General features: G+C 38.6%; 3 protein-coding genes and 1 long non-coding RNA gene across 4 annotated transcripts; 1 reads left to right on the top strand and 3 right to left on the bottom strand.

The window, feature by feature from the left end:
* Positions 1-23,847: 23,847 nt before the first annotated feature.
* On the bottom strand, positions 23,848-25,745 carry LOC115598579. Its single transcript, XR_003987746.1, has 3 exons — positions 25,454-25,745; positions 24,505-24,692; positions 23,848-24,130 (listed from the first exon to the last, which is right to left on the bottom strand). It is a non-coding gene; the product is annotated as an uncharacterized LOC115598579 (long non-coding RNA).
* Positions 25,331-60,394, top strand: ITGA4 (integrin subunit alpha 4). The gene is made up of 28 exons (XM_030454196.1): positions 25,331-25,545; positions 25,650-25,771; positions 31,512-31,618; positions 31,730-31,859; positions 33,333-33,400; positions 34,040-34,169; positions 37,650-37,735; positions 38,084-38,143; positions 38,236-38,373; positions 39,312-39,423; positions 41,671-41,765; positions 42,140-42,230; positions 43,455-43,500; positions 43,860-44,014; positions 45,886-46,040; positions 49,090-49,239; positions 50,029-50,105; positions 52,620-52,770; positions 53,484-53,582; positions 54,002-54,081; positions 54,427-54,513; positions 55,063-55,153; positions 55,900-56,007; positions 56,754-56,873; positions 58,200-58,319; positions 58,842-58,940; positions 59,132-59,251; positions 60,099-60,394. The coding sequence occupies exons 1-28, from the start codon at positions 25,361-25,363 to the stop codon at positions 60,189-60,191; spliced, it is 3,075 nt and encodes a 1,024-aa protein (XP_030310056.1). The 5' UTR covers positions 25,331-25,360; the 3' UTR covers positions 60,192-60,394.
* A 2,438-nt stretch (positions 60,395-62,832) lies between these two features.
* CERKL (ceramide kinase like) lies at positions 62,833-112,394 on the bottom strand. Its single transcript, XM_030454448.1, has 13 exons — positions 112,072-112,394; positions 90,255-90,497; positions 83,187-83,318; positions 76,927-76,990; positions 75,507-75,649; positions 69,764-69,838; positions 68,760-68,937; positions 68,429-68,497; positions 68,074-68,102; positions 67,881-67,989; positions 65,789-65,885; positions 64,317-64,492; positions 62,833-63,545 (listed from the first exon to the last, which is right to left on the bottom strand). Exons 1-13 carry the CDS (start codon positions 112,316-112,318, stop codon positions 63,464-63,466), a joined length of 1,644 nt encoding a protein of 547 aa, XP_030310308.1. The 5' UTR covers positions 112,319-112,394; the 3' UTR covers positions 62,833-63,463.
* A 9,980-nt stretch (positions 112,395-122,374) lies between these two features.
* Positions 122,375-123,463, bottom strand: NEUROD1 (neuronal differentiation 1). Its single transcript, XM_030454486.1, has one exon. The coding sequence runs from the start codon at positions 123,461-123,463 to the stop codon at positions 122,375-122,377; it is 1,089 nt and encodes a 362-aa protein (XP_030310346.1).
* Between the last annotated feature and the right edge of the window lie 20,716 nt (positions 123,464-144,179).

Raw genomic sequence — 144,179 nt, forward strand, 5'->3', positions numbered from 1 at the left:
CAACTATATTGATTTCTTTTTTTCTAAAATAAGGGTTATTTATGCATACTTTTAGTATTAGCTAAAAAGTAAGTCAGTGTGTATGCTGTTTAAGTGGGTTGATGTTTTCTGTCTCTGAACTGCTTTCCAAGCCTTTGTAAAATACCAGAAAGCTGGTTGCATATCTCTCTTGTCCATGCAAGATAGATTAGCTCTCTGGATTGCTGTGAAATCCCAACCCTTAAATGATCTATAATCCCAACAAGCAGGCCTCTAAAAACATCAAAGGACATTGATTACATTTACAGTTACATCTGAGAAGCAGAATTTAAAGACCTACCATTAAACACTGAACCAGATCCTTGGAGTTATTGATCCTCTTTTGTTCATTCCTAAAAAAAAAAAAAAATTGGTTTGTTTTAGAAAAAAGTTAAATAGAATTTTACTCTAGTCAGTTATTATTTGTACTGTAATAGCAGTGATACACTTCCCTCTGCCAGCTACTGTACAACTTCCCTGAGATGCTCACCCTCACACTCAGTCCAGAAGTGGCTTTAGCATAAACCAAATTCATTCATACAAATAAGTCTTTGAGGAGAATGATTACTCACAATCATTTAAAATGACATAACATAGCTCCTTGATTCTATGTATATTTTACTGTATGTTTTTAGTTCTTATTTCTACTAAATTCAGACAATAATTAGACCTTTTTTCTAAACATGATGCATACCCTCAGAAAACCCTGAAGATAAGCTGCTAGTTTATACCAGAAAAAAAAATGTATATTATACTTTATAGTAACTTTTGAAGGCAGCTTTACTATATTGCTTCATTTTTCACAATCAAAAATATAAATAATAAATGCAGAAAAATGCTCATGTGAAAAATTATGTAAAACTAGTCTGAGAGATAGTGGAGCTATTGGTCAGCACAGTGGATGGCATGTCATTGGTTATAGCACAGCTGCTGGAGGTGACTGCATTGGTATCTGTAGCATGTTGATGTGTGAAGTGCAAAAATGAATCTTATTCCTCAAGAGAGTCCTGCATATGTCAAGTATATTGTCTCATTAAGCCAATCCATTTATCAACCCACTGAATGCCAATTAAATTGCACAGGATGGTGCAGGTATATGGTGGGCTGATGGTGCCAAACTTTATTACAGCTGAGCTTTTCTGGCTCAGTACATTCCTGCATAGCAAAATGGCAGACATATCAAAGCCAAATTAAATGTTCTTGAAATAATGCCTTTAAAGAGGAAGAAATGCCACAGTCTGGCACAAAGAGTATGAAATGTAATGTCTCTTCTTAGTGTACTTTTAGTTCCAATGAAGATGTCACGGCTCGGATCCAGCCAGTGCCAAATGTCTTCACAGCGTGCAAATTAGATCAGTGTAATTTCATCAGGATGGTGATCAGACTCTGCTGTAGTTATATGGCTGCATACACAGCTTCTACTGAGTGCTGCTGTCAGACTGGCACAGCTGAGCTAATGCTGCCATCCTCAGAAAGAGACAGAACTTGATTTTACAGCATCCTCCTGATGCCTGAGTCTAAAGGATATTCCTGGAACTTTGGAATACATTGAATTAAAATTTAGTATGAATCACCATCTCGAAGAACCCCCTTTTTTACCTCCAATAACAACCTTCTTTTTATGTCCAACAACAGTAATGAATATCTTTTTTCAATATATACTTGTTACACATTATCAGATGACCAGATTTTGACTGAAGGTTTTTCAGCTGTTAAATTATGAGCAACAATAACCTAGCCAAGAAATCCATTCTGCCCCTCTGCTCCAAGACACCAGCTGGTACCAGACAGCAGAAAAGACCTACTGTCTTAGCTACTTCTGCCTAAAGCCTGTCATATGAACACAGACTTATCCTCTTTGGCAGTATTCACTAAGGGTCCTAACAGATGTACTCTGTTGGATTTAGTACCAGTCACTTAAACATTTTCTCTTTGGCTGTCCACATCACCCCTTTGCTAGAGGTTATGGCCTGCACAGCAGTGGTGGGAGAAGTGAAACTTTCCCAGCCCCTTCAGTTCACAATTCACCACATCAGCTTGTCTTGCTGCTACTTAATTCAGCATATCTGATCTGCTGAAGCTTAGGACACCAGACCCTCTCCTAGAATGGTTGGTGCATGAACATGCACTTTTTCTTCTAATGGGAGTGTGGAGCTGGTTACCCCCAGCACAGGGGAAGGACAAATGGGGGAGAAAAGTGTTGTCTTAAAAGGGCTCAGCCTGCCTGATGCCATTTTGTATGCCAGGTCTCCATCTTCTCAGAAATATCATTGCTGTACAGCAAGATTAAAGCTACTAAGTTAACTATTTGCTGATAAATGCTTTCAGAAACAGGAATGTAATATTTGGTGTTAGATAACAGTACCAGGGCCAAGGCATATCCTACATGCATCAAAGGTTTGGTTTTGCTTTTGCTTTTTCGCATGGAGCATTTTGTATGTTGAATTGTTGGGGTTTTTTTCCTCCCTAAAGCATTTGGTAAACAGCAATTACTTACACATATAACAGCTAAAATCCCCAAACACCATGGCACACAGCCATCTGAGGCAAATTGCCAATTCTGTAGCTTCAATTAACCTTCATATATCCCCCCAAACTTGGAACACTATCAGAAGGCTATTATGTTCAAGCCTTACTCATGTGGTGAGCACTTAGACACTGAAGTTGAAATCAATAGCAGTGGTGGATACATGACTGCTCAGGTATTCCAGGTTTGCACAAGCAGACTTGAATTTCTGTCAGACTCACCTAAACTGAAGCAGGGAGATGCAGAAACTTGCAGACACACAGCATTTTCAGGATTTTGTCAGAAAGATAGAGCCCATTGTCCCTTATATTTGTCCATCACGGAACACATTTGGGTTCAGACAGGAAGGAGTTACTGAAGGTGGACTGGAGCTGTAAGGAAGGGATCACATCAATATTTGGACATCCTATTAGGCCTGTGAAGTAGCCACTGCTTCCAGTAACAGCTACATATACTGTGCAAATGGGTTGCTCTCTACAGAGACTGAAACAGAGGCTCTACACATCCCAGATGTTCCTAAGCAGTTTGCTTACCCTCCCCAGTGTGCATTTAATTCTCAAGATGGATGGAGGTGGAGCAGAAATGGGAAATGAAATTAAAAGTCAGTTGTGATCCTAAGATGAAAATGTTACTTATGCTCGCATGGAAAATGTAAAGCTTCATAAAATCAGATAAACACAGTTTTTACAGGGGGGCAGACAAAGGGCTAGATGCCCAGCTGGTATAAACTGGCATAGTTTCACACTGAAGTTGATTAAGCACAGTTGCAATTTCTGCCAGCTGACTATCTGGCTTACAGTTACTGCTCAGTATCCCTATTGTGTGGGTGAAATCCTATCTGTCTGGGACAAAATACTGCATCCAGTGATAGATACCTCCAGTGCAAAGGCTACATGAACCTCGTAAGATTCAGTCTGAAAATTGACAAATTTTTTAAACTTCATAAATGCCATTACAAATTACTAGCAATTGAGAAAATGCACTTCTAGATAGAGATGGAAATCCTGGAAAATAAGAGCTCCTACCAAGAGAAGAAAATAAAATAATATTTAATAGATGTATACAATTTTAGTGAGAAATATTTACTCTGTAGTGCTTTTACTCAAACATAACACAGTTGCACTCTCCAGGAGTCTGAAGAAAATGAGATCTTTCAGCTGAGATAAGAAGCAATTCACCCAGCCTTTCTTGTCTGTGTACCCACCCCAGTGATGGGGGTAGCACCCCAGGCCATTCCTGGGGCATGCCAAGACCCAGATGCCAAGCTTGGGAAGGCTTTAGCAGCAACATCTGGCTGTGCAGCGAGGTCTAAAGGCAGTTGTGCTAACAGATCTGGAACAGCCTCTGGGGCTGGGCTTGCCCCTGCTCTCCTAGGACACATTTTCCTTCTGCTCACCTTTGTTTGGTCAAACGTGGGGTTTTTCATTTATTACACACTAGAGTGATAGGGTCAGGCTCTATATCTGATCAGCAAGAATATTGCTTAATTTGGTGACACGAATTTGTCCTCATATTTAAACTAAAAAAATTTATGTTTGAAAATCCTTGTACTGAAGATGAAAAATCCCAGGGTCTTTTGGTTACACTTATATTGCACATGTTACAAGTAGAATTAAGTAAGACTGGTTGAATTTGCTCTAGAATTTGGTCAATTACTTCTGGCATTACAATAGTATTGGGAAAAGGACACAAAACTTTGAAAGTTGCTATCACATTTAAGAAATAAACCCTTTCATACTATTCTTATGTCTTTAAACCTCTGCTGTGAATTGTACATGCAATGCAAAACTTCTGACTAGGCAGTCTTGCATCATTAATACTGCATGAAATAGTTAAGGGCTTTTGAATTTGTGGTAAATATCATTCATGTAAGTTCTTGAAATGTACAGATATTACCTACAGAAAAATTGTTCAAAGACTGCGAATTCTGTTGCACCAACACTTGCACACTTCCAAAATGGGGAGATTTCTCTGTATACTTTATTAGAAAGCAAAAATTAAATAAACAAGGGGAAAAAAAATTAAATTATATCAATTTGCCTTAAATGGCTCACGATTTATGAACTCACTAGGTAAGCTAAATAGTGTCTTGCAAATAGGACATTAGCCTTTGGCACTGAGGTAGCAAGAAATATGTCATTGCACATCTAACACCCACTAACATTTAATAAATGAATGTTTACAGTATGCTTTTTTTTCCATAGGCAGAATACAAAAATAAATGTTACAGGATGACATATGCTTGTTATAACATTCTGTGCATTGCTAAAGGTGTTAATCAAATTTTAACACAAGCTGAAATTTGTTTTTAGAATTCTCTGTACTGCAAATAAAGAAATACAAGGAAGAAAAATAATGCTTCAGACATTACAAATGTCTAATGGCAAAATTTTTTGTCCTTCTAGCTTTGTGGGGATGAAATAATTGTAAGAGTTATAATTTTGTGGAACTAAGGAGACTCTTACTATTCAGGGATTAAAAAACATCCAAGAAAGGAAAAATCCAGAAAATATAATCCAAGGGAATAAAAAAGGACATGTAGATTAATGTGGAGAAAAATTAATTGGAGCATTAAATGTTAAAGAAAGCATGAAACTGATAAACAAGAGAGATCTGATCTCTAAGCTATCATGTTTAAGGATTTATGTGTGGCTCTGCTTAACTGCAGGTCTATTCATGGTTTTAGGCTTGGTTTCTCTTGGTTTTAATCTTAAGGTAATATAAGAACCCATACTAGGGTTAAGGCACATGTGAAATGTCAGAGAGCTGGCTGAAACTGTACATTTACATGATATTAGACTGTATTTGAAACTGTCTCATGAAAAGTGAGTTGAACACACCAAGTGTTTGATATAATTAGTATCATAAGTGGGGTTATCACTAAAACTCACACGGTAAAGAGAAAAAAAGTGTTGCTGATAGTCTGTGAATCATGTTAACTCACACAAATTGGGATCTTGGGAAGGTATTTACCAATAGCCCCGTTAGTACAGACCCCCAGCTATTATTTTTCCCTTGCAACACAAGGAGGAATGTAGCCTGCTGTTCACAGGCTCCTAGTGTATCATCCACTAAGCTCCCTGGGTTTTGCATGCGTTTGTGGGTGGGTAGATGACTGAGAGGAACCATTCCTTCTAAATTAATTCAAAATGACTGAAGTTAACTTCATAGGGAAGTGAATTGCTGAAAAGAATTTTAGCATCAAAAAATGGTAAGATGCCTCACAGATTTTTTCTTTTCAAGCACAGCTGAACTACAACAGGGTGAGCCATTACCTGTGATTAAGAGGTGATGTCACTCACTTTTTTAGCATATAGGATAAAACACACTTACGAAATGCAAAGGAATTTATAACTGACTGCTAGAGCCTTGCCTGTCCCCTGCTGCATAAAAAGCATGGGAATACCTCCAGAAGAGAAAGAATCATGATCAATGCTTTACCTTGAAGGACATTTCACACCATTCTCTCTTGATGAGGGAAGCTTACCCTCATAATGCAACTTGCTTCTTTTCCAGGAAAAACAATGAAAACCATTAGCCCGATGTTCCTTTTGTGACTCATTATAGCATCAGGGCACTGTCCCCAGAGGGCACTGAGGGGCCAGCCCTAGGGAGACAAGGAGAGGCAGCTGCATACCCACCCCTATGGATCAGCTAAGTGTTAAATCTGCCTCTTGCAATCTGTATCCTCAACTAGGAGATAACAGACAAAAGCTTTATGAAATAAAGTTACCTCATCCCCTGTTCTATGTATTTCTGAACTCCACCATGCTTTTCTTAACATGCTCCAGTGACAGGAATTTGTTCAAATCTCTCCTCAAAGTGGTGCCTAGTTGGTGGCTTTGCCACAAGCCCAGAAAAAGCAATTAGCAGTGTTTTTATTTTATAACAAACAGTGGATCAAACACCTTCACATTATTTGGTCCATAGCTTCTCCTGCAGGGATGATCTACTAACCCAGCTTGCATCTGGTGAGTGGCAAGGATAGGTAAGGAGTCTACAATCATCCTTAGACACCAGTCTCACTTTCTTGAGAGATCAGTGCCTCTGAACTTCAGCGTAGAGAGGACACACCATAAAATCCTTCTTCAGCATTCAGTATGTCTGCACTGCTTAAGTTCACCGTTGGGAAAATGAGGGACATGATAATGTATTGCCTAATCCTGGTCTATTTTTATTTGTAATTGTTCTGCTTATCTCACTCAGCTTCTCCAATTACTCTGAGCAGCAGAATGTAGGCTGGGTTTTGGTTTTGGTTTGGGTTTTTTGAGTTAAAAGTTTTAGCAGATAACAAGAGTACTGAACACATGAATAAAGCCTGTCCAGCTTCACTAGTGTGGATCCTACATTTCCATCTTACCCACAGGTTTATATCCCTGGAGCTATGATTGCACCATTTGGGCCTCTGATGTGACCACCCAGGGGGTCACCTAGAGCACAATCCAGGCAACTTTGGCAAGACTTTCCTCTTGCAAGTACCAATTTTGCCTATATGGAATAGAGGAAACTTGGAGCAAATAGTTGGATGTGCAAAACTGAGCTTTCACAAAGGTCATATGAAAACTCTGTCATCACTTTATGATTGTAAGTAGCAGTATCGGATTTTATTTTATTAAATATGCTAGATCCAGGGGCATTTTCTATAAAGCATCCTTGCAGAGGATGGTTCTGGCTCTGTCATGATTCTGGGGCTGATTTACACAGACTCCGTGCAGGCCACAAGTTATTCTAACTTGATGGCCAAGAAGATCAGCACTGAGACAGAAGTAACAAAGCTACCCTTGCTAAATTCCTTTTCTCCTTGGGCATTGCAGCCTGAATAGTTAAGGAAACCTGAAGAGAAATGCTGACTTCTGGACTTCCAGTTTCTTGAGTCCAGAACAAGATGGGAAACAGAGCAAGGACAACAAATAACAAAAGCAGTGTATCAGACAGTGGTCCTCGTAAGCAGAAGTGAATGTTCTGGTATATTTAAAAGGAGGATTCCAACTTATCTTCAAAATATATGATTAATACCTGAAATTGTCATTTAATCATGCAAACTATTCGTGGCTCTAACACTGCTGGAAACTAAATTTTGCCCTTGTTTGGAGTTATTTAAATTAACCAAGTTGTTTCTTTAAATACATATGTATCATTTAAAGAGACTTGACTGTCATGTTAGGTTACTCTAAGGTTTAAGGATATTATGCAGATGGTTACCATTGTAGGTCTGTCTTTGGTTAACAGGAGTCTGCATGATTAAATATCACTCATTGCTTTGACAGTATATAATGCCCTTAGTTCTTCACACAGAGATCAGATGTTGGTAGCGGAAAACATCTGCTTCTGCTTATATATTACAGAAAAAAAACCCAAAGATTAGAAATCGGTACAAGAGTTGCAAGATTCTGGCTCAGAACTTCAGCAATTCATAATGTTAAGAGTTTCTCCTGCCCTGACCTGCCTGGGCTCTATATTTTTTAATATCTCCATAAAAGTTTATTGCTTAATTATTTTTTTCAATGAAACAGCAACAGATGTTCTTGTTAATAATGTATAAATATTTTGTAATTGAATTGTTTGAAACTTGGAAGTGGATAATAAGGTATTTGAATGTCCATTCAGTCCAATTTAGGAGTATTGGTTTATTTCAGTCTGTTATGGGGTGCTAAGAAAGCAGCAGCAGGAGGAATCAGACCACGTCACTCGTGGCACAAAATCTCTGACTTGTCTACTAAGCAGAAAGGGTGTAGCTGGTAGGTGGTGATTGGTGTTGCAAGATTCTGTCACACAACATTCACACACGTGTCCCCAGGACACAGCAGGGTGAGTCTCATTCAGGGCTGAGGTCTCTGTCTTTGAAACAGCCCTGGCTCAACAGCCCTGGCTCACATTTTTCTATTTCTATTTTCTAGTGAAAATAATCAGGAATATTAAAAATTTCAGCCCACTTGGCTGAACTAGAACTGTACTTCTCATCAGAAAAATAATTTGATGGAAAATTTCTGTCCAGCTCCAGTAATTTCTGTTTGTGGCTGAGAGAGTTTTCTTTCTAGCTGTTTCATATGACTTCTGAATCCCTTTTCTTTTTTTTTTTTTATTTTTTTTAAATTAAGTTCTCCCTCATAACACAGTAAAATTGATCTCAAAACAGAAGCAGTTTCATATTACATACTTTTCCACATGTATGTCAGGGATACTGGTTTACTAAGTTAAGGTTTTTCAGCAGTATCCTACTCTCTTTTTAATTCAACGGGAGAACTCCAGGGTCTCACTTCTGCCATTAACTGGATTGTTTAAACAATCTAAAACCACATTATTACATAATATAGGCTCTATTTATCACAAATGGTGGTAATCTAATTTAATACAGTAGCTAAGCAATTCATATACTTTCAAAATATTTTTTAAAGTAACTTTAAAAACGTTCAAGCTGCTTGTTTTCATTATTCCTTAACTGGTACAAAACTGTAATCAACATAATAAAAGAATTGTTGTAGCAAGCAAGAAACATTTTACTTGAGGTGTTTTCTGTGAATAAGACAGGTATTAATTCCTAGATAAGAATTTATTCTAGATAAGAATTTATTTGCAGAATACCTGCCTTTTAATGTGTCCTTCATTTCTTTTTCCACCTAGAGCTACAGTATCATACTTATGGGAAGAAAAAAATGTTATGTGTAACTGAGAAAATGCTGAATCGTAGTCAACATTTTCTGTCTTTTTTTTTTTTTTTTTTTTTTCTGATTCCTATCCAGTACCAGAGACATATTTACAATAGCTATCATCTGGATGGCTTTTGTGTAGGGTAAAAAGTTATCATGTAGATAACCCTTAATAGATGTAGTGTTGCACACACCTCAAATTATTGCTTATAAAATGTCTTGGTTTCAGAGAAGAATCAGACCAGTATAGGTAACTGGGAACACCACTTGGATAGATAAACTACATTCTTCTATTCTAGTTCAAAACCAAAATGGCTTGCATAGTTTTAAATTCCATGCACTCATTCAAGCTGATACCTCCATATATTTTACAGGTGCTACTGGTACTGAAGCCTTTATCTAGGGCTGCTTCCACCAAGCTCAGTTTGTAACTCAGGGGAATGTCACATGCCCAGACCTTTGGTTAAAGAAGAGTTCCTGTTTTTTCAGACCATGTAACTTCATCCTAATTTCTGTTGTTAGCAACCATAATCATATCTAACAACAACTCTGCCACAACCTCTGAACATGCCACAAAAGATACAACATACCAGAGATTCTGAGCTTTTCTCCCTACCCCATTTACCCACCCATGTTTTGTTGTGCTCTACAAGAATCAGCTTAGTTTACCCCTTACATACTAGAGTTTTAGTTCTTTATTGTCTTCATATACAACTTTCATTTATAAGCACTAGATCTTCTCGGAACAACCTAAAGGATTTTAAGCCTTCTTTTCCCCATAGCCAGCAAGAAATAAATTTGGTACTGATTAAGAAATATTCTCAATATATTTCTGTTCTGGTCCAAGACCAGTAAATAGGGTACTGGTAATATTTTCTTTTCTTTCTCTGTGATAAGAGAATAATCTTCCAGATTTGCATGCTGCAGCTTTCAGACATTGCATGTTTGCATGCTATAACAATTCAGTAATCAAGTACATTGCAGTGGAAATACAGAAAAGAGTATATTAAATTAACCACAAGATTTTCAAAAGCACTCAAGGGATATTAGGCTGTATCACTAAAAAGCCCACAGGAGATAAAGATGTAGTCAAAAACAGGTTAGTAAACCACAAATTAGATATTTAACTGGAAAGTAATTGCTATAAATCAGAATACCTAGCAGAATTTTTCCAGTCATACAATATAAGATAAATAGTAATAACAAACCATAACTGTTTTTCTGAAATACACTAATACTTAACAAAAGTCTTCCTTTGTTGTCAGAATACAACCATGCATGTAAATTAAGTCCCTTGTAAAGCCGTTTCCTGTTTGAGTTTTGTTTACATCAAGTTTTCTGTTACCAGAATCTTTACAAAGAGGTCTTGCGCAAAGCGTTGCTGTTGGATTGTGAAAGAGAGAGATCTGCAACTGCATTAAACTGATGCTAAAAACAAATGTAAGGGGAAATAAACAAAGGGACAATAAGTATATCTTGAATTTATCTACTTAGAGGAAATAGATTTTATAATTATTCTTGTGATTTCAGTGAGAGAAGTAAAATAATATATCTAACTATATTTTATATAACTTTTACCTCCTAGGCTCATTTGAGAGCAAAAAAAAAAACAAAAACAAACTGCAATGTAGTGAAACTACTTATGCTCTAACAAACCATCCAGATTTATTGTTGTTTCATATAACTAAAGACTTTCAATTATACCCAGACTCCTTCAGGAAATTTTATCCTACTCCCAAGGTGTATAGGAATGAAAATGTGAGCAATGTGTCAATCCTCTAAATCCCCCAGGCCTTGTGGAACAGCAGTGACATCTTTTCCCTGGGACTTTTGAAGGAGCTATGCACACTACAGGGTGGCACAGTTTAGATTCTCTCCGGACACAGTTTAAGGTAAGCCAGAAGAGAGAATGAACAAGAATTTCTAATAAGAAAAGAGAAGCATTGGTAAAACTAATCTGAAAAAGGACATTCCATCCCTTCTACTCTTTTCTCTTAGAAAATGTCACCAAAATAAGAAATAGAGTTATCTTATTTTTTTGTTATTGTTATTAAAACTTTCCAAAGATGGGCAATTGAGTCGTATTGTTTGAAAAAAACAATTCCTGTTGCATAAGTACTGCTACACTCAAATGGAAGTTTTAAGTTCAGATGCTTCACAATTTTCCCTGCTTTGCACAAGCTGAACTGCTGATTTGCCCCCTTCTTCTTTAGTGCCTTTTATATTGTTTAGTGTCCAGTTACGTTGAAAGAAAGTCTTTGCAAGACAGGAGTTATGGCACATCACTGGAAACATTGGCTAGGACCTGTGTGAAGAGCTTGAGAAAGTCAGACTCTACCCTTTTAGGAGGACAGTAAGAGCCAAGAATACAGTTGTTCTCTCATTCCCCTCTGACATTTTTTAAGTATTGGAAAATTCATTTTATAAAAAATTCTAGTTATGAAGAAATTAGCTTCAAAATCTAAAATCCTGGTATGAGCAAGCTTTACTTTTCCACAAGTCCCAAAGTAAAGTTACACTTGCTTTTAACATTTCCGAGAAGACTAAAAGAAGCACAAATAGTAGGGAATTATATCCTCCAGATGTATCTGGTTTTGATGAACTTTACCAGTCAAACTTACTTCACTAAGATCTTAGCTTTGGTTCTTTTGCTTAAATATATTCTGTGTAATAATAGATAAGAAAAGCATTGTAATACACCAAACAGAAGATAAAAGTTCATCTTCCCCTCTTCTAAGCTATCAAACTGCTTCTGCAGTTTGCTAAGATATTAAGCTTAGCTACAGAGTTAAAATAGTTCCCATATGCATAAGAGCTGTTTATTGTTCTAGTTGATAAAAAATACAGAAAGCCTTCCTGGTGTTGCTGTATTATGCTATGTGCTCTGAAGATGAGTGCAATTCTGATCATTTCAGCTGGTAGGGAAAAACACAAATTTGCAGTGAAGTGTAGCAGACAAATATCCCTAATGTCTGCTATTTCTTTAATGAAAGATGATAAAAAAACTTTTGCAAAGGTTTGTCATGCAACCAACCTTCAAATTGAGGATGGCTGAAGAAGAATATGCTACCCAAAAAACAAATTGAATGTTGTAGTCAGTGCCAGTGCTAATTAAGAATGTTAACAAATTATTTGTTACAATACACCTCTCACATTTTCATTTTAAGTTTCTGAAATGTCCGAAAGACAATACTTGAAGGATGTCAGATAATTTGGAGCACTCTCCAGTATCCTGTGCTCAACAAATGAAAACTTTTAGGAGAGGAAAACTGGAAACTTGAGAAACTGACAAGACAAGCAAACATTAAAATATTATACATCTGGCTTTTTTGGATTAATACTGTCACCAAAGAATGATTTCTTGTATACACAGCTTGAGCTGCTCATGTTGTAAGGAATAACATACATGACTTGCTACCTATGAGTTATGTGCAATACATATATTGCTGAACATGAGGATAGAAACATCTTTCTCCCAACTCTTAATAGGACTGGATGAACCATTCAAAATTAACACTCTGTTTACTACATGTCACTTCCCTGTTAGTACTGAATGACAAACCAATTATGATCTTGCAGTGTATGTGTGTTATTCATCACTATTCACTGACACTTGTCCAAACAAATTACTGCCTATGGATTATCTGAAATGTAAAACTGTTATTCCCACAAAATTAGGTGTGATAGATCACTCAAGTCACATGTTATTTAGATGTTAATTAGATGATCTCTGTTTCATAAAACTGAGCATACCTGAAAATAATTTCAGGAATTATTTTTATTATTACAATTATTATCATTTATTTTTTTTTACAGGGGAAATCTGACTAACTAGATATATCTTTGCTGGTAATATATGGAGTCCTCAGATTTCAAAGCTCCTTTAAAAGCTCAGTGAACTGCCTAACAAAACATTTGTTTCCTTTTCCTTTTACATTCAAGTCTCAAGTAATAGGGGAGACATGTGCTTGATACTCTTCACATAAAGTGTCCACAGAGCCTGGTCTCAATTTGGTTTCAGGAATTTCTATATCCTTCCTCAATAGCACACTATTTCAGACAGCTGTTTCACACTTGGCCTTTCTATTAACTTGAAGAGTCATACCTAATGCTGTTCTTATTTTTGCTCATCTTCCATCTCACCATACATGGCATTAAAAAACCTGTATATAGTAGTTTCTAATCCAATGGGTGCAGTCCAGTAGTGATTACTACATTAGAAGTTACTGGTTCCAGTGGCTGTAGCCCAGAGTCTCTCTGGAGCCCTGGGAAACCCAGACAACAGACATACTTCTGTCTTCCTGCCAGTCAAAATTTCAAGAAAGAAGAAAAGGAAATGCTAGTTAAATGCTAGCTTTAAGATTCTATCTAACACAGAATAGTAACCCAAAACAATTGGTGAAGGGATGATATCTTTTTAGTCCCTATTTATTTCTTCTTTTCAATCGCTAATTATTTCTTTTGAGCAATCACCTTGAGGATGGTATTTAACTTCGAACCCACTGCATAGATCTGAAAGGGTTACAAACAACTTGTACTTGGAGTTCTTTACAGTTGAGGGACATTGTGTTTATTTTAAAGTTACTGTAAGCACTCTGTTTCATTGGGCACTTCATCCTGCTGCCTCTGACTTTCACCTATTCAGGCAAAGCATTCACTTCATTCAATGATACTTTTGTGGAAGAACTACAAGTGTGAGTGCAACATATGGCTTGATAAAGTTAAACTTCCTTCCAATATGTTACAATGCTGTGTCTATACTGCAGATGTAAAAGAAGTACAGTTTTCTTTCTCCTTGATACAAAGAAAACAGTAGCAATTTTGTAAGTTCCTTAACACAAAATAATGCATGCCAAATCTGAGTACCCTTTTCAGTCACATCTTTTATATGGAGACTCAGAATCTTTCTTGGCATGATTTAAGTTAAAACTATTCTGACACTAAGGTTTCAATGTATTTCTTTAAGTATTCTCTGTTTCTAATATTTCTTCTTTCTTAAATAAACAATTCAGTGGCTACATGCTCTGGGCATTTCCTCTGATGTTTCAGGGTAGTTTTCAATGCTGCACAATTAGTAGATAGTTACAGAATAATGTTTTAAGAGGTTATTGAAACAAGAGGTTATTGAAATACCATTATATTTAGACTTCAGGGAGCTGTACATTATTCCTGACTGCATCTGTTAAGATCCTGTAAAAACTGAGCCAGATGCTGTGTGGTATGCAAACACTTTAAGTCACAGAGATCATATGTGCAATGACGACAAAAATATTTTCTAAAAAGTAGCTGTGATTATGATCAACATGCAGGCAGCTAAGATTGAATTCTGCCCATTTAAAATGCATGATCTGCACAAGTTCACAGGAAAACTTCAGCTGCTACTGAAACTGGCCCTACTTTGTGGCAAAATTGCTCTCAAGTAATGTCAGTAACCACTGCTGAATAGAGGCAAGTGGAAAGAAAAATATTGTAGAAAGATAAAAATATATATCTACTGCTCAAGGAGTGATTGGAAATAATTCACCATACCAGATTCTCAGAGAGTATAAATCAGCCTAACTCCACTGACCTTTCATCCCCTGCTACCCTTCAAGCTTACACTATTTAGCTTTGAGACATGGAATTACTAGTCTGCAGTCTGCCTTACAAACTGTATGGCTGCATCTGAGAGTTTTTAATATACGATCTGCACGATTCCTCTACAAGTCACAGCTCATTATAAGCTCTGCTTAGGCTGTTACAGCCTAAGATGGTGAACAGTCATTTATTCCTACAAATGCATCTATTGAAGCCAGACCCTGTGAGCAAGTGATTAAATCCAGAACTGCAGTTTTGATCCAGATACCAGAACTATGCATGATGCTTCCTTTCTGCTTATGATTCTGTCCTTCAGATGTCATCTCAGACTTAAACTGGTCTATTTCCCATTCATATGTAGCACAAGTGCTTGCTGCATTCTCTCTTTTCAATAACTATGGCTCTTATTGAAATACAGCTTTCCATGTTCTAGGTTTTAACAAATGTATAGGCACCAGTTTAACCCCTTTTAAGGGACAATGTTTTCACTTTTATGGGTGTGTGTGTATACGTCCAAATCTATAGCTGCATCTGTATCTGCATTCTCTATCTTTCTTTACTTATAGAATTGATTACAGTAACAGATACCCCCAAAATTAGTGATTTTTAGTAAAATTCTTTTGTTTCCAGAGAAGAATCCTTGAGAAATTCATTTAAATAGATACTCTATTTTTCATACATTGTGTCAAGTATTTATGTACTCATATTTCAAGTAAACATGCCCAAATGTTAGTGATAGTTTTAATTTAAAATATCTATCTAAATTTAAATATCTTTTTTCATTAGCCAGAAAAACAAACAACAACAAAAAACCATTAATACTGCAAAACACATTAATCTGATTCTATCTAATGATGATATTACAGTCTTCACACAGTACCAGACCAATACACAGATGGGCAAAATGGTGGACTAGTTGAAAACAATGGAAAAACTCCATTAACTATTAAAAGAGACATTTTCAAAACTAGCCTAACCTTAAATAGTGAATTGTATGTCAAAGTCTCTCTGCTTTAAGTGAGATGTCAAACAGTTTTTATGACTACTGAGAGTTACAGAAGCATAGCCTGCTGCTGGAGGTATCCAGCAATTGTTGGCTCTAGATGTGAATTTGCTTTTCTAGGAAACACACAATATTGTCTTAGCTAAACAAAATACATGTTCAGCATCTTGTTTTTACCCATTAAGTGATGGTACTTAAATTTTGGTTTTGCTTTTCTCTGACATGCCTTCTGTGATCTCAGTAAGCAGAAAAAAAAATATTAGATAAGTAACACTAATTTCTCAAAAGAAGATATTATGTCTTATTATCCCCCAGGAATGTCTATGATAAAAACTGCATGTTCATTTATGGTCTGTTTGTGTACATGAAATAATCTTGCAAGTAATTCTGAAAGAGAAAACTGAGGTCCAGATATGTCAGAAGAAAGAATTTGGCTCAATTATTTTTATTCTTTTCTTCTGTGGCAGATTAATACACATATCACTTTTTATGTAAAATTTAAAGGGCTCTCACACACAGCTAATAATGATGTTTTAATATAACTGTAGGGTTTTTATCAGTACATCTTTTCACTTGCTATAAAATTATGATAGACCATGAAAAGATAACTGTAATCTGCCTAAAATAAGAAAACCCTTTGTTCTTAAAATTATGATGGATACATTTTCATATGCCTAATAATTATGTAATAAATATTATGCTGCAGATTCTTCTTATCTAAAACTGATAAAAATTCACATACTTAGGACAAGATCTTCAGCCCTTTGGGGCAAGTACATGGTAGGGAAGATTGTCAGAGGCAAGAATACAAGGTATCATAATGAGTTTGGAGAGGTCTGTATTATCAAGAACTGGATCCTTTGCATACATCTCATAGGAAAAACTCCACATCACTTTGAACTCTAGGAAAAGCAAATAATTTGTGATTTCTTACTGCTAAGTTATGAAGAAGTATATTGAATCTTCTGCCAGTACTAGAACTTGATTAAGCCTTTCCTTATCATGACTCTTAGGATAAACTGCTTTAAAAATTTAAGCAAACAAACAAACAAAAAAACCAAAAACAAAACCCCAACCAGTTCAAGTTGTAGAAAAGAATAGAGAACATAAATGGAGAACATTTATATGTTATTATATAAATCCATTAATTTGTACTTTGAATATTGCCCTGAATCATTACTATACCTTGAATTTTACAGCCCTAGTCCCCTTTACACTGAAAACAGTATTCTAGAATTGAAAAAAAGTCTAGAATTTTAAAAAGTCTGGAATTGAAAAAAGTCTAGACTTTTTGGTGAGCTGACCTTGTCAGGCTGCCAGACATTCATCCGGACACTCTCTCACTCCCCCTCCTCAAAAAGGAAAAGAGGATAAAGTATGATGAAAAAGGTCGTGGGACAAGATAAAGAGAAGGAGATGACTTACAGGTTACTGCTATCAGGAAAAATAATGCAATGTCAGTTAAGGTAGATTTGGAGAGTGAAAAAGAAAGACAAATTAAACCACCACCTTCTCCACCGCCACCACCATTTTCCTCAACAAAACCTCACTCCTTAATTTCCAAGTCCTCTACATCACCCACATATGCCCAAGAGGTGCAGGGGGGATGGGGAATGTGGGGTTACTGGGAATACTTAATGATCCCTCCCTGCCTCCCCTTCCTTCTCACATTTTTACCTGGCTCCTGTGTGAGTTTTTCTCCATGGGCTGCAGTTCCTCTCCAGGGACACAGTCACTCTCAGGGGAACTCACTCCAGTATGGCCTCCTCAGGGCCACAGTTCCTCTCTGGAAAATATGCTACAACTATAGGCTCTCCAGGGTCAGAATTCCTGTCAGGACAATATGCTCTAGCATGGTATCTCCACAGGTCATGATTCCTGTCAGGAAAATCTGCAACAATGTGGGTTCTCAAGAGCCAGAATTTGTGTCAGGAGAAACAGCTCCACCGTGGGTTTTGTTCCTGTCAGGAGCACTTGCTGCAGTGTGGGTTCTCTGGGGCCGCAGTTCCCTTCAGGAGAATCAGCTCCAGCATGGGCTGCGTAGGGCCACAGCTCCTGTCAGAAAATCCGGCTCCGGTGTGAGATCTCCAGGGCCAGAATTCCTATCAGGAGAACCTGCTCTGATATGGAGTCTCCATGGGCCATGGTTCATATCAAGAAAACCTGTCAGGAGAACCTGGCTCAGCATGGGCTTTCATAGAATTGGCTGGGTTGGAAGGGACCTCAGAGATCATCGAGTCCAACCCTTTCTAGGGCCACAGTTCCTGTCAGGAAAACACGTCCCGGTGTGAGGTGCCCAGAGTCTACAGTTTCTTCGAGGCACAACCATTGGCTCCACAGTGAGGTCTTCTATGTGCCACAGGCTGAGTACCTGCTATGGAGTTCTCCACAGACTGTCTCTACTCTGTCACTTGGGGCACCTCCTCCTCCTTCCGTAACCAGGTGTTCACAGGGCTATTTCTTACTCTTTCCACCCTCACTCCTCACAGCCTGCGTTTTGCCCTTTGGATCAATATTTCGAGAGGCACCATCAGCTTTGCTGACGGGCCCACCCTGCAGAGACCCCATGGATGATCTGACTGGAACCACCTGGAACTGGCAATGTCTGGGACTAGGGCAGCCCCTGCCCTCCTCCCACAGAAGCCGCCTTGCTGCCAATACCTTGGCACTCTTTCCACCCTCACTCTTTCCACCTTCACTCCTCACTGCCTGTGTTTTGCCCTTTGTATCAATATTTCCAGAGGCACCATCAGCTTTGCTGACGGGCCCACCCCACAGAGATCCCATGGACGATCTGACTGGAACCACCTGGAACTGGCAATGACTGGGATGGTGCAGCCCCTGCCCTCCTCCCACAGAAGCCACTTTGCTGCCAATACCTTGCCACCCCTGACAGCTTCCACACAAGGCATTATGAATTTGGCCAAGCCTGCCCACCCTGGGGAAGAGAGAGATGGGGCAGCAGAGGGTGAGGAACATGTGCAGGCCCTGGTTACCCCTTGAGCCTTCTGCTGCAAGAGCTCAGGGAGAACAAACGTATCTGGGGCACAACCAGCTTCAAAACAAACATTAGGGGAACCTGTTCTTCATGTACAGCCAGGAAAACCCTAAATAAAACAATTGTTTTAGATACTAAGATCAGGAAAGCATCCATGAGGTAGTACCATGAGGTAGTATCATATCATTCCTTCCTGCCCTTGTCAGGGCAGCCAGCAGACAGGAGTGCTGGCTTGGGTAGAGCCTTGGTCTGAACCTGAACTCCACTGAAATGACCAGAATATTTCAACATCTCTTAAAGATAATGATGCTTGCAGGAGTACAAAAAGTCCAATTCTCCCCAGATTTGCAAAACTCAGTTCATGTAGCAATTATTTACTTAACTCATAGGTTTTGTTGACTTATTAGAAGGCAGGAAAACTAGAGAAATCAGTCATCTAGTTTCCACACTTACAAAGCTGATTTGAAAGATATTTTATTACAGCGATCTGGAACATCAAAATATCTGTAGGATTTTATTTTTAAATTAAAAAGGAATACTTTTCATTTTATAAATTTGGCAAAATTCTCATTATTTCATTCATTATGGGTTCACTGAAATGAAGGCACAGGTTTGCATAGTTTTCCAGCACAGGAGTGATTACCTAATTCATTTGTCTTACTGCAGTTATTAAATAATTAGTTTCACTGTTCATTCTGCTCCTATAGAAACGTTTACACATTTTGGCTTAAAATAAATGATACATGTTTCTTTACAGTTCTTCTGCACAAGTGAAAGGCAGATTTATGGCCTTTCCTTGATTATTTTAAATAGTGTCTCACTAAAAGGAAAGAAGATGGTAGATCTTATTCCTCCTGCCTTAGGAAATCAGTGTTGTCTTAGAATGGTAATACTGGTTTTATCAGACTATTTTTTGTCCCACTTGTTCTTTGTCAAAGCATTTTGATTATTGTATTGCTGTAACACAAAATTGTTTTGAGAGTGATGTATTTAACAACAAAGAGATGAATATCAATATTATTTGGTAACAGGAGAAGGAATGCAGTGAGGGTATTTTCTTCTCAGTACAGGCTATACTGGGGGGCACATGCTCAGGCATGACAAACACTCACTGAAAAGGAGAATAACTTTTTTCAGAGATGATCCCTTGGGTATATGGCATGTACAAGCTTTTAGAATAAATAGGTGAAGGAGTATAAGAGTATGTTATGAATGCTCCAGGTCCATTTTGCAACAGTAAATGTGCAGATGAAATTTGAGACTACAATACAAGTGCACATGGCTCATACATATATTTTGGGTGTTGAGATTATAGAGTTTGCAAGTGCACAAAATGCTACATACATTTTAAGCACATCCAGCTACAATCACAACAATTCAGAAAGAAATTGAGATTTAAAACAAGTCAAAATCAAAGCTTAAAAAAGAAATAATTAAAGCTACTGCAGTACTACTCTAAAACAGAGCCAAGACAACTCAGATACTAACTTCTCTAAGTAGGATGACAGCTGATTGTTTCATTTCATTACAGGTTTTTAGCAACAAATTGTAACAAATTGTACATTGTGGCTATTATGCAGATCACTATATAGAAAAAAAATAATAAAGAAAAGGGAAATAGAAGCACCCTACTATACCAAAAAAATAGAAACCAGGACCACTAAATTTACCTGTAAGTGAATTAATGGTGTATTCTCTATATACTTTGTTTTCTTCCAAGTTTCAATAATCCTACATTTTTCTTGAATATGGGGCTGTAACTTTAAAAACCCCCTCTCTTCCAGACTGCATGACAATGATACATTAATTGGTCTGGTTTTCATAATTTTAAAGAAGTTAATAAATCCATGAAAACACATTATGGGGAATGGATGTTTTTTAAATCATACTAACATAATCTGTGGTGGAAACGCTAGAAAAATATCAATGCACATACATGACACATGTAACAAGCTAGAACAATAGATTTTTTTTCATCTCCAGAAGTCTAGAAGTCTCCAGAGGTCTTCCAGAAAACTTCAGAAGTCTCACATTCCTCATACCTATATAAAACACTGAATTTTCACTGCCTTCTACCATAATTCTTTCTTAACTCAATTTTGTCCCAAATTTAGGTGTGGATGATTTTAGGCTTTTCTCTGCAACTCTGTTGACATCTCAGGGCTGGCTTCTGGTTAGAGATGCCTGCTTCCATCCTCACCTAGATTTGGAGTTTGTGAAGCAATTGGGTTTTTTTTTGCATGTCTAGGATTCCATGCTAGAAAGAATTCCATGCATCAAAGAAATGACCAATGGATGATAAATATTTCTAATATACTCCCAGGAAGCAGAATCAGAGATAATGATTACCATGCTTCATAAAGGTGGCCTGGAGTGCATACTCAGAGGTATGATCTCATGGTGATGTTGTCTTACGAAGCACAGTACCACATCCCAGAACATGTGAGTTATGGCATCCTGAAGAAAAGATTGATATTGATATTGAACTGGCATTTCCTCCAGATGTCTCCTTTCACCAGCTTTCTTCCAACAACTGTTTTGGTTTGTTGTGGTTTTTTTCAAGAAACAAGAGGGTCTTATGAGCTGGTTTCCTATAATCCGAAATATAGCTGATGTCACTGCTGAAGGAACATGCTCCTCACACAACCAAACCCTTCAGAATTTGGGGGCTGTTTTCATAGTGTTCACTTTTCCAAGGGCAAGAGCTTTCAGCCTCAGCATTATTTGACTCACAGATTCTAAATTATTAATTTTCCAACTTTTTATGCCTATTTTTTTCTACAAACTATTTTAAAAAATTAAAAATAAAAAAGACACCAAAGAACAACCCTGCACCTTTAAAAGTGTTCAACTATTGTTGAATGGACTCTGTTGGAAAATGACAACTACCAAGGCAGTTCTGCATAATGGCATCATTGTATTGACATATGCACATACTCAAAGGTTGATACCAGCTGAAATTATCACATGTCCAAGTGATTTCAGTCTAGTGTTAATAGGTGCTATATAAATTCATACCTGAGTACAGGACAGCTGATGCTTCTTGTCAGAAAAATTAATACCTGCTTTGGTCTACTTTGGTTAAATGACCAAAGCTGTGCTTATAGCTTGTGCTCCGCTTTATCATGCTTAGCAGAAGCAACAGGCCAATGTTTAACTTTAATAAATCTAGGCAAAGTTTTTATAAATTCTGTTCAATTTCCACTGCACTCCATTTCTTCAGCAAACATTTTCTTCAGCAAAATTTAAAAGTGCAGTATCAAGAGTTGGTCAGGAATTTTTCTATGGAGAGATTAATATGCTAAAAATAATTGTGGGAAAGGGTTAATTTAAAGAAATTATTCATTTTTTTTTTAAAATGAACTCTAAATACGTTGACATTCTCATCAACGTGTCAAATATTTCAAAACACATTTCATGTCAAAATAGCTATATCAAACCTAAAGTATTTTATTTAGAAGTTAAAATAATGAAAAATGTTACAACTGTGTTGATCCAGACTTTTGCAATAGAAGACACAGAGGTGGCACATGAAAACACTTGACTGAATTTGAGATGGGAAAATTTCAAGAGCTCAAAAATTCCTTTGGAATGGGAAAAGAGTTTCCTGCCCAGCTCTACTAAGAACTATTTGTGGTTGGGTCTGATCTTGCAACTCAAAATTCTTAGACAAACTTCTAAGAAGGAAAAAAGGCATGCAATACATTTATAAGACAGAAACATATAATGACTCATTTCCAGTCTTACCTATCTGTAAATCAGACTGCAGTCATAAGCTAAGTTGTTGATCCTCTATAGAACTGTATGGTCGCCTTCTTCACATGATGTTGTATGTTGATCTTTATGGCACACATAAATCAGATTTACTGTAATATAGCTCTTTTTAAGATGAACCCCTTGAGACATAAGGCAGAAGAAAGATTACTTGGATACCTGGACTCCAGCAGGAGATCAGTGCCGTGGAAATGGATTTCTGCTTCCATTTGAAGGTCGATGCGTAGGCTTTAGCTTTGCAAATTCTTGAAAGCTCTAAAGCTGCAGCACCAGTTTAAATCACCCTACTAAGATGCACAATACAATTGTCCAGACACACAACACACACACTGAAAATCTGATCTAGGTTTGGAGGTTTTGATGGTTTATTTTTTACCCAAATCACTTCTCTGATCTGGTTCACTGCTCAGACACAGAACAGGGTCAGAGTAACAGAGGCAGCAGTATGAATATACAAGCAAGAGAAGAGGACAGTCAGATGAAGATGTTTTGGGAGTATTTTCTTTTTATCATTTCAGTATACATTTTTATTATTCCAGGAACACTTTATTTATGTAAGTATATATATTCCTCATAATTACATCTACTTGGCTACCAGTGTTGGTTCCACATTTTCTGCAAGTTCTCCTAATCTCTAATGAAATTCAAATTCTGTTACACCATTTTGTCAGTTTTTCATCGTCTTTGCTCTCTGTCTCATTCTGCACCTTATAGGTACTAAAAACAATCAAACAGTTCACAAAATAGTGGATTTCTCACACCAGTAGATTTATGTTCCATTGATTTCATTGATGTCTGGTGGATCATGATCATACCTATTCTAGCACAGTCTAAGAGACAGTAGACACAATTTTTTCTGACAGTTCTCATCTTCATCACTTAAGCTGCTATTTATGTGCCAGTAGTTGAAACTCGCAGCTTCAGAATCTACCTTTTTCTGTCAGCTAGGATCTCTGCCACCATCTCCATGCCATCTTTAGCAGTCCAAGAACTGGACTAGAGGTTCCAGAAACATGCCAGTTAATCAATGGTTAGGGTGCAGTCCTCTCAAATGGTTGAAATACAGCTGCAAAGAAACTGCTCAGACGCAGTCACATGGTTCCTGCATCACCTGTTTGCCAAATGATAGGTCTAAGATTAGTACTGAGAGAGAGGAGAAAGAAGAGAGATGTTTAGGACATAAACTTGCAAGGGAAAAGGAGTCTGTGATACTATTCCCTTCTCCATTCAACAGAGAGACCTTTGTGTCCATTTCTGTGAGAAAAGTCTGACAATTCCCCCAAACTGGCTAAGTGGTCAGGGTGGTGGTGAAATAACGTTATAATTGCTCACCAACTAAACCACAGTTTAGCATTTCAGTTTTGAATCATGTTTGTTTTGCTGCTTTCAGAATAACGGTGAAAACTCCTTGACTGCTAGAAATGCAGATTTACAGCTGCTGTTGATTGTTTTAAGTCCTTTGATGTCAGTAGTTGGGAGGAAGATGAATAGCAGCTGAGGAGCCGTTTAAGTACTTTACACGAAACAGTCATTGCTCCACATCAGCGTGATCCAGGGAAGCTCTCTGATGGTTCCAGAGATGAGGGCTTAAAAAAAAAAAATAATTAAAAAAAATTACACTGTGGAATGTGTCAGGAGCTCCACATCTGCACTGTCCTTGGGATGACAAGATGTATCCCTCCTGTGTTGCCTCAGTGTCCCACTCTAATAGTGGATCAGCATTTTGCAAAAGTGTCGAACCTTCTACATTTCCAATAACTGAATGGAAATTCAGAAATGGTGTTTTCACCTTCTTCTAGATGGTACTCTACTATCTCAGGTATTTCCATTATGTTTATTTCATAGCTGAAATTATGCTAGATTTGCCTTCCAAGAAGAACAAGGATCTTTGTGACTAATTGAAAGAGTGCTCATGTTCTTCCTCTTGCTCAAAATACAATTATAAAGGGGCTATCCGTACCCATGGATGAGGATAGCAGCAGGGAAGCCACGGTATTCGAGGGGGCTCTGGACTGTCCTCTGCTGCTGGGGTACGGGTTTCAGGACACAAATACCCCATACCATGAAGGAGTGTCAGGGAAGACCCCCTCAGCACAACGCTGGTATGGCAAGGCTTACAGCACAGGGCTACAGGGACATTTTCTAAATCTGAAAGGAAAATGCAAACTTTGGTAGAGTTTCCCTCACAGATTCCGGGCCTGCTCTTGGCTGAGCTCACCGGGCAGCACTCAGGGGACACTGGATCCGGAAGTATGAAACCGAACTAATTGGCCCGGGGGCTCCACGGGCAGCTAGGGCTGGGGAGTCACCGGGGAGTTGGTACCAAAAGCCTCACGGCTGCTTTGTCCCCTCTGCAGCCAAAACTCTCTCCACCTCCTCCGGTTGCTCCCCCGACCCGCCCCCCCCGGGCAGGTGTATTGGGGCGGAGGGGAGGTGACCTGGAAGGGGTCGAGCCCCTCGCTGTCGCGCTGGGGGCGGGGGTCGGGACGGCCGCGTCCTCCCGGGGCCGAACCCTCTTCCGCAGAACCCTCGGGGGAGCGGACGGGGCGTGGAGAAACCCGACCCCCCCTGCCTTGGAAGGGAGAGGGGCTGCAGCTGTGCGGGCGGTGGCGGCGCGGCCAAGTGACTTCCCCTATCCGGAGGGGAAACCCCCACCCCGGGCTGTGGGGAGGCCGGCCGGCCAGGCTTGGCCCGTCGGTAGCAGAGGTGGCGCAGGGCGTGGGCTTGCCACCGTCCCGGGGCACGGCAGGGGCGGGGAGCAGAGCCGGGCGGGAAGCCGACGCCGGGCGTCTCTCTGCCTCCGGCCGGCCGGAGCCATGCGAAGCTGCGGGAAGGCGAGGGGGGCTGCGGGCTGGGCCGCCCCGCTGCTCCTGCTGTGCCAATGCCTGCCGACGGCGCGGCCCTACAACCTGGACACCCAGCACCCGCTGCTGTTCCGAGGGGACAACGGGACCTTCTTCGGGTACTCGGTTCTCCTGCACAGCCACGGCGAGGAAAGATGGTGAGTCTCCGGCCGTGCCGCCTCTGCCGCCGCCCGTTTTGTCCGTCGCGCCTTCTCCCGGCTCCGCTGGCCGCGGCCCCTCATGCTGCCGTCTCTGCCCGCAGGCTGGTGGCCGGCGCTCCCCGGGCCAATTGGCCCACCAACAGCTCGGTGGTCAACCCCGGGGCCATTTTCCGGTGCCGGATCGGGAGGAACCCCGTCGGGCGGTGCGAGCAGCTCCAGCTGGGTAAGTTGGCGGGGCGCGGACGGGGAGACCCCCGGGCTGGGCTGGGGGGGGGGGGGGGGCTGAGGCCGGCGGCGGGGCGGGACACAACGTTCTGAGTTCCCCTGTGCGCACCGCGGCTCCTCATGCCGCCGCCTTCAGGGATGTGGGGGGTTTCTGCTGGGTCCTCTCAAACTAATCTGGCGTCTAGCTCTCGATAAAGGGCGAGATCAGAGCTATTGCCCAAGAGCAGCAACGGTGGCAGCCTCTTTTTTTCTGATTTAGAGAAGGTAATTTTGGCAGCTCCCGTTCCCAGTCTTCTTTAGCACCTTTCATCACGCAGTTTAAAAGCCCCCTGAAAGTTTTGTTCTGTCTCTAGTTATGTGCCTAAATTGCCTTTTCTTCTGCAAAGCCTTCCCTTCATAGAAGCCACCTTAAGGGACCTCAGCCACGGCTCTCTTGCACGTGGGTTGTCACTACTTGCAGACTTGTTGAAAAAACGAGTTGTGGGGGAACAAACTAATTTCCGTCCGAGTCAGTTTTTCCAGCTTCTGCATTAACCTCGCTCCTCAACACCTCTCCACTTGTCCAACTTCCAAGGGTTTGGTACTTAAAAAGAACACTTTGCACTGGGTTACTGTTAATATGCACTCTGGGCTCTTGTCCCCTTGCATTCAGTGCTTCCTATCCCTGTGCTATGCATAGAAAGCTTCCTGAACTTTTTATCCTGCCGAGACGGTTCAATCCGTTAAAATTATGAAAATGCCGCCCAGGAAGGATAAGCGCGGGAAAGGGTTTTCAAAATATTTGAAAGCAATGAAAGTGATAGCGTGCCATGAACTGATGGGCTTTCAGGGCAGAACGCAGCATTCTGTGACAAAACTCTTAAACAAATTGATTCTCTGTACATCTATGAATAAGGCTTAGAACTGATGGGTTGCATTAATTTTTTTTTCTAAAGATAGAAATAGGAGGGGTTTTTTGTAACCAATTTACAAAAACCTAAGATACTTCAGTGATGTTTTAGTTGTAGCCATAAGAAGACAAGTGGTTGCTTGTAGAAAGAACTGCAGTTAAACTTACTCCAGCTCAAATAGTTGTTAGTGGTGTTCTTTTAGTAATTTAATTCCAATATTCGATCTATTGAAAAGTAACGCATTTTTTTCTCCAACTCTTTCTTTGTAAGAGGAGGCTTGGAAAAGTCAAAGTTGTAACAAAGAGGTAAAATAGCATATTCAAAGAGGCAATAAACCCCTGGTCTTGGACTGGAGGTAAAAATAGTTTGTCACTGAGTTGGGGGAAGGGAAGGAAAGGAAGAGAAGGGTAGAAAGCTTTGGGTTCTTTGAAAACTACATACAGCTACAGTATTTCTCAACTTACTTGTTAAGCCAGTGGAGAAACAGAAGTTCTAATGAAGTAACTTAATGGAACAGCTAGGGGGATTCTAAACTAAGTGATTCAACAGGTGAATGAAAATGTAGTTCCAAAAGGCTTAATTTAACACAGCTTCTACTCCCAGGTTTGGAGGTCCCAAGTTATACAGTGATGTTTACTGTCTGGTCCTGTACTTTTAGAAACACTAATATCACCATTTTTTCAAAAGTTGTTTTTTTCCCCTTAGTGCTAGATGCCATCTTTACATCACTGAGGTGCATCTAGAATGTTTCTGAAGTTAAATAGATACTGAAAAGAAGAGCTCTATTGTACAACAGGTCAGTGAGGTCAATAAAGAAGCCAAAGGCACTGTGGTGAGCAGCATATAAATGAAGTAGGATGGTATCTGAAGTTAAACCTCTGCCATCCTGCTGAGCAGTCACAGAAATACACAAGGGAACTTGCAATTGCAAAGCTGAACTTAATTATCTCTTGTCTAACTCATTCAGGCTGTCAGCAACTTTTGGACATAACGATTTTATCAACACTGTGTCTTTCAGTCAGCGACCTCCTCTTTCTACTTGGATTCCTGCCAGTGACAAGTTTGGATTCTGGTCTTGTAAAATAGAGTAATTTGCTTTGAAAAATGTGCAGGGAGTTGCTGGGACAGACAAACTGTGAAATAGCTATTTCTGTCTTAAATACTTGAATCATGTTTCTTTCAGTAAAAAGAATCTTGGAGGTGGTAAGTTTCCTAGGTATAGAACTGTAGAGGTGACAAAAGACAATAGAAGTGGGTTTTTCCAAATGTTGAGCATCTGTAATCAATGGATGTGAATTACTTGGAGACATAAAGATGTTAGAAAACTTTTTTGCTAAAGCAGTTTTGAAACTGGCATAACTAATTAATGAAGTGCTCGAGCACAATTAGGAAGCTTCTAATCACATTCAAACACTGTCACATTTTTTATGTCACATGTTTCTTTCAGCTTCTTTGGTAGAGTTGCTGGAAACAGTCCTGTGTTGAAGTTATCCCAGCATCTGGAAAGAACTCATCCAGGATTATTTCAGAGAATTTTAATGTTATTCATAGAGTTGCAGGGGCCTCAGCTGGTTTAAGAACTGAGAGGAGCCATGAGATACACTAGAAAATTTTTTCTTCCCAGCCTCTCAGTGGCATTTTTAAATCTCTCTCTCTCTCTAATTGTTGAATAGACAAGCAGTGGTTTGAGAGCTGCTTTTCTCATTCTAGTACTTCTGTCAATGGTGTCAAGTATTCTAGACGGATGATCTGTGTTTTGACTATTTTAAATGATTGCTTATGTTAGATGCAGAGGCTTATAATCAAGCTAGAAACAAATACAAAATGCCATGCTTCAGGTTTATTACTTAGTACGCTAAGTGCCCATCTTCTAGTCTTTGAATTTCAAGATCTTCCCCATGTTGTTTTGGCATAGTCATAGGTTATTGCAGAGAAACTTGCACGAAACTCTTTAGATGTTTTGATCTAATATATTTTGGACTTGCAAAACATTGCAGAAACTCTTCTTTGAACAAAATTCAAAAAAATCAGAGTGGTTCATTGGCTAAAAATACAGGAAACAATTTATAAAATTTGTCATCCAGTTAAAAAAGCAAACAAACAAGCATACGAAAACCTGTGAATCTACATGATTCAGTGCATGTTGTTTAACACAGGGTCAGAAATTTCTGCCCACAGTTTGGGGCTTCAACCCTTCCTTTAAAGTCCCTGCTGTAATTAACCTATGAACAAATTGCCCTCTAGCTCCCCCAGCTGAAGCATTACAATGGAAAAGTGAGCAGTTAATGGCTTTCCCCAAAAGGCAACTTTGATTTTACTGCGTTTTGCCTTTGGTAGTTTGGCTTTTTGATCTCGCTTAGGTTGATCATACCCTGCCAGTGGTCTCCTTTGAAACAGCCATACTGATCCTAGGAAGACAGAACCTTTAGGTCTGCTACAGAGTTGTGGAAACAGCTGATGCTTAACTACAGCGTTTTGGGTAAAAGTCGTTTGGGGAATGTAAAAGGAATAAAGCTTATCAAATACCTGAAAAAAGGAAAGATTGCCCTGAACAAATGAAAAAGTGCTGATGGTGCCCTGGTATCCAGGAACAGGATATCAGGAGACTTGATAGTTTTAATCAGTTAGTGACAGGACTAGAGGAGTTCTGAGAAGATCAAAAAGATCAGGGCAAGGAAGGCACTGGAGCAAGTTATATAAAACTCGTTTCTCAGATGACATTGCAGACATCTGGATTAGAGTCCTTGAGGCCAAACCTAGAAGTGACTTTATAAGTTGTGACCTTATTTATATGCATTTGTGCTGTTTCTGTGGATACATGCAGCAGCGACTGTAGCAGAAGTGTATCTTCCAGCTGTGTAATGTACACAGGCTGGGCAATTACTTCTCTCTTGGTGACTTTGTGACAGCATGTGCTCCTTTTCCCCGAGGCAACAGAGCTGCCATGTCCTCTTGAGCTTATTCAGTGCTGCTCTGTTGCTTGTGCAGAATACAGCATTTACTCTTCTCGTTTGATAAGGCTTTTACAATGTCATACCCTGAGCAGTGGCTCATCGTGGTGTCTGGGATGTCAGGCTCATGCTTCTCTCATCCAGAGGCCATTCATTTCCCAAGGTAGTTGTATCCTTGCCAGTCAGACAGAGAGGGGAGACATAAGTCTCAGAAGAGTCTTATGGTCATAAGATCAGCAGAGTGCTAAAATGAGACTGAATCGTGAATACATGCTGGAGCCAAGGAAAAGGGGAATACAATCCAATGAGCATGAAGGAGAGGTGCTTTTTCTTGTTTACTCTGAACTTGGCACAGGAATGAAGTGCTGAAATGAGCAAAACTTCCTTTTCTCTCTAAAGTTATCATTACCTGCTCTTGTTTGACTTAGTGGTAGAAAGTCTCAGGAAGCATCTGAGATCTGAATTCACCACAATGGTGTTTTCCACTTCTTCAATTTCCTGAAAATCTACTTAAATATATATATCTAGTCCCAGGTAAGTCATTGTCATAAAAGGATGGAAAGTATTGCTTGAGAGGAGTTACCAGAAGTGCTTTGTGGCATTGAAAGGACATTTAATTCTTACATGTGAGAGTGTAATGGAATTTTTTTTTTTCCTGGGGAGATTTCATTCAGATTGGTATGCTCTCAAATTCAAAGCATGGAGATACCTCCCCTAGGAAGTGAGGAGTTCTACATGACATAACTCCAGAATTAAATTCTAACTAATTCTAACTAATTTCCAAACTTGTGCCTGAAAATGGTATATATTCAGTATGTGGAAGTTCATGTTACTGACATCAACCAAGCAGAAGAGTTTAGAAACTTACTGCTTAAAAGTGAGTAATGACAACCTTGCAGACAAATCAACCTTTTTTTTTTTTTTTTTTTTTTTTTTTTTTTTTTTTTTTTTTTTTTTTTTTTTAAGATTTTTAAAGTAAGGCATTTTATTTTGTGCTTGTCTGGTAGTAAGAGCTCTCATGTTGTTAATTATCATTCCTCAGGTGATCTATAGTAATTATTAAATTCCACTAACATAAGATTTCTTGGCCTAAAGGCAATTGAATGTGATGTTATTGTGAGGGCAAAAGTTGTTGGTTCCTTTCAACTTGGATTTTGTTTACTATTTCCTTGATGTCTTAGGGAAAGAGACATGGGAGAGGAAGTGGTGAGGAAAAGATGAAAGAGGGTCAGATGTTTCTCGATCCTGTGAAGGGTATTGTTTTAGGAACAAGGTAGAACACAGTTGCAGTATGCAGAGTGCAGTCTTCTCTGCAGTATGGTGAGGAATTCCTGACAGCACTACTCTGGTCTTCCTGGTGGAGCAGGGAGAAAATACGAAGTTTGGGAAAAATGGTATGGAAGCAGAAGAATTAAAGGCTCTGGCAGATTCTTTGGACAAATGTCAACTGCTAGGCCTGTTGCAGAACATCTGATAACAAGCTCTGAAACAGGAGGGTTGTTGGGTTTTATTACTACAAATGCATGTCCTGACATTTTGTTACTGTGTGATAAGTAATTATCTTGATTCCATTAATCTGGTATTTACTCCTACAAAGTCCATGACATTCTAGGTACAAAATAATTTTAGTCAGTGTTGGTTGTGAGAATGTATGTCTCAAAGTTCACAGTCATTCATCGTTCTCCTGGCTACTAAATAGAGAAGGTGGATCCCTTTATTCTGTATCTATACTTAATCAACATTTTGCAATTGTATCTTGTACAAAAAGAATTCAGCAAGTCCACTAAATTAGGAGTGTATTTATTTGAACCCTCAATGCATTGGACAGTGATAAGTTTCAGCCCTGATGTGACCAGTTTTTGTTCCCCTGTTCAGAGAATTAATCTTTGTCTTCTAGGTAACCCCAGTGGAGAGCGCTGTGGCAAGACTTGTTTGGAAGAGCGTGACAATCAGTGGCTGGGGGTCAGCTTATCAAGGCAGCCAAAAGAAAATGGATCTATTGTTGTATGTAATAACCACTGGAGCTGCACGTCTGTTTGTGACAGCCTTCACCTTGTGCTTCTGTGTCAAATGTCATGTTTTTTGTTTGTTTTTTTGTTTTTTTTTTATCCATAGGCTTGTGGGCATAGATGGAAGAATATCTTTTATGTAAAATATGAGCACAAACTCCCATATGGCATTTGTTTTGCTGTCTCTTCTGATTTTCGAACTGAACTCAGCAGAAGAATATGCCCGTGCTATATAGGTAAGTGGAGAGCCTGGGTCCTTTGTAGGGAAGGGTAAGATACAGAATTGCATGGTGTGAAGTTTGTGAAGCACCTGCATTACTCTGGGCAGGCTTTCTGCAGACCAAGATTTGAAGATGGAGTGCTGATTATACAAGCCCAACTTCTGATGTAAATTTGTTAGCAAGGTACTTATTGCTTTGAAGCTGCTTTCAATAGACAAAAAATTATTTTAAAATGGGCCATTGGAATACTTGATCCTTAGACTGGATGACTGGAGATTTTGCTTCTCAAAAATAGGCCAGTAGAGGATGTCCTTCCTTCCATTACTCTTGCCATTTGTTTTCTCTGCTCAGGAGACTGCCTCACAGCAGAGCAGCAGTAATACCTGCAAGTCATCATTGCTGTCTGCTCCTTAGCCTTTGATACAAAGCTGCAGTGGTTCCTGGACACTGTGTGTTTCTTACTTGCCTCCTGCCAAATCTTGCTTTTGTGTGAGACCTTCAGTGGTCCTTCCTCAGAGGACTCTGGGAATCTGTTCTGAAGAAGAAAAGAGTCCAGGAAGGATGGATGGATGCTCTTTAAGGAGGAAGTCTTGAAGGTGCAGGAACAGGCTGTCCCCAAGAGCTGTATGGCAAGTCACCAATGCAGAAGATCAGCCTGGCTGAACAAGGAACTTTGTCTCTCAAGGAAAAAGAGAGTTTATGATTGCTGGAGGAAGGGGCAGGACACTCATGAAAACTACAGAAATGCTGTGAGGCTATGCAGGGAGGGAATTAGGAAGTCCAAACCCCTGCTAGAAGCCTACATGGTTAAGGATAACAAGAAACACTTTTATAAATATATTAACAATAAAAGAAAGACCAGGTGACCCCCATCACCTGATAGATGCAAGAGGGAACATGGTAACAAAAGATGAGGAAAAAGCAGAAGTGCTTAATAACTTCTTCACCTCAGTCTTTAGTAGCAGGACCAGTTATATTCAGGGAATTCAACTCCCTAAGCTAGGGGACAGGGGCCAGGAGCAGAGATCCATAATCCAGAAGGTGATGGTCAGTGACCTGCTGCACCATGTGGATGTGCACAGATCCATGGGACCGGATGGGATGCACCCAAAAGTGCTGAAAGAGCTGGAAGTGGTGTTCACCAAACCACTTTCCATCATTTATCAGCAGCCCTGGCTGACTGGAGAGATACCAGAAGACTGGAAAACTGCTGTTGTAATCCTTGTATGTATGAAGGGTCAGAAGGGTGATCTGAGAAATTACAGGACTGTCAGTTTGACCTCAGTCCCAGGAAAGCTGATGGAACAGATCATCCTTGAACAACAAGTAAACAGGAACCAACCTTCACACTCACAGTAACTTGGTGGTTTTAGCTTTATTGCAGAATTGAAAAACAATCTTTTGGTTTTTTAAATTGTCATAACTTCTGTTGAAGACCTGGCAAGAAATTCTTAATACAATTTGTTTCTCATCCTTTCAAATTCCCAGATCATGTACGGAAGTTTGGAGAAGACCATGGGTCATGTCAGGCCGGAATGTCTAGTTTTTACCTTGAGGTGTGTATTAAAGATAGTAAACTTCTATCTATATACAAATACGTATGTCTATATACATAAAAGTGTATATGTAAATGCAAACATCAACACTTTTTGTGGGCTGGAAAAACACTTTTCCCAATTTTTGAATTGAATGTTGAAGTTTTGCATTATAATTCCCAACTAATACTTTCACTTTATTCCCAAGGATATTTTTAAACTGTGCTAAATCCAAAATTATTTCTCATCTAGGAATATAGCATGAATATAACAGAGAATGAGGTTTTATTCTTCTTTTTAGAGTAACCTGATTTAACAGTAATAATGCTTACCTTCTTGCTTTACAGTGTAAAAATCTGTATTATTTAATTCCCATTTCACCCAAAGATTGATTTCTAAAAAATGTTTTTGCAAAGTGAATATCCTGTTTGTTACTGTCTTCTAAGTGGTTCACAGCTCAAAGGTTTTAACAACAATATTTTCATAAAGTCTAAAAAATATTATGATCTAGTGGTAGTCTCCCACCACTGTACCAGATGCATCTCCAGTACCATTTAATTGAGTCCACAGGAGATCTGAGGAGAAGCATTTGACTTATTGTGCTTATTTTCATGAATATTTAAATATGAGTAACATGACTCTGTTTTGTTTGTCTTTTAGGACTTAATTATAATGGGAGCCCCTGGATCATTTTATTGGACTGGTTCTATTTTTGTATACAACACAACTGCAAATACAATCCATGCTTATACAGATTCAAATAACCAAGTGAAATTTGGCAGCTACCTAGGTACTTACACATTTTTAATACTTTACAAAAATATAAGTCAAAGCTTAAAAGCTATCTAAAAAGATGATCTTGGAGTGCACAGTGTTACAAGTGCTTTCTTTAATGCCAGAAGCAACATTTCTCAAGATGGGTTCTGATTTTGTTAAATATTTAATTAAAAGTCTTTCTGTCTGTTTTTTATTTTTTTGTTTTTTTAATATCAAAGCTTCCTGAAGATTTTGTTTCTGTTTTTATCATCTCTCCACTGAGTTTCTATGATTTATTGACTTAGAAGGTAGAGATACTTCTGGTTAGTAATGGTTTGCACTTCACTGTAAAGTTTGAATTGCTGCCAAGGGCCTTCATTGCAAAGGACGTAATGATTTCAATATGCAAAACTGGTTACAGTGAAAGCTGCACAGAAACAAGTCTTAATTGCATTGTGAATAAAGGGAAGTGTGCTATCATCTTAAGACACAGACTTGCTTCCAGTGGTCATTTAAAAAAATTTTAAAATTTTTTTTATTCTGACCATATCTTGGTCTAGGTACATGGGAAAGCAAACCTTAACTATGAATGTCTGCAAAGAAAGCCATAAAGCTCCTTCTCCTACTAGATGTACCCATATGCAAGAAATTACCTGGATTTAGTGCTAGATTTTGTGGGAGATTATTCTAAAGCCTTCAGCAGCTTCAGTTTTCTTGCTACATGCTAAGAAAAGCTCACCTGTCCTTTGTGAACCCCTGAGTAAGAATAATCTTGCCAGTGACCATTGGTTTTTGCGTTTCCTCATTCATAACTCTGGTTCACATGGATAAACATTTCCTGCTTGATTCCTTTTGGCAATGGGAAGCAGGCATACCTTATGAAATGAGTGTTAGGAAAGACAAGTGGGTAACTTCAGAATTCAGTACTGGCCCTGGCAAAGGCTGCAGCTGGGCTCTGCAGCAAAGGCAAGCAAAAGAGATACTGGATGGTAAAAGGTGATCAGACACCCAGATAACTATGGTTCAGCAGTGAAGTTTGAAACCTTCAAACCATAGGAGAAATAAAAAACTTCAGAAAATGCTTGTTCCAGCTTTCCAGTAACAGCACTAAAAATAACATACCTGGCAAAAAAAGCTTGATAGCCAAAAGCCAGATAGAGGCCCATGGGTAAAAGCTTGCACAGGGACTGTGCTGGGGAGGGTACAGGGAAAGCCTTCCTGCATGTGTGTGGTCTCTGCTCGTTCATCTGGCCAGTCAGCCAGAATCTGAGCTCAACTGAAGTTTCCTTTACAAACACTTCTCCAGTGACCCTATCCAACAGCTGGCTCACTAGCTTGGCAGAGCCATGTCTGCTCTGAACTTGCCCTTTCTACAGGAAAGTAAATAATAAAAACATTTGGTTGTCAAAGACCACTAAGATCATCATCAGAGTGTCTATACAGTAGCAGCTGTGACAAACCTTATCTTTTACATTGTTCCATGCTACTTAAACCCCTACTTTTTTCTCTTATAAGAATACATACTGTGATTGAATGGATGCAAAGGTCCATTCCTTCCCCTTCCTCAGCTTCTGTTCTGTCCCCTCTTTGTCATTCATTGCTTAAGGCCAAAATCTGTTATCAAAGTTTTATTTTTTTAAGACTGAGTTTGCCTCTCAAATAATGAACAATCATATCCTTACCAAGTGGTGGAAGTGTATTGTGACTAGAGTGTAATTCAAGCATGTGACTAGACATAATTATCCCCTTACACAACAATTCTTCTGTCAGGGATGGAAAATGTGGCTTCTTTATTTACATTTTTTTATTAAAATGTCAAAACATAATAATGAACAGGAGTGTGCAAAAGTATCATAACATTTTCTGTAAGTTGGAAGACACAAAACTGCTTAAGTACCAACAAAGGAGAAAGTCTGAAGTTAGAGAAGCTGATAACAGGTGACATTTGGTAGTGTTCCCTTGACTACTTCAGAGTATCTTGGAGATTAATAACTGCCTTCTTTTAAAGGAACAAGATAGGTAAATCAGTCTTTCAAATCAGCTGGGCCTGATGAAAGAGGAACCTTAGTCAGTTAACAAGCCTTAAAGAAATCACAAAGAAATTGTTTCATTTATGTGTCTGAGAATGGTAAAAGACATTTCAGAAATCTGGAAAACCATAGTAATGGTAAAGAAGAGAATTTTGGGGTTAGAAATAAATTTTCATTGAACTGTGCCTTTAGCATTTAAAAGGGTCAGTTATGTGATTCCCTACCCCAAGAATTTTAATAGCAGTAAAAATGAGGATTGTCTAGTTACTATCCTTTCTCTAAGCGTGTTTGGCTTGTGGGGTTTTTTTGGGGGGAGGGTCTTTTGTTGGTTTTGGTTTTGTTTTTTAAAGAAAAAATGTTGATTAGAATTAATAATGTTTACACTTCAGCACAGCTGAAATAACTACACAACTAAGGTCAATTAAGAGGAGGCAAATTAAGGTTAATCCACTTAAGCTTAATTTTTCATTGAGAAGTAAAAAATAGATTTTGACCTTAAAATGCTAAGTTGCCTTGTACACTTCTTTAGCTTAAAATATGAAAAGAAAACGCTGGCTTAATGAGAACTTGAATTCTAGACAGTTTTTTTCACAGATGAAAGATTTAAGGCTCATTCTCATCTGATCCAAGATGATTTTTCCATTTTCTCTATATGCTGTGAAGATCATGCAGTAAATGCAGGAGTAGCAGAGTATGTTAAATGTTGCTCCTGTTCCATCTTAGCAATAATGTATTTTAAAAAACAGTCGGGATGACAGGGGTAGCTACAGATAAAGGCTTGAGCCCTCAGTTTGCAACTGGGTGGCTGGACACCCGCAGCAGAATCCCTTGGTGTTTGGTAAGAGCTTCCTTCACATACAGAAATACTTTGTTACATGGTTTCATTTACAAAAGCTGATCTTATTATATAATCAAGCTTTTGCTCCAGTTTGTCCTTGCTATTTTTGTACCTCCATCTCCACAGTATGTGTGTATCTGGACAGGCATGTCAGCAGCACTACATTTTTTGCAGTCTGGTTACAGCAATAGCCAGAGAGTAACAGTTGAATCAAATCTTTCCACATTGCAGTGTAAAGACATCTTATTGTTTTCATTTATATTGTATTACAGTATGGACTCACTAAAAAGTTGTGGAATACTTAGTAATGGAAGGTGTTTGCAATTTGGTTTTTTTGGCTTTTAAAGTATGGCACATAATTGACATCCTGGGAAGAAATGAGTGTTCTGACACTTATTTCTGCTTGCTGGAACTTACTGCTTGTATTGACCTTTTGTATATATTGTATATTTTGTATATATTTGTATATTGACCTTTTGGCATATATTCCAAATATTTTATTTTCTGTTTTCATTGCTAACTTGCCTGAGGTCTGAATGTCAGACCTACAGAAATTTGTGGTGTTGACAACTTTTATATGTCATGCATACATTTTTTTTCTTTATATAGCATTTCCAGTATTGAATAGTGTATTTCTAATTTACAGGATATTCTGTTGGAGCTGGACATTTTCTGACATCGACCAGTATGGAAGTAATTGGAGGAGCTCCCCAACAGGAACAGATTGGTAAAGTAAGAGATTGTCTATACTATTGGTTTGAAACATATAACCCCGCATACCCACTCATGATTTTCCAATTTATATTAAAATATTAAAGAGAAGTATCATATATATATACATATATATATTTGTGATTTCATATGGGGGAGGAAATTCAAAAGAGTTAAGATAGTTTAGATAACGTTGCTGTCAACTATGGTGTTAAAGAAAGGTACAAACATGAAATGGTAAATAGCTGTACATTGTGATATTGTGTTCTGCTTTGCTGATTGTGTCTACCACATGCTATAGAGGAAGCACAGAAAAGTATTTCATGTTACTGTTTGCTGAACTCCACTTTTATATTCTTTTCATTTTAGGCATACATTTTTAGCATTGAGAAACAACTAAATATTCTATTTGAACTAAGGGGTAAAAAGGTAAATTTTTTATGCTACTTTTCTTCACACTAGAACATCTAGCTTGTCTTCATCAAAAATAAAAAATAATGTCATTTCTTGTTTGCATGCAGCTTGGCTCTTACTTTGGAGCTGCAGTTTGTGCTGTGGACCTTAATGCAGATGGTCTCTCAGACTTGCTAGTTGGTGCTCCAATGCAAAGTACCATCAGAGAAGAAGGAAGAGTTTATGTCTATATCAATTCAGGTTCTGTAAGTATTTTATCTTAAAAACATATAAAACACAGTCATTCCAAAGAGATTTCCTCTCTCTTATCATACAGTATTTCAGGATATAGGGCAAACAATATAGAACTGCAGTAACATTCCCAGCAGGCCAGGGTAGCACACTTGCAAATGGCAGCTGGATAAACTGTAGCGTGTTGTTACTTAGGGTGGTGTTGGACCTGACAGACTGGTTTTGTTCCATAGTAACTTCAGGTGGTGACAGCCTGTCACTACAGCCTCTTTACAAGCTGTCCTCCATTACCATGCTTACCACTGAACTGGCATGGGAAGGGCAACTTAGCACTTTAGAAACAACCATGGAATGGAGAATTCGTGTGCAGTCAGTGGTACCTGTCAGGAAAGAGACATAGTCTGGCAAATAAAATAACTGGATAGATCATACATTGGAATTAGCTTCCTTTTATTCTTTTTAAGGATCAGAAGTAAAAGTATCATCACTATTTTTGTGTGCTTTTGAATTTGTCTGGCTTTGTAAATTTCCTTCCTCTCCACACTAATAATTGCAAGCTTAAGAGAATAAATATATAACATTTGCTTAAAATGCCTCCTGCATAAAGGACTAGGTAATTCCAGGATACCTACAAGCAGCTACTATTTACTGTCTTTTTAGCAAACAGTTTTTGCAGACCAATAAGCACCTGTATTCTGATACAAGCATATTGCTGCTTACAGGTGTTTGCTATGGGAACACTTTGCTGTTTTCTTTCCTAAAGAGCAACTTTCTTATTCCTTATTATTCTTACGCTAAATACTGTTAAATATCTTCGATAATGCTCACTTCCCCACAGAGTATTCAGTAGAACTATATATTGGCATCCAAGGTAGTTTTAACATTTGAAGTAATATTCCAGGTTACCTGGAAGATGATTTGTTAATGTGCCATTGGCTCTGTTTTCCCTCAGGAGGCAAAGATGGTGGAACTGGACACAGCACTCAGTGGGGCTGATTCATATGCAGCCAGGTTTGGAGAGTCCATAGCCAATCTAGGGGACATTGATAATGATGGTTTTGAAGGTAAGTGTATTAAAAAACCAAAACCACTCTTGGATTAATTCTTTCTAAGCAGTGGGCTATCAGGATTATACGCTAAACAGGATTATTGACATCTCAGAAGACTTTCACCTCATGACTTTACTTTTCTTTTCTAGGCCACTAATTTGAAAATATATCTGTTTCATTGTCATTAAGGTCTCAGCCTCTTTCCTTCCAAGAGCATTCACTTGCTGTTTAGGTAACCTCCAAAAGCACACCCACCAACAAGGCCTCCATCAAGACTGAAGACCTGTCCCTGTGGCTTCATTCATGGTTTCAAATAAATGGGAATGGGCAGTATTGCTGTCTGAAAAACTGGTGTGTGCTCCCCTCCTCCAGCAGAAGGGGAAGTGCAATAAGTTGTGTAGGGACAGGACAAAGACACAACAGGCATTTCCTACTGTTCAAAAATTCACAAATAGTTTCAGTTTTTCCATCATCAAAACTTGGACCATGTGCAGGGAACTAGTATCCTTTGTGCAAAAACTGTCAGCTTTTTCTGGGCTGTATCTGTGGTTAGTCCATGGTTTTCTCCATGCTTCTGGATTACCTGCAGCTGCCTTTCAGTGGGCTTTCAGCCTTCCCTTTATCTTGTGTCCTTGGTTCTGTTCCACGGCCTGAAAATCTTGGAACAGTCATTCTCTTATCTGGTCTCCTGTTCCTTAAAGTAGTGGATTTGGTTTTGGGTTGTTTTTTGTCTTTTGTTCCTCCTTTGGCACCTGTTCCTCAAATTCATACAATTTAATGTCTTCTGGTTTATATTACCTTCGCAATTTTTTACACAACTTTCAGGTTTTGCCCCAGAATGTTTCAAACTACAAAGGGATACTGATAAGTATCCTTTAATATTGACTATTAAGGGATAATAAAAGTAATAAAAAGATTCAAATGTAGGGCTGGGGAACAGAAGTAGAATTTTATTATTAGGAGTCGAGCAAAATAGAGGTATGACACAGAATATAATGTAAAATGGGCATCCTAAAACTGCAGGGAGCAGCAGAGCAAGCAAGTGGATTAGCTTTTAAAGGATACAATAATGTTGGGAAAAAATGGAGGTAATATTGAGTAGGAAAAGAGATTTTGTGAGGAAAAATTTGGAAGAAAAATTTAAAGAGGAATTGGGTGTTAGAAAGCACTTGTCTGTATTGAGTAATAAAACAGCACAGGAGAGCCAATTTCTTCACTGATCTAAGCCATCAGGATCAGCCCTGTGAAGATAATGGTGTATGTAGAACCTGATCTCCTCAAAAACATGCATGTAATTTTAATTAGCACAATTTGTCCTAGTTTCATCTCACCAGTAGAAAGGCAAAATGTAGTTTGTGTTTTAGTCACCAAAGTATGAATTTAGTCCTTACAGAGTCAGAGAATTTTTTGGTTACAGCCAAAGTTTTCAGAGCTTTGCTTTGCTTTGCTTTTGATTTGGTGCAGCATACAGTAGTTCTCATTTGCACAGTTATGCTTATTTGTGAATGAAAGTCCACTGTTATTAATTTCTATGTGAATATCAAGGTGAAATTAGTCTCCCAAGTGTGGGAGATCAATTTCCCTCCACTTTTTGGTTAGCATTCTCTGGCTATTTGAATTATGAGGCTTCTTAAGTCTGGCAGTTGAGAATGGATGAGTGGGTGGTTAATTGGTTGATTTGTTTGTGTCACCTCAGCCCTCTGGGATTAAATCATCCAGCATAAAACATCCCTTTGTACAAACCAGATATCTTAAATTCCTTGTTAAATGCCTGTTCAAGCCTGTTATCAGCTGTTAAGGACATTTCCTAGGAAAATTAATGGTTCATTTCAGGCAGCATAATAAGAGTACTACTTGTGTTTCAATGATTTAATCCATGTGGGAATAGCAGAGTACAGAAAAATCATAATTTAATGATTGCAATGGGGTTTTTTGCTTTTTTTTAATTTTTTTTTTTTCATAAAGACATTGATCATTTTGCCTATTCTACCCGAGAATATCTTAGTCAGTACTGATAGGAACAGACTTTGTCTTGGGTAGAATCACTGTATTTTGTTAAGAAACATTGTACCTAAAGCAGAGTCAGATTCCTGAACTGGTCTGTATTTTTTTTCATATGCTTTGTTTCTATCTTCAGCACTTCTTTTTAATTCTGTCAAATAAATTTGGTCTGGCATTTCATCCAGTAGGGTTTGGATTTCTTTAACTCTTCCTTGCATATGTTTCCTACTCAAATGATTATTGTTGGTTTTTTTTTCATAGATGTAGCAATTGGGGCTCCCCAAGAAAATAATCTAGAAGGAGTTATTTATATATACAATGGCAGGGAAGATGGAATAACACCATCATTTTCACAGGTATGCTTTTTGAATGAAAAATAATCAAAAAAACCCTTTAAGTTTAAATTCAAGACTGTTTCCCTTAATTTTATTCTGAAACCATCCAGGGTACTGTAAAAATCTTCAGAACTATATTACGTAGTATACAATTTCCAGTCAATATATAATCTGTAACAGAAAATAAATTGTTTTGGGGATCTCAGGCAGGGTTTCTGGGATATGACATTTGCAGTAGTTGAGGAATATTACTTTTGGATGTATACTTTCACAGGTAGGCATGTAATAAATACCTCCAGCAACAGCGTTTGTTGTTCTAACATTTTTCTCTGGATGTTGTAACTCAAAGATAAGCTCCCCAAAAATCATTTTCTCTTCTGTTTCTGTCTGTTCAGAGAATACAAGGACATCAAGTCAGTAGTTCTTTAAGCATGTTTGGACAATCTATAGCAAGTGGCATTGATGCAGATAACAATGGTTATCAAGGTAAGTGAAACAACTTTGTTTATTTTTCATTTTTAAAAGAGTAGAGATTCATAGGGAACAACCCTATTATGCTAGTAATTACTTTTAGCAGAAGCAAAATGTTATTGAAATGTCACATCTTGCATTTTGAGAAGAAAAATATGTAAAGCTGAGGCCAAACAGACAGTTTTCATAGTCATCTATTATTTAAGGTGTGAGAATGATGTAGAAATAAAATCATAGTGTACAAGAGGAAGAAAAGAGGCACTTTTGTTTTTATGGCAGCCATCTTGTCTGCTAATGGCACAGTGAGTTAGTGTGGGTACCAGAGGCACATTTGTTGTCCAGGCTAGTGTGCTAACCTAAAAATATTAATAATGGTCTTCATAGTCTGGATTTTGCCAGGAGTCACTCAGCTCTATGACTCTTGGTCTGAGTGAGCAATACATTAACCTGAGCTGTGGAGTTCTTGTGGGCATGGCACAGAAATGCTAACTTGGTATAAAAAAAACGTAGCTGGTTCCAAGTATATACTGGATGTTTAATGCATATTGCCAAAATATTTTGGCATTATTCAGCTAAGCATTATATCAGGTCAGATATTGCCTGTTCTTCCCCTGTGGATGTAAAAGCAGAAAGTCATCCTGACCTGCATGCTGTATGCTCTGGCTATGTCAACAGAGAAGTTATCCAGGTTAATTTGTAAGACTGGGCTGAGAGGTACTCTACACGTAGCCCACAGTCAGGTTATCTGTTATTTACTGACCTGGGAGTCACATCTTCAGACCCTTATCATTTAGACTTATCTGACAATTCACTTTTGCTATCTCTTTTGAGAGGTATGTATGCTGTGTAGAGTTCTCAGATAGTTTGGAGCAAGTTAATTCTTTTCTATGTCTATGTACATTTTCATATATATATAGTTATATATAGTTACATATATATAACCGACTGATGTGTGTGTGTATGTTGAATATTTGGCTTAAAAAGAAGGCAAGTTCCTCCTTGGCTGACTTCTCCTCCAGTGTCAGCCACCTAAACATGGAATAGAAGTTAGAAATCACAGTACCAGTATCCACCATATGCAGCAAATCAGCATACAGCATAAATGGACAGTGCACAAGCATTTGAAGCTGATTATGCTACAAAATGTTTGTACCTGAGAAGTAATTCCTATTGCCAACTTATTCTTACTGCTGGTTTTTTTGTTTGTTTTGTTTTTTTGGTTTTGTTTCTTTTTTACAGATGTAGCAGTTGGTGCATTTCTCTCTGATTCTGCTGTGGTTCTGAGGTGAGACTGCTAGATTTCAGTACTTCTAAAGACTATGCAATCTAGGTGTATCCTTTTTATGCAACTTCATAAAACTCAGTAGTATATTTTAACCTCATGGTGTTCTTGGTGTCTTGAACTTGGCTCCAAAATGCTCTACAACTGAAACATTTAAGTAAGCACACTGAAAGACAAAAAAAATATTCTGAAACTTCTTGATGCAACAAATAATGTGCATACAACTATTTGGCTTCTGGAAAAGGCAGATATCTTAAAAATTATAAAATATAAAACCAGATTCTGTCAGATTGCTAGATTCTGCACAGATTTCATAAGCTATTTCCAAAGTGCTTTGTAAAGATTAACTCTTCTGGTTTTAGAACAAGACCAGTGATAATTGTTGAAGGTTCTTTAAAACATCCTAACTCAATAAATCGGACTAATTTAAACTGCCTGGAAAATGACCTTCCTGCCATCTGTATACATCTGAAGATCTGCTTTACCTACACAGGACGGGAGGTACCGAGCCAAATTGGTAAGCTACTTGGAAAAAACTCCAGTATATGTATTCCTTTTCAATGTACTTATTTACATACTGATGTTATTGGCATTTAGTGGGCCATTAATACAAGTTCAGTATAAAATTAAAAACATGGATACCCTTTTAAACTCATAATTACCTTATAACATTGAACCATTACACTTTTACTCAGTTCAGAATAACAGCACATCCCTACTAAGTCTACTGAGTTGCATGGCCTAGAGGAGACAGTGATGTGAAAAAGGTGCTATATTGTGAGGATGAAGGTAGAACTCCAAGTTGCCTGTTGCATCAATGATGTAATCTAAAGTCTGGATGGCTGCTGGTTTAGACAAATGAAGATTAATTTTTAGGTAGCAGCTGGGCTCTGGTGCTAAAGAGATCAGCTGGGGCTGTGTACAATCATTTAGTAACATTTTCACATGGGTTTTATAGTGGTACTAAACCAGTATCACCATGGGTTGTTTCTGGTACCTGAGTTAACTTACCTAATAGTGGTGTGATTAGATTCAAAGTCATAGTTTACAACTACATTGTAATGATGCCATTTCAGGTGGTCCCTTTCATATCATTAAAGTATCTAGGTCCATAATTTTGAATGAGATAGAATGCCATGAGGGATCACAAAAAAACAGAGCACACTTATACTGTGAATGCTTTCTTTTCCATAGCTCCCCAGGGACTGGATTCTGTTTTGCACAGAGCCCAACCAAAGTGTCTGTCAAGTTTGTCTGAGCTTTCCACAAACAAGTATTTGGGCTGTTGCTTTGCAATTAGGTAGGGGAGAAATTGTGGGTGAATGTCTTTTCTTAATGTAGATTCAAATGATTATTCAGCATGGTATTCAGATGTCCTCTGAAAGCATTCCTTTGACACATGGACCAAACTATGCAGCCCTGCTGTAGGATGGAGGCTTCCACTTAGAGAAATGGAAAATGCAATAGAGAAACTGCATTCCCTTCATTAAGCAGCTCAAGCACTTGATTGTACATGGAACATTATCTGAAAGAAAGGGAATCCCATCAAAATTACCGAAAAAATACATTTTGAATTATATTTTATATAATGCATATTATGCTTTTGGCAAAAGCTGGTATTGCTTGCAGCACTGTCTATTGGAGGGAATATTCATGGTGAACTTACTTAAAATAATTTACTGTCTAAATTTGACTGTTGCCTGGGTGCTTTTAACCTAATTGTCACATTCTATTTGTAAACTGCAAACAACCCTGCAAATACATGGTATATAAAATTAAATTGCTTAAACCTTCTGTTTTAGAATATTCAACACCCTTTAGGAACATATTAGAGAGAACACATATAACAATGAACTGTAGTTTCAAGTTCAGATCTTTTGAAATTAGTATTTCTTGTGAAAGATGAGCAATCAGACTATCAGACAGGATTACTCAAACTGGATTTGAACATAAGATTTTTCAACTAAAATAAAGGCTAGAGGAAATTCTGGATATTCTGACTCAACTTTTGGCAGTGATTAATAAGTAGTATCAGTAATGCTATGAAACTTAATTGCAATTTGCTACCATGGCAAAATGTGAAGTTAACATGTGGCATTAATTTATTAATTTAGTAATTGAAGCTGGTTTTCTTTATATACATTCTGGTAGAAAGTTATAAACAAAAATTGGCAAAATTGTCCCTGAGTAAAAGCATCTTTTAGGGATTGGTCATGATGCAATAGATTTTCAGAGGGCTTTTTTTAGCTATGGATTTATATCAGAAATTAAGTGGAGCGTTTCAAAATGCAAAACATAGTTAAGGGAGTGAGTCAAGACGTAATTTCAATTATAAATTCATGAAAATTAAAACATATTTTAAAATCATTTTCCTGGGGTTTTTTGCAGTACTGCTTTATAATCTGAGTGTTGACGTGAACAGAAAAGTGGATACACAAGCAAGATTCTATTTCTCCTCCAATGGAACATCTGATTCAATATCAGGAAATATAAAGGTTTACAACAAGAATATTGCCTGCAGAGATCATCCAGCCTTCTTGAGGGTAATGTAATTTTCAATTTATTCAATTTATTTCAATTCAGTGTATTGCCCTTTTTAATCATTTTGCACACCTGCTGCAAAGAAACCTGTTTTGTTTCCAATTGCATTGCATAAATTTGGAAGTAGAAGATCTGTGTTCATTAATTTCCACAGTGAATATATTTTATTTCTCATGCTTTCTCAGCTTTCTGTGGGAAGTCAGTGGGCCTGTGATCTCTAATGTTGGTGAGAAAGTGCATAACAATAACAATCACAGTGATGTAGTAGGACGTGAGCATTCTTGACCTTTTTTCATCTTGTTTTGTGGATAACAGATTATAGATTGAGGCCATTTTGGAGCAACCAAGAAGATAAAGTCTAACATATATTTTCTACAGAACATTTCTGTTAAAATTTTCCTATATACTCCTTAATGTAAAATCTTCAAACTTGTAAGCACACAAAGAAAAATTTCATTATGTTTTCTTCATTTGTAATTATTTAAAGAACATGTATGTCCTTGCTCCCCTGTTTACTGTGAGCAGATGACTGCCCTGGTAAGAAAGAACCCATTACTGATCCACAGAGAATGAAATTAAGTTGATTGCTAGAAAAGAGTCTGTAGTGTGGACCCTTTTGTGAATTTGTTGTAAGAAGTCAAAGACCTGCAGGGTACTGGAAGCTGGAATTTTTTGCTGTCTTCCTGCAAGGTCTGCAGCACTCACCAAAGGACATACTTAGAATCAAGAGGTGCAGAATCAGGGCAGAAAGAGCACTTGAAAGATTTGTGAATTAATTTAGAGCTGAACAACATGAAGAACATGCACTGTGCTGACAAAGTGATCTCCCTGCTCACAAAAGTGAAGCCTTCATGAATTTGTCTTTCCCCTGGATGTATCAACCTGAATCCTGGACCAGATAAGTAGTGAAGGTGATTACAGTTCTCTGTGAAGGCATAGAGACAGCTTTGCTGTAGAAAGAATCTGCTGGTAGAAGTGCTTCAGAGGAGAAGCTACAGAGAAGTGCTGCCAGGGCAAGCAGGGGTTCAGCAGGAGGGAGATGGTACCAGCTGCCAGCAGGAGGATGTTGGTTTCTCCAGAAGTAGAGTTTGATTCAAAAGCAACCATCCTTTTAAATTCAGAGTGATATTGACTTAAGTAAGTTGTTAAGAGTCAAGTCAGTAGAGTGCTGACTGGAATAGCACTCTCACTCCCTGCTGCCCTGGAGGAAATGAAGTGTCTGTTCATGCTTGGTGTATACAAGGGATCTGTCTTAAAAGTAAAGACAACTGCAGTGTTTATATAAGGATATAATATTTAAGGCCATTCACTGGACCAGAAAGAACAAAGTTACACAGTCTTTCAAACATCTTAGAAGCTTGCTGATCCCAGAAAAAAAATTGGTGAATGGGAAGGACTTGAAGTCCTAAACTTCAAGGAAACAGTAAAAAATAGTGGACTCAGAAGAACCATGTTTTATTAAACTCAGAAAAAAATAGACATCTCCTGTAAGATTTTTACCTAAAGGAGGAAAGAATTCTTTAAAGAAGTACTAAGAACTGGGAATATTTAAATGTAAGGAGAAACAAGGGTAACAAAGTAAGAGAATAGTTTGCCTGGACTTTTGTTTAAAATCTGAAGTAGGAATTGAGTAACCTTTTGAAACAAACAGCTATTAGCATGACTGGTGCAGTAGATCCTGTACAGGGGTTGGAAAGCAGTTTTAATTTTCTATAGCTATAAAAACCTGCAGGGAAGAAGTCTTCCATGTATTTTTCTTCTTCCTTTTACTTAACGTTTTCTTTATGACACCATTAGAAGCCAGTTCTTCATGGTAACTCTTCAGGATACAAAGGAAAGCTTATGTTATCTACTGGAAAATTGCCCAGATGCATCTCAACTCGTAGTTGTATTTAAGTGAATGTTCCTTTCAGGAACAATGGCAAATTACTTGTAAGAGTTTTGTAAGCTAAGAGACATCTGACCCTGTACAGATTGCTGCACCAGCATCAGCAGGTATTTTTGTAGGAGGAAAGATATGACTTGGCTCATCACTTCCTATAGTCTGTCATTAGGTTTTTTGCCTCCATATAATTCAGTTTGCTTCTTAATTCTTAATTAATTCCTTTTTTAGCATCTCCTCCCACCTACTGAGGTTTCTGTACTTTTATGAAACTTCTAAAGTTATATAAGTGTGAATATCTGTCAAGTACAGACCTTGAAAGAGACTATGTACATTTTATGTATTTTGAGTAAAGACTAATTAATAGCTAATTAGTATAATGGAAGTAATATAAAGCAGATGCAGAGAAGACCTTGTAGAAAATTATTCTGAATTTGATAATATGTGATTTGGCTAAAGGAAGGTTGCAGGTAAGAATTAAAGTAGTGGCCATGTGGACAGACAATCAGCTTCTATCTTCCACACTTACAGAATAATTTAATCAGTTTTGCTATTGTTAGTAACTTGGTGCTTCAAGCTGTTCAGTTTTCACAAGTAGGTAGTTTGGGCTCTGACCTGCAACATTCCTACACAATCAAGGCTTCATGTACAAAATACTCATTTATTAAAGAGTTTAATCCTTTAAATACAGAATAGGAAATAAAGAGACAGACAAATAAAATGTAGTCTTGACCTGATTTAGTGGTAGTGTAGAAGAACTTCTGATTTCATACAGAAAAACCCACAGGTTTTGTTTGAGATTATCATGGTGGAAAACTTTATCCATTTTAGTCAACTTTAGCCTATTTTCCATTTGGGCAGTACAGCATTTCACAGGCCTGCAAGGCAGCATTATTGACAGGAGCAGGTTCATTATTCAGACTTCTTTTAGTAAAGCATCTTCCATTCTGAAATGCCTGAAGCTTTGTCTGAGGGTATTCTGATTTTCTGTGTCTCTGATTACCTCTCAGGGACAAGGAATCCGTGTATAAGCCATAGGCATATGAAATTATTTTACACATAAAAAAATGTGTTCCTGTCTTAGTTCTAGGGAACTTTATTATCTTTAAAACATAAGCATACATGTCTTGTCTTATATGATTAGCTCATTAGGTTTCCAATTTTCATAGAAAGATGTAAGGGATATCTTGACTCCTGTACATGTTGAAGCAAGTTATCATCTGGGGCGTCATACTCTACGGAAAATGGATTCTCAAGAATTTTCACCACTTCAACCCATTCTTCAAAGGAGGAAAGAAAAAGATATTATAAAAAGCAAGGTTAGTGAATGAGTTCTCTTTTCAAATGCTGTTAAATAACACTTTAATCTTCAGTTAAAAAAAGCTTCACACATCCATAGCATGTGAAGGAATGCATTTTCCAGATCAGCACCTAGTGCCTTGATCTTAATAAACCAGCATGCTAAAAAAATGCTTAATTTTGTTGCTGAGGGAAAAAGTCTTTGCAGAACTTGTATATAACTTTATTATGTTTGGGGTTTGTTTTTTATAAAAAAAAGAGGTATGTGCATAGAACTTGCAAGAATACTATATATTCATTCCTTTTAACCACACAGGATCAGTCACTTTCCAGTATAAAAATGTTCCTTTAAATTAATTCTGTGTTAAATGCACAATATCATGTTGGTATTAATCTTGAAGTCATTCACTGATGTTCCTGAAATACTAGTTCTGTCAGGGTAGTGCAGGTTTTCAAACACAAAATCTGTGGGGTAAAACTAGTGCATTCTGTATCTTTAAATGAGTATGAAATTAACTTCTTTCCCCCCCAAAAATAAGTTAGTAGACTTTTACTCTGACCATACACCCACTGGCTTAACTGTGAGAGATTTGAGTCTGGGAAGTGTCTCTGTTGTTATTCTGGTGTGCAGAATGTGTTTGGACAATGCAAATCAGAGCCTGACTGAGCTGGTTTTAGGAGCAAGAGCTATGAGCTGATTCCAGATACTTGATAAGGATGTGGTAGATTTCTTTCTTTGGAAATACTTTTTCACTCCCTATAGTATCCATAATACACTAAGGGTTTTTAAAAAAATTTATCTTTTATAGTTTGTTTTTGCAAGACTTTGCTCCCAAGAAAATTGTTCTGCTGACTTGAGAATTTCTGGAAAAGTTGTTTTTCCAAAGTAAGTATACTGTGGCTTTCATTGCTTTGAAAAAGGTTCAGTAATATTATATCCAAATTATTCATTAAACTTCTGTATGTAAAGAGCATTAGTTTTCAAATGTAGACTATGAATTCCCTGAGAAGATAAGAAAAGTAAAGCTGTATTTAGTTGAAAAATACTTTAAAGTTGTACATGTTCCAGGAAATGTAACAGAAATACATATAATTGAAGATAAATTCTTACATTATTAGAAGACTTTACAGCTCAGGAAACACATCTTCCTCACAAAAAGATAAACTTGTATTCTACGCTTCATATATGAAGATGCAGTGCAGAATGCATACTGAGTATATAGATAACATAATGACTGTGAGGTTGCCAAGCTATCTTCTTTTACTTAAGAATATTACATCTTCACTTTTGCACTGCTGATTGAAACACCAGGAGGTTGAGTATCACGTGAGATTTGGACTTCTTTTTCCAGCATGGGTTAGCTTACAATTTCCAAAATGGATCTTATTTTGTGGTTTGCCATTTACATTGCTGTTGGGTTTTTTTAGCACCTTATATAGTATGTTTCAGTTTTCCCCATTCTTCCCAATTAAGTAGCATGTTTAAATCCTTTTATTATGCAAGATAATTAATGCACTTTCAAAGTGTTTAAATATTATTGTCTTGCAGAATCCGTATTGTAACAAGTAATACTTTGTGAGGTATTTCAATTTAGCATTACCTTTGGAGAACTTTAAGCTGTGCACCATTCTTTGTATTCAGAATAGATTTTAATGATTTGATATAGTTATGTTTTATCATCACCACCTTTGTCTTTATTGAGTAATATACTCCAAAGCAAGAAATATGGTATGTTGGTGTGCAAAAAGGGAAACTGTACCTGTTGACTCTCAGCTAGTTACTTTGTGTGTGACCTGGATTTTCTTTGGTAATTTGTCACTTTTAAAGCTGATTCTACTTTAATCGAGATACTTGAACAACCTAAAATGACACCAAAAGATGATGAAAATTACATAATGCTGATTAATCACATCTCTGTGATGCTGAGCAGAGGCTTTTTCATCTTCATAGGCTGCAGAATAAGATTGGGATCTTTCTGCCTACTTTAATGTGTGGCCTTGTAGTGCTGAGTTTTCAGCCCTTTCATGTACTTGGGCCTGAAGTTTATTTTATATGAACGATCATAAACTTTTCAGAAAGAAAGATTGTGCAGCATTTTCATTTCTGACACTAGTAATAAAGTTTTATAAGTACTTAATGTCTAGGAAAGGAAAACAGATTTCAACATACCTGCTTGGCATTAGGTACCAGGAGCAGATTTTCAGAGTAAATAAATAGGCTAAATATATTGATGAAGTGTGAAGTGGGACCTTAAATTACATTGCTCCCCTGGAATCTCGATTAAAAACTAGTTAGCTGTGAAGCATTAATTTATTTTGTCTAGACAGAATGCATTCATTATCCTTGAACCACAAAGTTCTAGCAAAAGAACAGTACAGACTGAAAACTTTTAAGTCTTAAAAGAATGAAATCAAATAGCGGTGTCAGTGTAAGGCTTTACTTACAAGTTATAAGTCTTCACATATATGCTATTGTGTTTTGTTCTAATTGCTTAGATTTTGGCCTGCTCTGTGAATTTCTAGTCCTCATTGAGCATTCTTTTTTTAATGAAGAATGAAATTTGATTACCAGGGAAAAGCTCCAGTTCAGCTTTGTTGTAGACCCAGATGTGCACCTGGTGCTTTTGTGTACTTGTGTGTTAAGCTGGGAGGCATCTTTGTGACAGCATCTTGCTAATGAGCTTGGCTTTATTGCATATGAGAGGGCTGAATGGTAAAGATGTGACCAGTAATACAACTTAAAATTTAACCTAAACGTAATCAAGCTACTGAAATATTAACAATGTGTTTTTCTTTAATTCACTTTTGTCTTGGAACCTATCTGCTTATACAATATTTTTACCTTCTGTTGCTTTCCTAAGTGCCAGCTTCTTTCCCAAAGGTGTTCAATGACTAATGCTTTGGTTTCAAGCCAGAATATCTGATAAATGTCTATTTCTAGCCTTTCCACAAGTCTTAATTAAACTTTAATGTCAAGCTGAAGTTTACTTTTAGCCCCCCATAGGATTTCTGTACTTGTAACATGATTATAGAACATTACATAGATCATGAGACAGCCATGTTCTGTCGTCCTCTTTGTGCCCTGCTTCATATTAACTAAATCCTATACTTTGAGTGCATTTTGAAATAATATCTGTAAATACTGTAGCAGTAGCACATTGACTGGTCTAATAACAGTTTTCATGCTCGTTGAGGCCTTAAAAAGCACAATACTGGAGCTGACCATCATATAACTGGTGTGGTACCTTCAGTTACAGGATTGAGTAAAAACTTTGCTAATGATCTCCATCTGAGCTTTAGCAGAACCAAATTAAACTAAAAAAACAGTGGCAGGAAATATTTGCATCCAAGCTGCATATAGAATGACTTTTCACTTATATTATGATAAATATTTTTATAGGCCTCATGATAAGAAAACCTACCTCACTGCTGGGAGTGTGAAGACTTTATTGTTGAATATTTCTCTGCTTAATGTTGGAGATGATGCATATGAAACTGTCCTCCACATTCAGATCCCTAAAGGTCTCTATTTCATCCGACTTCTAGAACTGGTGAGAACTAAAAAGCTGTCAAACAGCAATATTTTGATATTTTTCTCTTTTTCTGACAGACATTTTTCAAATTGCATTATTGGATTGCTGAATTTCTTTAGATTCTGATTATTGACTTACATACAAAAAAAAAAGTCCACTTTCAAGTTCTCAGACTTCTAGCCACCCGAACGATGTGACTTTAATAAATACAGATTGCTTCACTTCACTAACAGGCTTTGGCAACAATTAAACCTAAAAAAACTGGTTTCTAAATGTATTTCGAGATGTTACTGCCACTTTTTCTCTGATAATCATGTTTTCAGTGATTACAAAGATCTCACTGAATCTGCTCGTTTTCACAGATGCATAGTCTTATGAAGTCATCAATCTAATTTTTCTCACTTTCTGCCTTATTTTAAAATAACTATTGTGAAAAGAGACATCTGACACCTTTCAGAGGTTGACTTTAAACTTGAGTGGGTCTGGATCTGCTACACATAGCTGCACTAGTAGGAAACAGAAGATGAAGTAACAGGACACAGTAATCTGTATAATGATATGTTAAAGTAGTTCTGCATAATATGAATGCTCTGTATATTTGCTTCAGCAATATAAGAAACACCCAGCTCAGGGAAATGTAAATCATCCCATTTCAGTGCATGTATGTAGTTTGCAATGTCTGAAAAAAAGCACTTTTATTTTAATCATTAATAATTTGTCCTTTATTTTAGGAAGAAAAACAGATACATTGTGATGTATTAGAGAGAGAAAATCATGCAGTGAAACTTGAATGCACTGTTGGTTATTTATATGTAGATCAAAAATCAAAGGTAAGCTATGTGTGAAGATCCTAGCAAACAGAATTTTCAGGGGGAGAAAAAAAAAACCTGGTTGTTTAGACTCCCTCCTTTGTTACCAACTTATGTCTTTCATCATGTTGGTATCTGAATTTCTGTTGATTTTAATATTAGTTGCTTAAATATGGACTGGAATAGGAATAATTCATTAAGGCACAGCATTGTATTATGCATCAGCTAATTGTGCTTGGCTTCCTAGACAAGTGAACTGATCAAGTCTATGAACTAATGTGTTAGATCAGTAAAAAAATTAATAGAAGACACAGGAAGTGAGGATTTCCTTAGTTCAGAATTTTTTCGTAGCAGGAAATTCTAGTTTAATGAAATGTTTTTATTTAAAATGTGTTAAGATGGCCTATCATTTGACAGAGAAAATGTTATTTTTTCTACAGCTGGATTTTAGTTTCCTCTTGGATGCAAGCTCGTTTACCAGAGCAGAAGATGACCTCAACATCATCATTAATGCTACCTGGTAAAGTCTAATAACAAATGCTAAGCAAAAAAAGTATTACTGCCTTTGGAAAACACAACAGGGAATGCTGGAAAGGCTTAGCAAAGCCCAGTTGCAAGAAGGCATATCCATTGCAAATCTGTAGAGAAAGGGAAATTTAAAAAAAAAAAAAAAAAAGCAGATAAAAGTTTTTTAACTAATGAGCAGGTTCTGCCTATGTGAAATGGTTTTTTTTAATGCAGACATGTTACCAATGAAATATATTTGTTTTAAGTAGCTGAAAGATCTGTTTAATATTGTTTATAGAAATCACATATAGTATATTATGATACATGTGATACTCATTTTTCTCTTGTGTTTTTATAGTAAAAATGAAGATGAGAACATGTTGCTGGACAACATGCTAACTTTAACTATACCTTTGAAATATGAGACAGAGTTAAATGTTCATGGGTAAGTCAGCTATTGCTAAACCTGCACATCCATAGAACTGTTGTCTTGTTACCACTTTAACTTCCCAGCATTTTAAATGCAAGTGTGATGTAGCTGAAAAATACTGGGAATGAGATGGCACAGCTGTCCTGGGGTCTGACCCACACTTCTAAGATCTCGCTACTGTGAGATGACACCAGTTACATCATCTGTGATGCTTCACACGTGTCTCTTAATAGATTAATATTTTTTAAGGAACTAGAATATTTTTTATAGAAAGAGGTATTTGGTAAGAACACAGCAGATCCTCAGGTTCCTTGCTTAATGTGGGTTATACTCAGAGCTTCTTGTGGGGCATCCACAGAGCATGGTTTTGGGTGGTTTTCTGATTCATCTGCCTTTTTAAAAGGAAAGAATACAGAGGTAAAAGACTTCTCAGTGCTTCACATTTTCTTAAATGCAACCTTGGGTATTTTCTTAGAACCAATCTTCTGGATATAGCATGGAGCTGAAAGTTATGCTAATGATATATAGCAATTCTATTAATTAACAATTTCTAATCTGTTTTAGATTTGTGTCACCAGCTTCATTTTTTTATGGAACAAATGAGAAAGATTCACCACTTACATGTATGAAGGAGAATATCAACTTCACTTTCCATGTAAGCTTTTCTTTGTAAACCCTCTTATCCTTGTTATGAAGGTTAATGCTTAGATTTCCAGTGTATCTAATTACAGTCTTCACAGTTAATAAGGAAACTTCTTAAAAGTACAAGGGCATAGTGGGCAACTTCTGTGTATTACTGATGGGAAGTGGCTGGTAGTTCCTCTGGGAACACTTTTTTTGATCTGGGCAATCTTCCACTGAATGGTCAGAGAAAAAATACTTTGCACAACTGAGAGTGGTAGAGCAGTTGTGATTTGGCACTGGTTCCATTAGGAAACACTTTGAAAGGAATTGCCTTTTAGTAAGCAAAAAGAACTAGGAGCTCCTTATAAAGAGTATCTATAGGTATAACATTTGTCATTGGTGGATTAAAAGCAGGAATTGGACACTAATCTCCTAGTTCCTTTTTCACACTCTCCTGGAAGGCAGTCTGTATGACCTCAGGAGAGCCATTGCAGATTAGCACTTGTTACTCCTTGGGTTCAGAGAGGTGAAGAATTCTGCAAATCTGCAGAATGAATGTAGGAAAACATGACAACTTCTAGCAGAATCCTTTTGTGATAGATTACAATGCAGGTGCTACCCCATTCTGTGAAATTTTATGTATTTATACTTAGAGAAATTATAAGAATTATTATATAAATTATTTTAAAATGTGTGTTTATATATATATATATATATAAATTGTTACTTGAATAGCCACCATGAATTAAATAAGTATGTTTCATTTTCCTCCAAAAGGTTATCAATGCAGGACCAAGCATGGCCCCAAATACAAGCTTAGAGATAATGATACCTAATAGTTTTCCACCCCATGACTTCAAATTATTCAACACCTTGGATATCAAGGTAAGCGCAGGTTACTTAATATAATTTTATTACCTGTAAGAATTCTGTGAAAGAGGGAAGCAGGACAGAGCAGAGCTAGGTAATAATTATGTGTTCAGTTTCTATTGATTTCTTTCAAACATACCCAATATTGCTCATTAGAGCTCCACTGAATTCAGTGAATCCATTTCTGCAGAGCTTGGTTCTTTGCATGTATCTATTTGTTTGCCAGTTCTTTCCTCCTGTTAAGTAGCAGATTACAGTGTATTAAAACGAAGAAATTTCTGCATTGGGTAACTCTTTTAAAGACTCTAGTCCATCAGTTTTAATCATTTCATATCAAACAGGACATGTATTATTATGCAGAATATATAGCATAGTCTTTCCTTTGTAGAATATTAATATTAATATTAATAAGAATCAGCTAAAATAGGGTGTAAAAGATTCCTTGTGTCTATAATATGTCTAAATATGCCTATAGTAGCTGACTCATAGGAGCACAAAAAAAAACCCTCAGGCCCCTTTCTGGTTTAATCATATGTACTTCCCAAAATGTTCTGTGTAATTCAGTGTACATAGAAGCTTACAAATTTGTTAGCTGTGGTGAAGCAGAGTGAAAAAGAACAGGATGATCTTCAGCCCAATATGTTTTAGAATTCTGAAAGTAAAAGCTGTATTCCTTTTTGAGCTTCTTGCCTTCCAGGAATCTGTATTTTGATTGTTACCTGCTGATTAAATTTGAACACTCATGTTATTTTTATTTCTAGACCACAGTTGGACAATGCTCCTACAATAAATATCCCAGAAACTGTAATGCAGATGAAAAATATGAAAACATAATAAAGGATGTTGTCACTTTCTTTTCAAAGCCTGCTAAGAGACAAATGGTAAGGTCTGTCTTTTGGCATCAGTGGGAAATAATTTACTGTATGAATGAGCCTTAAGACATTTAATATAATGAGGCCAGTAGAGTGGTCTTCCAAGGATTTGTGGTGGGACTTGTGTGACACATTCAGTGTGATCAGAAGTGACTTTGGTGAAAGAGGAGAGAACTGAGATGAGGAAATCCTGGATGTCAGTGTGGAGTCACAGAACCAAGTGGGGGGGGCAAACAGAATGGCAGAACAAATTCAATAATAAATCAAAATAATGCACATGGGCAAAAGTGTTAATATTAATTATATGAAGAATGCAGATCAAATATCCATTGCTTTTCCCACATAGAAAATGTGCCATTGAATGTAACTAATAGGTGCCAGGTTCAGAAAAACCCAAAAGTAGTACTGATGGCAGAAATCTTCACTGAAGTGTGTTATGAATGCTAAAAATAAGTGAATTCAAAGGGAGACTATACAAGTTGATAGGACTGAAAGTCAGTATGAATTACAAAATATATAGAAATAAGTTTTGGTTCAGAAAGTTCTTTTTAAGAATATTTGGGAGCATAAAGTCCATTCCTATTTCTGTTTATGATTATGGACCCTGCTGAGGATCAGATACTCGACTATGTAGTCCAAACTAGAAGCAATAAATCTGGTGTTACACTTTGCAGAGTTTTTTCTCCTAAAAATCTTTGTCCTGCATCTTGTTTTTGATAAAGTCCTATGTTATTTAATACTTTCATTTTAGAAGCTGGACATTTTAAAATCTGTTTATTTGGGACTTTAAGCATGTTCTAAGCTAATGAATGACTTTAAGCTAATGATTGGACAGCCTGCATTAGGATATCAAGTCAAAACCTAGGTATTGCAGTCTTTAGGCAAAGAGTACAAAAAAGCAATCTTGTACATGATTGCCCTCACTAAAGTGTAATGAAATGGGCCTTAGCTGTCAAAGCGTGAGGATCAATCCACTGTGCCATACTGGATACCATATATTCATTGTCATTTATCATTCTTTATATAAAAGCTAATTTGAAATAACATCTAAAAAAATCTCTACATCTCTACAGATTGTTACAATTGTTATTTAGCAATTAAAAAAAAATTGAATTTTTAGGCAAAGTGACCTGTTGTCTCCTTTAAAAATTAGGTTGGCCCCTAATACTGTTCTTTAAGCACACATAGATTGACAGGGATGGATGACAAGATAGTTAAACCCTGACCTTTGAAGAACAAACAGGGATCTTTGTTTTACTCCGTTCCTGAGTGTCTTTAATACTAAGATGATAAGGCTGATTATCTTAAATTTCAATCTTTCCCTCCTTTCTACAGTACTGCATGAAAAATGACAGCCTTTGCTTACAAATACACTGCAAGCTTGGAAATATGGAAAGTGGAAAAGAAGCAACCATTCAGTTACATCTGGAGGCTACTCCATCACTTTTAGAAATGGTAACACATGAATTTTTCATACTTGAGGGGAATATTTCAAGGCACATTTGCAGTATTCTCTGCATATAAATTTTAGGTATTAATATATTTTTGCTAGCAATACGATTAAATCCAAATCTTTTAGGTGTTACGTGTATTATGTTCTCAATGCCAAGCCTCAAGGTGATCTATGAATAAAAGAAAACTACTGAAAAATATGTATTTTAGATGATCACTGTATTTTATAGTATGGATTGCTTTGCTTATTCTGGCTGGTTTATGTAGGATCGGGATTTAATTTCAACTCAAAATTATACTTTTCTAAGAAAAGCACTGTGGATGTGGACTTAAGTAAAATCCAGCTGGGCTTTCCTCCAGCTTCTGGTACTAATTTGTTTCATGATAAGAAAAGGGCACCATTGTATGTTTGTGAGAGATTCTGTTTCTGTGAGCAGCTGTGTTCCCATTTTTGCTGGGTAGGAATTAATGTGTTGAAGTTATTTTTTAAAAGATAGGATTATTTTTTATTTTATTTTTAATCAGGATGATGCATCGGCATTGAAGTTTGAAGTAAAAGCAACAGCCTCACTGGAAAAAAATGAAAAAGTTATTGAACTACACAAGGACAAGCAAGTTACATATGTAAGAATTCTCTTAATTAATTTGTGATAAACTTATTAAGAAGAAACAGCAATTAAAATTGTGGAATTTTAGACATGCACTATGAATACAGTGTTAATTAGTTAACTAGGAAAATTAATTTCATTATTTGTTCTAGTATATTTTACAGAAAAAATAATCAGTTAGCACTAAATTTATTTTTTGCTTTCCAGGTCTATTTGGAAGGAATACATCACCAGAAGCCAAAATACCGTGTTACTGTGCTAATTATTGGAATAGGCTTAATAATTGGTGTTATCCTGTTTTTGCTTCTTTCATTCATATTATGGAAGGTAAGTTTTCAGTATTTCTCAGTTGTTCTCAAGTCAGGAGTTCACAATCATTGGGATCTGTTAATGCAGGCTAAAAGATAAATATTTTATTATGATCTAATACAATTATGATTATTTTCTAAACAAACATAATTCATTCAATAACTTGTGTTTTTTTCAAAATATTTCTCTATTTTTTTTTCTTTTTATCTTCTGCATATTCTACACCTTGTTATTCATCACCACAAACTCCATCTCATGTCTTATATATGGCATTTCACATTTGCAAATTATTTATATAATTTAATGATATCAAATGGATGATGCAAAATGCAGCACATTTAATGTCATTTGACATGTGATGACTAAAAGTCTACAACATAGTTTCATACCACAATAAAATGCTTTATATTTTAAACTTTAAGATGAACGCTAAAAAAATATCCTGGGCTTAAGTAAAAAAGGAAACTACAAAGGAAGCAGTGATTGAGTGATCAGGACTACTGGTAACTGCTTTATCCACATGCAGATTTTCTCCATCCATCCATCATTTTTTTCCAGGGAAATGTAGAAATGAAAAAAAATTTAACAGGGAAGTTTTATTACCATTTACCATTTTTTTAAAAACAGCTGATACTGTTATTGTAGACCAATCCACATGTCCTTATTCCTTGCAGAAGAGCATCAGCCTCACAAAAATCAAAAGAAAAAGCACTTTTTTGACTTGATTACAGGGTATGACAAAGCAATGGTCATCTGTCCTAAGCATTATATATATATATATGCATTTTATTTTTGTTCATGTTACATGGTTTAGATTTGAAAAGAAACATTTGCTGACAACAGATTCCAAAATTATGTATTGCAGATTGGCTTTTTCAAAAGACAATACAAACCTGTCCCTCAAGACAAGAACAGAAGTGAGAGCTGGAGTTTTACAACTGGAGACAAAGATGAATAAGATGGCAAATAAACATTTGATTTAAAATGAAGAATTCCAGATACAAGTTAATTCACAGGAGAAACATCTGTGGCAAGAAAACTAGCCTTGAGCTCACTCACTCTTTCAAAGTACATTTTATTTTCTTGCACAGTATGGAGGACTACACCTTAGAGTACTGTTGCTTTTCTAATGTGACAATGGTAAAAACAGTTTGTTTTAAAGTCTCCTAGTTATATTTAAAATTCCATATATATATATGTGTGTGTGTATATATAAGTGTGTCTGTGTGTATATATACATATATGTATATATGGTTTCAAACAGCCAGAAGAACACTAAAGATAAAGAAAAGAAGAATTACTGGAAAGAAGAATTTCTAGAAAGTAACAACATTTGGCCAGTCCCAGAAAACAAGATCTTGGACACATTAGCATGGGTTACTCTCTTCAAGTTTCAATAATCTTTTGGTTAGACATTCAAGAACAACTCCTTCATCTTGCCTTGGCAGTTTTAGAAGGGTAAATTAGCTTAAACCAATAGCAGGAGTTTAAGTAAGTAGAGCACGTGGAAGGAGAAAACAGCTCTCAGAACCTCTCTCTCCTAGGCTTCTGAAGGTACCTGCATAAGCTTTGGCTTACCAAGCACAGCCAAAACACTGCAGAGACTTAGACATCCAGGAATGCCAAAGGTGGATTCAAAGCAGGTAATTCTGTGGGGTAGGCTAGAGATACACCACAGAATCCTCTCTGGGCTGTAGAAAGAGTAATGTATTTGAGATCGTGATGTGTAGCATCTTGCTATCATGCTACTTGCAAGCATGACATATATTAGTTGTTTCATCCTTTCCTCAGATGCTGGTGCCATGAGTTTTGGATATTCCTGTGTTTTGTTTTGTTTTTAAAGCAAGTATTTATTTTTATTTATTTGAAGATTTTTCTACAGTACCAAGGATAGTAATATTTAGTACTGGCATTCTTTTGGAACCTGAAAAAAACCACTTCACATGATGACAAAACAGAGAAACATGTGCCCAAAATCTCCAAGTGCTAACCTTACTGGGCCAAATTTTATCTTTAGATGTGCCACTCCTTGCCTGAAAGTACTTAATAAGGCAGTCATTTGGAGAACTAACTTGAGTTCTTGTGAAGTTTTCAGCTAAATACCACCCAAACAGGCATCCTCAGAAAGCACTCAGTACGACGACAAATGCCTGAATAGAAGCAGGGTTCAAGCCACTGTGTTGCTATACGGTAAGTTTTTTCAGCTAGCTAAGTTTGCACTGCCACCTAGCTTTGGTGAAATAGTACAAGCCAGGGGGGAAAAAACCCACACCTCATTACTTTGTTTGCCATTACAACTAGAAAATGTACAGCTTATTCAGTAAATTAATTTATTGCAAAGGCAGGATGCAATTATGACCTTTCTTGTTGTGCCTTTGATGTCTCTCTGAACTGCAAGGAGAAATGAATTATACATACAAAGGTAAATGTGTACATACTCTCTGAAGCTACTCTGTCATACAGGAATTAGCCTGAGACTCAAAAGTGATGCAGAGTGCCTTCAGGTACTGTGTTTGGTACCATAAATGCCACATTGTTCACAGATCCTAAAAGTACTGGGGACCATTTTGTAACTTATTTCCTTTCACTTCATTTGATGACAAAAATGTGCCTCACTGCACATCAAATCTCTCTCAAAATCTTCTGTAGTGTAAGGACAAATGAATGTGCATATTTTTTTAATAAGAAAATCAAGTATGTGAATAATGAAATATTGTCTTGCAGGTTTGCGAAAATATACACAAAATGCTTATCATCTTCCAAAGGGCTTTAGTGAATTCTTGCACTTTAACTCTTATCTTTCAGCAGAAATTAGGTTCATATTACAACATATTGTGGAAAATATACCTCAAATGCTGGAAGAAGCGTTAATAATGGTTTTAGTAGAAACAATGCAAAGAGATGAAACTAAAGCATTTTATTTATCTTTGAAATAGTTTACCTAAGTCACTACTTGTGATAAGGTTGTCTTGGAAATTGTATACTTCTAATTCAGATTTTGTTATTAACATGTAAGTATTGGCTGCCTGTTCTTAGGATATAAAGCCAAAGTCAATTAGCTTTTATAAACCAGGCTGACAAATTATGAATGTACAGTGTCCTGATGGTGACAAGATTAAAAAGTACCATTTAATTTTCTTTTATTAAAGAGAACCCCAACAAGTTATACACATGAATGCCGTTTCTTTTGCAAGTTCAATTATTTTGTAAATTTTCAGTTATGTAAAAAAACCAGCTATATATATACTTTATATTTAACATTAACTACTTACTGAAGAAAGAACTTGAAGCAACTCACTCTAGTCAGAGCTAATGCAGATTTCATACCATTATTTGTCACCCACCTTCTGAACGATTCACAGACTGGTGAACAGGAAAATATTCATTATCCTGATTGTCCTGCAGATGAACTTGGTGGTCTGCTACTTTTCATCATCTCAAAGAAAGCAAGTTCCCAGAAATTATATGGGTTTAATTTGTTGTAATCTCAAATAATTGTATCAAATATATAGTAAATTATACACTCCCCACAAACACTGATAAAAATTATAGTTATGTACTATAAGGAAATTATAAAAATTTAAGTCAAGTCTAAGTTACTTATGAGAACTTTATTCTCAACAACAAAAGCTATGCTGAGTATCATTTCAGTACTGGGATAGATAAAATATTAAAAATATTTTGTACAAAGTGTAGTCTTTCACATATTTCAGCAAAGAAAAGCCATACAAGACATCAGCATAATCTTTTGTATTACTGTTTGACTAGAAGCAATTTGAAAGAAAATACATTGTGGCAATATTAACAATTTTAACTAGAAAATGAAGTATTTGATTAAATAAGTCAATCAATCTATATTTTACCACTATTCTTCAACATGAGATGCTGTCATACCTTCAATCTATTTGATCTGAGATACCTGATAATATGGATAGCAGCAGCAGAATTAAAAAGTATCTTATGCTATATTTATTGTAAAAGCTAGGCTAATTTTAAAGAAAAAAAATATCTCAACCCCCAAATTTATATGAGAAAAATATAGTAAGTTTCCAATTTTTTTTTTAAGCCTAGCAGTTTCTTTACAGTTAAATACAATCTGATAAAAATTTAAAACCAGAAATATTAATATCCCAGTTAAGTTTCAGCTATGATGATTTAATGTGACCTTGGAAAGCTGTGCTTAGAGGCAAGAAAACGATCCTTTCATCCAGAACTTGCAGTGTGTTCTTTCTATATGCAACTGCATGTTGCTTGGAAACTCTCCAGGTCATCAGTGTTCACTCCATAGAGATTGATAAGTTGAGGATGCACACTGTGAAGTGAGGAAATACAACTTAATGAAGTCAAGCAACTCTTGCAATGGGTGTGGAACTTTTGGGGGTTCAGAGGAGAACAAACATATGAGCTGCTATGCAGAATAAAGCTGGGTGAATTATATATTTACCTTTAAGATTGTGTTTAAAAGTATATATTATGTATCCTATAACATGATCTGACTTTTCTATTATATACCAGACTTACTGTGAGCTCTTCATTCAATTAATCCTGTGTTGCAGAAGCCACCACCCATTTAATTTCACTGACAATCCTTCTATTTCCCAGTGTGGTCTCTTTCTTAGATCCTGGATACTCAGACTATTCTCAAGCAGCAATAAGTTTCCCATAGTTGAACAGCTATGCATTTTTATTAACCTTACACACACTTCTTTCCAAGCAGGGATCCTTATCCCAAAGGCAGCTGCTCCCAAGAGTCACAGATATCTGTATCCATCTGTTCTCCTTCATGAAACTGAAGGGTAAAGTAACAGGCATAAAGAAGAGAGCAAGTGGAGCTAGAAGCTGATGGAAGTACCAGAAAGGAAAGGCCATGTGGGTCCCAACAAATGTTTCCAGACTGGCAGAAGGCAACAGGGCAGAGGCCTTTGAGCCATGGCAAAAGGGCCAGAGGGTGCAGTGCTCAGCAGAACCATTCCTACAGCACTGACAGCTCATTTTGGGTGTCATCTCTGTTAGATACAGATATAATACATTTCAGATGGAAGTACTATGTTACATGTATGCAGTCCTTAAACTTAATACTTACCAAATGTGAACTTCTGATGCTTCTTCCATTAAGTCCCCATCTATGTTCCAAGGGTAATTTCCTTCTGCAGAAGCAGCATTCAAATATGTGCTGTCTTTGTCATCAAGCCCACTTTTAAGCCTTGGTTGTACTTTTACTTCTTGAACTGTGTAGGTCTCAACAAAGGGAAAATTGAACTAAACCAAACACAGATATATATTAAATGGAGATGAAAGATAGAGGTGGGAGCTTAGCAACAAACTGGATTACCTGAAAATAAAAGCTTTTTTTTTTTTTTGGCCTTAAGTAAATAGGAACACTAAAATCAAGCTTTGACCATGAGGCATTATATATTCCAGCTAGCATATAGATTAACTTGCTATTTTTATCCTAAATAGAGCCTCAGAAAGAAATGAAACAGTTCCGTTTCCCACACAGACTTGCTCAGTTTACAGGATTTTTTGCATACACCAACAGGGCACATGCTTTCAGAATATGTGAAAGTCCAAGCAGATTCTTTCCTGTTCTCTGTCCATTAGTGGTAATCCTGTCCTAGACAAGCCTGGTTAGAATTCTAGTTAAAGGTCATCTTTGGTTTAAAGGAGGGTTCACAGCTCCTTGTCTAATTTCTAAGTACAAAAGCAGAGAGAAAAGTAAAGTCCAAAGCATAACTGGAAAGGATAATCTGTTTCCTGAACGCAGCTGTTGGTGCTGTCACATGGAATTGTCATCCACTTCTCACCCTAACTCTCTGACTGTTGATGAATCCAAACCTAAGCCTTCTTGTAAAAGTGATTTCACCTAATCCTGAAACATTTGAATGAATACCAGTGTGCTTAGGCTGGGCACTGGGTATTTAGGACAGCAATAAAGCACTGTGTTTGGATGCCTCATTTTTCTCTTAGAACACAGAACAATGACCACAATTTTCAAATGCAATTCTGCAAACATTCATAACCAGGTGGAATGCATACCTGCTAAAAATCAATGCTTTATAACCCACTGCTACTGGCAAAGCATGCAGTGATCTGCTGAAATGAGGGACTTCACTTATTTCTTACAAAGAGGTGCATGATGTCCCCCCCCCCCCACAGTCTGTATTATCAGTCTCTGTTGTAAAAAATTTAAACACAGCATACTTTGCACTTTCCACTAACACATAAACACTTTACTGTGTTGAAAGGGCTTTACACCCAGAAAACTACAGTGCAACACAACTACAATTTAAACCACAACAGATGGGCTGAAATAGGCTAATCGGTATTAGTCTAGTGACTTAAAAAAAAGAAAAAACCCAAAAAACAAAACCAAACCAAAACAAACAAAAAAACCCCCAAAAACCAACAACCCAAACAGATAAAAAGAGGACTAATGTATTCTGACAGGAAGCTAAGTCTCCTTATGAGGATGCTAATGTTAACTCTTGCACAGCATGTCTACCTTCACAATTACCTTTTCTTTTTGTAATCAGCAGAAGGGAAATTTGACAGTACCTGATTTCTTACACTGGTGTATCTTTTCAGGTGTTTTATAAATTCTGTGCGAGAAGTATTTTGTACAACAATAAGAGCCATGCTTCCATTATTCAACCTGAAAAGCAATCCAATTTAGTTCTCATGAGAAAATTCATTACTTTGAAAGTTAAAAAGGCCATACAAAACTCTGGATTTTTAAAAAAGGCAACCAGAAGTAAAATAATTAAATGTGTAAAGTCTTTTTGCTAAAAAAAATACCAATAACACTCCACTATCTATAGATCACTATAAAATACCCAACTGAGGTTAGCATCTATGTATTTCTGAAATACACTGTAATAATAAAATTTTACTCCCTTATCAATATCCATAATTTACTGAAGGTAATACATATAATTTTTAAAAATGCTTTTCTATTTAGATTATTTTTAGACATCAGGGTTCACAAATTTGTCTTGATGCTTTTCTCTCCAGTGAAGTATAATGATTACTACATGTGAGCATCACAGCACGGTGCTAATCATTATATTTGGGCTTGCATAGCACAGCCAAAGGTATCTTGACATGTTTATGCAAATTTATGGCAGTAACACTACAGCTACAGGCAGCAGTCAAAGCTTTGATTCCACTTCAAATGTCCTCACATGGCAAAAACCTCTTGGGGAAATCAGGACTCAGTGGAGAAACCTGACTGAGTTTTGCTGATGCTTCCATAATGGACTTGAGTCTCTAACAATTAGTGCAACCTTTAGGTTTCCTGCATTCACTATATTTCTGCTATTTAATATGAGAAATGAAGCACCTGTCTGATGAGTCTTCTTTTCCTACCCTACTAGCAGACTACACTCCTAAGATATTATATAAAAAGGGAGGGAAAGAAAAATAATGTCCTTACATGAGAGGCTAGGGAACTAGTGAACAGCTACACTGTGGGAGAAACAGGCACAAGAACTGCATGGAGTGGCCATAAAATGTCACCAAGGAACAGGTACCAGAACAGATGGAAAAGAATAAGCAAAGCTAAAACCCAACAGTTTATTCGTTCGTGTCAGAATTTTTCTACTGATTGGTATAAAACACACTAAATGCTACACAAAGTTCTTAAGAGGGGAGAGAATCAGGGCGCTATCTTGAAGTATATGAGGCTTGGTTGGACTCCTGTATCAAAGAAAACTTCTCATTGAGAGTTTCATCAACAATGTGTGTCTACATTGTTTCCAAGAAGCCAGATTCTACCAGACCAGCCAGTAATTTTGAAGAAAAATACCTAATGAATTCTAAACCACATCTATTTTTACCTAATGACTGAAACAAACCAGGCTCATTTAAAAAACTTCCCTGACTGCTGGATATTTTTATATATTTATATCTGTGTCTGTTTCTGCATGCTTTTGAGGGAACAGACTTAATTTCATGTTCAGCTACAGAGTTTGTACTTGCTATTCTGCTTAATAGTCAACTGGATGCATCAAGTACATATATTTATCACCTGCTAACTGTTTTGATCACCACAAACCATGTTCTCAACGATGAACTCAAGGCAAAATGAGTCAACATCAACAACCAGATTACACACATTTGTTTCTCAAAACCCCACATGCAAGAAGCTACATATACCCAGGTTCAAGGGGAAAAAGAAAAACAAGGAAAGAAAAAAAAAAGGAAATAAAAAGAAGACAAATGTGAATCTTGGTTCTTCATACCAGGAGAAACAGCCATACTTAATTTTTGTTGGCTGTAAAGCAGAAGATGAAGGGTACCTTTATATCAGAAAACCTAAAATAAAATCCAAGACTGCAGTTTCTACATATAGCCACATCCTATGACAGATGACTGCTCAATGGCTACTACTTAAGTCAGACTTGCCAACTAATTTAATCACTGCAATTATCTACTCATTATTCTAGTTAGACTGCTTGACCTTATTTGCCTGATCCAAAAACTGATTACAATTCCTGGGATTATCAAGTCTGCTGCAGTCCATGCTCCCTCCCCCATTCCAAAGGGTCTAGACTACCTAAACACAGGCTTGTATTCTGAGAAAAGCCAAGGTCTTAAGGTAAGATGTCAGAATTTATAGACATGACTAATTCTCTAAACCCCTACTGACCTCGTATTAGGTGCCAAGCCTCTTGGTGCCATTGAACACAGACAAGGGATTGCCATAATGCTCACATTCAGGAAGTGGCCCTGAATTTTCTGCCATTGATCCTTGCTACCTAAATATAACAGAGTAATTCCATGTTACTCCAGTTTAGCCGGCCACGGCTTACTTGGAAATAATCAAAATAGCAAAAACTCACCCTTTTTTCTCATTTTCTCTTTCTTCTTTCTAAAAGAGTAGAAGCATGGAGGTTAAATAAGTCATTTCAGCACATTTATACAGCAACTATTTTAGCAAATAGTAAGATGTCAGTGGAAGAGAGGAACTGATCAGCCTAGTTATACTGCATGAAAGACAGCTTTGTAACAAATCATCCATATTCTATAGTGAACATTTTAGAAAGTACAAATTTGCAGTTGTCAAAACATTTTTAAATTTTTTTAAGGATTGTTTTACCTGATGATAAAATTTGACTATAATTAAGAATTTTTAACATTTTAACTTCACAGACACTTTTTTGTAGCTTTGGAATTGTATGACCCAGTTTTACTCACCTGTCATTCCCTTGAGAGTCTTCCTGTGGAACTTGTAGAGGTAGAAATGACAGTTCACATTCCTCTGGCCTAGAGAAGATATTTACCATCATGTTAACCAATATTCTGACTGCTTGGCAGTCTTTTATCCATGTTAAGATGATTTTAAGGAGATGCTAATTATGAAGAATTTATGTCCTCTTTAACTTCTGAGAGGGATATACATCACATCTGAGTTAAATCTGCCTGCAATTAGGAAGACAGCTAAACTACTGTTTTCTGTATTTTTAATTATTGCATTATCCTCAGGAAAATGAGAAATAGGAGAAAGATATAAGAGCTCAGGGCATACTTGAGTTCTGCCAGTGTTTTGATAAAAGCAAAATCCTTCCTCTGATTGGAGGGCATCCAACGATGCTTTTCAGCCAAAGCCAAAGTCCTTGCACCAAACCCAAACATAGCTGAGAACCCGAACCTCAGGAGCTTGCTTGGAGTACTGAAAGTACAGACATCCACTGGCTGAATATGTCCTAAAATCAATAAAGATCAGAAAATACAAGTAAATCTGTATTTCAAATGGAAGGCAATTTCCCATTTCTTTTCCACCCAAGTTAGCTGCAGAAAATACTCCACTTTTTGCTCTTTGGGAAGTCAAATTTTAGTAATGCAAACCAAAGTCAATCTTCATAGAACTAAGCAATAAAAAAAAAAGCATCCTAGAGAGCAATGTTCAGATGCTTCAAAAAGTTAAAAAAGTTACAGTGAAAACTCAGCTACTTTATCAGGGCACAAAAGGTCTGACCCTTAATTCTATTCAAAGTTTCAGCAATTAGTATCAAATAAAATGTAACATTGCTACATAAATATTTGCAACCATTTCACCAATCACTGTGTACTGGAAGTGTTATGGAAGCTCTTAATACAGGTTTTAAATGTATTTCTGTTTACAGTTATAGAATTTAGGCATCTTATTCTGTTCAAGAATAGTATATATCAATTTTTTGTGTAATAGAACCGGGGTGATTTCCATTAGATTGTCTCCAATTAGAAAAGACAGGTTTACATTTTGCCTTTTATATGACATGCAGAATGATTTTTTCCAACACCTTACTTGGGACAGAGATGAGACTAACTGGCCAGCAGAGATCCACAACCTTTGGTACTAAACTGCATTCAAAGAATCACAACCTGTCCAGTACATCATAAATGAGGATGGGATAATTTAGGTTAAAAAGTCTTACAACAGCTTAAAATGATAAAGCATATTGGTGTGCCTTTATTAAACCACTGGTTACAGCAACATTCTAAATGCTGTTTCATTATCTAAAATCTGATAACATATGTAAAAATATTTACCCATTACAATGTGCAATGCTGCAGTCACTGCATGCTTAATACCATAGAGAGTGTGGGCCAAAATGTTAGAGGTACCTGTAAAAGGAAACACAAACCATTGTAAAAATTATATATATATATATATATATATATATATATATATATATAAGGAAAACTACACACATCACCTTTGGAATTAAGAAAATGAAACAATCACTGGATTTTCAGGAAAAGACAAAAAAAAAAACCAACAAAAAAACCCTCACACATTGCTCAGTCTTGGTAAGAGCAAGAATGCTGAATAGTACAAATTGCAACCATTAAAACTTCCTTCGATTTATCTCCCTGAAAATCACGTCTCTATCTAAGTGTGGTACTGAGGAACTGTACTAGAAGGCAAATTATCTAATAAGATAGATTTGGCAAATAGCCAGCCAGTGTAAAACTGCACATTTCCCAGTCAAAATTCTACTAGATCTAAGATAGCTGTTGTACATCTTCCAGGCTACATTTTAGATAAGAAGCAATAATGAATAATTTTAATTACTACACAACAGCTTTACACATGAGAACACATCAGTGACTCAAAAAGAGAGAAAAATTGTTGACTTGTATTCAGTGCATAAAAAAATTGACCCATCTCACTTGTCTTTGTTGTTTCCTGGAGGCTGGCAGAGCAGTTGCACCACTAGCCATAGGACAGAAGAAGTTAATTTTTTTGAAACAAGAGAATGAGCAGTAAATCATAATAGTAAACAGAAAAAAAGTAAAGAACTAGCAATGTGAGCATGGGGTTGGAAAACAGTGGAAAACTAGTGATTGGTTTGTAAAAGAAAGAAGCAGGATTATGGAGATCCATGCTTGGTGATGACTGATCTGTCAAGTCATTTTACCTGTGTAAGAAACATGGATATACAGGGAAATTTTTCCCTTCTGCTTTAATGTATAGGACATAAAATACTGTTATCATCTGACTTTAAAACAACAAGTTATTTTAAAAATCCAGAACAGGGAATTGTTGCATCTTTCCTAAATGGTTATATTTTTAACGGATTTTTCTTGTTGATCACATCTTAGCCAAGCTGCAGGGCCATAGGATTCCCTTCTGCTGATAAAGAATCAGGGCTTGCCACCAATGAAGCAGAATATTGACCATTTTAATTAAGGGATGAAGGAGTCAACAGCAGATTATAATGACAAAATAACAATTTAGAACCTAACAATTCCATGAAGGAATGAGTTTAGTTAGATTTTCAAAGAATTATCTTGCTGCTTGCATTATTTCATATGTTAGAGCAACATTTCTGGATGGTGAATTTGACTTAAGTTTTGTACACTTAAACTTGGCTTTCAAAAGTGAGGGAAAGAAGAGAGGAAAAGAAAAACTATCACGTTTCAAACAAGAGACACTTAGAATTTAAATAAGCACTTTAAAATACCCTGTAGCAGACTGAAAAAATGTGTTCATCCCAAAGTTCTGCAATCTTTGCTGTCACATCAGTGGTAGAAAAAAATACTAAATTTAGAAAGACTGATGTACATAATTACAAAGCTCTTACGAGGTCTTGTCATTCTTATTCAGGAGCAGATGCTTTGATTCTTTCCAACAATTTCTCTAAATAAGAATCTGTAAATTATCTGGGAATTGTACCTCAACATCTCACAGCGCACTCTTAGGCCCTTAGAGCACCTCAGTCTGAAAGTTATTCAAAGTACCCAGAACTTCATGGAAAGCCTTCATAATGTCAGAGAGAGAAGCTCTGAGTAAGGCTTTCTGGGTTCCTACTATGTGTAGGAAATAAGTGGGGTACATCTATTAAAATAACATATACAAGACAGTCTTTGAAGATAACTCCTGCAGAGGTACATGGAAGAAATCAGATTATATACAGTGTATTCCTTGACCAATTAAAAAAAATATTAATTCACATTTCTCAGAATTTTAAAGGTTACTATACTATTAATTTCCTTCTTTTCCTAAAAAAAAAGGCAGTTTAAATATACAGCAAATTGGTATTATGAAATACTCTGAAAGAAGATAAGTTCAAAGCTAAATGCAAGTCTGCTTTTTTTCTCCTAAAAGAAAGACTCTCTAGATACACAGGAAGTCCAGTTTATTAAGAATATTACCATTTCAATAATTCATATCCCATAACTTATATTCAACAACTCAAGTAAAAGTAATTTGAATTTTCTTTTCTGTAAAATATGCATTAAAAGAAAAGGCAAAAAAATGCAGCTCTAGATTTTGCATTTACTATGCAAAAAATTACCAAGTTTTTCACTTTAGTGAGCATAAAGTACAGTTCTATTAAAAAAATTCAGGGACAAAAAAATATGTTTGACCTAAAAAGCAGTTCTTCACAGAAGAATACAAGTATATGCCCAACACCATTTCATGTTTGAATGATTTCTGACACTTAACCTGTAGATTCAACTAATTCTGCTTAGCCAGTGAAGGCAGCTAACGTAACAGAGCCAAATACTCAGGTATTTCCTACAGTCAAATTCTTTTCAGCTCTTATGAACTTTTACAGGAACCTCTCTAAAACAAAAGAAATCACAGACACAAAGAACAGATCATTACAAGTCATGCAAATAATGTTTGTTTCCTACAAGTTGATAACAAAGTAGTTGTTATTCTGATAAAATATTTTTCTTTGTCATTGAAGATCAAGCTAATAAAAGAGCACAAGACAGAACACACTTCTGCTGATCAGGCTTGGTATGTCTTAAAAATGGGATTCCTCCTGTAAGTAAGAGTAATTTATCAATACAGATGGCAGCAAGACAGGAGCTGGTCACAGATTCAAAACCAATCTTCATACTGACTTTAATGAGAGTTAAATCTCTCATTCTTGCTAAACAGGACAGGCACAATTAATTGCATCTTTCTCTGAAATCTGTGTAGTTCCTTAACATCTGGAGAAGTAAACAAGGTAAAAGCCCACTCTTTCATGGCTCCCAAGAAAATAAAACAAGTACTGCCTGTGTTCAGAAACATAAATAATACATCTACCCTTCCACAAGTCGAAGATCTAGGACTTTGCAGCAGCAAGTAACATAAATTTCTCTGAAAAAAACTCTTCATACATTCCTAGCAGCATTTTTATCCCAGTAACAACTGAATAGTGTCTCATTACAGAGGTCCTTTACATCAGGATACCATACGAAAAAAATGCTTATAATCAGAACCAAAACAATGACAGTTATAATGCAAAAAAATAATAGAAGATTTGTGGACTTGTGATAATTCAGCAACAGTGGTTTTAACACCATTATTAATCTTCCCAAGTCATCTATACCTTTTCTATTCATGCTCAGAATATTATTTACCATTAATAAGAGTGTTCCCCTAAGTAATGGGTCTGCAGCGTTGGTCACATTTTAGTTCTTACTCCAACTACTCAGTTTACTGTAAAAGGTTGTGTCCATTCAACTCCAGCATTTGTCACCATCATACTGCTAAACAAAGAAGATTTTATTATTTAAAAATATAACTATATTCAAAATATTAACCCCTTTTCCTGCCACCACAAACAACTTTACTACAACCTTCTCCTTATGTAATGAGCAAATGTGTCACAGTAAGGACAAAGTATCTGTGGGTCATATAAAGCATGACTGATGAAGGTACCAAACAGAAATTGTAGAGAAAAAAATTGTCCTTGGAAGTGCAAGCACTTCTGCAGTACAATTAACTTAATTAACCAGACAACATGAATATTCATAAGGCTGTTAATGTCTCCCCCATCCAAACAGAAAATGTGATGTAGTGACTTCCTAGTCAAGCATAGCTAAAATTCTGATGGAAACTGCACCAACATTTTGGTTCTTTGCCTGAAACAGCACAGAAATTGACAGTCCCTCAGTAATTTCTGAGTAGCTTCTGAGTAATATTTTATTTTCTGAATTAACTTGAAATCATGACTTTATTTAAATGAACCATTTAGGACCAAAAGGTTCCCAGTCATCAGACAGAGATTGCCTCTTGCTCTGTAGCAACTGGATAGCTTTTTTAATGTCCCTCCAGTTCCCCCTCCCCTCTCCCCCATTCTCCCTCAGTACAGTTTCTTAGCAGTAGTTCCCATGGCAACAAACACTCTTGCTAATGGCCAGCAGTACAACTGCAGGCTTCCCCCCATCTCAGCCATTTAATTTGGACCAGAATAAGGCAGCTCAGCAGAGTATTTTAGGAAAAACATCGTCCCCTCTGGACCTTTCTCTTCAGGAGGTAAACTGTTTCAACAGCAGACACTTCCCATCAAGTTGGCTGGAACTTCAAAATGCTGTCCTAACTCCTTACAACAGAGACTAAAGCCAGATTTTAAGCCACTCAAACAATGCTGTTCTGTAATACAGTTTCTATTCTTTCCCAGCTGGAGAATCCTAGTAATTTGGTACAATGAATTTCTGGGATAAAATATTAATTGACCATTGAGTTCTATCTTGTTCATGTACACAAGTATCACACTTACCTATTTCTTAACTGACTTCTTTTTGGAATATCACTAATATGGAAATAAAATAAGCTATAGATTATCTTCAAAAACCTATTAAGGAGTTTCTCACACTATTATTCTACAAATTGTTATCCTCTTTTAACAAAGTCTAACACATTCTGTATAACAACCCCCACAGCAATATTTTAGGTATACAAATCCTTTTTTATCATGGGGTTGTCTTAAACTGAAGAGAGTAAGCCCTAGTGATGAGACCCAGTGACCTAAGCATGACCAAACATCATGGACTCAAGCACAGGAGAGATTCCATCTCAACACTCAACACCATCAACATATTCACAGCAACTAAACTAGTAAGTGATGGTCCAGCTGCTGTACTAAAATTTAGTTGCTTCGTGTCTTCAAGATATATATTTCTAGGTTTTTTTACCTTGAAAAAAGTTCATGTAAACCAGTTCCTGTCCCAATGCTGCTCAAAGAAGTATCAAACAAGTCAGAGCATCTGCTTGCTCAGTTCACGAGGACTTGCTGGGTTTTTTTTGTTTGGTTTGGTTTGGTTTGGTTTTTTTCAGCAAACTGAAAACAACTATTTGCTGCTCACCTGCCTGCAGGAATTTTTTCCTACTTGTTCTCCTTGGAGAAGGACAAATACAAAAATTGGGAGGAGAAGGAACACAACACCCCAAATCAAACAAAAACCACATCACTAGATGCAAGTACAAGTCAGTAAAGGAGCAAGTTGATTTTTCAAGAGAGATGCATTCAATTTAAGGTCTGTAGAAGTACAGGAGCATGAAAACTCCTTTTCTGTGCACAGTATTTTATATTTTAAAATAAAACCCACAAAATACATTCCTGGGACAGCATTTGAAAATAGACCCCAAGCATGAGTCAAACTGAGAACCCTGCCAAGAAAACTGGAGAGAAGTGAAACAGCATGGCTTATACTAAGGAAATTCTAGAAAATGAAGTTTTCATTTGGTATAATTTCTAGCAGAAAATAAGGGCAAAACTTGATCTTTGCATGGATCAGCTGAAAATTTTGTTGCTTTTCTTCTTCCTGAGTTTATTGCTTTAGGCAAAGAGCTCATCTGTGCCATTAGTATAAATTATCATAATGATTTAAAATCTACTCATTTGTAATCAATCTAAATCTCTAATTTAGGACATTTATTCAATAGCTTCCTTAAGTAACTGAAGCTTTAGCACCAAGGACTGTCTTTAGTAGCCAAACGGTAAAAAATGCCAGAGGGACTTAAAATGGATTAGTTACAAAATACAACAGTACCTTTTTGTCTCACCTGCTGGTATTACTCCAAGAGGAACTGGTGCTCTGACAGGAGCTCGTATATAATCTGTATCTTTTCCAGCATCTATCTGGGCTTTAAGTAGTAGACCATGAGCAACTTCACTGACAGATCCATCTCCACCAACACAAACTACCCTATTACAAAACAAATTTGCTAAACAGTTCAAAATAAACTCTGACATAGCTGAGCAAACAAGTGGAAAGCAATTATCACACACCATACACATAGTATCTTAAATAGCTAAAAACTATTATTTAAGAACAAGCTACAGCTTTAAAGTCAGATCAGCAAATGTTAGCTGACAAGATAAAGCATCCTTATTTCTCCTTTCTTCCATCTGAGTAAAAGCAAATATATTTAACAACATACAAAGTATTTCTTAATGAATTACTGACCAGATGGAAGAGTTGAGAACATACTCAAGTTCATCAGTGAAAAAGTTCTTTAAATCTTTCAATGCTGACCCACACAGGCATTCCAATGTTTTTCAATTGCCCTTGAAAAAACACCTCGCCAAATACAACAATAAAGTTAAAATTACTTGAAAACAGCTAATTCCACTATGCAGGAAGATTTAGCAAGGTAAAAAACCCCAGTGCCAGCAATCCTTTGCATGGAGATACTTAATCACTGCTTCTGGAGCATGTAATTAAACTCCCACCTGCTGTGGCTATAGAGAGGAATGCATTTGTCTATGGAAGATCTGTTATAACAAAAATCTTTTTTTAATCTTTTTTTGTTTACTTAAGTAATTACTAAAGTGATTCTCCAAAATAGTAATGTTTGAAAGTTAAACATTTTTAATGTAAACCCATTTTTACAATAAAAATAGCAACAGTACACTCCAAACATTTACAGTATAAATGTCACTTTTAGTTCAGGAGGTACTTACTTAAAATATCTTTCTTTCATATATCTGTATCCCTCTACCCTTAGTAAATTCATGGATGACACCAAACTGGAGGGGAATGGTGATCTGCCAGAAGGCAGGAAGATGCTGCAGAGGGACCTGGACAGGTTGGGTCAGTGGGCTGAGGCCAATGGGATGAAGTTCAATGAGACCAAGTGCAGGGTCCTACGCTTTGGGCACAACAACCCCATACAGCACTACAGACTGGGGGAGGAGTGGCTGGAGAGCAGCCCTGCAGAGAGGGACCTGGGAGTACTGGGTGACAACCAGTTGAACATGAGCCAGCAGTGTGCCCAGGGGGATTAATCCACACTGCAAAGTCTTTAAAAATTATTGAGCAAACATTTTCAGCCTTGACTTCCTGAACTGGTTTTCTCAGTCTTAATATATATATGAAACAAAGGAACTCATGAAGTACCTACTAGCATAGTTTTGGATGGAATACAAATTAAAAAAAATGTGATGATGTTTATTAACTTCCATTGTCCATATTCAACTTACCCATCAAAGGCCTGGAGTTCACATTCTTTAAGTACTGAGAGAGCATGCCCTTCATATTCAGTTACTGTGAAAAATCACATTAATAAATTATCAGAAGATAAGCTAATTTTAAAAGAGTTTAAAATCTTCTCCCTTCTACCACAAGGAACATCCAATAACTCAGTTCCCATTATTTTTTTCTGAATAATTAAATGTATTAAAAGTAGGAGATGGAATGTTTTACTGTTACATTAGCTAAAAGGCATCACACGTTAAAACAAAACTGCCATCAGACACATGGCTATTTCGTGCATTTGAATTCAGAGAATTAGAGATGATGGGTTTCTGCATCAAAATGCACGTTTTACCATTGACGTATTTGGTAAACTTCAGGAAAATACAAGGATATCCTCAGATAAGATTGAATTATTTCAGTATCAATCAAATTTAATTGCCTTTGTGTTAGGATATGCAAATTGCTAAATCAAAAAAAAGATGAGGAGCTAAACACAGAAACATGAAATCAAGCCAAATACCGTGACAAAAGAATATAAGACACAGAGGAAGGTGGCACAAGTATACACCAGAGTTCAGAGCCTCTGGAGGGAATGAATCTGTCACTCTACATCGATGTCTCTGTGTTTGCTGATACCCCACACAGCACTGGAAATGCCAATGCAGAGAGGATAAACTGGCACACTACAGATGGCACAAAGCAGCATAACTGCATTTAGCATTTTCTAGGCCAGCTTTGCCAGAAGAGACAGCCCAGCTGCAGCCACCAATCAAAGATTTTTGCTGACTGACATGACACTTGCAGATGGATTTTTTGTGTAAGAATGTGCATCATTATATGCAAAATTACATTAATCTTTTATGCTTGTCTGTCCCTGGTGCTAGCATAGTTCAAGGCTTTTCTCCAGCATTTCTAAACAGTTAAAATTATTAGTCTTGGTGTCTAAAGCAATCATTCTGTATCTGGACCTGGTATTACAGTATTTCTAGACTATTGAAATGCTGCTTACAAGAACCAAAACCACCTCCCTCTTTCCCTATACCCACACATACACAGAGAAATGTGTGTATATACAATGAGTATTACATATAACTTTTTTTAAAGAAAATAGAATTGATTTAAAAGTGATCAATTTGTTATCCTTCACACTAAATGATTCTCTATTAACAGATAACTTCAAAATCTCCCAACCAGTATTATCAAAGTTCTGGTCCTTGGTGTTTGGGAAATTCCTAATCAAGAACCAGAGATATTTTTATAATATCACAGGCAGATTCTTATCATTTGGCTACAGAAATACCAATCACTGTAACAGCTTTCAGGAATTAGAGTTTTCTTTCAGGCAGGACCTCTTCTGGAAGGTCAAAGCACAGTATTTAGCAGTCATACTCAGTTTTGCCTTTATTAATGGGCACTCCTTATCATTACCAATGATGATGTACACACACACCACTGACATTTTTTCACTGACTGAAAAAATGACCAATAAAACTGTGCATCATAATAAATCAACATAATAAATGCAGAAAAGTTCAAATATCCTGCCATTTTTTAAATGTAAAAGAAACACTTCCCAAGAAAGCATATACTTGGTTACCAGACAACACTCCTTTTTATGGCATTTTTATCATTATGACATTTAGAAAGCTCTGAATTAGTACAGTCTAACTAAAATGGTACAGCAAGATATTGTTGTGTAAAAGAAAACCTGCTCAGTAGTTTTCTAGTGTAATGTATGTGAGTTATGTTTACTGGTACAAACTTAATTCACCTAAAGAACATTAAAATAAAGGACTCGTATAAAAACCAATCAATAAAAGCAGCAAAACTGACTAATGTTGGCCAGATTGATGGGGACTCCATCCTTTTCACATCTATTAGCTTAAGCCTGGCAATTACATAGGAGGAGTACTGCAAGGTTTAACAGTGGGGATAACTCTAAAAAAATTTCAAGTCTGATGAGAGAATGATTGAAGTGCACAGCATCTATTTTGAAACATTATGACAAAAAGGTAATGAAAACATGAAAAATTTCTAGGAAAAGCTTCGTGATAACATATAGAATATTGATAAAATAAATTTTAAACATTTCAAAATCCAAAACAGACATAAAAAGCTCATGTCTATAATGTTTTATGTAGGCATGATAACCTCTAGAGGAATATGCAAAAGTCATTCTGGTAGCTGAAAAAAAAATAGATGTTTGAACATTTTGGTCCTGTTCCAATTCAGGGAAAAAAAAAAAAAGGAATCACACAAAAATTTTGTTAGAGGAAGAAAGAAATTCTTCCACCATTTGAGAATGGGTCCCATTATATATTGGCAGAAATAACATCACAAAAATATTATTTGATGCTTTTTTCAACCATTTCTAATGCATAATTGAAAAAGTTTTCCTTTCTCAAGGATATTTTGTTCCCTACTTGTAAGTTCCAGCACAGATTAAGTTTCAAGAAGCAGCATTCTGAAAGAAGGGCACTGAGGGTCTACCCCATTTGTGCAGCCACACCAACTTCCAAGCACTGGAACATCCCACCTCAGGTAGCCAACAAGAAACTTCAGCCTTCATATAGAAAAAGCAGTATACAAAAACAACCCTTCAAAATATGGGACACATCCATATGACAGGTAAAAATACCAGCACTCATTTTATAGACTAATGCCAATAGGATTAAAACTGGTAATGATAAAACCAGATTAATTGGTGTTGACAGTGGATGAAAAAAAAAATATTATTTCCTGTATACTAAGTTTAAACCACTAATTATCCAATTTTTAACCATGCTTTTCCTCTGATTTTGCCTTAAAAATAGGGGTGTGCTGAGGTCTGTTGGGTTTGCCTAAACACCCAGCTTGGAATTGTGCATAAACAGAAGCAGAACAGTCAAAACTGGCACTAGGAGTGAGAAGCTCGGAGTCTGTTTCAGTTACCCTTATTTATTTTTCTTTAGCATATGTAAGATTTTGCAAGATACTGATATATTTCTAAAATATTGTATCAAATGATCACTATTTGCCAGTGCTTTTAAGTATTGAGAATTCAAAACAAAGCTAAAAAATAAAAAATTAACTAAAATTAACACATCTCTGAGTGTGCAAGGTTACTGGAAAAAAATACAAAAAAAGGGAAAAATAATTGGAGAAAGAAAATGTTATTTCAGTGTAGTGAGACAGGACCAGGTGCCCTGAGTTATTGATGAGTGGGTGTGGGTTCACCTGTGTCTGGCCTCCCTCCTGAGCATGTGCAGGAGCAGGGGGCCAATAAGAGAGCAGCTGACACCCACGGAGGGAGCTCTCACTCTTCAGTGAGGATGGAGAAGCCCACAGCTCAAGGAGCCCCAGGAGCAGGTGAGAAGGGGTAGATCACGAGGCCTCAGGAACAGCCCTAGGACATCGTCCAGGAATGGGCTAAACCCCGAGGCCTCAGGAGCAGCCCTAGGAGCAAGAAGGGCTCCTTCCCGCAACATTTCAGAACTCACATATTTACATGCATGCCTTTTGACTTTTGTATATCCTTGAGTAGGAGATAATATAGCAAATCCAAACCTCTAAATTGAAAAAAAAAAAAAAAAAAGTTTACTCCAACAGAAGTTACAATGAAGAATAAGATCTGGAATGCCTGATCACATAGGAAGTAACAGGCAGCTACCAAAACCCAAGACTAGAAGGGAACTCTGTCTGTCAGCTCTCCATTGTCAAGGTTTCTTGTCTGGCTTTTTGGTTGGTGTTTTTTTCAGTGACCTGCATTTTTTTTCAGTAACCTGCAAGTCTTGTGCATGCACTGAAAAGCTAAAAATGTAGAGTTTCACATTTGCTTTAAAGCTTTTATGTACAACTACTTTTAAGCTTTAAATACACGTGCATGAAAAGACTAAAAGTCAACGATCTTCAGAGTAAAAACTGCAAAGTCCTCAACTTTTGCTACATATTACGTTATATATTTAAATATTGGTGATATTAAAAAAGAAAAAAAAAAAAAAAAAAAAAAGCAGTAGCAACGATATGCACAGCCCAACTTCACAAAATCCAAAACAATCATGAGGGGGAAAATCCTGTTCAATGTACTTGGCTTTCACTCAGCACTCACGACCACTTTTTTTTCAGCATCTAAAACTGCAATGCAGTTTTCCCGTCTTGCCTGTAGGAGGAGTGTCAGGCATCTTATAAGCACAACAGTATTTGGACACTGCCAAAATAACCTTATTTTAAGGATAATTAAAGTTTTTTCTGGCTAAAACTAGAAGTCTCTTTTCAAAACGTAAAAAAACCTGCACAAACCAACAATTAACACACCCCCCCAAAAAAACCACTTTATTCAATTTTTAATGTTTTGTTTTAGTTTTTGAAGTTACTACAAATTATATTAATAGCCTATATTGAGTTCTATTAATTAATTTTTAAAATTTTTTTGGCTTATTATTTCAGCTTTAGGATTCCAGGTGACATTACATTGCTAAAAATGGGATTTTACACAAGTAAATGACAATGCTGCCTTTAACAGTGTCTAACAAACAAGGTGATGCTCACAGTAAAAATCAAAGAAACACAAATCAGCAATATGGAATACAATTTTTTTTTAAAGTAGTTTTCTTTAAATATTTGGTATTTATTTAAATACTTACTTTTAATTATTTTGCTTAAAGTAAAGTAATAACTAATTTAACAATATGACACAATCATAGAATCATAGAATCATAGAATTGGCTGGGTTGGAAGGGACCTCAGAGATCATCGAGTCCAACCCTTGAACCACCGTTGCGGTTGCTAGACCATGGCACTGAGTGCCATATCCAGTCTCTTTTTAAATATCTCCAGGGACAGAGAATCCACTACTTAATCAGTCATCTCTAACAAAGGTTCTCATGATAAAAAAAGATTTTTTTTTTTAAATTGTGACCAAACATAAGTCCAATTTCTAAAAAGACAGCATTATTGTTAATCTGCCTACACTGTCATCTGTGCCTTGCAGGTGAAAATTACGTCTCTGAGAACCAAAACTTATAAAGCTGCTGGCAATCCCTTATCGATTCAGGGAAGTTAAGAAATTATCCCAACAAAATTCTAAAATCAAAATTCAATTTATTTTACTTTATTTTGCAGGCTGGGCAATATTAAAAACACATAGATATAAGGTAATAAGTTAGCAAGAGAAATCTCATATACAGACAATCTTATACACTTCCTGCATTATTATATCATGCCTGGACCAGATTTTCTCAAAATTATTTTTGGCCTGAAACCTAAGTTTCACCGAAAGTTTAAGGGACAACTATAGGATAAGCCTTCTGCTTTATCACTTAAGATGGAACTGATTATTTTGCCAGCCCATGACAACAAACAAGGGAAGAACTTGTTGGTGTTAAGATGTCTACACTTCACTTGAATATGAAATCCATAATAAGAAACGAGCTGTGTATTAAAGGGAATTGTAATACTGTGGATAAAATATCATTTGGAATCAGAACACAAATATCATTTCTCTGAAAACTAGGATGGGTTTGGGGACCAAATGTGATGCCACCTAAGTTTGGGTCTCTTCACAGAAGGGGGCAGAAGTAATGATCAGATTATTCATGTTTCACTCCTTTAAGAAAACTGTTTCCCTGTTCAATTTCTTATAAAGAGTCAAGCAAATGAAACAGCCAAAGGGCAAATTCAGGATGTAAAGCAGAACCCTGGCAGAAACTGGGGCCCTAAATCCAAACCTCCTATAAGGAATTCAGAGTTGAGCAGAAGCCAAAGTCACCAAAACATTACAGCTGCACCTTTGGGTTCTCCAGCCCCACATGCCCCCCGAGAACTGCCCTTGGCATCCCAGAACTTAATCAGTCAGGCTTCCTGCTCACCCCTGAAACTGAGTCACAATCCAGAAATAATGTGCCCTTCAGATAAGCCCCTCTTAGGATGTCAGGCCAAGAGACATTCATCCTCAGAAGTAATACTTAAGGACGTGTTTGTCAGAATGCAGGAACAACTCTGAGCAAGCATAAGCAAGACTGTCATACAATACAAGCTTGTTTCTTTTTATAGAAGATTTGCATCAATACAAAAAAATATTACTTGTACTGATGGCTATAGGGGAAAAATATCCAATGAATAACACCACTACCAAAGCATTTTTTGAATAAATAAAAAAATATTGCATTGTATTAACTACAGTTCCAAATGCAGCACTTGGAGGCAAAGCTAATAGGGATTCAAATTGTTTTGCATGTTTAAGTATTAGCTTCACAAAGGATTAAACTATGCTTCTGACACAACTTACCTGTGACATCAGTTTTGATGTCAGCAAGCTTAAAAAGAGGTGCAACTTGCTCATAATAAATGTGAGTGGCTTCTCTTTTGTGGCTGCTTGGATTAACAAACACTTTTAAGGATTTTGGTCTATCTTGAAAGCCTATAAAGAAAACACAAAACATTTCAGATTATAGACGGCTCAGGTATTTTTACAGATTAAATTTTTAATATTAGACCCAGTACAGTACTTTTAATTGGATAAGTGTTTTTTAATATAGTGTAAAAAAACAATAAAAATCTCCATTTCTTCTTGAATGTGCTCCATTTATCTCAATACTACAGTGCTGATTGCTTTTTTGTGTGCAACTAATAAGCAGGAATTAATCACAGACTAACCAAAACACTGTAGGAAAAAAAGAAGTATAAGCCACAACCTAGTTGAACCCTAGTAGAGGAGCAGGGTGGATGAGGAGAAATTATAAGATTTGACAACAACAACAATAAAAAAACAAATATCACAACATATATTTTTTGGAATTTAATATGAAACACTCTCAGCAGGCAAATGAACTGATACTATAATCCAATACTTTAGGTCTCTGAAACTGCAAATCAAACAGCACAAAGGAAATTCCCTCATTCTGAAAGAGGGCCAAAGAAATACAAAGACATAGAAAATGTCAGTCAGAAATCTGGAAATCATTGTTCATTTTGTCTTTTTAAAAGTCACATTATAGGTCTTCAAATGAACAAACAGAACAAATAATCTTGAGCAATACTGCTGTGCAATTTGTACCTTGTCTTGCACATTGAACTCATGAAGTAATTTATTATTTGGTTTATGGTATTTTTTTTAATAGTAAACAATTCATATTAAAACAGTAGCACTACTTCTCAAGTCCTCTTTTTTAGAATTCCCACAATTGCTATGATTCAGTGAGGTTGGTTTGCTACAAAAAGCAAGTGGCTGCATGAGATACTGCTGTTTCTTTGCTGGTTATTTAGAGTATTTGAACAATTTTGTATTCAGTTAATTAACTTATAAGTTTTCTGTTAGTATCATGTTATACTATTGTTTTCTTTGCTAAATAAAAGCTGGAATATCTGGTGAGCATACTGCTTCCAACATTCAACAACAAAATTAGTAGCAGGCCACAACTCCAAGAGGACCCAAGAGTGACAGCACACAGTCCTGTCCCTTGTAGAGTATTATTTCAATTTTGAGAGCCACATGTACCTTCAGCTGGGATTTCCTGAAGCTCTGTCCACTTACTTTACTTCAATAACTGAACAGGAACAAATCTTCAGAGAAATTATAGCTAGATACTATTTCAATAGCACAGGACAATTATTTAAGCCCTAAAGATTTTTTTTTTCACTTATTTAAACACATCAAAGAGTCTAGAAATGAAAGCTAGCACTTTATTTCATGTTACTAAATCTTAGATTTCTTAAAGGTACCCAAGGAAATTAGTGACTCAGATTATTGCCATAACCTGGAAGGACACAAAAAGATTTTCTAATTTTATTTATGGCAAAGTGTACATGCAGTGCCACGACACTGCATATCATATTAATCCTGATGAATCCTTAATGCCTTATGAAGCCTGGATGTCTTCAGTAATAAGCCTTAGTACCTATATTGAAAAGTATCTCCTTTAAGAATGGGATAACAGGTAAACGGGGAATTTGGTGAGAACAGCAGATGTGCTGAAGGGCATGGCTGCTTTTCACAAGGATCTTCACTGGCTACAAGAAAGGTCTGGCAAAAGCCTCAAGATTTTCAGTTACAACAAACATGAAGCCCAGAACCTGGACCAGAACAACCCTAAAAGTGAAGGCTGGGGACTTACCAATTATATCTCTTTAACAACATCTGAAGTTCCTGATGGACAAGGAGTTAACAAAAGCAAACCGTGTGCCATTGATGCCAGGAAGGCCAAGTGCTCACTGGGTTGCACTGACAGGAGGACAACCAGCAGTTCAAAGTACACTGTGCCCTTGTGTTCAACATGTTTGAGGCTGAATCTCAAAATCTGCATCCACTTTTAGGCCCTGCAGCACAAGACTGAGAAAGTGGAGCAAGCTCAGAGGAGAAATCTGACTACACTGAGGGGCTGGAACAGGACACAAGCAGCAGAGGTAGCTGCCTTGTATAGCCTTGAAAAAACCATCTATCTACCTAAATTCTCTCCTTAAGTATCTACTGTGGGAGTAACAAAGACCACCAAGCCTGACAACACAACACAGACAAGAAATAATGCAGAAAACTTCCTAAAGACTATTAAAACAAATAAGCATAATACAAACATAACAAGAATTATTCAATACACTTAATGGAAGTCCTCTGATATAGTCACAGTCTTTTAGAGGTCATAAAAACATTAAGACCAAAAAAATAACTTATTTGACCTGATATTTTGCTTAAAGTATCAATAGAAATTAAATTTGTAGCTACAAGGATAAGAACTCCTGTTTTGAAAGACGAAATAGTTAGTCACATTCATTAATGTGCTGCTATGTTTTTTATCATCTCTACTGGAACTGTGACCAGCTGGCCCTAAAGCTTCAACTGTCACCAACACCCAAAGCCACAAAAATATGAAGAGTCTTTAAGCAAAGCACACCTTTAAACTTAAATAAAATATATCTGTGTATATAAGTATAATAACACAAAGCAGAAAAAAAGAATAGGAAATAGTCTGTAGAAGCAGAGAAATGTGGTGAAGTGCTATATATATTCTGTTAACCTTGCAAGTTATAGTATTGCTAAACCACCATTAGGATAAAACTGAAGGAGAAAAGAGCAGTTATCAGTACCTCAATTAATTGTTTCTAAGTTTTAGATGAAAAAATTTAAGCCCCATGTAGCAATATGAAGGGGTTTTTTTTAAGTGTAAGCAGGAAAAGAAGACAGGCTTTTTGTTGGTTTGGGGTTTTTACCAAAAATTAATTCACTAAATTATTCTAAAGCAGGAAGTGTATTTATGGTCATCTGTATTAGGCTATTGTTGAAAAGTAGATCAGAGTTAATATATAAATCCTAGTGAGATTTTTCAAGAACTAAATGAATTCACTGGGTAGAAGTGTTAGGATATTCTCTTTCTGATAAGCTTTTTTATTTACAGAAATAGGTATTATAAACAAGGCATTTGTGCAGACACAAGGCACACAACAAATGTGGTTTTTCTGATGCCAGATGATTGCCAACTGCCATGAGAGGATGATGCCCATCAAAACTGATCACTCCCAGTATTCACTGCACATCTTGCAACACATCAAACAAAGTTGAGGAATATGCAGTAAGGGTAAAAAATAAAACTTTCGTGCAATTGTGTCGTGAAACTTCTTTGAAAAGATTCTTAAACCATAATAATATTTTCGTTTTCTTTGAGCAACATCTGCAAGAATGAATTAATCTCATTTACTACAGACTGCAGCTGATTTCAGTCTGTCAGCCTTTTGGTGCTCTGACTGGTATTCTGTTACTGCTTCTTGTGGCTGCTCCATTTGAAACGACCCAGCAGCCTAAAGCAGGAGGGCCAACTGTTCCTCTAGTCCTGACAAATGTGCTAATATGCACTAGTTTAAACTTGATCTATCAAGTGAATCAGTGAACCATGAAGGGTGGTGGGTCAATCAGGGTGCTCTGAAAACAAAGGCTCCCAGGGCAGCAGAGACGCTGTGCTCAGACACACATCTGTGCTGTGTTCAGTTCCTACCTTTATGAAAATGGGCTTCTGTTACAAAAGTTAAGAGCCTGGAATTCTGTCATTGCTACATGCATTTATAAATACTTTATACAACGGTAAGAATATTACACAGGAGGAAAACTAATAACATGGGAGAGATTTGCTGATGTAGCTATGGAGACACCACTGTTAATATTAACTAACCAAAGTTAATGTTTAACATTAATGGTCTAATTAAAACTTCATGCATGAAGTTTCAGACGTTCGTATCAAATCCCACTTGAAGAGATTCTATAGAATAATAGATAAAAAAATGTAGTGCCTGCATTTTTTAACTCTTATCATTTTTTCTTAACTGTATTTATTTTCTTCTTATATTTTACAGAGCTTTTCAGTAAAAGTTTTTCAAAATAACTTAATAAAAATAAGAAGTCTTATCTTGCTACAGAAATTCAAATTAATGGGTAAGCAGTGATAATTATGCATTTTTTCTCATTTCTGGGGCTATCTTAACTCTTCAAATAACACTGAGCCTTTGCATGTTCAAAGGATTCTATATTAAGCAGTGCATTTCACCAACACAGTACGTCCACTGCACATGTGAATAAATCCAGTATAAAAAGATGTGATGTATAAATGAAAATCACCAAGAGCCAGGTGCACAGTAGGTCTGACATGAGATCAACAGCACACTAGAACCTGTGTTCTCACCTAAATGATGACCTTCATAAAAAATTATAGCCTGGTTAGGACTGCAGTTGAAGTACTCTGGAAGCAAATTCAAAGCAACAGTGCAGTTAAGAATGATCATGAGACAACATGCAAGAACCATTCATGTCAGACACAAAATGCACAGCGAGAGGGAAACTGTTCATGGGTTTTCAAAAAAAAATTAAATCTTCATTAGAACAAATCTCCAAACTGTAGTTCATATCATCACTGATGATTTTGCTATTGTTGTTTCTTAATTAACATAGACATACAAATATCCAAAAACCTGTCCAAAGAGGGAACAAATAGAAATTGCATTTGTTTTTAAAGGAGACACCTTTTCATAATATCTGCCATTCTGACAAATGAAGGTGCCTGTTCACTGACAGCCACAGCCAAACATATCTATACTCTACTTGGCTAAAGCACCTGCTTTTAATTTGCTCCAGCCTAGAAGCAATAAAAATACTTTCAAGTAGATGATGCAGCAGTTAACAAAAATTTACTTTGTGATCAAATATATTATAAAAAAAAAAAATTACACTTAAATTTTGCCTATTTTAGAAATGTGACATTTTAACTTTACTTTATTTGAAAATGTAACAGTTTGCAAGGGATCCAAAAAGAAGCCAATCTGAGGTCATTGACAAAGATGCCACAAGCACTATTAGGAAAATAAGCTGTAGCAAACACTATGAAAAGTCATCGCTGTTTCAAACAGCAGCCTATCAATGTGCCTTCTGAGATTTCAGTTACTGAGGCACCAACAGAATTTATCTGCATTTTCTACTTTTAGTCCAGACTTGAATCCCACTGGGAAATTCCTGCCAATGCTTGGTACATTTTAAAAAAGAAAACTTTTGTTTCCAAACTATACCATTACTATATCATCACTGTTTGAATTACCAGTAATGTGCCTCTGCCACACTGAATGAAAAATGCTGCTGCTGCTTTTTTGCTGATTTTCAGGATAGAAAGGTAGTTTGAACATTCACTCAGACTTCAAAATTGTAACAGTGTAAAAACTACTTTTACTGTTATTACAGAACTTAAAACAATATACTCAGTAGTAAATTATATTTTGGGCGTTGTGTTTATTTCCTGCTCCCTCCCTGGCCCTCCCCTCCCCCTCCCTGAGTCCTGATTATTCCTGAACTAAAGGAAAGGAGAAAAATGCACTAATCAGAGATGAAGAAAAACCTGTGCAAGGTTTAAGCTTCTGGAGAAAGACTGAAGCTGAAGAAAAGCCTCGAAACAGCATCATTGCACAGAATGCTTTTGTCAGGTTCAGGTGGCTTCCAGTTACAAAGCTCTAAAGCAGAGACTTCACCTCCAAGTCAGGCAACCTGAGCAAGAGATACTGCAGCTTTTTTCTGTGAACATATGGTATCGCTGCTTCTGATGGATGGAGGGTAATCTGGGAACAAAACAGACATTTGCTCCTTATGCAAATGTCCTTGCCTTTATGGGGAGCTGGAGATTGGCAAGAATCTTGGCACTTCTGCAGATTTAGATATTTCATGATAAAGTCTTTCAAAAGGGGGTAAGGGAAGGCACTATTTAATACATGGTTTTAATTGGGAAAATCCAAAGCCTATTGTAAAAGCAAACTATACAAGAATGCACTGTTAATAACTTGGATGATTTTACCTTCTCTCACAGCAGCTTTTGACAGTCACTTTACTAGAAGAACACTAGAAGTACACTATATAAATCACTGTTGAAAGTGTTGCTACCAACTCTACAGATGTGTAAGATTTGAATTCTGTTATTTGGCTCAGTATTAGCAAATCAGCTGCAGTTTTAATAGTTTATTTCAAGATGGCTTGTTTTCCTTCTGTAAACAAACTTGTTTGCTATACACTGAAAACAGACAATTTGAAGCTAAACCAGAGTTTGATTTGTGGGTTTTTTGTTGTTTCGTTGTTTTGTTTTTTTTTAAATCACAGGTGTGCTGTATTCCATGCCTTTTCAACATATATGGCATTAAATTACAATGAAAGGCTGTGGCTTGTTGTTTTTAACCCTAAATGGTATTTTTTTCTTAAATTTGATACAGCTTCCATGAAAAAAAAATGCAACTAACATGGGTTAAACAAAGCCCCCTGAAACTGGCATTCACTCAGGCAAACAAAGATAGATTTAAAATAAAGAATTGCTTATCATCACTATCTAGCATTAATATATATATTTTCTATCAGATTACATAGAGTCTGCAGAACCTTAAGAGCACTTCCACCTGTGAATTTATGAATAGCAAAGCCTCTCCCATTATCTCTAAAGAATCTCTGGGTCTCAAGTGGAAGCTGCTGAACAGTCACCAACAACTGTGGGATCATCAGATGTGCTGCAATTCCTACTGAAAATGTCAATAACATTTTATTTCTTTAAGAAAAAGATTTTCCAGAAGACTTCAGTCAGAATACAGCTACTGAAGTAGCTTCCAAAACACTTCAAAAAACCAGCATGAATTTGCTTAATTTTTACAAAAGTATTACTCAACTATTGTCACTTTCCTCAGTTTTACAGTTCACCATGAAAACTTCAGTAGTACTCATTTTCCAGCAGCAATACTCATGTTTGTGTGTTTTAATTTCCACAGGCAAAATGTTTTTCTAAACTTTACTCAACCCTATGTATTGCCAGAATTAACAAGGATGAAATAATTACATCACCAAGAATTCAGTGCTTACCATTCAGAATTTCCTTTAGCTGTCTAAACCATAAATGACAATGATCTTCACTTAAGTTATTTAAATGGATAGCACAGTCTGTTAGTTTATTCTCTCCTTTATTTATGCACTTAAAAATGGTGATGCCCAATAAAGTACCACCTTTCTTCTGCCCTACGAAACGACGACGTTTCAGTTTTACAGAAAATACATCTTTCAGTTCAGTCATCTCTTCTTGGGCCTGTAAAACCAGACTGGAATCACCTGTAGGGAAAAAAAAAAAAAAAAAAAAAAAAAAAGAAGTATTATCAGTATCATTAGAAGCAATATTTTAAAAATATTTTTACATATTCATCTCTAGCTTCACTTTTAGCATCTGCTCATGCCTATATTGAAACTTACTGTATATAAATTGCCTCAGTCACTACTTTTATATTTTACCAACTTCCTGTTGTTTAGGTTGTCTAGGTTGGGTATCCAGCTATACCAATACCACCACTTCAAAGAGGTTACTTAATCCCAAGGAAATAGAATTGAAGTCTCTAAGAAGAGTGAACCACTTTTTTTTTCTTTATTTTGTAGTTGCATTCAAAAAGCAAATTAATCATTACATTTTTCTTAACCACAAGAATCATAGCCGTTGTACTCTCCCAAACCATGGATCAGAAAAGGTTCTATGACCCAAGCTGTCTCTATGCTCAAAGTATTTTTTCATTTGTTTTTTGGCTTCAGAGACATATCAGAAAATAGTTAAGCAAAAGAAGGCAAACAGAAAGCCTATCACCCATCATTTTTTGAGTTATGAATTTACATTAGAAGACATGTAAAAGAAAAACAGTTTCATAAGTTCTTGTGAGAGTTCAAGACCCCCAGGGGAGATCTGTTCTATCCTGGAACACTAAGGGGGGAGGATTTCTTATCTTGGGGCTGTTAAGTACACGGACACTGTGGGTGCAGACACTTCAGTGACATTAGTTCTAAATGTCTTTTGGAAATGTACCAACAGAACCGCTGTGGTACAAGCTTCTTTTTCTGCTCCCTTGAGCTGTAAAACACCTGATTCCTCAAACACCAGGTCAAATACACAGACTGAAGGAAAAATGTCCCCATCCCTGTAGGTGTCAGATACTCTGGACATGAAAGACAAAAGCTTCCATGATTCCTTTGGAATCACAGCAGATCAAATCATTAGACCCTTTACAGCCCAAGGCAAAAAAAGCTAAAAACCAGAAACCTTCTCCAAATCTACACTCCAGCTCAATGTAGAGGTTTCTCAATGACAAAAGTCAAAATAGATTCTGTTGGATGAGTATTTGCTGCAGGCTGTTCTGAAGTGCCAGGGAGAAGACCCAAAAGATTCACTCCAGTTTTCTGCCTGGAGAACTGGACAGCACTGCAAATGGGAGACTGCAAAACCAAACAACTACCAGCAACCTCATTACACCACATGAAGCTGAGGGCTTCCAAAAGTTGTACTTTTTCTGAGCAGAAACAAGACTCTTACAACAGTTTGCCACTGGCATTTCTCACAATAATTTCTTTATCAAGGCCATGCACTGATCATCATTCCATCCCAAAATCCTGGAACATTGCACTGCAGCAATGCTAGCACAGCTGAGGTCACTACTACCTCTCCTGACAATTCTCAATACACCCATTTTTTCCTGTTCTGTACCAGATCACCTACTGCAGATAGCTGCATGAACTTACTATCCTTCTACCTATTTTCCAACTTGTTATGTTTCACCATCTTAATTTCTCCATGTCACCTACAAAGGCATAATACTGGCCTAAAAATATGTCCACAGTCAGCAGGAATACTGCGACAAGTTAATGTTTGTGTGCACTGAGAAACAAAACAACAAAAGCAAAGAGTTTTGCAGGAGTCCACAGCAAATAAGCAGGAGAAAACTCACCAAACAACAGAAAACAAAACAAAGGTTTAAGTACTTCCTGTAAAAGCATTTTCTGTAAGTATGCTGAGTGAAACTAAGGAAAAAAAAATTGTATGATTCCATTTGAACTGTGATTTTGCATAAAATCAAAGCATGAGTGGACATCATACAAGGAACCTTAATATTAACATTACCAAATACGAGAGACTGATTTTTTTACAGATTTTGTGTTGCTCTTCTGAAACATTTGGGGGTAAATTCTAACGCTATGCACGTGCTTCAGAAATTAGCCTATTTGTTCTGCATAAATTTATTCCTCCTCTAGCTTTCATAGAACATTATTTCGTCATAAGCCAGGTAAGGTTTATCTTGTCTATTCTTTTCATGCTACTATTATTTCAGCTACATTTATACTTGCTTATACATCTTCCTGTTACTCTGTAGTGGTCAGATTCTTGTGTTGCTCAGATAATTGTCAAAACTCAGGAAAATAATACATTCTTACTAGGCAGCACTACACCTTCAAAAGTAGTATTTGATTCTAGCTGTTCTACTGGAACACATTTCCAGATACAGCTTGGAGAAGTATATATATGCATTTATTGAAAGAGCTAGTAGAACTAGGACAGATGATTTCTGCTAATATTGAAAAGAAATCTGGATAAAAGTCCCTTGGCATATTCTATCATTTTCATCGTCCTTTCTTACTGAAAACAAGTTTATCACAAGTGTACTATGATGTTATAAAACAATTCAGATAAAGAAATTAGCTATATTTATCAAATAATTCTAGTATGTGGCAACAACCAAGTTTACTTTAAAAATAAGGTACAGATTAGACAAAGATGGATTTGGGATGGATGGATTAGACACTTTTTTAAAGTTAAAAAAAACTATTGGTTCATTAGTTTCATACTGGCTACTGCTAGCTGTTTCAGGACATTAACTGTCCTCTCACATTACTTAGAAAGATATTTGGTACCATCTGTTCTTGCAAGAGATTTAGGTATACATCTATTATATATCATGCTATTTATTTAATTCACTACCCACTTCCCATTGTTGTATCTTCTGAAAAAAAAAAAAAAAGTCAATTTAATTATAAGGACTAAAGATAATCTCTTCTACTAGGCTGCTCTGTCATCATGAGAGCAGAGAGGGAACCTGTATAAAGTAGGTTACAGGCGTTAGAAGAGTAAAACCAACAGCACTTCACATTTAACGAAGATCTCACAAAAACAGAATATATGGTACTTAAAAAAAAATTACTATAAGCCAAGAGCTTGTCTAAATCAATCTCAGCACATCTGTCTGATGTAGAGCGTAAACAGGATTAGAGTTGGATTTATCTGCTTGACGCTAATTGTACTCACAGTTTCTGCACATGTCCACTTTTTTTTTTTTTTTTCCAAAGACAGCATGAAAAAAAGCTTGCCTGGATATATGAATTTCTAGGAAGTTTAATGTCCCTATTTATCCTCTCACTGATTTCAAGCAATGAGACTATCCCACATTTTTCCTATTTATGGTAGTCGAATACCTTATCTAATAAAAAGTTATGTCTAAATACACCACACTGCACTAAATCAAAGGGTGAGAGACTAATACACTCAAATACAATTTAATTGTAAATAGAAAACCAAATTTTAATTAGTTAAGAGTGTTAAGCCAGGCTTTAAACAAATAGATTATCTCGTGTTTACAGCAAGGTTGATGAAAACATACAAAGAAAAAAGCAGTACCACAGAAAAATAGAATAGCTTGTAAAGAGAAGTGAGTGGTCTTAAAATACAGACATGAACACTTAACAAAAAACCACTTACTGGACTGTTTCTCTACCACAAAGGTGCAACATTGAGAAGTGGCATTTGAGGACTTAATAACCATAAAAAATAAGTGGCATATATGGAAATTGGTAGAAAATACATATGAAATGTGGCTGAATAACTCAGGAATAAGAATTGGACACAAAAGTAGCTGTGGTTTTGTCCCTTTTTCATAAATTCTTCCTATGACCTCTGGCAAGACACCTACCTCCACTTAACTACATTTAATAGATAAATTTCTTACACATTTTAGGCTCTCTGTCCTATCACACTCAACAGTTTATCTCATTAATAGTTATTGCTATAGCTCCGCACAGTGTAACATAATAGATATAATTAGAAATAAAAATCTGTAAGACTATACCAAAGAAAGTACAGTGAGCAGCAGCAGGTGTTATACAACTGATTATGGATCATCCTATACTGTATGAACACAATTTTCCAAATAACCTTTCAGCATATATATATATAATATGACTGTTAATATAAAAGCAATCAGGAGATAAATCAAATGAAAAAATGAAATAAGTTTTGACAATGTCTAAAAATGTAGGCTTAGAAACATTTAAAATTAATACAATAATGCCTCATGCATATAAACCAGCAACTATTAACTCACTATTAAGCTAATATCTCCCTTATTGTAGCCTGCAAAGCATAAGTATCATCCAAATGATATATAAAAGCTCACCAGGTTTTAGCTACAACTTTTATTAAGAAGGATGGCAATGAGGAATATAAAGGAGTAAGTATGATCATTATTGCCAGAAGAGCTGAGAATCACTTTGTAGCTCATCAGGCTGTTTAACATTAATTCACAGACTCTCAACACGAGACAGAAAAACTGTTTGCAGAACATCTGAATTTTCAAGTTGGCTTCTCTTTAATTTTTATTTCAAAAAGACAGGCCATGCAACACCTTTAGCAAAATTTGATGCTATGCTTCTTACTGTTTTCTGCAAGCAGAGAACACAATATTGCATTTTCTGCTTACAAAGAGTATCAACCAGTAAGATGAGAAGAAGGTGGCATAGAGAGGACCAGGTTGGTGAGGGGCTGTTTTTTCTTTGAAGATTACCTTTACACCACTCTATTCCTTTAAATGGTGTTGGATGAGAAGCACAATGCAATAAAAGGCCCTAGTGTGCAAAAATGTTTCTCAGGAGCAGCAAGGAGTTCAAAAAGTACTAAAAGTATGAAGCTCAGTTCCTCCAGAGCTAAAGAGTAAAAGCAGGGTGTTAACTAACTTCATCTTTTAATGGAAGCTATTCACTTCCAGAAACAGCTGTATTCCTTCAGGGCAGAAAACTGAGCTTAAAAACACCTGTCAGGAATACAACTAATTTTTATTCTCCTCCTCTAGAGAGTCTGAGGCTGAAGGGATGTATTTTGCCAAGTCAATGCAACACCCTGCTGCCAGCTCCTCTTCCAATACAGACACCAACCTGCACTCACCTGCCATGGCTGTGTAGTTCAGCCCCTTCCCTTATGTCTGGCATTTGGCAAAACCAAGGCACGTCAATTCAGCTCCCTAAAGTAGCATAGATTGACCACTTTGATTTTATTTTTGTGTTGGCATAGCCTTCTGACAGGTGTTTAATAGTTCAATACAAGTCCTACAAACCCAGAGATGCTTAAAAAGTTGTAAGAAAATACACAGCAGGGAAAAGGAAAGAACTGGGACTCTCTCCTTTCATCAGCAGGAAGTCAACATGGACTGAGCCAATCTGCTGTGCATTCTCACTTCCAATTGCTAACTCCCAAAAGATCACACACAGATCAACAAGAATCAACAAGAACTGGGAAAGATGCAAAATGATTTTTCTTAGTTTTAAAACTCTATTTGCATCTTATCAATTAAAAGAATTTTTAAAAGTCTCAGGATAAAACTTCAGTTTATAAACCTATTACCCTAAGTTAGTTTTGCTGAATAAGACATAACACCCTATTTAAATAGAGCAGTAAAAAGCACTATGGCTTAGAAAAGTTTGATTTTAAAGTACTATCATAGAAAGCTATCTCTAAAAACATGAGTATTATAAAGAATAATTGTTATACTAAAAAAATAATATTCTTGAACAAATGCATAGCTCAGGCTTCCAATTTTCAACTCAGACTCAGCCCAAAAAGGATTAAAGTGAGAGAATTTTTAAATGCAAATGCCAGCTCACGAGATAAAGGCTTATACTAGATAGTAGAAATTATATAATTACATTTCTAAGCTTAGCAAATCTTACAGCAAATTAAAAAACATAAAGAAGGCAACGTCATAGAACAATATAAACCAGCTCTAACAGTCTTATGGAATTTTCAATTAATTCCATGAGAAGTGCAAAGTTTTTTCATTCTTTACTCAGATTATTTCTTGACAATCTTACTATATTATAGCATGAGGACACACATCTAAAACTGCACCCTCCTACTTTCACTCTCCCCTTTTCTCTATCTCCATGTTTTAATCTGCTCTTTCCTCCCAAGACCCCTTGACCAGGTGATTTAAATCCTTTCCCTCCACCTTTTAAAAATTAATCCTCATTCTTCTGAACATCCTTGTCAAACCTAGAGCAGTGCTGCAGATATTTGCCCCTCTACTCAGCACCACATCATCACAGGAACTGCAGGAGGAGCAGCTTCTGGAGGTATTTGCTGTAGTCCTTGAGGTCCTGAGTTACACCATGTGCAAGGTCTTAAAATTTGAGTAAGTTTCACTACACCTTTAAAAGATGGAAATAGGCAAATTTCTGACAAAATCAACAAACAACAACAAAAAAACCCAACCCAAACAACAGCAAATGAAAAAACCCCAACCACTGCCAAACTGCCTAGTTCTAGCTGGACCAAAATGAAAGGTGATGCTGGCAACCAGCAAAACAAAGTGGAAACAGTTGAATTAATCCCACAGCATACAGGCAGAGTTTAGTTTAGTTCAGTTCAGAGGTTGTCTTTGCTGGAGCTGACTCCTCTTGGAGAGGAGCCAGACCTGAGGAATTCCCCACTGAGCACAACCAGATCTCAAGAGTGACACTTGCACCCAGCATCCTGGGTCTCTGTGATGCCCAGCAGGTGATAGGCATGGCCCATCTTATTGTAATGAGTCTCATTAGATATCTGTCTTTCATTAACATCTTGTCCCATCTCTGTTTCAGACCTTGCTTATTAATTACAGGCTAAAGGCAGAACTTGGTCAGGAAAACATATCCAAACAGGTAGTTTGAAAAGCAGCCCAACAGTTTTTTGAATAAACACCTCCGTACCAAAGCATGATTAAAGTTTAGCACAAAGTTTAACACTGTTTCAGACAAAAAGAGTCACTTCAGGAAAAACTGCCCCTTCATTCTCCAACAAAGAATTTGAGGGAGATTAAGAAATTAAAAAGACCCCCACACATCAACAAAACAATCTACAGTGAATAATGCTGTACAGAACAAGCCTAGCTGAAAGGAAGCAAGGCAGACGACAGCAAGAGATTCTGAACAGGAAGCATTCAAGAGGATGAATGCAGCAAAGACTTTGCTTTTCATTAGTTACATTTTCTCATTAACACCAGACCAAGAAGGAGGTCACTGAAAATAAACTTGCTATAGAAAACTTTACGTTTTATGTTAAAATCATGACCCACATCCAGATTAACTTCATATTATGACTGGAAAAGTAGCAGCAAACCTTTAATTAAATGACAAAAATTTTCAAGCTTTTCCTGCAATAAGTGAAAGGAGTCACATAACAAACTTTGATTAACAACACAGTAACAAACATCAGAAACTTCCATCATTTTCTAAAGCCTCTGCAAACACAAGCATCTGAATAAATTTCTAGTCTTACACAGACCAACAGTACAGCCATCATATAATGGAATTCATTAAAAGTGAGAAATTTCAAAAATAAAACAGAAGGCTGAGATCTAATGGCTTCTATGGTTTAATACAATGGGCTAGTGGAGCTGAAAGCTACTAAAAAATCCCCAAAGAGGAAATATGAACTTAATTTTTACATTTTTTGAAAAAATCTTACACGCATACACTGTTTCATACCTACTAGTTTGTGTTGTAATCACAGTTATTACTTCTGTCATTTCAGAAAATAAGGGGGAGTGGGGAATCAAAATTGCATGTTATGGCCACGTGACTGCGTTTCAGTAGCTACAACTTAATAATTAGTTTTACTTGAACTCTAATTAGTACTAGATTTGCTTCAACCTCAAATAAAGATTTACAAACCACTCATAGTGCTAAATATCAGAGTCCCAGGCAATTCAACATGCTTCAAATATCTAAATCCAATTTTCTGGAAAAGATTTTCAAGCCAACATTTTATTCAGGAGAAAAAGAACAGACACATTCTGTTCTAAACACATGACAATTTCCTTCCCTAAGCCATTGGTAATTCACATCTATTAGTAATTTGTGCTTCACATTTTGAAGTGTAGATACCAGCTGCTAGATAAGCTCATCCATGTACTTCTCATTGATCAAAAGCTATCTTTGGCTTTATCCTCATTGATCTTTGCTCTATTTTTTAAGGAGCTTTCTCCATAAACTCAACCATCCTTTAGATCATTCTGTTTGCACCCTCTACACCAGCCCAAGGGTAAGAGATGGCAACAGCACCACCAGAATCCTCTAAGAAGCATACAACCCTCCCCTTGCCCCAGCACTCTTCAACTCAGTAACCACATAGGAAGAAGAAGGATGTAAGCCACACAACTTTGCCTGCAGGGATGGATTAATCCTATTTTGTTCATATGCACCACACTTAAAAGACATGTACACACAGACTTAAAAGAAAAGCAATCAAAAACTCTTCAGAATTTTATTAGATGATCTTTATAATCTACAAGAGCTTTTTTTCTCTCCTACCTCTTTGGTGAGCTGTTCATATTTCTCTACCCTTGTAAAATATTTCAAAATATTAAAAATATACTTTATATTATATGATACAGGTATAGTAGAAAAATTATGTAGAACATAATGCAAAAGTGAAGGTATATTTAGCCAGTTTTGCAGTATACAAATTAGCCATTCATATAAAGAGAAAGCTTACAGTATGCAATATTCCAAAAGCTTTTTGCTTTTGCAATTATTGTTATATGGAATTGACTACATTTGCAGTGAAGCATAACCCTGTGACTAAGGAAATTACATTCTTTGACTTTCGTTAATTTAAAAAAATTGTTTGTAGCTTAACACTATGACAAAGCTCTCACAAAAGATTTGATACCAATATGATGTGACACAACTGAACCAAACCTTAATTTCACTCACAGTGAGAAATCACAGGATTAAGTAACACTGTGCAGTCTTTCAGAAAAGTTTATTGCTTCCAGATGGATGCAAGTTCCCTTTCAGCACTGGTTGTATCTTCTGTACACAGGGTGCCAATGTTGCTATAAATATAGACAAAAGCAGTTATAAAGATAAATTATTAAAATATTGACATAAACAGGGTCATAGAGTCTCTCTGCAGAGGACAACTGCATTAAGGGATGTGTGTGTATCTCATGTGTTCAATACAAAAACATACATACACCCTTTTTAGAAATCACAGCCTGCATATGAACAAGCACAAATTTACAAGGTGTCCATAAAATGTTCTAATTCTAACTGTTTGCTCTTTGCCCCATGTTGTGTAGTGCCATGTGTTTCACTGCATGGTGCACACAACCAGGATGTCCACCTGTGCCCATGGATCTGCACAGCAAGCCAAGTATAAGCTGACTTCATTTAGCAGCAGAACAGTTGAATACACACAGAGAAATAAAACTAAAATTGTAAATAATAAATGTCTTTAAGCTAATTCACATCTCAAACCATGTCCGTAAGACACGCAGATTTGTGTAGCAACAGTTCTACAAAATGTCTCCTAGCAAAAATAATTCTGGGGAATATCTGATGAGACGCTAAGAAAAATACATATAATGCTACTTTGGAAATCAAAGTACACTCAAAATTACCATGTAAAGCCAGTAGTTTCAGTTATTTTAATATTCTATGTTGTTATTCAGGTCAGGAATTATAAGAATAAAAGGTAATGAGTAATTCAAAACACATTATTTGAAATTTTCATGATATTCTCAAGAATCAAAATATCTCCATCTGGTTCTTTATTTGTGTAATAACCAGTGCATCAGGCAGAGTAAATAACTGAATTTTAAAGAACATGCAGAATCCACGAAATGCTTTACAAGTATTCAATACCATGAAATTAAAAACTAACTATCAGCATAGGAATAGCTTTCATTTTTACATCAAACTAAGCAATATACTGTGTTACATACAGAAACCTACTTATTCTCTGAGAGGTACAGCAGCTTCATCAAAATGGAGCCACTAGTCAAAAAACTGTCAACAAAAAACCTATGCCAAAGTGATGTCTGCTCTTCATCCTTACATGCACCAACAGCCTCAGACAAGCAGCCTTCCATCTATTTTAAGCAAATTCCTTGACAATTCCCATCTATTCCTCTTGCCTTCAGTAGGATAACTGCAGCTACACACCACAGTTACTTATCACTTCCTAATCATAGTCCTAAATCCTATTCCAAATCCTAGTACTAAGGACTAAAATCAAAGAGGAAGACAACTGATCAAGAAAAAAGAAAATTCATTGGAGTTTTCACTGCTGGACAAATGCATGTCAGACAACAAACATACAACTCAAACCTCTCCTAAAACATGAATTTTTGCTCTCCCAAATGTTTCAGTGTCCATTACACCAAATTCACACACACGTTCAGGGACTACCACTATAAGGCCGAAGTATCTTGCAGATCCTAAGAAATTTGTTTACAACATGAAGATCCTGCATAAGGTTGCAGGATCAGAGAATCATATTCAAAGTACCCATACAGCAACAGACATGCACCTTCAGGCACTTACTTGCACAGTATGTACAATACTGTTAGTAGTCTATCTAAAATTTGTTCTATCATAGTATAAAACTTATAGAAATCAGGCAATAATCTTTGACTTAGCCTTAAAGTGAACCAGTGCAAGAAAATCATGATTGCCTGTGTTCAAGAATTAATTGCTATATATACCTTAGCACACATCTTTAAGAGGCTGAAATAAGAAATACATGCTTTACATTGAGGGTCATCTTCTACCCTATGAAATTTTTTTCTAAAGCAGCTGTGGTTGTTACTACTCCTCAGCCACAAAAGATCTGTGGGACAGAAAAGGACCTGCAGAATACTCTGTTTAATCACAGCCTTATGTAACGAGTATGTTGCAGTCAAGTGCCCAGGAAACAATAGAGTTCACACAAAATATTCAGAAGCAAATTTCTTTACTAAAAATATACCAAAATTATAAAAAATATTATATATTTATATATATATATATATATATTTTATATATTTATATAAAATTATATAAAAATATACCAAATTTAAAAAGACAGCTATATACAAACTTTTTATGATTACTGTAACACATCAATATATTTAAGTTTACCCCAGAACATGCCAAAATGAAACCATAAATCTATTCAAAGTTTGACATCCATGTGAATTATCACCATCTCTAGCCATCTAACCATTAGGGTATTATTATGATATGATAATTTTGATCCCTAACTAATTATCTCACTCCCAGTTACACTCCATAGATGTGACAGAGCAGGCCAAGTCCAAAACCATCCAAGTATGAAATCTCTCAGCACCTTTCTTGACAGAGCTGTTTGACAAGTGTCCTAAAGGCCCTGTGACAAAGAGTGTACACCAGGGCAAGGACTTGGGCAGGAGTAAACTCACTGTGAATCATATTCAGAAAAGTCAACAGATCAGCCAGGCAAAGATGTGTTGTTTTCACACAGAAAGCCAGCAAGTTATCTTGACACTATTCCTATTTACTTTCAGAAATTCACTGATGAGAATTTTCACCTAAGTTAGAATAATATAGGCTTTTTTAAAAAGCCATTTCATAGTAAATGCCACATCATAATTTAAACTGAGAATACTTACTTTATTTCTGCTATACTGTACTAAAACAATTATGGAAAAAATATAAATGAAAAGACTATTTTTAAACATCAATCAAACAGGGGAGCTTAACAGAACAGTGAGCATCATACTGCAAGTCAGAACAGTAACTACAAAACAGCATTACATTTAGTCATAAGTATTTAATGCTGTTACCCTTAACTTGATCATTTGTATGTCAAATTTCACTCTTCCAAGACTCTGTACTGTGTAAAGATCTGTTTCCAGGATACATGGAATTGGGGAGTACATAACATCTGTTGCTTTGTATTTTCTGAGCTTTGCAAAGCATGCTCACCTATATTCACTTGAGACCATGGACTGACAGCAGAGATATATTGTCACAGTTCAAATAAAGTAACAACTAAAGCAAGCAGAGTGTATTGAAAAGTAGTCAAGTAGCCTAAATAGGCCAAAGTCAGGAAAACCATAGTTCTGCATTAAATTGTCACAGAAATGATCATTGATTTAAAATTGCAACACACAGGCAAGAGACTGATACTTACTAGATTAGAGAACTTTGAGGTAAACCAAGTTACTTTTTTTTTTCCAGAAATGTAATATATTCCTACATATATTTAATATATTCCTACATCTACAACTAAACAAGAAGGGAGGGGAGGGAAGACATTGCACCAGATCTTAACTTTAAGAAGCAGAATTTTCTTTCATCAAATCCCTTACAGAAAGGCTACCATAAATCAAGGCTCACATGAAAATTCAGGCCCATGTTTTTGTTTGTTTTTTTATTTTAAGAAACACTTATCTGCCTCTGTTTCCACTAATAAAACATAAAACAGCAGCTTCCACACTACCAATAAGGAAAACTAATTGTACCTTGTAACACAAAGCCAATGGTGGAAGTGGAAAAGAATTTTTAAATCTTATACAAGTTCCCTTGGAATCATATAAATAATTTGTGATCCACTCTGGTTTCAAGCATTGTGGCTTACAATCATTCTACAAGCTATGGCTTACACCTCCAAAATAAAACCTCCAAAATAAATATGACTTGAAGAATTTTCTTGGTTTTGCAACTTAAGGGCTTACTTATTTATTTATTGCATCAATCTCGATGTTGCCAAGATCTATGTTGCCATTCACAGATATACATAAATCCAGGCTTTGTTTTTATTCTCTTTAATCTCTAACATTCATTCAATATCTGGCATTACAGTACACTCTGTTGAAATACTTAAAAATATTCAGCAGGATGACAAACATAAGTAACACACACAGGAATTATTTTCACCAAATATCCATCCATCAAAGCACAAACTGAGGGTGCTCTTTAAAAAAGAAGCAAACTAGGAAAATCTGGGGAAGGAGTAAAATCAGAAGCACCCTCTCGATCTCTACAATGGTATTTTTACAGCATTTTTATGCTCACTCTGAGCATAATTAAGATACAAATTCAGCTAAAGGCTTCAAACATAATGCACTTACCTCTGAGCACCAAACTCATTCCTAAAAGATATGCTCAGCTAATACCACCTACACCATAAACAAGTCACTCCTAATAACTGTCTCTAAATAATGGGGACTGGGCTGTGGTGTGAAACAAGTACTATTAAGTCTTCTCCAAAGAACAGCTACCAATATTGGTAATTCCAGTTATGACAAAACTTCCATGGTTTTGGGACATTTCTTGTTGCTTTGCTGGACTTAGGTTGCTGTTTGGTTTTTTTTAATGACTCCTTAAGGAAACACAATAGGAGAGCAGGTACCTTCAGTCCTTAAGGGAAGGAAAATGTTCTCATTCAGTAGACTATTTTTAATCTGAATACTTTGATAGTCACAAAATACACATTGATAAAAAAATTTAGATTCAACTAAGGAATAGTTTAAATAAATATTTTAAATTAGTTAACTTTTTTTTTTGAGCACCATTGTCACTGAAAAGCATGAAGTCAGTTACTCTTATCTTCAAAAGCACCTTTGGGATTAATACAGTTTGGGTCAAAGAGGTGTAACTGGATAAAAACACTTAACTAAGCCAAAGAAGTACCAGAAGCATAATCATTCTTCAAAATATTTAACCTCTCACACAGTTAAATACACATTTAACTTTTAAAACCACAAACAGTATTGTGTGAAAGTAACTACTACATACAAGCACACATCCTATGATCACAAATTGGAACACAGGAGGTTCAATCAAAACACAAGGAAGAACTTCTTCACTTTAAGATTAACAGAGCCCTAGAATGGGCTGCCCAGAGAAGCAGTGGAGTTTCTATCCCAGGACACTTTCAAAACCCTCCTGGATGGCACCTGCTCCAACCTACTCCACGTGAACCTGCTCTGCCAGGGGGCTTGGACTAGATCATCTCCAGAGGTCCCTGCCACATCCTAACAAGCTGTGATTCTGTGATATGTTGGACACAAAATAATCAGCTGTTTTTCCAAATTACAAAAAATCAACACACCATTTTTTTCCTAGAGAGAGCCACAGCAAACCAATTTGACAGTAAAATGTAAAATTTGAGAAAAAGGATTTTTTTATGCTCAGCCAGGGCACAGAAGCAGGTAGTATTGATGTCTCAGCTCTTCATTAGAACAGCATAAAATCCAGTTACCCAAATAACATCTACGTGTGGAACAGACTACAAAGTGTATTGGTGTATTACCCAAGAGGATGAGTTTCCAGCATACTAAGAACCCATTTTTGGTTGCATTTACAGGGTTCATGACTTCCCTGCCACTTTCCAGGCCTCATGCACAACTGAATTTCTGTTTGGTTTGCAATTTCACTTACTCAGCTGCACTTGAAGATAAGATCCTAAACTGGTAACACTGTCCAAAGCATATTACTTGCACTTCACCTAAAGTGGGAAGAGTTCCTGACATGCAAGAGGGGAGTTCCAAAGATTCAACCCTAGTGAAACAGTTTCAGAAATACCATTCTTCTACTTAGTCTGCAGGCACAAGTATTCATAAGACCACATAGAAAGCCGAAAGTTCTAATCATTATTGATTTAGCAGTTAAAAAAAGAAAATTATCACTAAATGGTATTTTTAAAGGTTAATTTATTAACTTCACAGTTGCACTCAACTTGGTAGTATGTCAGAGACTGGTGAAACCAAATTAACTCAAAAGATTGACAAATAATGTCTATGAGACAGGAATCAATTTAGGCAAGGATCTTAGTATAATGCAATTCTATAGCAGTCCTAGCAGTAAATGACAAAAAGGTCACATTTTGAAAGGAAACAGCAGATACCACCACAAAACTAGCAGATGTTCCTGAAGGATCATCTGTACAAAAACATAAGCATATGTGAGAGAAATACAATACTATCACAAAATCAGTTGGTGTCTAACATAATAGCAGTTCCTTATGGCACTATGGCAATATGTGTATCACATACTCAACACATTATGGGGTTTTGTCTGCACATACTGTTACAACATGTCATAAAAACCAGGACCACTGATTTCCTTGAAAGGAAAACATTAGTTCCATGACCCACTAATGTTAGGGTACACAAAGACTATTCAGTTCTGCAGGTTCTCTTTTTCAGATTCTCAGACATTTCAGTTTTTTCATAAATTGTCTAAGGATAAAAAGGTTTCAGAGTACTGCAGGTACTGAAATGAAAACCTCCTTCTAGAGGTAGTGCATGACATAGTTGGATATACCTAAATAAAATAGCAAACAAAAAGGGATTCCTTCTTTCCAATAGCTGTTTGTTGGGTTTTACAGAATTGCAACAACATCTATTATTTACATGCTGCTTTTGTAATATACAGAGTTAACATATAAGATTCCTCCAATGAAAGGAAAATTGTTTATCTAAGTTTTGTTTATTTTGACTCCAACAAGAGCAGATGACAGACTTTTCTGTTTTATTTTTGTTTCTGTTTTGGAACTGTAAAATAAAGATAGACATGCCTTAATCCAAGTAAGGCTCTTGCCAAGATACAAAATAAGAAAATGTAAAAGAACATCATGTTCTGAAGTCTAGCCCATTTATTACCATGAACAGTAACAACTATGAAAGAAAGCTAATGTGGATTTATCCGATTAGGTCCCATGATCCCCACACAAGGTGTTACAGAACCTCATCCTATAGATAGGAGAAGGGAAATAACAGCTGCAGGCAAATAAGGTAGGCAGGAGTCTTAGACTCTGAGTGGTCAATCTAATTCAACAGATTTTGTGTTTGTTTCCTGTAGATATTACGAAACATTTAAAAAAATGAAACATTTAAAAACATAAAAAAAAAGAAGAAAAAAAGATTTTCTAAATGTAAGGGATTGCCTGAACAAACCACACTTTTTTTTTTTTTAACAGTATCTTAGAGTATGAAAGAGGAGTGAAAAACAGTGATTTTTCTCTTAAGAGAAAAGAGGCTTAGGAAAAGGACAACTCAGAAACTGAGATCCAAGATTTATGCCCAGATAAGAGATTTGACTGTATACTATTTCTATTCATTTAAAAAGAGCATTAATTTGCACTGAGAAAAGTACTCAGCCCTATTGCATTATCAAAGGACATAAAAATAGCACTAGCATGGACGAAGATTGTTCAGCATACCAACTTTTTTCTAATACATATTTTTGTATTATTTATTTTTATTTATTTAATATATATCTAATTTAAATCTATATTTATTCTTTACAAGCAAGACCATTGATATACTCTTACACAGAGAGCACAGCTGAAAGATTTGGCAATTATTCTATGAATCGGAAAACTATGGAAATTTGATGCATTTTTTAATGAACCTGCATCCTAACTTCCTATACATCACCACCTCATTATGTCTCCTCTGACTTCCCTGGGATTCTCCCCTTTCCTGGATCATGCATACATCACAGGCTATAGCACCACTCTGCCTCTCTGCCCAGCAACAGCTCCAGTTTCCCCTCTGTTCACTAATACCTCTCTCCATAGCACCCACAAATCCTTCCCACACCCATATGTCACTTCACCAAAACCCTCATCATCCCTTAATATACCAGCTCAGCCCCACCCTGGTATTCTTGATAGCTCCTTGATTCCAACCTATCTTTCTCCACTTGGCCAGCTCAGCAGCCAAAAAACCAGCACCAGCTACATCTGGTGTGCCAACTGCCTGATGATGCAGAGGATGCCAAGAACCCGGCCTCCAGGCAGGCAGAGGAGATGAATAAAGCAGACTATTGCCTCATCTATAATTGTACACAGGAAGCCATAATTATTACATAGGTTCAACAGGAGAAATGAAGAAAACCACCCCAAAAATACAAAAACAAACCCCATCACCTTTAGGCAAGTCTAAAACTTGCCATTTTATGGCCTACAAGAGCTTTAAGATAACACAAACCACAGTATCATCAATAAAAACAGTTTTGCATTAAGAAGAAAAGGCCATGAAGAAAAGCTACTGCTTTGTGTGACAGCAAAATAAATCTGGTTATTTCGAACTCATGTAAAACCAAATACACAAATACAATTTGCAAGACCTAGCATAGAAACTTTTTTTTTTAATAATTTAAATAGCTGATCTCTCTTTGGAGGCAGAGAATTAAAGTACATATAAAAGACCCTATCTGCTGACCAGGGTACACTTATCCCTCTCAACATAAGCAGAGAGGTGCACAGCGATGTAAAATACAAGAAAAACACCAGAAACCATAAACCAACATAAATTGTTCCACAAACATAAACCCATGAACTGATTTTGTGATAAAGGATAAAAGACACAGAACCAAGACATGCACAGAAGTCACCCAAGAGATGACTTTTTAAGAGAACTAACTTGTATAAGCCATTTCCTTAAGTATTTTTAATTTTTCACAAAAAAAGTTGTAAAGTGATAAATTTTTTTTTCAGTTTCACACAGCATTTATCTGAAAGATTAATTTTATGGACTTTCTTGAAAAAAAATTGTCTTGCAAGTTCAGACACTTTAGAATGGTCTAAAATGGTCCTTCCTTCAATTTACATCCTAAAGCCCTATTGTAATGTAATACGTGTACATCTTACTCTATGTCACACTTCATGTTCATTTTTTTTATATCTCTTACTGAAAAATAGTTTTCCTATTTGGACAATAGGGAAGCCACTTAGAGAAATTATGGTCTCTACATGTCAGAAGTAGAATCAAAAGCTCTGAATGTGACCAACATAAAACTTCGGTTTAGTAACTTCACATTTTGTAATAGCCAGTTTCCATTTCCTTTATTCCTGACTGACTGACAAACTGACAGATGTCTTACTTTAGAGATCCCAAACAGACTATTGGTATCTATTTCAGCCACATCTGTTCCTAAATAGCCTTGGCAGCAGGCCACTATACACTTGGAATTAATTTTAAGTCCTTTATTGCCAACTCTTTCACTGTTGCAATACATTAGTGATTTTTTTTCCTTACTGCTACACTTATATAGAATATTTATAAACCTATATTTTAGATTAACATCAACAAGAACTATAGTATACTATATACAAGAACAGTATACTTAAGTATACATTGACCTTTTTTACTTCATTATTAAAATATACATTCAGTAATACATTAACCTCTGAATTGCTCCAGAAATCAAACTTTCTAATTGGTCAATTAATTTAGAATATTACGTTCACTACTTACACTAAAAAAAAAAATCAAGTTTTATCCAAATTATTGCTATCCAAATACTTAGTCTAACCTACATGATGTCCCTTTGAGAGAACAATTTCATACACCCTTCAGTCATGTACACTACACACACAAGAAACTACATTTATAAAACGGTTTTCATTAGGATTAAAAGCCTCCAGGCTTCACATACCATTAACACACTGGTTCCAGTGTTGTTCCATTTCTTATCTGACAGAAATCTGCTGAAAAAATGCAGCACTGTAAATCAGGAAATGCTGTGACAATCTTTAAGAAGGGTTTTAAAGAAGTATCATTCATGAAGTGCTCATTCAACAGCAAAAATAGGAGCCATAACGGAAGAACAGCATCAGGAAGACAGAATTGACACTATTTGTACTGAAAATGTTCTAAAATACAACATTCTCACATCCACTGCTGCTGATCCCCTACATGTCATTAACTTTTAAGCTTTAGGCATAGCACACACACACAAATTTGCTCTAAGCATTTATTCTTAAATGTAAATCATTTTTTTTTCCCCATCATTCAGTCATTATCTTCTGGGAACTTCAAAAAACCACACAGAGTATTCAAATCTGTTCTTAAGACAGCTTTGTCTGCTATGATTTTGAAACAGGGGCTGGATTACTAATATGGAGACATAATTCTTGTTTTTCCTTAACTTCAGTGATTATATTTATAGACAGCCACCCAGAATGAAGACAGGAGAAAAAAAACAAAACAAAACAAAACAGTAACTACTGACTGCAAGCTCTACTTCTGATTGCAATGGCCACTATATTGTTAAAAGCAAGCAACCAGCTATGGGTCAGAGGGTTTCTGGCTCTGGTGAGAAAAGGCTCAGCTTAACTGCACACCCAGGCTGGAACTGCAGCTTGTCAGAAGGGGTAGGTAGCTGAGAAAAATGGGCAAGGCAGAAGCTGCAGAAATCAAAGGAAGACTGAAGAAGGAGGTCTGCCTAATAATCATGCTGCCAAAAGCTTGATAGAACCACTGCAATGGAGCAGAACTACACACACATGAGCATTACATCACCGAGCCCAGACAACTTCAGCAAAGCAGGAATAGTTTGGGGGAACTACTGGGAATGAGAGGGTAGGGAAAAGGGGACAAAGTGATTACCTGGTAATTCTCTGACTCAACAGACTGGTAGTCACTTTGTCCCCTTTTCCTTACAGGGTCTCTTCCTAAAATAAGAACTGCAAAGGTAAAACCATCCTGACTGATGTATCTGACGCGGAAGGAAAAGCAGACAAGGATTTCATTGGATTGTGAAGGCAAGAAGCCCCACTCAGTGAAATCCTCAGCTCCTACTCAGCCCATCTGCAGTGCCATGCAGAGCCACACTGGCCTGAAGGAAGGAGTCACAAGTATTCCTCTGAGTGTTGCTCAGGTAGGCTGTTGCCTTCCCATCAAAATAGAATCGTCTCAGAAACAACCTAATAGTTCTCCTTTCAGGACTATTTCAGTCTCAAAGAGAGCCTGGAACAGATACAGATGACACAGTGGTGGCATCTATGCAAAGAGAGAAACTGAAAATCCCTTTATCTTCAATGTCAGTGCTTGACATTTGAGAATTTGAAAATCCTGTATTAAAAACTCAGCCTATCACAGGCTTCATGAAAAACCCAGCATCTGGAATGCACCACTGCCTTTCCTGATGAAGCTAATAAAGAAGTAGGACATCAAGAGCTTCTAAGAAACCAAAATATTCAGCAGTTCAATGATATAAAACCAAATTGTCAGAGACAAAGAAGACTCAGCATATATTTCATGCATGTGAAGCAAAAGCCCAAATCCTGATGAAAGTCACACCAACTTGTCAGTGATCCTTTCCATGAGACTCCTCAAAACCTTCAATCTGACTGACTTTAAGAACTGTGTACTTTATTATCTCACAGAAACAGAGACAGAAAAGCTCTGAGTAATCTAAAAATGAGAAGATCATACAAAAAGTAGCAAGGTAGAGACATGAAGTTTTCCTAGGGGGAATAAATAAATAAATAAATAAAGAAAACCAAACTCCAACAAACTCCAGACTATATTCCCATACCTGAAAGCATGGGGCAATACATACTGAAATTCATTCTTTATATTTGTACCTCAAACTCCTTCACTGGTGACAATTAAAGACAATCATATACTCTAGTTCCTGTTATATGACAATTCAAGCTATATTAAAGTAATCAGAACATTAAGTGGCACTCAGAACACTGCACACATAACTAAATAATTAATAAACTACACTTCAGATCATATACACAGAGACATGTAAATAAGAGAAGAGGCTCCAGCATTGTGTAACAGCATTACTCTGTCACCCAGACTGGCTCCACGTACACACAGCCCTGCAGCCATCACCAGAAGTCAGCAGCCTCGCTGAAGAGCAGGTACTCAGCTCCAAGCACAACATTGCATTGGTGTGGTTACAGTGTTCAGAGGATAAGAGTCAATAGCTGTGCATGGCACCATATTAGCTTGATTTCAGTATCTCTGAATACAGTTACATAAAATGAAGCCCAGTAACTTCGGCTGTGAGCACCAGCAGCAATCTGAGGCTGCCATGCCACCCTCAAGCCTCTGCAGCAAACAGAGTACTTTGATGAGGAAGTGTTGTCATAACAGAAAAACTCGTACATGGAAGCAACTTTGTTTCTCTGTATGCCAAGTTTACAGCTTGGATGAAGTATTAGGAAGTATTATTCTAGTAATAATAAAATAAACTTGGTATTTTAGGCCTGGACAAACTAACCATGCCATACCTCACAGCAAGTGCTGTCTGGAAGCTCAGCATTCCCAAACCCAACTTTGATTTCTCTTTCACAAAAACATTGGGAGGTCAGCTCAGTAAACAAGCACTTTCAAGAGTATATGTGTATAGTTCTGGAAGTAAGTTTATATTTTGTCAGTTTCTAGGAGAAAAAAGACTTTTTGGGTAAGTTTAAGAAGCTACCTTTTCTTCTAAAAACTTTTGTGTATAATTTGTCTCACTTGATCAAATCCTTTATAACCTTACTTTCACATAGTGCATTTCTTTATTGGGAAAGCCCAGAGCAAGGACAACATACCACAGGAGCTTCATCACCAAACCCAGGCACATCTTATAAAACCATACCGACCTATCCATGCTCTGCCTTATGTACCAGTCAAAGCAAGTAAGATACAAAAAACTGATGCAGCAGAAACAAAATCAAATCCTCTTACTATTCTACCTAGAGTTAAGAAGCCATAAAACCACCATTTCTTACACTTCATCCTTTCCTATCATCCACCAAGCTCTTGCCAGGAAGACCTGGTTCAGATAGATGTTCATTGGATGAGAAACTTTTTTTTTTTTCTTTATAATCACGACCATAACCTCGAAGGGAAGAGCCACGTTTGACATCACTGACTTTCACTAGTTTACTGTCATTGCGCTGCCCAGAGAGGCCATTGCCCTGGCAGAACCCCGGAAGGGTCAGATGGCTCCGGTCGGCCCCGCCACTCGCTCCCGAAGGCGGCCCAGGCCCAGCCCCGCAAACACCGCATGCCCCGCCCCGTCCCACCTGTAGGGCTTTCGGGCAGGATGGGGCTCCAGCGGAGCCGCCGGGCGCTCAGCACCACGTCGCAGCTCCTCTTGCTGATCTCGAAGATGCCCCTGAGGAGCGCCTCCTCTCCCTCCCCGGCCAGCGGGGCAGCCGCCTCTAGCGGGGTCACCCTCCGACGCCGATCCTCGGGCGCCCCGCGATGCTGCCGTCGCTCGGGCCAGGCCTGGCCCCGCCGGGGGGACACGGGGCCCGCGGAGCCGGGCATGGCGGAGGCACCGCGCCCCGCAACACCGGCCCAGAGCGGCGTCCCGGCTGCTGCCAAGGCAGCGACCGCCCCGCCCCTTCCCGCGGGCGGAGCCGCAGCCGCCCTGGGGCGGCGGGAGGGCGGCAGTCCCGGGGCGGTAGCCCGGAGCCGTCCAGCTTTGCCCGGGAGCTTTGCCCGGAGCCCTCCGCAGGCGAGGGTCGGGCCTGCGGGCGCACCACGGGTATGGGTGGGAGAAGAGCGGATCGGACTGCCCGAGGCCGCTTTGAACTCCTCGGGGGAAACCTCCCTTTCACCTGAAGCCGGGCCAAGAGCAGACCGGAGCCACGGCACTGCCGCTGCTCCTGCCCGACGAGGCTCCCCCTGCCCCGGCCCTCCAGCCCTCCGTCAAGTGCGGTGTGGCGTAGGGTAACGGGGAGAGCAGTCAAAAGGCACTCTGGGTGCTTACGGTTTTGTCCTCCTAAGTTGCTCTTACTAGGAAGGAGAACAATGAAGGAATTCTCTATCTACAGGAGTTTATTTTCTTGGTCGGAGTCCTGTATGTCATCTGCTTTTCTGTTGTCACTGTGATATTATGGGGTTTTTTTAGCTTTGGAAAATTATGACCTTTTCAGTATGAAAGGGCTAAGTCTTTCACAGGTTGTGTTTACAACTTAGCCTTCAGATAAATACCATGTTGACATTCACACTTCAAAACAGAGTATTATCATAAGCCGAGGTGGAGGTATCAGAATCATAAGCACTCTTCCTAACAGCTGAGGAATACAGCGGCTCAGAATCTCATAAACTTGCAAAATATTGGATTCTGTCTCAAGTGGGCCAGTGCAGAAACTGTACCTAGAAGGCTGCCAAGTCATCTGCCACCCTCACAGCTTAATTGCAGAGGATGAAGATGCACTTCTTGGATCAAACTATAAATCTTACTGTTTGGAGGTCTGACAGCTTTACTTACAAGTGCTGAAACATTCACTGATGACAACAAAATTAAGGGTTCAGCACCACCTCCAATTTAAGAGATGCTCCTGAGCCTGTAAGGGCCTAGCTTGACATATAACAGCAAAGTTTTTTAACTTTGAGTTGTGTAATGTATAATAAACAATCATTTCATACAAATATGAAATAGCTGCTAATTATGTAGCTGAAAAGACAGTCTAAGACACATGTAAAAAGTCATTATGGTACAGCTTTCTGATACGTATTTCCATCTACTACCTTGCCAAGTCTAAAATTATAATATTCAGAGCATATTTTATCATTTATTATCAATTTATCTTTTTGGTACAACAGTATATGAACCAGTTCAACTTGTGTCTGTTGTTTGGTATTGGTGATCTTTAACATGTTTGCATTGATGTCATTCAAAAGGAAAGCTAAATCACAAAGTAGAAGATAAAGCACAACATGAAACTGAATGTAGTAGAATGAAGCTTGAGGCTGTGAGCCCTCTAAAATCCCCTGCAATCTTTTGCACTTGCTTTTGAAACCATTTATTTGCCTATCCCATATTATATATTGTGACTGGATAATTTCTCACAAGGTACAGGAAAGGATAAGCTGATAACTGCCTTAGAATCACAAAATAATACTCTTTTCAGTACCATCAGTAGACTATTTGAGTTCCTAAGAGACTTGTAATACCCTTTAAGTGATTTCATTAAAAATTCTAACACCCTTTTTTTGATGTTGCTTGAAAGGGTTACTGAATTAGTAAGTGTTAAAACACTGCAGTGTAGTAGATAAAAACATAAGAGAATTGTATATAGTAACAACAACAACAACAAAAAAAAATACCACAGGAGGAACATGTAATTCTGTCCACTCTTGGTTTGCTACTGGTCACAAATCCCCAGTCCCCCCAGTTGTTTAAGTCTGAGATAGAAACTTCTCCTTGGGAAAAGAAAGAAATATTCTAAGCAACACTGTTCTAACAATATATAGATAAATGTAGTGAAATGAGGCAACCAGGTGCCACTAATTGCCAGGTAGTGGGCATGAGCTTGTGTTAAACCCACCTGTGCCTAATTAGGGTGAGCCCCCACTGCGCATGAGCAGGACCAGGGGGCCAATAAAAGGTGAGGCCTAAGACACAGGTGGAGCTCAGTCCTGGGCAAGCCAGCAGGGAGGTCAGTTACTCTTGGAGCAGCAGCACTGATCTGGGCTAGTCAACTCTGAGGCCCATAGGCTTAGAGCATTGCTCGTGAGTCTCTGCTGGAACACCTGGTTGGACCTAGAAGTGCCATTCCCTAAGAGAGGTTTGTCTTGCTACAGATAAATTTAAAAAAACCTGCAAAAACAAACAAAAAATGAACCACAACTTTCAGACTTCATTAAATTTGGGAAAAAAACCCAGAATAGTCCAGCAATATCATTTTATCCATCTACAAGACTGTATCTGGAACTCTCATGCATGTAACTACCTTGTCCCTTCTTGCAAAAGGTTGTATGTATTGGTGATCCCATATAGAATCTGGTGTGATGTTTCCAAATTCAAGGGAAAAAAGAAGTGAGACACAAGGCAAACAGTAAACTCATTGCAGGAATCATGCAGTAGGCAGCCAGACTGCATAGAGCACTGAACCTACATGTAATAGCCTTGATTTCTTCTGCATCTTTGATCATAGCCAGAATCTGCAAGTGGAGCATCTATGTACTTGTGATGGCATCATGGTCAAGGGGCATCTAGAAACACAGTGTGCTGCATGAGAAATGGGGCTGAGGTAGAAGGCATTGCAGGTTACCCAAAGAAGAAAAAATATATTTGATTTTTTCCTGTTCTCTCTCATGCATTTTGATTCAAAGACAATAGATCTATGAACATGGATTTATATATATATATAAATACACCTCCTTCAATTTTTTCATTTTTCAAATTAAAAAAAAATCCTTCAAATTACTCCTTATTAAGAGGTGAATATTTTTTTCATTAAAAATAGTTCAAATTAAATTTTATAGCTATTCAGATAGCCTCCAAGATAATCCTAAAGTATTTATAAATATTTGGTGTTTTCCATGCATAAAGCAACTCTTAGAATTTAATGTACCCCCTTCATTTTCAGTGTGACTAAATATGCAGAGCACAAGGACATCTACATCATCAGCAGTTCTCTAGAAGACATAGATATTCATTCTCTTTTTCTGATAAGAAGCACGGGATGCCTGCATTCTTACAGGATATCAGGAACTAAACAAAAATTCGTAGACCTGGGTTCACAAAACAGTTTTGTGCTGTGTTTTATATTCTGAATCCCAAGTCATTCTGTGACTTCATTTTACTGACTTAGCCAGCCAATGGAGCTGCCTTAGAAATTGTCTTGACTGCTTTTTTTTTAAACAAACAGCTTAAGTAAAGTAAAAGGAGAAAAAAGGGCACAGGGGCAGAAAGGGAAGCAAAACCAGCTAAAACACAGCAAGGACCAGCTGTTCCCTGAGGGTCAGAGAGCAAATAGAGATCCCCAGGGCTAGAAGCTAAGGGGCCCATCTGGCCAAGACTCATTTGGTGGTACCTGAGTAAGAATCCAAATCATCAGGAAAATTCATGGTGCTGAGACAGAGCTGAGGACAGGACAATTGTTTGCAGGTCTGGGTTATCAGGAGTCACAGCCAGATCAGGCCTATGACTGAACAGCATCCTATAGCATTCCTAAAACAAGGGCTGATTACCCCAGGCTGAGCTTAAATAGATCTCCAGGCCTTTGGGAGGGGTTGGTGGGGAGCTGCAGGTGGGACTGGTTAGGGGTTTTTCAGGACCAGTAATGGCCCTAGGGCCCTAGCAGTCAGAAGCTTAACGGGGGTGTTAAGAAGCTGTAAGGGCTCTATAAAAGGAGTGGAACTGAGCAGGACCACAAGTCAGGGAGGGACCCATAAATTTGACCAAGGTCAGAAAAAGCTGTGTGTAGCCAAGAGTCCAGCTAGGAAGACAAACCTGTTATAATGTGATAGGTCAAACATCAAGCTGAAAAGCAGGTTGGGTCTGGTAACAGAAACCAGTGTCAGTGCTAGGGAAGGCTATACTGCTGAGGCAAGCTCAAGGTCAAACAAGGCCTCCCTCTTTGGGGAGGGTTGTGATATGGCCAGGAATAGGCACAGCTGCAGCATCATGAATGTAGATACCAGAGGTGAGAACATCTTCTTAAATATTGTTCTTGAGGGAAAGACAGGACATCCTCCTTGTGAATTCTTAAGGTTTATTCTCAGCAGTCTGGACCTTGAGGTGATGTTCCTCTGTGCCTAGGTGCTGGCATTCAGCACAGGCAGCTGAACGGGGGCAGAGGAGCATCCTATGAGCCCCACACAGGAGGTAGTAGGAGATGAGCTATTCTCTCCTTAAGTAACAATGTTCTCTCTGGATGGAGGAAATCGTCCCATGCTTTCTAAATGCTAAGAAGTAGTGGAAGTGTTAGATGTCTTTTCCAGTAGAACCCCGTGAAGTGAAGAAAGAAGTAGGGCAACCTCTGGCAGAAACAGCAAGGGAAGTACAGCTGGTGTTACTGAAGGAGAGTGAGTAGGTTAAGTGTGCTGTTAGAAAGTAAATCCTCTCCCCTGAAATAAAATGGGTGGAATGCCAGGAGGTGAGCAGGCAAGAAATGGGAAGGCCATTTTTTTTATTCATGGATAATGTGATGCTGAAGTTAAGGAGCAGGATACAAGAACAGATGAAGGGATAGAGTCCGGTCTGGAGGACTCAATTGGACATTTCTGGTAATTTCTTTGTTTCAGTGGATAATAAAAATTTGCTTCTCAAGAAATCCAGATTTTGAAACTGGCAGCATGTTCTTGGCTTGTAGGTTTTTTCTGGCTACAGTGTTTGTTTATGCAATAAAGGTTTAATGTGCAGTCAGTTATACTTCAGCTGCTCATTCCCAAATATTAGCTCTTCTAAGTATGTTCCTTTCTTGTATTGCTACTCTAGGAAAAAATCTTTCACAGTTCTTAATATTAAATAATCTGCTGTGTTGATTTTGAAGAAGAGACATTAAGCAGAACACCAAACATTTTATACAGTAAGTGAAGCCAGAAATCATTCTGAAAAGAAAAATGGTACCAATATTCTATAGAAATGAGCATCACTGTTACTGTACATCTTTCTACATGTCTGAAAAGAAGGAAAACATGAATATGAAGAGAGGAGCAGGTATGGAAAAAAAAAAAAGCCTAAAATTGTGGAGATGGAAAAATCTCTCCAAAGAGAACAAGAATGAGTGAAATTATTATGCAGGAATAACAAACAGTAGTAATGGAAACTTGAAGTAATTCCTACAAGTAACCCCAGAACCTGAAACTGGCCTTAAAGTAGAGGGAATTATAATAATGGGAAGGAGTATAAAATAAATATGTGTTGACCATAAGACATGGTATTTTATTTTTTTGCAGTATGGTTGATATACTGTCTTTTAAGGTAATATTTTTTAATCCTGAATCTCGTTTTCTGTTGTTCTTTTGCCAAAATTTTTGGCAAATAGTGCAACTCTTAGTTGCTTCTATTTTATTCCATACAAAATGCGGCTGCCATAAGCTAGGAAACTGAAAGCCAGGGCTGGTATTCTGTTTTACATACCCTGTAGGCAACCTAAATACTTAAGATGCTTTGAGAGCACTGTCAGTTTTAATTTTGTATTGCATAGCTTCTGACAGTTAGTTAAATACATATATGAATTATTTAAAAAACACTTATGTACCTATTTAAAGAACAGTCTATTTGTAGATCTTCAGCTGACTGTTTCAACACATATTTACATACAATGTTTTTCAAGGCTTTTTGTAATATGGGATTTTTAGCTAAGAAAAGAGTGTAGACCATTTCTAATTTCTGTAATAATTGCTATAGAACCCATCTTGATCAATAAAAACAGATGAATTTCTGCATATTTTCCTTGTTCCAGCACCAGGCAGAACTCCAAATTTTCATTTTTGAGTTTTTCCTCAATAGAAATGAGTGAGAACTGGGTGGTTTTGGTTTAGTCTTTTTAGATACTATATATAAACAAGAGAAGTACAATTTAACTGTAATTTCTGAATCTACTTAACAAAATGGTTCACTGTACAAAAGTACTGTGATTTTTTTTTAAAAAAAGGGAGGCTCATCTTTTTAATATGTCAATAGCAATCATTAAGGTCATGGAGGATCTGGTTTTGGAATACCAAGATATGATCAACTGCAATTCTGAAATAATTGCAAGGAATTCTACTGTTATTGATGGTAGTTTGTTTTACTTGCTCTCAATACTTAGTTTAGAATTATTTCTATTAATTCCTATTTCCTCTGGGATTGTGTGTTGCTTTTTATGTGTTTATTAATTCTACAAGAGTAGATTCCAGAGAAAGCATCACTCTTGTCTTCTGGTGAATTCAGGAATCTACTTCCCTCTGCTTGGGGAGTTCACTAAAGTCTGAGGATGACCATGTACATTTTTTATGTGAGCTAGGTAAAACCTGGGGCTTCAACTTCTCTGGAGTTTTGTGGATGTAACCTGAGATTCCACCACTCTGTCATAGCTGAGGCCTCAGCTGTGTCACAGTTGCTAATGAGTCTGCTACCTCTGGAATTTAGTCTGTAACTTCAGAAAACCAAGAAGGAAAAAGCTGCAAGCCATGACTCTTACCCATGCACCATAGCTGCTTCTCAAGCATGGGCTGCTGCAGAACAATTTATGCTGTCAGAAATATGGCATAAAGAAGAAGGGAAAGGCCACTGGTTCCAACAAGCCATAAAAATAGTCATGGGCCTCTGCTGCATGACCCAGTATGTGTGTGGGGATGACTCAGCCCCAGTGTTTTCTCCACATGCTGAAGTTAGATAATCCCACTATAGCCTTATTTAATTAGTGATCATAAGAAAGGAACGGTGTGAGTAATTCTTTCCATTGAAAGAGACCTTGATAGACTGTCCTGTGGGAGTCATGGGCAGAGGCTTCAAAATTTAGTTTGATATTAACATTAAGAAAAAACAAATATCATGAAGGCAATCAGAAGCAGCAGCAAGGGGGTTGGAGGGAATATCTACAAGATATTACAAAGGTGGAGGGAAAAGGAACCCTAATGACAATACTCACAAGTGATTTCTAAAATGGAGCCTCTAGTTACCAAAATGCCTAATTAATATGCCTTGATAAGTTATGAATAGCATTAAAATATTTTCTCTAAAGTACCACAGTAGCAAACATTCAGGTAGGCTATGTAGGTCTCTTAAGTAAATTGCTTTGGCTAGAGGAGATGATTTTTGTCATTAACCAGGGAAAAAGAAAAGGTAATTGAAAAGGCTTCTTGTGGTTTGGAAATGCCTTCCAAATATTCATTAAACATTTAAGCGACTAAATTTGCAGAATATGTTCCTGACATTGGCACTGGTTCTGTGGTATTTCTCTCATCAGATGAAAGTACTGTGTGTTATGCAGAGTGCATTCATGCATAAACAATATCATTTTCATAAATTAAAACCTCCCCTGCAGAAGGAACATCTGTGCCTGCCTTTGAATAAAAGATGGTGGCATGCAAGTTGCCCCTTGATGACTGGAAGAATCCTTATGTTTAAGAAGAAGGCACATAACCAAAAGGCGAGAAAGCCTAAGTCAGTTTTTTCAGTTTTATTTGAAAAACTGTAATTCATTCCTTCACCCAGTCCCCTTCGGGTGAGCTAGGGTATATTTAGCTCCCTCCTGACTGGGAACTGTTAATCGAGTGCTTCAAAAGTTGCCTTTTGCTTTCTTCTGAGGCGCAGCAACAGTTTCAGAGTGCGGAGCTCGGGCAGACTCAGGCTGATGCCGCAAAATGCGTGACCCGGCGTCGCGATTCACTCGCAGCGTGTTTTTAGCACGAAAGGCTGGCCCTGAGGGTGCCGCGGAACCAGCACAGGTTTGAGCGCTTAAGCGCTGGATTTCCGTAGCTATAAGCACCTTTAAACCAGAGGTCACCAGAATTATTTCTTGGGGTGGGAAGCAAGCTCTCACCCACAGGAGAGCTTGTGCCGTTTTCTGATGGGTTTAAGTGGAGTATTTCTAAAATACCTCAGTTTTGTAGCAGGCTTTGTATCAGGTAATGCCTTAAATCTGTTTCTGAGGGTCGGAGGCACAGACCTATCGGTAACTGCTCCTGGTCGCTGGGGGACTCGCTCTCCCGCAGGCTGGGTTTACAGGTTTCTAAAGCCCTGGAATAATCAGGAGAGATTAAAGAACCCCACGTTTCGCGGCTGGGAAGAGGGGGAGACGGCCAATCGATAGCACTAGATCCAGGGCTGGCTTGCTGGGGGAAAGAGTCCGGAGCCGACAGGGCATTTTCCCAATGTACCGGTCCCGGTCCGTGGCGGGATGCTCAGCTGGAGCCGCGGGACGCACACCCCCCGCCCTCCCTCCGTGGACTGAGAGAGGCGATCGGCCGGGGTCGAGGGGGCCTCCCCGCCCCGGGATACCCGAGCGGCCCCCGTTTCTCTCATTCAACAAATCAGCATTGCAAATGGCCAGTTTCCCGGTAAACAAACGAACAAAATCCACCTCCCCCTTCTCCCAGCATCCCTCAAGGTAAGTAAAGAATCCGTGTCCTTTTCTTAGTCCAATTTTATTCTACAAATAATAAGTGTTGCACCTTTCATGAGCTATCCGAATAAAACAATAATCCCATAGGAATTACTTACACTAAGAAAAAAAAAATAATCACATTTAAGGAGAAATGCAACATTCGACCAAATGTTCAATACTATGTTGTTGCCAAAGGATGGATGTTTTCTAAAATCCCAGTGTGCATTACACCATAATATACAGGATTACAAACAAAATTACAGTACAGATTGATTCCAGCTGAACCAGTGTTACATTTCAAACAGCACTTATTCTGGACTGCATTGTACATGCAATAGCTATTGTTCTAATTACGGATTAAATGGTTTGAATTTGTTTCAAGCTACCGTACTAATCGACTACAATAGGTATATAGCCCGACTTTAACAACCGGATTAGTTTTAGGTTCCGATTTATAAAATAAGCATATGACAACCACGGATTGTGTGAATATGTATAAAATCATGCATTTATATCACCTGGAAACATGAACATCTTCAAGTTATCTTAAGAAAAAAGAAAAAAAAAAAAGGAAAAAAAAGAAAAAAAAAATCCAAAAAAAACAAAAAAAAAAAACCAACAAACAACCAACACGGAATGCCAAGGGGTTCAAAGACTAAAAAGAAACAGTGCAAATTGTATGTGATAGTCAAGCAGCTTTCGATTTTAAAAGGGTGTTGGCATTTGCTAATAATCTTTATATACAAGCTTGTGCAAGTAGTGTGTTGAATTGATATGTTTTAATAGAAAATAAGTCTCTCGTTCTTATATCTTCTCAAGACCTAGGGGATCTGGTTCTTGTTGTAGGGGAGAGAGAAAAAAAAAACCAAAAAACAAAACCAAAAAACAAACAAAAAACCCAAACAAACAAAACTTCAATGGGAAAGAAATTGCCCGGATTGTGCATTTTTTTTTTCAACTATTTGAAAGGAAAGAAGTGCTAAGGCAACATAACTTCTCTAAGCACTTTTCTGCTGGTTTAAATTAGTTAAATTATTTTGTATAAATTAGATATAATTCTACCTTTCCAATATGTATAAAAATTGATGAAGCTGCATGGTTTAAAATAGGAAATTCACGTTATAAAAAGTCATTAAAAATTCTGTACAAAATCACAACAAAATAATTCAGCATGGGAAAGGTAACAAGTAGTAAAAGGTTGGCTGAAAAATATAGATTTCATATATATTTTGTAATTGGCCCATCGCTAGTTTAAAAATTGCATAGATCCTAATTATTGCTTGTGATTTTGTTATCCCGATCAGATAATTGACACGATCCCAGTGCCCCTACCCCCAATTTACAGCGCGGCTCCGGGGAGCAGGAGCAAGACAGAAGGTGAGCAGGGACGCGGCGGCCCCCGAAGGCAGCGGCGGGACCCGCGGGGCTGCCCCTGTAAACAAGGCGGTGGCCGCCGGCGGGCGGCCGGGCTCGGTTCCGCTCGGCTGGGCTGGGTTCGGCTCGGCTCTCCCCTCCCTGCCCCTCCCGCTGTGGCGGGGGCAGGCAGGCAGGCTCAGTCGTGGAAGATGGCGTTGAGCTGGGCGCTGAGGACCCGCTCGTGGTGCGGGTGACCCTCGTAGGGCGCCAGGCCGTCGACCGGGATGTCGCAGCGGGAGGCGGCAGCCGGGAAGATGGCGGCGTGGGCGGGGGCGGTGGCCAGCGCGGCGGCGGCGGCGGCGGGGTAGTGCATGGTGAAGGCGTAGCCCTTGTCGAAGTCGGCGGGCGGCTCGTGCTTGAAGGCGAAGTTGCCGTTGACGCTGAGGGGCGGGCTGAGCGGCCCGTCGAAGGCGGGGCCGGCGCCCTCCGCCAGGCCGCTCTCGAAGAAGGGTTCGAGCGCGGCGCCGTAGGCGTGCGGCGGCTTGAGGTGGAAGAGGTGGGAGCTGTCCATGGTGCCGTAGGGCGGGCTAGGGAGCCCCGGCGACTGGTAGGGGTAAGGGTGAGCCGGGAAGGGACCGCCCGCCGCCCCCGCCGCCACGTGGGGCGGCACCTCCGGGCTCTGCTCCGGCAGGAAGGTCCGCGGGTTGAGCTGCAGGCAGCCTGCCACCAAGTTAGTGGTGGGCTGCGACAGGCCCTTGCAGAGGGTCTGCACGAAGGACACCAGGTCGGGGCTCTTGCCCGAGCGTAGGATCTCGGACAGCGCCCAAATGTAGTTCTTGGCCAGGCGCAGGGTCTCGATCTTGGAGAGCTTCTGCGTCTTGGAGTAGCAGGGCACCACTTTCCGCAGGTTGTCCAGGGCCGCGTTCAGGCCGTGCATGCGGTTGCGCTCCCGGGCGTTGGCCTTCATGCGCCGCAGCTTGAATCGCTCCATGCGCGCTTTGGTCATCTTCTTCTTCTTGGGGCCCCGCCGCTTGGGCTTCTGGTCGTCGTCGTCCTCCTCCTCCTCTTCTTCCTCTTCCTCGTCCAAGTCGTCCTCCTCGTCCTCTTCCTCGCCGTTCCGCAGCGAGTCCTCCTCAGCCTCGGCGTGCAGACCCTCCAGGTCCTCCTCCTTCTTGTCCACCTCGTGCTCCTCGTCCTGGGAGCTGAGGCACTCGTCCGTCCAGCTCGGGGGCCCCTGGGGCTGGTGCTCGCCCATCAGCCCGCTCTCGCTGTAGGACTTGGTCATGGTGAGCCTCTGCGTCGCGGAGGAGACAGGAAAGAACCGTGTCAGCACCCAGACCAGCGGCCGCGGCCCCCCCTCCCCGCGACCCGCACGAAGAAGCTGCCCGCGCCCCACCTCCCCGCTCCTCTCTGCCCCTCCCGAGGGAAGCCCCACCGGGACAGCGCAAACTTTTAATTGTCTCCGCGGCACTGCCTTATAATTAAGTTGACATATGTTCAAATGCCATTATGTAACTCGCTGATATTAGCGGAGAATATAAGCAGATTACGAGTGCGGAAGGCAGCCCGAGCGGCACGACGCGGACAGATCAAGCTGTTCTTGAAAAACCCAAACCAACATATTTGTCCTGTAGCAGATGGGGAAAAGCGAGGTGGGCACACACACACACGCACACGCACACACGCGCACACACACACGCACACGCACACACACACACGTACCCAAAAGAACGAGTGCCGCCTCTACCCACCGCTCCCCCTCGCCTCCCTCAGCGCCCCGACGGGCGCCGGGCAGCAGCGTCCCCTCCGCACTGAAGCCGCTCAGCCTTTCCCAACGAGGTCCCCCCGGTCCTTCCTCCGTCCCCAGCGGTCGCCTCCTGGTGCCCGCGGCGGGGTGGCGAGAGGCGGCACTACGCAACCCCTGCCCGCGGTAACAGGTGCGGGACCGTCCCCGGCTCTCCGTCTCCACCATCCCCTCTGCCACAGACGGGCGTCTGCCCCCCCGATGCCCTCGAGGGCCTTTCGTGTAGGGGCTGCGACCGTCCCCTGGTCGCACCGGGCACACCGGGGAGGAACAATGCCACCCGCCCGCCGGGGTGCAGCCTGCGGGGGACAGCGGCCGCCCTCCACAGAGAGGGAGCTGGAAGTTAGGAGGTGCAAAGATGGAAGCACCTACGAATGTATAACGTCTGTGCGTATAGACGGAAGCACATATACACTTTTATATGTGTATGGACACACATATACGTTTACATACTTATCTCTCTATTCACACATATATATGTGCATGTATGGATGGATACAGGTGTGCGCGCACAGCTGCCTGCACGCACCAGCATGAACGACCGCCGATTCTCACGACCTCCAGCCACACCATAAACCGAAGCCGCTCCCGCTCCCGATGCCGGTTCCGATCGGCCCAACCCCGCAGGCTCCTCTCCCACACCGGTAGCCACCGCCAACCCAACCCCTTTACCCGCGGGGGAAGGAACCCGGGTTCAACTTACCTCCGTTGCTCAGCCTCTCCTGCGTGGTGGTGGTCTCATAACCCTGGCGCAGATCTCTGCCGCGTCGTGTTGTGATGGGCTGGAGTATTTTGGGAGGGGGTTTTTTTGTTGGTTTGGGGTTTTTTTGTTTTGGCTTGGGTTTTTTTTTTTCCTTTTTTTTTTTTTTTTTTTTTTTTTTTTTTCCTTTTTTTTTTTTTTCCCCGAGGTTGCGCAGCGCCGGGCTGCCCCCCCGTTATATATATAGCGAGGCGGAGGATGCGCAGCGGGGGGCCGGCACCGGGACCTGGATACCGGGGCGGCGATCGCCACCGCCCCAACGCGCTTGCGCCCCGCCCCGCGCCCCGCCCCTCCCGCCGGCACGCGCCATATGGCCGCCCACGTCAGGGGCGCTGCAACTCCCCCCCCCCCCGCCCAACCGCCCACGTGACCCCCCCTTATTTGTATGCGGTCGCGCGCCCGCCCGTTGAGCCGCCACGCCCTTTGTGGGACCCACCGGGCGCCGCCATCTGTCACCGGGCGGCTAAACCCCTGCCCCCCCCCCATCCCCCCCTGCACCCCTATTCACGGCGGCGGCGGGGCGGGAGAGGTGCGGAGCGGAGCGGGAGCCGCCTTGTGAGGGGGCCTTGCCCCCGAACCCCATTGTTCCCATTGTTCCGGGGCCCCGCCGCCCCCCCCGTCAGTTCCTAACGGGCGCCTCTGATATGCACCCCCGCCTCCGAAGCTTCCCTGTCCCCGTCCTTCCCGCTCCACAGACACCCCCCTTCCTCCCGTGGCTCTCTTCGGTGATGAGGGAAGCGGCGTCCCGGGGCTGTTATGCCCCTGGGTCTGTTCAGCCGTCTGGAGCAAACGCTTTTTTTTTTTTTTTTTTTTAGTTTTCACTAGTTTTTCGGTTTTGTTTTTTTTTTTTGGTTTTGGGTTTTTTGTTTTTTTTTTTTAAATAACTGCCCGTTAACGGCGGGTTGGAAATGAAGGCACTGAGCGATGGCTTTAAAAGTCTTTCGAGTTTGGGAACACCGGCAAACCTTAGAGATTCGCTTTAGTGGGCGACAACTCCCCCCTGAGTGATAAGTGGGAGCCTTGCTAACGACACGCGTTATCTGAACATTTAATCAAATAAAGGAAAAATAAAGCAATAATTTATTTTATCCTCATGCGACTCTAAATGCTAAACCAATAATTCCGCGCTGCGGAGACAGAGTCGAAAGATATTTTTCCAGGTCAGGTTATTTTTAAAATGTTTCTCTACTGTTCGTGACCTACATAGCCCTGGGGCTGCGGGGCAGGGGACTCTGGGGGATGTTGGCCTTCTCAGTAATCAAATACGAAAGGCGACCGGCTCCGTTTATAAGAAAACGGAGTTGTCCGGTTCTCCGGGTGAATTGAGAGGCTGGGGCCGGAAGGATGCCCGTGTCCCCAGAGATTGAGCCGGCCGCCCCCTCGGGAGCGCGACCCCGTTAACCGGGCTCTGCTGGAGAGGGAGCGTTTAGGAAGCGGTGAGGTCTGAGCAGGTTTTGAGGGAGAGGGCTCGGGCTGAGCCAGTCCTATCTCGACTGCTAGGAAATGTCGCTCGCTTTTGGATGGGACGGACTGGGAATACACTCGGGAGTGTGGGACTCTGGGGAAGCACCAGGAGATAAAACAAACAAACAAACAAACAAACAACAAACACCAGCAGGTGGAGGGCACTGGCAGAGAGCGGAATCTCGGGGAGCAGAGAGCGCTTTGGGATGCTCGTGCGCCTCCAACTATGTTGAGTACCATCAGCTTCCCCGAAAGCGAAATAAAATCAACAAATTGTCGACGGATAAGCAGATAGGCAAGTAAACAGGTAGCAGTCGGACAGAGGAGCTTAAAGCCCCGCTGAGCCTGGGCAGCGCAGAGCAAGGGGAAACGCGTGGCCGTGGAGAAGATGGGAGCAGGTGCGAGGACACTCGGGGTGCCGCACGTCGGGGGAGCACGGGCGCTGCGGAGGCTCCGGATGCGGCCGAGGCTCTGCCGCGCCGGTTTCGTCCTCCCCGCTCCGCTCATTGCTCAGGCACCGCGTTTCTTCCCGATCGCCCAGGCAGCCGGCTCTGCCTTCCCTACTCGGGCTGTCCCCTGGCTCCGGCTTCCCACTTTCCCTGCCTCTCTCCTTCCCCCAGCCGCTCGATTTTATCGCTCCAAGCGTCTCTCCCCCTCCCCAACCCCCCTCTGCAGACTCCTCCTTCTCCATCTGGCCTCTAATTCGACTTCTGCTTATTTTTCCTCCCGAAGCTTTTTCCTTTTTTTTTTTTTTTTTTTTTTTGGTGGTGGTGGTGTTTTGTGGTGGGTTTTTTTTTTCGTTTTTTTCTTTTTTCTTTCCCCCTCTCCTCCCTGTCTCCCTCCCTCTCCCCTCTCCCCCGAACCCCCCCCCGCCGCGCGGCACGCGAACCGCACGCGTCCCAACAAAGCCGCGGCCCGGCCCGACCTCCTCCCGCCCCGCCGGCTCCCTCCGCGTCTGCTGCCTCCCGGCCCTGGCAGAGGGGAAGCCCGAGACCGTCGGGGGCCCATAGCGGCGGGCGCGGACGCGGAGCGCAGCCTTTCCGCGGGGCGGAGCACTGACCCGGCCGGGCAGAAGGAGGGGTTGTTGTGGGGAGTGCGAGCAGCGCTGTGGAAACGCCTCACAGTTGTCCGGAGAGCGAGATCCGCTCCCTAGGAAATCTCTTGGGTTTATGGCATTATCTTAATTAAGATAATTGATTCATATTGCACCTGCGAGATCGCGGGAAAAGGATGGCTCCCCGAATAGCTTAAAGCTATTGGAGAGAGGAAGCGGCGCATATTATTTAGCGAGTGATTTACTGCCTGGGCAGCCCGGGCTGTTCGGGATGTCTCTCTTCGATGTCAGAACTCCTGCTCCCTCTTTCTCCAGCGGAGCAATCACTCAAAGCCCGAGGGTAATCGTTAAATAAATAAATAAATAAATATTTTACAATAAAATAAAGTAGAAGAAAAGAAGGGGAACCATGTCTACCTGCTACCCGGTTCCGTTAGGCACGGCCTCTCCCTCCCACGGCACCGCACCGCGGGTCCGGGACCGGGAGCCGGGCTCGGGAAAGTCTGACTTGGGTTTGCCCGCCGGTCCCCAGCGAGGCTGTCCCCTCGCCCCTCTCCCAGCACTGCGGCAAGAGGAGGGGTCGGGGGGAGCGGGCAGATGCTCCGCAGGCTGCCGGGGCATTCCCAGCAGGGACCGGCTGCCTCGGCTCAGGCGTCGTCGGCGGAGCAGAACGCTCTGCATACCGCTGCGGTACCGCTACGGTACCGCTACGGTACCGCTATGGTACCGCTCCGGTGCCGAGATGCGCCTGCATCGCACAGCTTGCTTTCTGGGACACATGTACAGCTGGGCTCGAAACTGGTACCAATGATAAAGGTGCCTCTTCTGCTTCTTTTTTTTTCCTTAAGACTCGGTGTATTAATTTTATTGAGCCTTTCCCTGTTAGATAAATGCTGTTGTTTTAATTCTGTAAATGTAAACTTCTATTTAGTTAATGGAAAATACATTACCACTAAGGTTTAATTATCAGCTTTTCAAATTACTCCTTTAGTCAAGTGCACACAATTATGAAATCACAATAGATTTGAAATATAATTCAAACTGATTAAAAAAGAAAAACAAACCAAAACAAAAACCTCCACAAATCAGAGAAATATGTACGATTAGCAAAATGTCTAAATTGTATTGGTAGGCCAGCTACTGCCTGAGCTAGAGTTTAAATAACATTGGCAATCTTTACTTTTAGTGTCAAACCACCTCTCCTATTAGGAAAAAGGATTCTTATCAGACGGGATTTAGATGCTGTTATAGCTGCAAAATCTAATTATTTTTGATCCAGGCATTTACCCCCAGAGTCCCATCTTGTTTAAATAAAGTGCTTTCTTTTGTCTTAAACAAATACATTTCCACTTGAATTAAATATTGATAATTTGACCTTTTAGTTCCTTTAACTAATCAAAAGGAAAAAAAATCCAAATGTAGATCCTAGTGCCTTGCCCTAGTGGGTCTTTCCGCTTGAATAGACACTGAGATTAAATGAGTCAAACTTCCTCTTTCATTGCACTCTCTTTGCACTAATTGCTTATGCAAAAATGCAGATTTGTATTAATTAGTAACTCCACTGATTAGTTCGGTGGTATTTTCACGTAATAAATCATGCTGCAGACATGATTTTTGGCACATCCTCAGTAGTGGCTCAGGATGCAATAAGTTTTCCATATTAAATAAAATCTTAACCTAAATCTACCTTTTCATTGCAGGTACACTGTGTACCACCTGCTGTACACACCTGCTATGGGAAATTACCTTCTGTCCCTGGCAAGCCTCTTTCCTTTACTTGATAATGCACTCCTCTTCACAGGGTGTAGACTTTAAAATAGGAAGCATGAATCACAGAATCAAAGGAGAGAAATCTGATGTTATTTTTAACCCTTTCAAATGAATAATGCTCAGTTTTAAGGGGATGAAACCTATGTAAGATACATCAGATGCAGATTTTTTTTTTTTTCTCTCCAGAGCACACACAGGCTGATGCCCCCAGTAGCTTACATCTGCATCTGAAGAGACCTTTCCACTTTCAAATACCATCATAAATATTACCTTTCTAGCTGTTTCCCTTGGACAGAGTTGTCTATCCTTCATGTCTGTTCCTCAAAAAAGCCATCATAATGTATCAGTACAATATGTACCACAACAAACAATGTCAGCTAGTGCAGTACTAGAAAAAAAGAATAAGACACTCCAGAGGAATATGAGAGGATAGCACTATTGTCATTTTCTCATTCGTGGCACTTTCAGGGACAGATCCTGAAAAACCTGTGCCTGCTTCCTGCCAGGACTCTCACTCCCATAAGCAGGACTGCTGCCACAAGAGAACTTGCAGGATCCAACCTTTGGCCCCTACTCTAAGTAGTGCAGTGGGGTGGAAGAGCAGCAAACACAGGTGCCAGCAGATAATCCAAAGCTTTGCTGAGATTAAAATCTTGTCTCAATATGAGTTATTGCATATTCTCTAAATAGAAATCTCCTTAGTGGTGGCTTTAAAAAGTCTGCTTTTGTTTGGCTCTGAGAGAAAATAATGGTTGAATTCCAAGCTATGCATATAATCACTTACATATTTGTTCCCTATGGCCGTGCAATCTGTAAATTTTGCAAACATTTTGCAGCTCCTAGCAAAGATACTTTTTCTGTTAGTGTTCCTTTATTGAAAAGAGAAAGTAAAAGTCACAACGCTCCTACAGGGTTACACAAAAAATGATCCTGATTAATTTCAAAACATGGTTACTTCTTTTAGCAATATTCCAGGAACAAAACAAGGAAGGTTAAATCAATGGAAAAAGAGATTCAAATAATCATTAAATCTTATTACATAATTCGGATTTGTTTTTACCTCTTGGAGTGAGTTCACACCTGGGTCTGTGCTTTAAGTGCTTCCCAGTGAGCTGGGCATGGTGGAGGATCATTTTTCCATCAGAGTACCATGTAACCTCTACAGCTGTAGAACAAAAATAGTCAACTGAAACTCTTGCTAAGTGTACATGGGGATATTATTTGTTATATATTGCGCCACATTTTGAGTCCTTGCCTTCCTCTTCCATTTCACCCAGTTTAACCCAGTAATTGCCACTGGTATTTCACAGCAGTGTAGGAAATTGCCAAGAGCATGTGTCATCTCACGTGACTGCTTTTCAGAGATGCTCCTGGGATGTTAACCATCCCAACTATGAGTGTGCTTTCCCCAGCACTCCACTGACATGATGTGCTCTTTTTCTGTGTCTCAAACTGATGTCTCAGCCTCTTATCCACAAAGTGCAGGATTAAGCATCAGCTAATACATTTTGTTTGCCTTCTTTTACTTCAGACATACACTGAGGAGGTGACATCTTGTCATCCAAAAAGCATCTTTGCTCTTCTCTGACTGTCTGCAGACTGTGGTTTGGTTAATCCTAACATTCACCTAAATGAGTTATGGACATAGTAGAGCCTTAGGACTGAAACCAAGCACAACACAGACATAAATAGCTTACAACCAAATTCCAAGGACTCTCAAAGGCTAATGTCCATCAGGAGAAAAAATATATCTGAAATATAAAATATTCTATTATAAGTTCTTATGCAATATTAACTTCCAGTGATATTTCAATAGGGAAGACACAAGCTTCCAAGCACTTGTTTGGATATAGTACAGTGTCGGAGAACTGGTGGCCACTGACTTCATATAATTGTGAGAGGTGCATCCAGGGTGGGAAAAACAGTAGAAGAGGAACATTAGACATGCTGTAGTCTGTCAGGTGCCCTTTGGAGGAAGGCTTTGCTTAGCAGAGTTATGGCACAAGCAGTCAGTGACACAATAGCTAAGGCTGTTCTGGCAGGAGCAATCTTCCAGGGAGAGGTCTTAAACAGAGAGCTTTAGGAGAGAATATTTCTGAGGTGCTGAGGCTGAACCTATGTGCCATGATGTACATATACTTCTCTCACATGCCAGGTAGACCTTTTGTATTTATCTCTGGTGACTCCTGCCCAGGAAAACATAGCTAATCACCTTCTAGGCCCATCCTGTAGCTCTCTCAGCTGGCTTGGTCCTTCTGTCAGAATGTTTTTCTCACTTCTGAACCTTCGCTTAGTTTATGTGGATTCCCCAGAGAGAAGGAACGTGCTGGTAAATCACTGTTTCCTCCAGAACTGAGCTCTAGTTACATGCCAGTATGATAATATAAATATTTACTCATTTTGTCCCTCTTCACCCTTGTAAGAGGATAAGAGCATCTGGCCCTTTGTTAGTAGTCTATTGTCAGTTTGCTAGCACATCCACTTGTTTATGTTCCCTTGTACAAGAACACATCCATAACCCTTCTCTCTACTGTTTTGCAGAGCAAAGTGACAGGTTGAAAGGAGATTTTAAACCTACCCTCCTGATGGGAGTGGAGGATTCTCACCTGATCACTCTTCAGGCATTTTGCTGAGCTGTATTTGACAATATAAAGTACAGGAGAACAGATCTATTATTTTTACGTTTTGGTTCATTTATCCTGGCACTTCATATTGTGGTACCCAGCAAAATATTTTTGGCAACACAGAAAACCTCAAAACCAACAGCAGGGCAAAAGAGAATAAGGCCTAGCATCTTTTAAAATTGACTGGAAGTGTTGGTGGAAGCAGAAATATAGAGTATACCATTAAGATGCATTTTTAAAAGATTGATTTCAAACTATTATCTGTAATTCTTCTGTAAACGTGATCTCTAGGTAGCCTGGTGCTCTACAAAGCTATGAGTAAATAGAAGGACTAAATATTCTTTCCAAATGAAAACTAAAGATTAAAGTTGTCCATGCTGAGTTTGATTTAGAGGGGGAATTCTCATTAAAAATGAAATAATTCCACAGTTCAAAAGCAACTGTTTGCTGATTACTTTTTCTTTTTTTTCTTAACTACAGGTTCAAGGTTCACTAATAGCAAGACTCTTTAACTCTGAGAAATTTTTATTTCTATAATAAGTTATCCTTGAAAAGGATAAAATACAGACAGAATTATAAACCCTTGGCAATTTCAGGTGGTGTCAGCCATACAATCAAGTCCAAAGGTAATTTATAGTCTGTTTCTTCTACTGTATATCCACAAGTAGTTATGAGCTTCTTGGATCTCCTGGATTTCAAATTATCTGTTGAAATTTTGGGTAGATCATTCAGTAGCTGACGTGAACAAATGAGTGTAAGAGCTGTGAACTGGAAGCAGCAGTGGTGCAGAGGTGTCTGTCAGCAGCACTGCTTTGGTTCCACTCTTCAATCAAGGACTTCATTTTGAGAAACTAAGTCTGCATGTGGCAATGTAGGTGTCTGCTTATTGTTAAGCAGGTGAGGGATCTCAGTAAACCCAGTGTGATTATTTGCACATCTTCTGGCTCACAAGTCTACAGAGCTAGAAGCAGGGTATTATCTCACAAAGCTTTTGAAACAGATAAACACTTTGGTTTTGCTGCCTTTTTGTGTACAGTCAGATAAATTAAGAGCTTGCTGCTGCTGCTCATTTTCTATTTCTGTCTTGCCTTTGTTTTTGTTGTGTAATCTGCTCCATCTCCTGAACCAGATCTTGTGCTGGTGAGACTCAGTTTAGAAATCTCATTGCTGAACACGTTACATTGGCTCATGGAAGACCTGACAAACACCTTCACTAGAGCAGGATGAGGAGCAAGAATGTGCAGCCAGGAGCAGAATAAAGACAGGGAAACAGGAAGAAACAGTGGGAGGGGGATGAAGCCTCCCCTGGATGCCTTAAGCTGGTATCATCCTACCCACTGCAGTGTCCATCTGCAATGTGTTTCCTTCCCACTCCAAGTTCACCCTCACGTGTTACTTTTGCTAGTTCAGTTTGAAGGACAGATGCACAAGGCTGCTTAGATCTTAATTTTCAGTCTGAAGAGATGAGGCTCTCATCCATCTGGGCAAAAGCATTGTTTTAGTCAGAAACCAAACCAACAAGTTCTGTGGGGAAGAAAATATCCATTGACAGTCTGATTGCCTTTCACACTAGGTTGAAGGGGGTTCTTTAATAGGATTCACTAAGTGATATTTGGGAATAAAAATACAAGAGTCAGTATCAGACTCAGAGAAGGTGACTTTTGGAATCCATCACAAGTAACACAGGACCCCTTGCATCTCTGCAGCTAACTCCTCCTTCCAAGATGTAGCCAACATGACCAATATGCAATCAATTTCAGCCACCAGAGGCTTGTTTCTAACAACCATAATGCTAATGTTTGTTTGATTACAAAATGTCTTGTTTTCTAGGAATCCTTTCTATAAACAGAAGAAAAATTATTTTCTTTAAATATCTGGAATTGTTAAGTAAACCTTATCTAAACACAACAAACTTAAGCAAAGCTCTTCTTGTTTTGTTTCTAGAGAGCACATCATCATTAAGATGCAAGTTGGAGATGATATTCTTGAAAATGATATGAGGTAACTTACAAGGGACTGAAAAGAATCCTTCAATGAAATAAATTAAAAAAGGAGATGAAGTGAAAAAATATATTTGATCTAATTTTTTGCTTCATACAGGCATTAGAAAAGAAATTGAGCTCCTGTACAGAAGTTGTCTGTGGTGTATTACTGCTGTGTTTGGGAGATGAATGGCAATGAAGGCAGTGATGTGCAGATGAGTGGGAGGAGTAGGGGAGGAAATGAAACAAGGTAACTTCAAGCCATTTCTGTGCTCATTTACCTACTGCATTCCCAATCAACTTTCTGAATAAATTAGAGAAGATGAAGAATGTCTCCAATTTATACCAGCTGCCAGTTGCCTTGCACAATTAACATGTGCAGAGAGGTGCCACTCTGCTCCTTGGTCTGCAGGGGCCATTGCAGCTCACAGCAGTAACTTCAGTGTTGTCTGAATGGTCTCCTCTGTTTGTCATTTAGGACTTTTCTGTTCATATATGTGAGCAGGATTCTTCAGGCACCTTCTCCCGGAACAATTAGTTTGAATGAAAACCTTTCCCACATATTTCAGATGCAAAATAGCAGTGCTCCATGTACATCATTTACTTGCTTATAAGTAAATTTGTCTATGTATTGAAGAATAACAATGTTGCTACAAACAATAAAAATCATATGCAGGAAAAAATAGCATTAGATTATGCCTTTTTATTTTATAATTTGTCAGAAATAAATATCTATGTTGACATTTCATTTTCTTACCCCTACATAAACTTCAGTGTCATGTTCTTCTCAATGATCATGCCTACCAGAAGATGGCACTGAAAGAACCTGTCCTGCAGATGGGCCCTAGGATGAAGCAAGATCCACTTCATGAATTGGCTTTGAGTCTGTGAATAATTCAAAAGGTGCTTCTCTTGGATAACTTTTTTTTTTGGGGGGGAAAGACTCTTCTTTCCCCCACATTTTAGTCCTGAGCATGATGGCGAAGAGGCTTAAAGTCCTCAAAACTACAACACTGCTGAGCTTTCCATTACAAGACCTCATGAGCAAAAAGGATTTGCTCAAATGTATTATTAATAATTGCCATTTTCTGATTGAGCAATGAAGTACCTCTGAACAGAGCTGTCTTTCTGACTGAAAAAAGTCTATTCAGCAGCTTTGCATGAAGACATTTTTAAAATTTTAGCAGACAAAGGATTTTCTGGTGACATGAACATTTTTACCTTTTAAAGTCATATCTGGTAAATATTAAGAATTTTTTTGCTTTCATGTGAAATTTCAGTAAAAGCAGATTCATGTCTTAAAATGCAAAGCAGTCATTTCATTTCGGTTCCTGTTACTGGATGACATCTGAAGGAGTGTGAGCCCTTCAGAGTCAGTAGCAGTTACAGAGAAACAAGAAGAAATTAACAATCTATAATGTTTTGCTGGAAAAAGGCAATTATTACAGAAAATGTGGAGATTACTTTATGGAAATCTGTTCATATCTCTTGCTCTGCAACAGCTGTAGCTTCTCACGAAGACTGATGGAAATGTCTTCAGTATGATCCAAATGGCACTTAATTGTAGAGAAGACAAACCAGGTGCCTTGAGTTGCCAAAGAGTGGGTGTGAGTCCACCTGTGCCTGATTAGGACAGGCCCCTATTGGGCATGAGCAAGGCCAGGGGGCCAATAAAGGTGGAACACACACCCACAGAGAAGAGCTCAGCTCACTCTGGTGTGAGGCATGGAGAGGCCAGCAGCTCATTGAGCCTCTGGAGCAAGAAAGGCTCTTCCCACTACACTTCTACCCTGGAAGCGCTGTGTGGTGGCTGGAGTCCTGGAAGAGACCAGCAGCTCGTTGAGCATCAGGAGCAAGAATGGCTCCTCCCGCTACACTTAATCCTCAGGGTTCACTTTATGTCTTTTGATTCATCTCTGCTTGGGCTGTGTTTTGGGCCAATTGATGGTATAGGACCATTACCGTTACCAGTAAGTACTGATGTTAATTACACTGAGCACAATCCTCCAGTTGGTCCATCTGTTAATTAATGTCTTATAAACTTTTTTTTTTTTCCCCAGCTGTGTTGGAGAAAGACTTTTTCTAGTTTTCTGCTGGCTTGAATTAAATGATGTCAAATCTCTTGCAGCAAAAGTAGTTTTTTTTTTTTTTTTTTCTTTAGCTTTGATTTTTCAAGATTATTTTTGCATGTGATTTTAATGTTTGGTTATGATGATACACCTGAATATCTAGCTCAGTGAATGTCTTTAACATTTTGCAGTTCATACAGTAAGCCTCCTGAAAAAAATCAACCTCAATATATTTTTGGCTGAATTTGGGCTGTTTTCCTCAGACTCGATTTAACCTTTTATTTCTTTGCTACCCTCACGCGGCAAACGCATTGGTTGCCGTTTTCTTTACTAAATATCCCTTTCTTTTCTAGATCATTTTCAACTGAAAATGGTACTTTCAGTGTTACCCATCTGCTGCTCGACTTCAGTCCGCAGCTCGGTTGTGCTGCTGGTTCAAACACCAGTGGCGCGGACAGGTTGAGCATCTCAAGCCATCAGCCCGCAGCACTCCCTGCACCCCAAGGAATCAGGATAAAGCCATAAACCGACATGAAGAAGTCAGATTAGGATCCGGATCACTGCAGTGTGTTTAAACTTGGGCTTCTGGCTGGAGTCACGCCCCCGTGGGAGCGGTGGGGTGGAGGGGGCGGGCACGGCCGGGCCAGGAGCTCCATCTCCCGGCGGTGGGAAAGCAGCCGGGCTGAGCCCGCCCCCCCAGCCCGGTTCCGTCCCAGTCTGGGCGCTGGGAAAATGGATCCCCTCGGCTTGGGGGTGCCCGAACCGTTCCCGGCATCATCGCAGCGGTAGGGACACTGGGAGTATCCGGTCTGGGTTTTAAAGCTGGGAAGCTGAACACAGAGCAAGTTCGGGAAGGTCTGGGGCAGGAGGACGTTTTCCTCCCGTGTTGGGTAAGTTTCTCAGAGATAAGCTGTGTACTGAGCCTGAAAACCGCGTTGTAAAATTTGAAGTTTCCTAACTCTAAAGGAGTGGCTGAGGTTAAGTTTAGGGTCTGAGAAAACAAGTGTTGCAGAAGCAGGTTTTCTGCAAAGCCATGAGATTTGTTCAGACATATGTGAATGGCTGGTTGTTACATGCACAGGAGCCATAGGTGTTTAAGCTCTTCTAGTCTGACAGTCACAACTCAATTTAGTGTTTGGAACAGATATTTTGGAGGCATCTTTTGTGTTATATGTGGTAAGGCTCCCTGAGATAAAGGGAAGGCACATCTGAAGACATTTAATGGTCTTCAGACCTGTTGCGAGGCAACAGGGCAGTTAAAGTCAAGTTTAGGAAAATCAAATCCCAGCAGCAGTTTCCTGGGGTGACTCCAGAGGTCTCCACAGACCTCCAAGAGAATCACACAGGAAGGGATTTGAATGCCTTTATTCCTAATTTCCAGGCAAGTCTTGTGTTCATTTTTATGGGGTTACAGTTGTAGTTGCAGGTAGGATTAGAGGGACATGAAATACTGACAAGCAGATTTCTCTTCCTCTTTTCTAGAATAGCCTGAGGCAAGTTCTAGGCCGAATTTGAATGTCTTATTTTTACTTTGCAAGAATTGTAGGTGGTCTTGAGATTTCTTGAAGACTAAGAGCAACACAGTTAAGATAGTAAGGTCATGCCCCCATGCCCCATCTCTGATCCAGAGCCCCAAGGGGACATCCAAACAGGTACAGGTCAGCCTGGATGTGACTCTCCAGATCCAGGTGCAATTGAGTCCTCTAATACAAGAAGGGAGCTATGCCTACAAGGCTATGACACCTGCAATAATATATCACCCTTAGAAAAGGGAAAGATTTGATCTGATATAGCATCCACCAGTGGTTGCCATGTTTTGCCCCTGTTCCTGTTAGGTGAAGCAAGTCCCCACCCATGCTGAAAGCTGTGATGCTTGCAAACATCACAATGTATGACAGCTGCTGACAAGTTGTGTGTCTGCTTGTGCATACATAGTTAACATATATCAACCCATTCATGATATTTAGGAGTTTAAAATCTAAATTCCTATTTTAAGTGTTCCCTTATTAACTGGAAATAGAATTAATTTTATTTTCTGGAAGTACTAATGTTATCTTCCCTCAACATAATGTATCTTGGCACTTGGAAAAAGGCCTATGCCTCACAGAGATTGACAGATTTTTTTAAAACTTTCAAAATTAACCCATTTCATTTATAAGATTTTTAAATGTTTACTTCCACAGCTCATGCAGTAATTTGGGATTCTTCCCATATGTGATATTTTCAATGCTGACACTTGGTGGTGCTGCAGTTAATAGTTTCATATTTTTCTTCATCTGTTTCTCTGCTGTGGCTGGTTTGTTCCTCTACTTCTTTTGCACATACTGCTTGGGCAATTAAAAATAATAATAATAGAGCAGCCACCTTTTTGGTGCATGTTTCCTTACAGAATGTATAAGCATCATTCTAGTGAAACTGTGCAAATACAGTCATGGACCAGTAATTATAAGGACTATGACAGGGGGGATGTTCTGAAAGGGATCCTGAGAGGGCTTGGAGCTCCATGCAGGAGCAAAGATAGCTGGAGGGGGCTGCCCAAACTCCTCCTGCATACCAGTGTAGGCTTTATGGGAATGCTTTAATTGCTTTTTATGTGTTTCTTCATACATGTCTCCTACGTGGGATCTTTGCCTAAGTAAAGATGCGATATGAGGCACATGGTATTTGGATGTTCCAGGCTCATAGGCAAAAAAATGGTTATATCTCTCTACCTGTGGGTAGAGGAACAGAGATCCTTGCTTATCCCAGCATTCCTGAGGGTATCATCTGTAAATGGACAGGTGCCAGAGGAACTGTAGAAGACAAGAGGAGCTGTGTGGATGTCCTGCTTCACTGCTTGGCTCTGAGAGTCTCCAGGTTTTCCCCCTGACACTTCAGAAACTTGGCATGCCCGTTGGCTTTCCCCCCCGGGAGCCCTTAGAGATGTTCATAGCATTAAAGCAGGCACTGAAGGTGATCCTGCATAATCATCAACAAGGTTTTCCTGCTGCAAAGGAGGTGCATTCCTGTGTGGGAGGGGGGTAATGCTGTGATGAGAAGCTGTGTCTCTCACTCTCACTATCTCAGCTGTCTCTCCATCTTCGTACAGCAACAGCCTCAGTTTCAGGCAGGAAATAACCTGTAGGGACAAATTATCTTAATTATTAGGACAAAGATTACTTGTTTAAGTGCATGTTCTTAGTAATAATGCAAACAAAAAAACTATCAAGATATGTTGCTGTAATTAAATGAAATCTGTTCTTTCCTCCCCAGAGATTTCTCTTTAAATCTAATTTGTTATTTAATTGGTTGATTAGTAATGAGACCCAGAAATGTTGCAGTTCACACAGGATAAGCATGAGCAACACGGGTATTATGGGTGTCCTGGGAAGTGGTCAGGTTACAGTCTGTGGAAAACAATGCTGTAGCTGACCAAATGCAGTAGGGAAAATACACACATAGAAGAAATAAGGTGAAGAAGCACAACAAAAATGCTCCCAAAGAAACAACAGAGGCACTAAACTGATGTGGAAAAATTACCTTCCTAGGCAATAAGTTCTTACTTGGTGGTACTGTGTTGTGAAAGCCTCAAAACATATGGTTAATTTTGGTTTTGGACCCGTGTTTTAATGCTTTTTAATGCTTTTTAGCATGCAAGCTTCGTATTTCATTGGTACTGGTAGATAAAAGTGAGCTGCTTGTCACATCCTGCTGCTTCACAGGGGCTGATTTTGTATGTGTGGACTTTTAGATTGGGACAGATGGAGAGAATTATACGCCTGCAGGAAAAAGACGCCCATTTTCAGATCATGAATGGGAGAAATTAGAACATATACCACTTACTCAGGCTCTTTAAAAAAAAAAAAAAAAAAAAAAAAAAAGGCTGGAAGCACCCTACATTATTTGAACAGAATATTATTTCTTTTCCAGAAGAAAAACATGTTTGTTTCTTTCTTTTTTCTTGTTTTTTTATAGCTGTAATTGTCTCTGTTAATATCCAAAGACTGGATACATTTTCTAATAGAAGAATTTTCATTTAACCTTTGCTTGTGGAATAAAGTTTGTTTTCCTTTGCACCCTGAGGTCTGTCCTTTATACCAAAGGATTCTATTACATGTGATTTTCCCCTGGAAATTAGAGAGCAACCATGCCTCTTCTGGGAAGTGAGAGAATAAAACCTACTCTGTCTGACACATTAAAAAAGATTTTGCTGAACTCTTCTTCAGAAATGTGCTCCTGTTTATTTCAGATCAGCTCCAAAGTCAGTGTCAAACGTTCCTTCAACTCTCTTATTTTAGCCTACAATATACCTGGTAACTTGTACATCATTAATTTACAGATGCACTTGTATATCCTGTTACTCCTGCTGAAACTCGCCACAGCATGGGAAAACTCCATAAGGATTTTGCCACAGTTGTCTTAGAACCTGTTTTTCTGACTAGTTCCAGCTCTTTTGCAGAAAGGTGTGTTTTTTAAAATGTACTTTCTACTTCTATTCACAGAGATACGTGTAACTGGTGAGCCCAGGTGCATAAGCATTTCTTCTTTTAATGAGTGGTCCATTTAGCCTTGTCAGAATCAGATTTGCTTTAGACACCTCTTGTTTTCATCTCCCAGGGCTGACTGCAAACTGGGCCTTGCAAAGGGAGAGGAAGCCACAAAGCATGTGAAGAAAACCCAGCAGCAGTTCCCTGGATATCAGGTACCCTCTGCATACCTGTCTTATCCCAAAACAAGCAGCTCAGACAATGCAAGCGGATGTTGCCAGGATCTTACTTGAGCCAGAGCCCTGAGATGGCCAAGGTGTTTCTGCATCTTCCTGGTGCTGGTCCTGTCTTGGTCAGGTGTGCTCTGGAGAGAGTGTGCATCTCCCCCTGGGTTTGGCTGCAGGCAGATGGGGCATTTGTCTTGTTTTTCATTACTGCTCATCACTGAATTGTAATTAAAAACATTTGGGAAGAAGGTAAAGACTGCATGGTTTTATATTTGAGAAAGTGTATTAAAAACAGAATTTTATCAGCCAGGTGCTCCCACACTGACCCTATTTGTGACTGCAGCTCTAGCCTCTTTCTTACTCTCACAGAAATAAAATAATAGGTGTGGGATATAAGGTCTTTTTCTTGCTGCTGTCTGTTTCTTTTTAGATGTGTATGGCTTTTTAAATGTAGTTTCCAGCCTAGTCCCATGATTTATACAAAAAGTGCTCATTGCATACCGGTGTCAGAATTGGTTTTCAAAAATCAGTGCATATGAATTTTTAAATTTTTAAATTTTTAAATTTTAAAATACCCTGCTCCTTGAGACTTCACTTGTATTGCTTCATACATATAATAACGCTTGTAACAAGGGCTGGAAATAAAGAAATTGACACATATGGCTCAGCTTACAATGTTTGTCTCTTCCAGTCTGGGGTAAGATACTGCCAGGGCAGATATGTGAATGTTCACAGAGGCTCAGTCTTTTAATAGCAGCACCATTATTTTTCATACTTAAACTTTTTTGTTTGGTTGGTTTTTGTTTTTTGTTTTTTTTTTAAAGATTTTCTGTTCACCGGCATACCTGTAACTTAAATCTGACTTTCCAAGGCAGTTACTGACAGCTTGTGGGACACAGACTTTCCATCAAACAGCAAAAGAACACCAGTAACAGGAAGATTCCTGCAGATCATGGAAACTTTCCCCTATATATTCAAATTCAAAAAGCCTACATGATGAGCTGTCAAGGCCTTGACAGAAGGACCTATTTCTGTATCTCATTTTGTTTAATGTTTGCAGGGAGAGCTCAGCTGCAGTCAGAGGCAGTGTCTGGCCAGGTGCAGGCAGTGTGAGGAAGTCTGAGTGGCTCTGGACAGGACTGTACATCTCGTGCTGAGAGCTCTCCAGCTTTTCAAAAAAGGTTAAACAGTCCTTAAAACTAGTCTGGGTGCTGCTGATGAGCAGTGAGGAGGTTTCAACAGAAAACATTCCTTCTGGAAGTTGTTTTGTTTGGTTATTTTTGGTTTAGCTCTCATTTGCAGGCTGCTAAAATGCACAAAGGGATTGTAGCCAGATGCTTTGTCTGTGCTTTGTGCTCTGGCTGAACCTTGTAAACAGGCTGTAACCCTCAAAATAAATTTTGGTCTGCTTATCGTGGGCCTCTTATTTTTTTTCCCCTCCAGCTGTGCAAGGCTTAAGACTATTGTTTGATGAAACAAAAATTTATATTTTCCCTGCCCCCCTATTTCCTTCACTTTTTAGGATAAAAATTGTGCAATTACTTCTTAGTTTAAATTTTGCTTTTTTAAACTGTGAACAGCAAAAAACAATTCTGCAAATGCCTAAACTTTTAGGGTATGCACCTTTTTCTACAGTAAAGCAGTATGATAACTGAGCTGGCTCAGACCCTGCTGCTCCAATGTAAAGCTACCTGATCCCTTATCTTTTGCTGGCTGTTCACTGCTCACAGAGTTGTCTTTGGGAAAATTCACACTCTGGGGAGAAGAGAGCCTGGGAACACCTTCCTACTTTGCAGGAGATGAATTCTTTCTCACTTTTAAAACCATACACCATAAGAGTCGATGCTACCTTGATGTTTTTTTCTCCTCTTTTCTATAGCTTAAAAAGAAAAGCTTCAACCTTGGACTTGTGCTATTCTTGAACCATATGTAATATTTCTTCCAGGCAAAATGAGACATCAGTGAGGCCTGGCTGAGGGAACAGACACGAGAAGAAACTACATTTTGATCAACACATCCTTGTATACTTCTGGCAGTGAATTCCAGCTGCCAGCAGGACACAGGCTGGAGCAGCTGAGGCTGTGTTCTGTCCTGTGACAGGGGCGTAGGGGCACCCAGGCTGTTCTGTATGGGGGATAAGTTGGGTCTCATAAGCACTTTGTCCACTGCCACGGGGTCATCCTCCAGGTGACGTGTTCATCGGGACAAGGCTTGGGCCACCGTGTGGGGCTGCTGCTGGCGCCGGCCCATGCACGGTTCCCCTCCTGCCCTCCCGCAGAGCACAGCCGAGGCCGGCCTTGGCTTTCTCCTCCGAGAGCGATCTGTGACTGTGCCCATTACCCGGGATCTGGGCTGGAGGAGCTCCCAGCTCCCTGGCACTGCCATCCCCCCGCGCTGGGCAGTGAATGGGAGGAAGAGGCGGCGTGCGGGGAACACCCTGCGGGGCCGGCGCGGCGGGGCCGGGGCTACTTGCCCCCCCCAGAGCCTTTCACGCAGGGAGGCTCAGCGATGCTCACCGCAGTGCATCAGCGGCCCCTGCTTTTGCTGATCCCCCTTCCGTGGCCAAATCCACGCTGGTGGGCATTGATCCCGGACAGCTTTGGCGTGGAAGTGCTGTCTGCCTGCCCTCAGCTTCTCCAGCTCTTAACCTGTGATCTTACAGCCTGCCCTTTCCACTGCCTCATGCAGCTGTGGAAAACAGAAGCTTTTCTTCCTGATGACTGCGGTTTTCTGTCATCCAGAATTACGTATCTCATCATGCATCACTTGTGCCACTATTGCTGCTGCGTATTCAGGCCCTCCTAGAGAGGCTCCACTTGCCTGGAGACTGCTTGATATCCTCTGCTAGAGAGGCTTGCTGGAAACAGGCAGTCCCGTGAGCAGTTTCCCATGGACTTGTTTGGATGCATTTGTGTCTGCTGAGCTGCAAGTTCCATTTAAAGCAATTTTCCATGAACAGGACATTCAGAGCATCCTGCTCCGGATTGGCCTCCCCGGTGTCTATCAAGGGGTGGGCTCTCAGTCTGGTGCATCTCTCCTTGGGGTCATTAATAGGTCTCTCCCCCTTTCCTGATGTCTTCATGTGACATGTGTGAAGACTTCGGAGACCTGATTTTTCTGCCCTCTCTTCTGAACGGGGCAGAAATAGGCCAGTGGCTCAACAACAGCTGGGGAAGGAGGGCAACAAAGTGGCTGGGAGCACAGACCTTGGTTTCCTAAGGAAACCAGTCCAGAAACAGAGTAAATGTATATTTAGAAAGAGGCTTACAGTTTTATCTCCTTTATGATAAAGCAGTGCCATGGAAAGTAGCTGGGTACAAGGAAAGAGGCTTTTCAGGACATTATGTTTCCTGCATGTTCAGGCAGGGACAATGCATTTCTTAGCTGGGTAAAAAGGGCTATTTCAAAAAGCCTTTCCTCCCCCCAAAGCCTCATAGCCCCTCCTATGTTTCTGAGATTGCTTCTGGAAGGAAACAAAGGACACAAACACCAGATCCAGTGTGTTAACTGGAAAAGATATTTTTTCAGTCAAGCAGATGGTGAATAGAAACCTACCACAGAAACCAGCTTACACAACTCTTTTCACAACCTCTATGCCTGGTAAATACAACCTGCCAGATAGAACAGCAAGATAGAGCTAGGCAAAACAGCTTGTGCTATTAAAAATAGCACAATATTTAAAGGAGTATACAGTAATTTCTGATGAACCTGAGAAGGATATGTAAAAATACAAAGGCAGTGATGTAATCCAAGTGTTGCTTCAAAACCCTACAGGTAGGGT

The sequence above is a fragment of the Calypte anna genome, chromosome 7 (genome assembly GCF_003957555.1).
Source record: "Calypte anna isolate BGI_N300 chromosome 7, bCalAnn1_v1.p, whole genome shotgun sequence".
NCBI classification, from domain to species: Eukaryota; Metazoa; Chordata; class Aves; order Apodiformes; family Trochilidae; genus Calypte; species Calypte anna.

Coding starts and splice junctions, on each gene's coding strand:
- CERKL (XM_030454448.1), bottom strand. CDS start 112,318: ATGCCCGGCTCCGCGGGCCCCGTGTCCCCCCGGCGGGGCCAGGCCTGG. Junction 68,938..69,763: donor AGCATTGCACATTGTAATGG/GTAAATATTTTT, acceptor TATTGATTTTAG/GACATATTCAGCCAGTGGAT. Junction 68,498..68,759: donor AAAACACTGGCAGAACTCAA/GTATGCCCTGAG, acceptor TATCTTCTCTAG/GCCAGAGGAATGTGAACTGT.
- NEUROD1 (XM_030454486.1), bottom strand. CDS start 123,463: ATGACCAAGTCCTACAGCGAGAGCGGGCTGATGGGCGAGCACCAGCCC.
- ITGA4 (XM_030454196.1), top strand. CDS start 25,361: ATGCGAAGCTGCGGGAAGGCGAGGGGGGCTGCGGGCTGGGCCGCCCCG. Junction 41,766..42,139: donor TAACACCATCATTTTCACAG/GTATGCTTTTTG, acceptor CTGTCTGTTCAG/AGAATACAAGGACATCAAGT. Junction 56,874..58,199: donor AGCCTGCTAAGAGACAAATG/GTAAGGTCTGTC, acceptor TCCTTTCTACAG/TACTGCATGAAAAATGACAG.